Source organism: Lathyrus oleraceus, chromosome 1 (genome assembly GCF_024323335.1).
Source record: "Lathyrus oleraceus cultivar Zhongwan6 chromosome 1, CAAS_Psat_ZW6_1.0, whole genome shotgun sequence".
In the NCBI taxonomy this organism is placed as follows: domain Eukaryota; kingdom Viridiplantae; phylum Streptophyta; class Magnoliopsida; order Fabales; family Fabaceae; genus Lathyrus; species Lathyrus oleraceus.
Window position 1 is genome coordinate 128786759 of NC_066579.1, and position 144179 is coordinate 128930937.

Below are 144179 nucleotides of genomic sequence, written 5' to 3' on the forward strand. Positions count from 1 at the left end.
AACCATGTAATGGGAGCAAGGAGAAGACTCACAGAATAGTGGGAGATAGGCTACATATCTCTTATATCCACCAATTTCCTTATTTAAAGGACTTTTCCTGCTTAGGACAAACATAAACAATCACAAACATCGCCTCTTAAGGAGGACTTCAGACAGTTGCCTAGCTAAATAACAAGCCAGGTCTTCCAGACTACATGGAGACAAGAGAGTCTACCTCAATGCAAATGCTATACAAGCAAAGCAATGCAAGTTCTTAAGAGAACTGAGCAACTAAGGGTACCTGAAATCAATCAAATATAATCAGCATCCCAACATAAACAAAACAACAACATAATGATCAATGACAATGTACAATCAAACAATAATGTGCATAGCACAAAGCTCAAGAGAACCAAGCACCCTACAACACAAACAAATTAGTTCACAATAGTCAAATGAACAATTCAATTATGAATCAACCTCCTTAAGGCATTAGCTTCTTAACCTGAAAAGTCAAAGTCAAACTCAAACATGAGTAACAAGACCACTAGGACAAGCCTAGGGTCCAAAGGATGGAAAAATGTTAAAACAGCAAGTGAAACATGATCAAAACCAAGGTTTATCAATTAAAAAGAGAACCTAATTGGCCTCACATCAAAACTATGCACTAATTTCATTTTATGCACAATCTAAGTCAAAGTAGTCAAGTATGAACCACATATGAGTCAACAGCATGATCACAACCAAACAAATATCAAAACAGCTCAATAAATTCCACAAAAATTCTATCCTAAACAGAACATATTCAATGAGCTACATATCAAATTTCATAGCATTTGGACATGTGGAAGTAGGGGAATTAAATTCAACATGTCATGGCATGCAAAAATCAACCTAAACTAGGTCACAAACCAAGTGTCAACTTCAATCAATTGTAAAACAGTGAGATCAAATTAGGAATGAGTGGGACCAAAGCCAAATTAAAGCTATACATGTTAGGAAGCACTCCATCAAATTTCATATTCATAGGATAAGGGATGAGTATTTAACAAGACATGTAAGTTTGCTACTCAAGAAACAATCCAAAAATGCTAAACAGCAATCAAAAATGTCAATCAATTAGAAAATGGATCAATTAAATCCACAAAAAATCAGGGTGAAACCTAACATATAAAAGATATCTCATGCAAAAAATCAGAGCCATAGGCCTAAGGTAAGCATGGAAAAATAAATCATGAAGTCAGCATAGCATAGTGTGACACATATTGTCACACTCAAAAAGATTAAATCCTATCTATCAAACCAGAGATCCAAAAATCACAAATTATACATCAAAATCTCCAGGCATGAGTCAAGAATCATCATATGAAATTTCATTAAATTTGGAGCTAGCATGATTATTTGGTGATTAAAATGGTAAAACATATGAATATTGCACACATGACAAAAATCACTAAGCTATTCCAAAATATTATCAGGCACAACTTGAGTTACTATGCCTAAAAAAAACTAGATTAAATTTGGGATCTAACAAAAAAATCCCCACCTAATTTGGACTAAAATTGAAGTTTATATGATTTTTTAAAGATTTGTTAATTTATTGAAATAATTATTTAATGAATTAATGGATTTATTTTGCTGCGAGTGGCATTTTTGTAATATTCCTAGCCATAGCCAAAACGCAGTAGCATCATTTAATTGCGTGGCACTGTGTGATTCGTCCAAATCCAGCGGGAAACATAATTTCAAATGGCAGCATGCGAATCGCGGATCAAACACGGGTTTCAGACTGAAATTGCAGCTTCTTCCTCGCGTTGCATTTGTTCATCATCACCAGAATTTGTTTTGAGCGATTCTCAACCAAATCACGCAAACCGTATATCATTCTCTCCGTCTCTCAGCGTAGGTCACGATTATGTCAATGAAAATGTCTGTAGGTTAACATACGTAAAGATCTGATCGAAAGAAGTTTTGATGTATAAACTTTGAATCAAGATATCTTGATGATTACTCAATGAAAACACGTGATTCAAATGCCAAAATGCTCTACATTCAACGCACTATCAAATCCATATGGCAATTGCACGAATTAATGAGTTCGAAATTTCACCTTCTTGAAGTGGCAGTGTGAAATCCTTGCTTGTTTTGATCCAAATCTTGAAAACAGATGTAGTATTATGCTGTAGGAGGTGAATGATGAAGAATTCGCAGCTCAACCGTGCATGATCATGAAGAATTTTCTACTTGCCATTGATGAGTGAAGCTTGGACAGTTGCGAATTTCTTCAAGTTTTTCCAAATTTTTGCTGCAACAGATCTTCTATACAACCTGCAAATGCTGAATCATACAAGAAGAAACAGAAAAAGTGACGAATTCTTGATGAATTTGATGAAACGTGTTTATGTGAAAATGGAGAAAAGTGAGAGAATTTGGGAGTTTTTGGATTGGATCTGAAAAAATCATTCTCCCTTTCAATTCTGTTAGAATTAAGCTTTTATATGTGCCATTAATCCAAACTTAAATCATGATTAGCACAAAAATTGGTGATTAGTGAAATGAAGCTTCTTTTGTAATTTGGCCAATTTGCCCTTGGATGGTTTTGACCAATGGAACAGTGTTTTCTCACTTCAAGCAAATCATAAATCTCATTTGGAAGCTATTGGAATTGGTCCCATGTCAAAATTCTTTGTACTTTGAAAGTTTGACCATTTTGCCCTTGGCTTTTTAATTGGTACACTTGAAAAATGACCTTTTTATGTGAAGGTTTTTGGCAAAATGTGATGATGTATTTGGATAGTACATGTCAAATTTGGTTTCCTCAAAGAAGAACCATCCAATTTGGCCATTCCATGTGAAAGTTATGCCACTTTGAATTTAGGCATTTTCTGAAAATGATTTGATCATAACTTGCCAACCATAAATGGGAATTGAGTGTTCTTGGACTTTTTGGAAAGGTGAGATCAAGATCTTCAACTTTCATGTTGGACAAATTTTGATTTGAATCTTGGTTCATGATGTAATTTTGAGGAGCAATACTTTCCATTTTGGGCAGGTGAAAATTACAGGTCATTTCCATTTTGGGAAACTTTTTGTCTGACTTCAAATTCTTCAATGATGATCTTTGAAATGTTAAATGAGGCTTATATGGACATGAATGAGACCTTTCCAACCATCTCACACCTTCAAATTCCTGGTTAAATGCACAGTTGACCACAGTTGACTTTTCTAGGGTTTTGGCTGACTGAGCCATGTTCTGATGAATTTCAAGCCTTTTTCTCTTGAGATCTTGATTCCAAATGATATCACAAGTCATATGAACTCTTTATGAATGATCATGGTGCCCAAATTCTTCAAGAATGGCCACTATCCATTGCTCAATGGCTGATTTTGACTGCTTTGACCTAGTTTGCTTCATCTGCAAGAAACATGGCTAGATGACAATATTTTTGTACTTTTGGTTAGTAAACAAATGAAAAGCAATGATATACAAATGCAATACATGCTTGGTGATCAAGAACCACACTCACAAGATACCCACCCACTAGGAGGGAAGCAAAGATGCACAAATGATCCTTGAGGCAATGATATGATATGATATGATGCCTTGAGGCCATGAGGGATCTTAGGGCAAAAATTGGGGTCTTACAGATGCCCCTATTTAAGGTCATTCTAGCCGGAGAAGTGAAGTTTAGAAATCTTCATCTCGACGCGGTAGAATGGGCTTAAATAATAGTAATGAGACAAATTTTGGTCCCTAAGAGACCTCATGATGCAAATGTATGCATGCAAAAGACACAAACTCTGTGGGGAATATAGTTCACACAGAAGAAAAGACGATCCATCGGAGTAATACACTCACCAAGAACAGAGACTCTAACAGGACTCTTATTGGGGATAATAAAAGAAAAAGAATGCGTGAGCAGGACACGACTTCGAGTTGGGGAAAACAAAACTGACATAACGTGTGCAAGACACGACTCTGATTAGGGGATAACAGAAATCAGACTGGAGACCTCACTGGGTAAGTGAAGGACTCAAACTGGGGAGAGAAGGAATTCCAGGGAACACAATCCATTGGAATGACTCAAGCTAACTCACACAATGCATGTACTGGGGAAAACGCCAATACAGCAACACAAATAGCAACACAAGTCCGCTGGGGAAATCTAGAAAAGACTTTCCAGGGGAAACCAAGGATGAGATGTTACCGGTATAAGGGCAACAAACTCAGGAAGAATGAATATCTAAGACCGGTATAAGGGTGAGAGATATCAATCAACCAACATCTGAGAAGGACCTGAAAAAGGTACATCAACTCAGGCAAATCTGACTCCACAGGGGACCAAGGTCATAATAGGGAGCAGAAAGGAAGGAACACCAAGGATACCGAGGTATATAATAGGTGACCGACCGAAACGTGAATTGGTATATATGCCAAGACACTCATCATCCGAAAGGAAGCTAGAAAAGCAGACTTGTTTATAGGATGGATATTCAATTCCACAAGAAATATGAATCTTACTCTGCGGAGAAAACAATCAAAAGATTGACCCGAGAGCATGAGACATATTATTCATTACCGGCAGACCGTGAATAATATACTCGAAAAGGAAGAGACACCAGAGATACCGAAGTATATAATAGGTGACCTACCAAAGACGTGAATTGGTATATATGCCAAAACACTCTTCATCCGAAAGGAGGGCTTGAAAAAGCAAATCGACTTACAGGATGGACATTCGAATCCAAAACAGGAAAACGAATCTTACTCAACTGGGGACACAAACCCGAAGAGCGCATGAGATATAATATCCATTACCGTCAGAACGTGGATAGAATACTCGCATGAGATATATTATCTATTACCGGCAGACCGTAGATAATACACTCGCATGGTAAGAAACACCAGAGATACCGAAGTATATAATGGGTGATCTACCGAAAACGTGAATTGGTATATATGCCAAAACACTCATCCAAAACACAAACTGGTTAAAGGATGGATATTCGATTCTACAAAAAAATACGAATCTTACTCTACTGGGGAAGATCAACAAAGGAATCCAACCAAAGAGTGAAAGAGATATATTATTCATTACCGGCAGACCGTGAATAATACACTCGAAAGGAAAAGGCACCAGAGATACCGAAGTATATAATAGGTGACTAACCAAAAAGAGAGACAATCGATACCAAGCATCCGGGTAAACGAAAGACAACTCAAAGGGATAAATTGCAAGCATCCGGCAATTATCCAAACAACAAAGAAACATTCGACTCCACAAAGGGAAACAACGAATCTTACTCGACTAGGGAAACACGGAAGGCTTCGACAGAGGAGTACATGAGATATATTATCCATTACCGTCAGAACGTGGATAACACACTCGTATGGAAGATTATCCACAACCGGTTACTGGGTTAACAAAGGATAAATCGACCGAAAAGAAAGGCATCGGGATACCAAAATAGGCATATAATGATGACCAATCAAAAGGAGCAACAATCATTACCGAGCAAACGGGTAAATGAAAGGCGATCCGCTGAGAATGAATTGCAAGCCTCTGGCAATCATCCACAGGGACTGGCCGGGGATACATTGATAGACAAATCAACGATCCGGGGAACAAATCACTAGCAAACGGTGAAAAGACCCACTGGCAACTTCAAAAGGGATAACATTGCGAGCATACGGCAACGATCCAGAAGACAACTTGTTGGGGATAAATTGCTAGCATCCGGCAATTATCCAAAAGCAAAGGGAGGAATATCAACATCGAATATTGAATGAAGATAACCACAAAGAGTAACCATCATCGGTTAGGATGAACAACAAGGTTAACTCTGCAAAGGGGAGAAATTAGGGTTTATAACTACCGAATACGGGGTAGAATACCAACAATCTGGCTGAGGAAACAAGAGGTTAACAATACCGACTACTGGGTAGAAACCAACGACTCAGCTGGGATAAAATTGCAAGCAACCGGCAATTTATCCACTCGTACCATAAGGCACAAACTCCGATGGGGAGAACAAAACAACATGGGATTTATAACTACCGAATACGGGGTAGAAGACCACAAATTCCACCGGGATAGGGTGAATAAAGGTCAAATACTGAGCACTTATTCAACTTATACCACCGGGAAACGCAAATTCTGTTGGGGATAAACAATCACAACAACAGAAAATTCACCATCAACCAGAACGAACCACAAAGGTCACCTCTGCTAGGGGAAAAAAGATAGGACTTACAACTACCGAATACGGGACAGTAGCCATACTCTGGTGGGAATAACCACAAATTTAGGGTTTACATCTACCGAATATTGGATAGAAAACCAACAACTTCGCGTGGAGATGGAACGAATCACAAATCCGCACGGGAACAAAATAGGGTTTATAACAAACCACAAACTGCTGGAGCAGACAAACAGGATTTACGACTACCGACTACTGGGTAGAAGACCAACAACTCTTGCTTGAGGAATAAAAGGTATATAACCACAAATTCCGCCAAGAAGCAAGGAACATAGGACTTACAACTACCGGTTACTGGGTAGAGGCCCAAAAAATTCCGCTGGGGATAAATGAAATGATGTCGATTACTGGGCAAACCATTCATTTCTTCCACAGGGAAGCACAAGAAACAGCTGACAAAACGTCGATTCGGGATTGATCCGAAAAGACAGACTGAATCAAAACACGTCTTATGAGGATATAACTCAATAGGAAAATCCACCCCAATATATGTGTTGGGAGGAAACGGAAGAAACCGTCATCCACGAGGGTATATCTCAGTGGGGAACTGTAGAAGGAAAATACAGACACTTTCTGCTTATGGGCTGACCCTATATGGAGAGATTTAAACACCCGACATCTGCTTGGGAAGATCTATAGAGAGATCTATAAAACCCATAGCAGGGGACAACAAACAAAAGGTATATGGCAAAAAATGCAACATGAATATCTGAATGTTTTATGATTATGCATGAATATGCGTACTTTATGTTTGATGAATGCTGACAAAACAGACATATCTAACACAACAGGCCCAGGAATCAAACGCCCGGTACTATACTTCCAGTGAAAAACCAACTGGAAAGCCAATCTGCTAGAGATCCACACGCTGTAAGGCAAAGATCTGCGGGCATTGCTGGGGAAGCAGAGACAAGAGAATCAGCAAAACAACCCAGACAGGGTACAGAAAGTCACAACAGGCAAAACTACCACCAAGACCAATCTGTAGGGGATCAGGAGAATCCTGAGGAACAAGAGTTCCTGGCTCAACCAAGAACTGCTGCAAAAGCAACTCCAAACAAATCCGGGGAACAACCCTACTGAAGGAGAATCATCCGAGTAGAATCTAACTGCACAAGCAACTCTACTGGGGAAAGCTGTCAGCTACTCACTCTTGGGGAACAACCCACTGAGGGAGAAAGCACCACACAAGTAGATTCTGCAACAAGCCACTCTACTCGGGGAGAACATACATCCGACGGATCACACAAGTAGATTCTGCAATAGCCACTCTACTGAGGATCAAAAGTAATCAAGAAATCATTCCAATCTTTGGGATGCTAGAGCCATCAACCGACCCTTACTGGGGATTGAGATAGCTTTCAATAGGCAGAAACTGCCACAACAACCATTCTGCAGACTAAGCTGGGAAAAATGGAAAACAACCATGCCGAGGAGAGACACAACGACTCCGCTGGCAACTGCACTGGGGAGAGACTACTGCTGGAGAAGAACGCGAAGTCTTCACCAACATCTCTGCTTGCTATACTGGGGAACAACCCCACCAACAGCTCTGCTTGCGACAATGCTGAGGAAAGCGGTAAGGTACCGGGATATCAATCCACCAACCACTGAATCTACCACAAGGGGAACAACCATGCTGGGGAGATTACTGCTGGTGAAACTGAGTCTTCAACAACATCTCTGCTTGGGGAACAACCCCAACAGCAAAGCGGGAGAAAGAGGATACAATCAAATGCCAGGAATATGAACCAATGTCTTACCTGTTGGGAGTCATATCACCCTCGGGAGAGCACTGAGAAATTCCTGAGTATCCTTTTGTCATTGTGAATATTCACTTTGTTTAAAACAACAATTTTGAAAAATTTTATTTATTTAAAACAATGACATTTTATCAATTAAAACATGCAAAACATTTGTTGAATTGAAACAAATAAGAGTGCAAATAATTGGATAAAGCTCAAATTTATTTGATGGAATGGTAGCCTGCAAATGGCAAGACTCCATAGATCTGTACAAATTTGAAATCAGTGATATATATTGGAAGAGGGATACATTGAACATAATGATCCTTTCTCTACCAATTTGAATCTCGATGTATGCGAAGCTTCAGTTGACGACGAATCGAGAATCTTCTGACGAAAAGACGGCTGCGGAACAGAAAGTCTTGTCAGGATGCAGTTACTTGCCGAACCCCTAATTTTTGCCTAGATTGCCCCAGGGTGAGGTACTCAATCTAGCGGGATGCAAATATACTTTTTTTTCAAGTCTCTAATTTTTGCCTGGATTACCCTTGCGGGTTCTCCACCGAGACGCTCATTTTTGCTTAAGCCACCCTTTCGGGTTTTCAACTTAGCGAGCTATTCTGTTTTTCATTTACATATACTCTTTTTTTTTAGGCAAAGTATTTCTTGACTGCATCTGAATTCACAGGACGAGTGAAATCCTCCCCATCCATTGTTGTAAGCATCAAAGCACCGCCTGAAAAGGCTCTCTTAACAACATATGGACCCTCGTAGTTTGGAGTCCACTTGCCCCTGGAATCGGGCACGAAAGACAAGACTTTCTTGAGCACGAGGTCACCTTCTCGGAACACACGAGGCTTGACCTTCTTATCGAATGCTTTCTTCATTCTCTGCTGATATAACTGACCATGACACATGGCAGTCAATCGCTTCTCTTCAATCAAATTCAGTTGGTCATAGCGACTCTGAATCCATTCAGCATCAGTCAACTAGGGACTTGAGGGTATACTTTTTCTTTTTTTCTTTCTTTTGAAGAAGTTTTTGAAAAAAAAATTCCTGATTTTTGATTTTTTATTCTTTTTCACCCTCTCTTTTTTTTTATTGCATTTGCAATGCCCCAGTTTGACTGTCTTGCTGATTCTCGTGATACAGCTGAATGAGCTCCTTTGGTGCTCAAAAAGGTGGGTAATCTCATCAGGAATCCCCTTCAACATCATCTTCCTCTGCTTCGAATACAAAGAATTCAAGATTGGGAGATGGCGTTGGATCATTATGTTTAATGGGTTTAGAAATCCCTGCATAATGATTCTGGATAATGAAAAGCTTTTGTATTTAAACAAGCAAATCATTTATGCAGATGAAAAAGCTGTCTTTGTTTTTCAGGGTTTTTTGTGATCACTGATTTCATGCAAAAAAGCAAAAAGTGAAAACAAATGGAAAAACAAATGTTTAACAATGCATTAATTGAATGAAAACATCATTGTATTAAATGTTGCCAACAATGTCCTCACTTCTCCTTTTGGCATGGGAGAAGGGTTTTAAACAAAGTGAACAAATCACGCTGACTTATGAATGACCGTAGGAACATCCACAGCGACCCAATTGTGGCAGACACCACCAGGTATGACAAAATTGTTCAGATCCTCTGCATCCTCTTCCAAGATAGCAGCAGCTTCCTCCTCAGGTTGGTCATCATGGATGAATCCTCCACTCTTGAACAAACCTTGCTCATTAAGTGCCCCAGAACAGTAGCCAATGCCCAGCCCGGGATTAGTTAACCAGGAATAAATCCATCAACAGTACTAAGTCTGGCAAATTCCCCTTTGAGTTCACAGCTCTCTTGCTCAGGATGATCCATCGATCTGGCAGAGTTGGCTCTGGTGTAGTACCGGCGAAGTGCGTCTCAAAATAAATGAAGATCGCAGGGTCAGACCACAGGACGGGAGACTGGAACAAAACACCCGCTTATGCAAATGATGCATGAAGTGTTTATGCATATGCTTGTTTTCAAAGGAACTCGAGGGTTTTATTTGCAAACTTTGAAATATTTAAGCATTTTGATCATATATGAGAATATCTCATCAGATATATCAGGTGAAAAAAATTTCCCGGTTTTTTCCATGTTTGAAAATTTTTGCAAATAAACTCCTTTGAGTTCCTTGAAAATTTTCTTTTTATCTGATGATATGGATGTAGATGAATGCATGAATGCATGAATGCAACAATCACACTCAAGGATCAAGCAAGTCACACCAACCAAAGGTCGTGGGAAAGCTCATTGTATCCCCTAATATCAATCATCCATTTTGGTGGATTTAGGTTTTCACCTTATCTACACCCAAGTTCCATTGATATTAATGGTACATGAACCGGCTCTAACATCCTTAATATCAATCATCCATTTTGGTAGATTTAGGTTTTACACCTTATCAATACCCAAGTTCCATTGATATTAACGATGTGTGAACGACTCAACCACGAATCACGGGTTTGCTGGGAGTCACGAGCATGGAGTCTCGGTTAAGAACCACCCAAAGGGAGTGTACTAGGGTTTAAACCTGCCAGACATGTTCTACCAGAGGTTCCCATAATCATCGTCCCATCTCTCGGATATTATCGGAGGAACGAATACTCGTATTCCAAAAATATTCTCAAGAGAAACTCTTATGAGTGTAGTATCGCGTAACAATCGCATCAGATCTTACATCTGAACGACCTCCGCACTACGTCCTAAAATAGGCCGAGATGGGTTTGGTAAACTAAGGTCCTTGGCTTCTAAGGCACATGATTGAAAGAATAATGCCTAACCACAAATAACTTGTGTGACATTATCAATCCAACATGACCTCCACCAAGTGAATGGACTCGCAAGTTAACTGGCTAAGGAATACTCCACACCAGTCGACAAGACTATGCCATTCTCCTATCCTAGAGTGCACTCGAGTTCGGGTATAGAACTCATCTCACAGAGATCACCAAAGCAAACAGCATTTGTATATCAAGCAATTCAAACATTACAATCAATACAGTTATCCCAAATTGTACAAAAATATGTCAAATAACACATAAACAAATATCATACAACAAGGGTGAAAAGTAGGCGATACCACCAGGGAAGGTCCAATAAGGATTCCCCAGCAGAGTCGCCACTTTTCTGTAGCGGTGTATTCGTCGCTATATGATTTATTGGTTAAACCATAAGCAAAGTATACAATGAATTCGAGTCGCCACCGCACTTTTATTTATCCTAAGGACTGGTTAAAAAGCGAACAAAAACCTAAGAAGTTTTACACGTAGAAAACCAATAAAAGATCAGAGAATCTGGATAAGGGGTAAATTACGCAATGGGAAGGTGTTAGGCACCCATCACGTCCTAGGTACTCCTAGGGAGCCCTTTTCACACTTGTTGTATATAAAAATGTTTATTTGTTTTGACATATTGTGCAAACATGAGTGGGATGATGAGAAAAGAATATACAAGTTAGTTATTTTTGTGTTCGAACGAATGAACCCGTTGCCTACGTACCTTCCATCAAAGGTAAGGATCAAAACGCCGTAGTTCGGCTAAAAGATTTCCAAAAATTAGTGAGTTCAATTTTAAAACACAAGAGCACTAAGGCTTTTCATTACCAATGGGAGAAAACTCAACCAACATCAACAATCCACCATGCGAGGACGGCTTCAACATACTAGTGAGGGGTTAACCCTATAATAAGTATGGAAGACTTACAATCAACTCACTAAGGATAAGGTAAGATTTACATCAACCACTATGGTAATTAAAACCTACGGCTAATGTATGAAAACATATTAACAATGGACAAAGCCAAAACAATTGAATGTGTGAAGTTAATTGATTATGATTATTCACAAAATATGGTCAAAGCATGATTAGGATTGATTCAAAGAAGTGTTATGAAATGGAGTTTGAAAAATCAAGGACTTAGGGTCCAGGTTTCTAATTTGAAAAGAGATGAGAATGTTTGCACAACAAGTCAAAAGTTTTTGAAATCAAAGTGTGAAAAGGTTTAGGACAAAGATGGTATGGATGATGGAATGTAAAACTTCTTATAAAGGTTCACCTCTTGAAATCATATAGAAGATGATTCAAGTGTGTCCTTAGGAATGAGGCAACAAAGCGAGTAACAATAAAGCAAGGTGATACCGGATGCCATCAATGGTCTTATACCAATCTCACAAACAAAAGCGGATGTCGGATACCAATAAATGGGTTTACACCAATCTCCTAAAACAAAACAATGATACCGGATGCCATCAATGGTCTTATACCAATCTCACAAAAGCAAAAGCGGATGTCGGATACCAATAAATGGATTTACACCAACCTCCTAAAGTAAACAAAACTTGGATGTCGGATGCCAATCTATCTGGACTTATACCAACCTCCAAAGTATGGTCATAGGAATACAAATGCCACATCACAGGGACTTACAATTGCATCCTCTCATACAACAAACAAGAACAAAGAAGATATGAGTGACCAATGAGGTCTTACACTCTATCCTTCCATATCATGGGAACAAAAGCCAATCAATATGGTCTTACAATTGTCCTCAATGGGTAAACAAACATAGATCACAAGGATATGCAATAATGATCATATAAGAATTAACAATCAATAATGATGAATGCACAATGGCAAGTAAGCATGTACAAATGCAACAGTCAATCAAGCAAACAAAGTCATTTAGCACCCACTATAACCAAACAAGGAGGCTCAATCAAAGGGTTTGACTTAAAAAGTCCACTGGAATAGGCGAATGGCGCTCTTAACCTTGCCATTGAGGGGCTAAGGTGAAGCAGATGAAAGGATATGAGGGGTGTGCCTCATCACTCTTATCCCTGGTCAGGGAGAGCATTGAATATCAGAAGGTGTGGGAGTTCAGAAAGATGGAACTCTCTCCACAAATTAGACTCGATAGATCTTGGGTTAGGATCTCAATGCTACAACCATGTAATGGGAGCAAGGAGAAGACTCACAGAATAGTGGGAGATAGGCTACATATCTCTTATATCCACCAATTGCCTTATTTAAAGGACTTTTCCTGCTTAGGACAAACATAAACAATCACAAACATCGCCTCTTAAGGAGGACTTCAGACAGTTGCCTAGCTAAATAACAAGCCAGGTCTTCCAGATTACATGGAGACAAGAGAGTCTACCTCAATGCAAATGCTATACAAGCAAAGCAATGCAAGTTCTTAAGAGAACTGAGCAACTAAGGGTACCTGAAATCAATCAAATATAATCAGCATCCCAACATAAACAAAACAACAACATAATGATCAATGACAATGTACAATCAAACAATAATGTGCATAGCACAAAGCTCAAGAGAACCAAGCACCCTACAACACAAACAAATTAGTTCACAATAGTCAAATGAACAATTCAATTATGAATCAACCTCCTTAAGGCATTAGCTTCTTAACCTGAAAAGTCAAAGTCAAACTCAAACATGAGTAACAAGACCACTAGGACAAGCCTAGGGTCCAAAGGATGGAAAAATGTTAAAACAGCAAGTGAAACATGATCAAAACCAAGGTTTATCAATTAAAAAGAGAACCTAATTGGCCTCACATCAAAACTATGCACTAATTTCATTTTATGCACAATCTAAGTCAAAGTAGTCAAGTATGAACCACATATGAGTCAACAGCATGATCACAACCAAACAAATATCAAAACAGCTCAATAAATTCCACAAAAATTCTATCCTAAACAGAACATATTCAATGAGCTACATATCAAATTTCATAGCATTTGGACATGTGGAAGTAGGGGAATTAAATTCAACATGTCATGGCATGCAAAAATCAACCTAAACTAGGTCACAAACCAAGTGTCAACTTCAATCAATTGTAAAACAGTGAGATCAAATTAGGAATGAGTGGGACCAAAGCCAAATTAAAGCTATACATGTTAGGAAGCACTCCATCAAATTTCATATTCATAGGATAAGGGATGAGTATTTAACAAGACATGTAAGTTTGCTACTCAAGAAACAATCCAAAAATGCTAAACAGCAATCAAAAATGTCAATCAATTAGAAAATGGATCAATTAAATCCACAAAAAATCAGGGTGAAACCTAACATATAAAAGATATCTCATGCAAAAAATCAGAGCCATAGGCCTAAGGTAAGCATGGAAAAATAAATCATGAAGTCAGCATAGCATAGTGTGACACATATTGTCACACTCAAAAAGATTAAATCCTATCTATCAAACCAGAGATCCAAAAATCACAAATTATACATCAAAATCTCCAGGCATGAGTCAAGAATCATCATATGAAATTTCATTAAATTTGGAGCTAGCATGATTATTTGGTGATTAAAATGGTAAAACATATGAATATTGCACACATGACAAAAATCACTAAGCTATTCCAAAATATTATCAGGCACAACTTGAGTTACTATGCCTAAAAAAAACTAGATTAAATTTGGGATCTAACAAAAAAATCCCCACCTAATTTGGACTAAAATTGAAGTTTATATGATTTTTAAAGATTTGTTAATTTATTGAAATAATTATTTAATGAATTAATGGATTTATTTTGCTGCGAGTGGCATTTTTGTAATATTCCTAGCCATAGCCAAAACGCAGTAGCATCATTTAATTGCGTGGCACTGTGTGATTCGTCCAAATCCAGCGGGAAACATAATTTCAAATGGCAGCATGCGAATCGCGGATCAAACACGGGTTTCAGACTGAAATTGCAGCTTCTTCCTCGCGTTGCATTTGTTCATCATCACCAGAATTTGTTTTGAGCGATTCTCAACCAAATCACGCAAACCGTATATCATTCTCTCCGTCTCTCAGCGTAGGTCACGATTATGTCAACGAAAATGTCTGTAGGTTAACATACGTAAAGATCTGATCGAAAGAAGTTTTGATGTATAAACTTTGAATCAAGATATCTTGATGATTACTCAATGAAAACACGTGATTCAAATGCCAAAATGCTCTACATTCAACGCACTATCAAATCCATATGGCAATTGCACGAATTAATGAGTTCGAAATTTCACCTTCTTGAAGTGGCAGTGTGAAATCCTTGCTTGTTTTGATCCAAATCTTGAAAACAGATGTAGTATTATGCTGTAGGAGGTGAATGATGAAGAATTCGCAGCTCAACCGTGCATGATCATGAAGAATTTTCTACTTGCCATTGATGAGTGAAGCTTGGACAGTTGCGAATTTCTTCAAGTTTTTCCAAATTTTTGCTGCAACAGATCTTCTATACAACCTGCAAATGCTGAATCATACAAGAAGAAACATAAAAAGTGACGAATTCTTGATGAATTTGATGAAAAGTGTTTATGTGAAAATGGAGAAAAGTGAGAGAATTTGGGAGTTTTTGGATTGGATCTGAAAAAATCATTCTCCCTTTCAATTCTGTTAGAATTAAGCTTTTATATGTGCCCTTAATCCAAACTTAAATCATGATTAGCACAAAAATTGGTGATTAGTGAAATGAAGCTTCTTTTGTAATTTGGCCAATTTGCCCTTGGATGGTTTTGACCAATGGAACAGTGTTTTCTCACTTCAAACAAATCATAAATCTCATTTGGAAGCTATTGGAATTGGTCCCATGTCAAAATTCTTTGTACTTTGAAAGTTGGACCATTTTGCCCTTGGCTTTTTAATTGGTACACTTGAAAAATGACCTTTTTATGTGAAGGTTTTTGGCAAAATGTGATGATGGATTTGGATAGTACATGTCAAATGTGGTTTGCTCAAAGAAGAACCATCCAATTTGGCCATTCCATGTGAAAGTTATGCCACTTTGAATTTAGGCATTTTCTGAAAATGATTTGATCATAACTTGCCAACCATAAATGGGAATTGAGTGTTCTTGGACTTTTTGGAAAGGTGAGATCAAGATCTTCAACTTTCATATTGGACAAATTTTTATTTGAAGCTTGTTTCATGATGTAATTTTGAGGAGCAATACTTTCCATTTTGGGCAGGTGAAAATTACAGGTCATTTCCATTTTGGGAAACTTTTTGTCTGACTTCAAATTCTTCAATGATGATCTTTGAAATGTTAAATGAGGCTTATATGGACATGAATGAGACCTTTCCAACCATCTCACACCTTCAAATTCCTGATTAAATGCACAGTTGACCACAGTTGACTTTTCTAGGGTTTTGGCTGACTGAGCCATGTTCTGATGAATTTCAAGCCTTTTTCTCTTGAGATCTTGATTCCAAATGATATCACAAGTCATATGAACTCTTTATGAATGATCATGGTGCCCAAATTCTTCAAGAATGGCCACTATCCATTGCTCAATGGCTGATTTTGACTGCTTTGACCTAGTTTGCTTCATCTGCAAGAAACATGGCTAGATGACAATATTTTTGTACTTTTGGTTAGTAAACAAATGAAAAGCAATGATATACAAATGCAATACATGCTTGGTGATCAAGAACCACACTCACAAGATACCCACCCACTAGGAGGGAAGCAAAGATGCACAAATGATCCTTGAGGCAATGATATGATATGATATGATGCCTTGAGGCCATGAGGGATCTTAGGGCAAAAATTGGGGTCTTACAGGTGGGAGATGAAAAGAAGTGTGATATAGGCATGGTCTGAACCAAAGGATAATATGATTTGAACTCCAACGAGGGGTGAAAATGTGAACCCAAGAGTAAAACATGTATGAACCAACACGTGAGGGGTCTAAGACATGGTATCACTATATTGGAATAACCGAAAAGAAAGGGTTGCCTACACACGGCTGCAAAGTAAGTAAGGAGATGTTTGTCTAAGCTACAAGGTCTGACAAGACAAACAAATCGGCTCTTGGTTCACCAAAAGGGGTACAAGATGGAGCACAAAGGTATAGTGTATTTGGCTCAAATAATAGGTATATCACATGAAGTGAGTGAAGGTAGTATACGGGTGTATCATGGGATGAACGGAAGGAAGTGACCGAAGTCACAGAATAGAGTATTGGGTGATGAGTGACTGAAGAAGTATTGTTTGAAATCGAAAGGTGAAAGTGTATTGGAATCCATAAGAAAAATGGAATTTTTACCATAGAGGGAAAGGTTGAATGAACCACAAGTGAGGGGTCTAAGACATGGTATCACTATATGGTTGGCCGAAAAAGACGGACTTAAATTTATGGGTACAAGCCAAACAACTCTAGGTACAAAAGCAGACTATTCATTAGGCGTCCTAAAAGGGTATATATGGAATTCCAAAGAAAGTGTATCTCGATGTCAAAGGAATAATGTGTCACTAGGTGGACGGTTTATGATTGGAGGTAGGTAATGGATAGTGAAAGATATGGATGATGCCCTAAGGCGAAGGAATAATTAGAAGTATGCTCGCCAAGGATTTGCATCCTCGTGCCTACGTATTCCCATTATGCAATGAGAAAATCAGAGCAATCGTAGTTTGGAACTGCGAAAAGAGATAAAGGGAGCTATACAGTGATGAAGATTATAACTTGCACCAACAAAATGGTATCGAGGGAGCTCACGAAGATAACTGGCTTCGAACTCAAGAGTAAAACTGGTATGAACCAACACGTGAGGGCCTATAACATCATGTTGGAATAACCGGGAAAAAAAAGAATGAATTAAGTGTTCGATTGCATAGCACGAACAACTCTTGGTTCACAAGGCGGACTATTCATTAAGCGTCCTAAAAGGATGAGTATGAGACCCACAAGAAAGTATTGTTGGGTACAAGGGAGAATGTATCACTTGCTGGGGAACAAACAATTTGAGATCAAAGAGAAGAAGTATCTTGGATCCATGAAGGAATAAACTCTGAGTCGAAGAGTAAAGGTAAACCAACAAGTGAGAGGCCCGAGGCATGGTATCACCGTAGTGGAATAACCAAAAACAAAGGAATTAAATGTCTGGGTACAAGTCAAACAACTCTTAATTCATAAGGCGGACTGTTCATTAGGCGTCCTAAAAGGATGTGAATGGAATCCAAGAAACAATGATATTTGATCTCAAAAAGCTGGAATTGATTGATGAAAAAGTGATGGATTAATAAATAGGGTAGCTCGCGAAGAAACTGGGTTCTCCTGCCTACATACCCTTATTGTGCAATGAGGAAATCAGAGCTTTCGTAGTTCAGCCCACTAGGGCTGAAAAGAAATTGATATGAGGCAAGAGGAAATGGATGATTGAGATTGAAATGATTTGAATGGAATGAAGAATGGATAGACTTGATAGTTACTGGATGAGAATCACATTAAAGTCTATGGATAAAGGTGGATACGATAAGCAATGAGCCAAACGTCTCGCACCCAAAGATATCCAGAATGAGTGTAGGAAAACTCCAGTCTCATTCCTTCTTTACCACTTAAGGCTCGTGGCATGTAACTCTCATCTTAAACTTCAAGTGAAGATAGAAGAGGCTTTGTAGTTGTTTCTTGCATGATGATGAAGACCTTATCAACTGTTAGATTTGAATTGCACTAAAGTCTATGAATGGAGGTGAATACGATAAGCGCTGGGTCATACGTCCCATACCCAAAGATACTCATAATGGGGGTAGGAATACTCCAGTCCCACTCCTTCTCCATTACTTAAGGCTTGTATCATACAACTTGGTTCATGATTGATAAGTTGTTGACGTTGTCCTTGCTTTTGTTGTTTTTTCTTTGTGAAGATAGACTTGTTAATCGCATGGTTAGATTTGTGCTAAAGTCTATGAATAGAGGTGAATACGATGAGTGTTGGGTCATACGTCCCATACCCAAAGATACTCAGAATGGGGGTAGGAATACTCCAGTCCCACTCCTTCTCTATTACTTAAGGCTCATGCCACACTCTTCTAACTTTGATTTAACAAGTTCTTGAAGCTACTACCTTTGATGTGCTTGAATAATCCGCTGCTTGGTATGACTGAGGATGCATTGATTGAAGATCTTGTCTTGAGGCCTTGAGCTCCACAGCTTGAAAGAAAAGTCCTACTAAGTGACCAAGGGCCTTTTGGTCACTCAATTAGACTGGGGGATTATACAAGTTCAAAGGATTTAATTAATCAAAATTACTTTTGATCAATTTAATCGGGGGTTTGGTTTTAGTTTTGCGGGGAACTAAGTTTGGATGTAATTGAAGTTAATAATTGTTAGAAACTAACCTAAGGGATCATGCATTAGAAATTGATTGAATAGTCCAAGTTAGATTAGAAATCCTAAGGGAGCATGTCAAAATATTGATTAAAATCATGATTAAAATTCTACGTTAAGTCCTACAATTATTGCCTTCTAATCCTAAGGGAAGCATGCAACTTTCAACACAAAAATACCAAAATAAACCTAAAAGGGCAAATTGGTCATTTACCAAAAATATGTCTAATTTTATTCATGCCTTAAAAGGGATTCTAACCTAAAGTTGAATTCTAATCCTAATGTTGAGAATAGTGAAGTCCTAAATTTAAGCAACACATAATTGCTTCTAATTTCAATCTAATTAAATTCCTAATTAAATTCTAATGAAAAATCCTCAATTGTGAATTAATCCTAATTATATCCTAAAATGGGAATTAATCCTAATTAAATTCTAAAATGGGAATTAATCCTAATTATATTCTAAAAAAGGAATTAATCCTAATTATATTCTAAAAAGGGGAATTAATCCTAATTATATTCTAAAAAGGAAATTAATCTTAATTATATTCTAAAAAAGGGAATTAATCCTAATTATATTCTAAAAAGGGGAATTAATCCTAATTATATTCTAAAAAAGGAATTAATCCTAATTGTCTAAATCAACCTAGTTAAGCTAATATTATTCTAATTAATCAAATTGTAAAAACAATTAAGAAAAATAAAAGAAATTAATAAAATGGTGAAATGGAGGTGTAAGTGTCAAATGGGAGTGTAAAACAGAATTGTGTTGATGGACTTCAGAATGAGCCCAATACAGTTTTTGTTCCACTGGAGAAAACAAAAAATTGGGGGGTGCAAACAGTGGAAGCGACAATGGGCTTCTAAGCCCAATACCAATTTTATTTCGCTAGCAAAAACGAATTGAGGGGTGCACGATGTGAAAGCATAAATGGGCCTCTGAGCCCAGGGTATCAATACCCATTCCAGATAAGGGGTGCACATTGAATTCACTAGGTGAATTAGTAAAAGGTTAATGGGCTTATTGAGGCCCATCCCAATTACCTTGTAAACGAAAAGGGGGTGTATGTGGAATATTGGGGTACAGAAAGTAAATCCCCATGGACCTCAATATTCTGAGCCCAATTGCTACTCCCTGTTGACTTGTACAAGTCAACGGGTTTGAATGGCTAAACCTCGCGCGCTCACTCTCCCTCCCCCAATCTCATCGTCGTTGGCCGAGAGCCTCCATGTCGGTGGCCGCCGCCGGCGGCGGTAGCGGTCCAAAACCTAACTCCTAAACACCAATTTACGCGCAAAGATGCGCTAATGACGGAAACGGGATCCATTTGAGGGATTGGTCCCTGGATCAACCAAATCGAAAGGAAATGGGGAGGAACCCTAAGATTCTAATCTCAAATTAAATGGCAACCAACACGAATTGATCCTTACTACCATGGGGGATATATGAAAGTTTCGGTTGACCTTGTATTAGATACGGACGCGCTTCTACCATTACCTGACGTTGTTTCAGAGACAACGTTGATGCGAGATGCAGTCGGATCCTTTGTTGGATGGCCGTCAGATCTAATTTTCCCAGATGTCGAGGTATATATGTTCTAAATGATTATGAATATTTAGTATTCACATTTCAATTCAGCTACAATTATGATATTTAATCAATCCTTATTACATGGTAATGTTAGACTCTTACAAGACCCACACATAAAGCTGGTAAAGGGATTTCAAGACGCATCGAGTCGGTTGCATCTCAAAAAGAGGTACAAATATATATACCCATTGAATTATATACGCAACGATTCTGTTGCATCACAAAAAGTCATGATTTAATTTATATGAATTTTTAGGTTCCCGGTCGAATGTTGAAAAAAGCTGGTAAGGATATTCCAACGAAGTCCGGGACAAAAACAAATCCTAAATCTCAAAAAGACGTACAAATATATATACCCATTGAATTATATACACAACGATTCTGTTGCATCACAAAAAGGCATGATTTAATTTATATGAATTTTTAGGTTCCCGGTCGAATGTTGAAAAAAGCTGGTAAGGATATTCCAACGAAGTCCGGGACAAAAACAAATCCTAAATCTCAAAAAGAGGTACAAATATATATACCCATTGAATTATATACACAACGATTCTGTTGCATCACAAAAAGTCATGATTTAATTTATATTTTTAGGTTCCCGGTCAAATGTTGGACAAAGCTAGTAAGGAGATTCCAACGACGTCCGGGACAAAATCTCAAATTATGATGCGTCTTGAGAAAATGGTGGAAGAGACAGATATTATGCACGGCGCCATCCGTAGTGTAGATATGGATGAAGGTGTTTTCGGAATTGCTCATTCCGAATTAATTGCAAAGGAGGACATGCAACAACTTTTTGAACACGAAGAATTGGGCATCGCTGTCATTCATACATACATATGGTACTCCGATCAATCTATTATTTACTTAGTTGAACAATTTATTTACACATTTCAATGAGTAGTCTAATGTTTATTATGTTTCTATTTAAGGTATATGTATGACACATTGATGCGGGGAACTGAATTGTGTAACCGATTCAATTTTATTGCTGCTTCCCGTATCAACACAACATTTATAACGAAAAATCCAACATCCGTAATGAATGAACTAGTCGATAGATTCATGGTGGTTGGCGATAATACTACACCCAGTTTGTATTTTTTACCGTTTAATTCTGGCAACGGGTTAGATTTTCTTTCTAATAATTTCATTCTAATCTATGTATATCTTTTACGTAGAAACTTTTCATGCATCTAAATTTTTGTTTTATTTTACAGTGGTCACTGGGTGTTGGTTGCTATGGATCTTTCGAGACTAATGGTGTATTATCTCGATTCGTTACCGGGTGATTGGAGTAAATATCCGAGTATGAAGAAGACGTTTGACGCGTAAGTGAAATTCCCCTAAATATTCGTGTGTATTTGTATATTTAATTATGTCTGTCAGATTGATCTCAATATACGTTTTTATTTTGTTAGGGCAATACTAAAATTTAGATCGAAAAAGAATTATCGTAATAGGAAGGACATTACCTGGGTCAGAGTTCAGGTATATATTAAGTTTCTTATTTTTGCTTATAATAGTGTTTGTTTTTTGCTTATAATAGTGTTTGTAAGAAATTAACTATATATATATATATATATATATATATATATATATATATATATATATATATATATATATATATATATATATATATATATATATATATATATATATATATATATATATATATATATATATATATATATATATATATATATATATATATATTGTTTGTTTGTTTGTTTTCCTGTGTAGTGTCCTCAGCAAAACAATTCGATCGATTGCGGATTTTTTGTATTGAGATTTATGAGAGATATCATTGCGTTGAATCGTATAGACATCCCAAAAATGGTATGGAATAATAACTTAGGATTTATTTTAATATTATCGGATATTTCATCTAATTTGTTACTAAATCATGAATATGTTTTATTCTCTTAATTGTAGTACTTTGACGAATACAAATCTTACTCAAGAGCTCATTTGGATGAAATGAAGGATGAATTGTGTCAATTCATTATTGATCATAGAATCATATAGGTTGTAGTTGTTGTACATATATGTATGGAATGTTGTTGTACATGCATGAATATCAATATATTAATGTTGTATATATGGAGGATTAATGTTGTATATAAATGGATTCATGTTGTATATATCAATGGATTAATGGTGTATAACATTGGATTAAAGGATGAAATCAATATGAATTTTACACTTTTGCAGCATGCGAACAGGTTCCCAATTAAATACCCACTGTTTTTCAAACAAATTTTTTTAAAATAACTAACACTTTAGAGGGCGCTTTCTGTAGGAAGCGCCCTCTAAACACTTTACATTGATAACTTTAGAGGGCACTTTGTCCAGAAAGCGCCCTCTAAGGTGGCCCTTTATGGACCACTCCAGAGGGCGCTTTTTTCTGAAAGCGCACTATAATGTGGCCCTTAAAGGGCCACTTTAGAGAGCGCTTTCTCCAGGAAAACAAAGCGTTGTCTTTACCTATGCCAGTGCCACTTTAGAGGGCGCTTAAAAGCGCTGTTATAGGCCAAAATAAGCGCCCTCTTTTCCCTTATTTGGCGTAGTGTCTTGCCTACATTGGTAGGACTTCAGACAACCAAAGATTCAAGAGAACTGATGAGAATTGAGTGAGAATCAAAGAGAAGAAGATTTCTGAAAATTACCTTCAATGTTGTGCAGTATTGGATCTTGCTTGCTTCAAACTTGACTTGATCACACTCGAGGAGCTTGCAGAAGTGGTTTGGCAATGGAACAAAGCTTTGGATCCTGAAGTTTCTGAATCTCCAAACAGTGAGATTCAAACTCAATTTTCAAGTTGAAAATTCTCAGGTTTTCCTTTGGATTGTGAGGGTTTCAATTGGGAGGCAAAGCTAGCGCGCAAGGTGTGTTTGAAATGAGCTCAGAGGCCTTGTATTTATAGCATTTGGGATTGATAATTGCACACTTGAAAATTTGCTAAATTTGGCAATGTGATGCTCAAGCTTGCATGGGCGTGTACAAGCCCATGAAGCAATCCATTTTGATCCAATTGCAACTGTACTGAAGTTCAAATGATGTTTGAATGGGAAGGCAATGTGAAATGGAGTTTTGGACATTTGATTTTTCCACTTGATGCAGGCCTGTTAAGACCATGCGCAGCCCTAGCAAACCTCATCTAAAATGCATGAAATAGGATTCTTTGGAAAGCTTAGATCAAGGGTAACAAGTTTGATGCTGAACACTTTTTCATTTGGGACTTGGATCATGGTGAATTATGAGGTGGAAGTTTGGAAATTTCAACATGTTGAAAAAATTTCTAAGTATCAAGTCATATACCTCAATATTCCACCTTACTTAACTTTTTATGTGAGCTCCAAATGAGAAACGTGTCTTCACCAAAGTTGTAACTCTTTCAAAGAAATTCAAAATTGTCACTAATTTCATGTCATTTGGATTTACGATGACAGAGTTATGCATTTTTGAAGTTGAGGAAAATCACTTGTTCAATGGTATAGGGCAAAAACGACCTATAACGTATCCTCATATCACATGCTCATAAAAGTTTATTCATCTCTTACTCCAAAAATCAAAGTTGAAATGGACATATTGAATTTGATTTTGAAACTTGTAAATATTTCATCTCATAAAAATTGAGCAAGTTATGGCCTTAGGAAGTTGACTTTCAAATTAGGGTTTAGACAAAATGACCTATAATGTTTGATCATGTAAAATGACTTTCCATGAAAAATTAGCTCTAGACTTCAACATAAAAGTTGTTTGTAATGTCATTTAGAGTAACTTTCATCTTGGAATAATTTTCATATGGTGAAAATTGTAGGAGATAGGGTCTAGGGAGACCCAGTTTTGATCAGATGAATTCATCTGGCCAACCACCATCAACCAACTTGCTAACTTCCAATTCTCTTGACTTTCTAGGCTCATGGTAGATCATATATGCATAAGATGATGAATTTTAAAATGTCCCTTGAGAAATTTGATCAATTGGTGAGATAGCTTGTTGGAGAAGTTACTTAAGATACCCAGTCAAACTAGGGTTTCCAAGGCAAATCACCTCCAAATTCTTGAAGAATGCTTGATCAATATAACATGTAGAGATCATTGGGACTCATATATAATTCTTTGAGCCATTGTGAATCAATTCTTGGTTGTGCTCTTAGCTATGAGGGTCTTAAACCCTAGATATGAACTTGATAGATCAATGATGATCATGCCCTACCTACAAAAGAGTTAGGCGAATGCAAAGACATATTTTTGCTATTTTGGTTAGTAAAATGATGATATATAATTATGATGCAATCACATATTGCTTGGTGATCTCTCCCAGAGCAAACCCAATGAAAGAGTGGTAAGGAGTATGCCAAGGTATGATCCCAATGCCAATGCATATGACGAAATTGCATGAGGGATCTTAGGGTCAAAATTGGGGTCTTACAGCTGCCCCTATTTAAGGACATTCTAACTGAGGAGGTGAAGGTTAAAATCTTCGTATCGACTCAGTAGAATGGGCTTAAATAACAACATCTAGAAACAAATTTTGATCCCTAAGAAACCTCATGATGCATATGATATGAATATGAAAGCAAATTCTCCGTAAGGGAAATGTTGCCACAAAGGAAAAGATATCAGAGCGACCAAAAGTCTGCAGGAGCACAATGTATTCCGTAAAGAAAGCTCATCGGGGAAACAGAGACTCTGGAGGGGAATAAAAGGGTTATGCGTAGGCCAGGCTACGACTCAAAAAACTGCAGGTGGACTCAGAGGAATTCCATAAAATGGAAGGACTTAGCCGGAGAACAAAACATCTGCAGGGGAAACGAGTAGATTCGGATAAAACTGACATACTTGGATCATGCAGGAAAAGTGATTTCACTAAGGAAATACACACTTAACTCACTGGGGAAGAAATAGACTTTAACACAGGAGGAGCAGAAATTTATTATCTACTAACGGTTACTGGTTAAGGAGATAATAAAGATCTGACAAAGAGGACATCCGTCATCGGTTAGGATGAACATATCAAGGATGACTCACTGGGGAACCGCCAGGATGGTATACTCATTATCGGATACTGGGTAAGAATAGCCTTGCTGAGGAAAACTGCAGAAAAAAGGATTTACAACTACCAGTTACTGGGCAGAAGACCAAAGATGAGAATATCCGTCACCGGTTAATGTGAACATATCAAGGATAGACTCAAAGGAAAGAAAATTTGTCATCAGTTAAGATGATCATATCAAGGATAGACTCTGCGAGGAGAGAAATAGGAATTACATCTATCAGTTCCTGGATAGACTACCACCTGAGAGAAAAATCTGTCACCGATTAGGATGAACATATAAAGGATTAACTCTGCAGGGGGGAAAGTAGGATTTATAACTGCCGGTTACTGGGCATAAGACCACAAAGAGAAGGAAACCTGTCATCGGTTAGGATGAACATATCAAGGATTAACTCTCTGGGGAACAAAATAGGGATTACAACTACCTTTTTACTAGGTAGAAAACCAAAGATGAGAATATCTGTCATCGGTTAGGATGAACATATCAAGGATAAACTCAGGCAAGGGAAGAAATATTTGTCATCGGTTAGGATGAACATATCAAGGATATACTTCCGGGGAAACATTGAAATGAATCCACTGGTGACTCTACTGAGGAGAAAAACAAGGGTGCTTTTGCCGGGTATTGGGAAAAAAGTAACAAACTGCAAACTAAGAAGCAGATTATCAGTTACTAGATAATAAACTCTTAGGGGACCCAAAGCATCTATCTAGGTAAGATCTAGAAAGAAACGGTCAATCAAGACTCAAACCAATGAGGATATAACTCAAGTGGGGTGATTCCATCCAGATAATCAACTGGGGAGGAAACTGAAATAATAATCATCCACGAGGAGATAACTCAGTGGGGAAGGGAGAAAGGTTAAAGTCTTTCTTTTTAAGGGGATGACACTCTACAATTGAGGGAGGACAGACACCAAACTTATATGGGGATAAAGTACCGCCATAACAGAGAATGAGAATCTCAAACAATGAATCAATAATGGTGCGATTATGCAATTATGAGATTATATGAGTGTGTATATATATATATATATATATATATATATATGATGATGATTATGCTGACAAAACGATCGCAAAGGATACAAAGGTGTCGCAAAAGTGAATCATCGATACAATCCTCGGTCAATCCACAAAAGAGGGAGACAAATGCTGGGGAAAAGAGAGATCAACATCCCACAGGCTCAACCCTAGCCGGGAAGGAGGAGATCTGCTGAGGAAAGGAGACGTTATCGAATCTGCGGGGAATTTTAAGTCGACACCCTATTGAATGGGAGACAACCGTACAGAGGATAAACGCAAATAGCTGCTCAGAAACCAGGAGAAAACTCTAACTGGGAGCGAGCCAAATGGCGGCTAATGGGGAAACCAAAGTTCTACTGCCATTACGCAAACTACTGAGGAAACCTTCCTCCCTCTGTTGGAGATCAAAACTGGCTGGGTAATCACCAATTCTGTCGGGAACTTGTGCACAAACTCCGCTGGGGACAAACACTCCACAGGGGAATTGAATCAACCAACTCGGCTGGGGGATAACTGAGGGTTAACTGTTCGGGGAAACCATCAATGCTCCACACTTAGGGCTTGCTGTTTTTGAATTGCTATTGACATTTCTTTTTACTTGCTCTTAAAATTCATGCTTTTATATGTTAAAGGAAAAAAAATTTGATTTAAAATTTTAATTTCAAAGATGATCATAATAAAAATTTAAAACTATTGGCTGAAGTAAATAAGAGTGGAAACAATTGGATAAAAGTTCAACTTTATTTAATAGAATGGTAGTCTGTAAATGACAAGAATCTATAGATTTTTACAAAGTTGAAAATGGTAATTTACATGAAAAAGGGTTACATTGAATACAAATGATCACTAATCTTTCCTCCAACTCTTGATATCCGCTGTGCTTTTGGCTGCTACTGGGGATGATGAATCGACGTCAACCCTTGTGCTCAACAAAGTTTCTCCAAGACTGGAAGATCAGCAGAATGCGGTTACTTGCCAAAATCCCTAATTTTTTGCATAAATTGCCCCAGGGTGGGGTACTCAACTTATCGAAAAAATTCTTTTATGTCTCTAATTTTTGCCTGGATCGCCCTTTCGGATTTTCAATCCACCGAGACGCTCACTTTTTCCTAAGTCGCCCTTTCTGGTTTTCAACTTAGCAAGCTATTCTTTTTTTAGGCAAAGTATTTCTTGATTGCATTTGCGTTCACAGGACGAGTGAACTCTTCACCATCTATAGTTGTAAGAATCAAAGCGCCACCTGAAAAGGCTCTCTTAACAACATATGGGCCTCCATTATTAGGAGTCCATTTGCCCCTAGAATCTGGTTTAAACAATAAAATCTTCTTGAGCACAAGGTCACCTTCCCTGAATACCCGAGGTCTGACCTTCTTATCAAAAGCTTTCTTCATCCTTTGCTGATATAACTGACCATGACACATGGCTGTCAATCTCTTCTCTTCAATTAAATTCAGCTGGTCATACCTGGTCTGACACCATTCAGTCTCAGTCAACTTGGCTTCCATGAGCACACGTAATGATGGAATCTCAACCTCTACAGGGAGCACTGCTTCCATACCATATACAAGAGAGAAAGGGGTTGCCCCTGTTGAAGTGCAGATGGATGTAAGATAACCGTGCAAAGCAAACGGGATCATCTCATGCCAATCCTTATACGTTACAACCATCTTCTGAATAATCTTCTTGATGTTCTTATTTGCAGCTTCAACAGCCTCATTCATCTTGGGCTTGTAGGGAGAAGAATTATGATGTGCAATCTTGAAGTCTTTACAAAGAGCTTCCACCATATTATTATTCAAGTTCGATCCATTATAAATAATGATCTTACTTGGCACACCATATCGGCATATAATCTGATTCTTGATAAACCTTACAACAACTTGCTTGGTTACATTCACATACGATGCCGCTTCAACCCATTTTTTGAAGTAGTCGATTGCCACTAAGATGAAATGATGTCCATTCGACGCTTTGGGCTCAATCATGCCAATCATATCAATTCCCCACATGGAAAAGGGCCATGGGGAGGAAATAACGTTCAATAGTGTCGGAGGAACATGAATCTTATCTGCATAAATTTGACACTTGTGGCATTTCTTCACAAACTTGAAACAATCAGATTCCATTGTCAGCCAATAGTAACCTGCTCGCAACATCTTCTTCGCCATTGCATGCCCATTGGAATGAGTGCCAAAGGAACCTTCATGGACTTCAGTCATCAACAGGTCTGCTTTGTGTCTATCCACACATATGAGCAAAACCATATCGAAGTTTCTTTTGTACAATACATCACCATTCAGGTAGAAATTGTCGGCTAATCATCTCAAAGTCTTCTTATCTTTCAAAGATGACTCAGACGGGTAAATCTGACTTTGGAGGAAACACTTGATGTCATAATACCATGGCTTTTCGTCTTCGATCTTTTCAACAGCAAACACATGAGCTGGCATGTCAAGACGCATCACAGTCAAATTGGGAACCTCATTCCAATACTTCACTACAATCATTGATGCCAACGTTGCAAGAGCATCTGTCATCCGGTTTTCATCTCAAGGGATATGATGGAACTCAACCTTTGTAAAGAAAGTTGAAATCCTCCTCGCATAATCTCTATATGGTATCAAACCAGGTTGATTAGTCTCCCATTCACCTTTGATTTGATTCACAACCAAAGTTGAATCTCCAAATACATCTAAATGCTTGATTCTGAGACCAATGGCCTCTTCAAGCCCCATAATGCAAGCCTTGTATTCTGCCATGTTGTTTGTACACTTGAAAGTCAATCTGGTTGTAAAGGGAAATTGTGTGCCTTGAGGAGTAATGATCACTGCCCCAATACCATTACCATATTGATTAACAGCTCCATCAAATACCATGCCCCATCGGGAACCAGGTTCCGGTCCTTCTTCAAGCAATGGTTCATCACAGTCTTTCATTTTCAAGTACAAGATTTCTTCGTCTGGAAAGTCATATTGCACTAACTGGTAATCTTCAATTGGTTGGTGAGCCAAATGGTCAGCCAAGATACTACCTTTGATCGCTTTCTGAGATCGGTATTCAATATCATACTCTGATAACAACATCTGCCACCGGGCAATCCTCCTAGTTAAAGCAGGCTTCTCAAAACGTGATTGGATCCATTTTGCATATCAACCAAGTGGTATGATTCAACATATATTGATGCAGACGCTTAGTAGCCCAAGCCAATGTGCAACAAATCTTCTCTAGCATAGAATATCGAGTCTCATAGTCGGTGAATTTTTTACTGAGGTAGTAAATTGCAAATTCTTTCTTTCCAATCTCGTCTTGCTGACCAAGAACACAACCCATATTATCTTCAAGCACAGTAAAATACATGATCAACGGTCTTCCTTCAACAGGTGGAGACAAAATCAGAGGTTCAAGCAAATATTCCTTGATACTATCAAAAGCTTTCTAGCAGTCTTCGGTCCAATCACAAGATTGATCTTTCCAAAGAAGCTTGAATATAGGCGCACATGTGGCAGTCATGTGTGAAATGAATCTTGAGATATAAGTCAAGCAGTTGAGAAACCCTCTGACTTGCTTCTCAGTTTTGGGCGCAGGCATCTCTTGCTCAATACCCTTCTCGCTGACAATAAAGCCCAACAACTTACCAGAACGAACACCAAAAGTACACTTATTGGGATTTAAGCGAAGTTTATACTTCCTCAAACGCTGGAATTGAAGGAGAATTGCGGTCCAAAACGCAGCGGAAATTAAAATTTTCTCCTTTAGAGATCCTTACGAATGGTCATGATCAGTGATAGAATATTTACCTCTTGCGACGACTGAAACCTTTGGTGCAGATCTCTTGTGACAATCAAAACCTTTGATGCAGATCCGCGAAGCGATCACGAACGTTGAACGATGACAACGTCTCTACTCAGTCCACACGAACGGTTTCCTTCAATCTCAGTGCTAGCTGGTACGAGTGAAGGCTTTGAGTGAGAGAGAGAGAGAGAGAGAGAAAACGAAAATAATGCAACCGCAAATTTTTGCTTCTGCACAAGGGTTCTATTTATAGAACCACTTGTGTGGGCTTCAAGCTAAAAGCCCACTTAAGTGTATTTTGGCCCATATCTTATAATATGCCCAAAATCACTTAAGCTCATGGTACCTTACCATATTTCGTATTCTACTCAAGTACATCGTACCTTACGATGCTCTATAACTCACTTAAGGGCACCGTACCTTACGGTATTCCTTAGTTACTCTATCTCTCATCAATCCGTCCTTTGTGTGTGACCCTGTAGGTTTTCGTGACGTTGGCAATTATATTAAATCACGTATTTAACATAATAAACAGTGAGCGGTATCTAGCAACACATCACTGCTACCCAAGACACGAAAGTGTCATGTGATCTGACAAAACCATCTGTGATAATACTTATGTGTATAATTACCCCTTTGCCCTTATGTCTATATTGAACACAAGGTATAGACCGTGTCACCCTTGTCCAGTTCAATATTGGGCCCATAGACATTTATCCTGTTACGCAGGATGGGCAAATTCCATCTAGGACACTCATGTCCCTCAGCATGCTTTGTGGAGTACCCATCAACTGTCTTTATGGTTATCCAGTTACGGACAACGTTGGATCAGCAATAAAGCACTCGACTCTACATCTAGGATCCATAGTGGTTTCAGGTCGAAGAGTGGTATACACTATTATCACCATGAGAATGACTTATGACACTTTGCATAACTTTCTATATAGTATTCTCATAGCGGGTCAATCTGGTATAAATATTACTCCTAACATTCATACCTATGTTTAAGACTTGATAACTCTTTATCCATGATCCATGAGATGTGATCATCAGTCTACAAACATAATAGTCTTAATGCTTTAATGTTATCCCACTTCACACTAAATCTCGACTACGGATACTTTAGGAATAGTGTCCTTATGTTTAATGTGTTCTCATGATTAAGTCACACTTAATACATTAAACGGACTATCTATTCCAGGGACTTTATTAATCAACCATAATAAAAAGAATGCCTTTTGTTATTCGATACAAGTACCAAAATGTATTGGCCTCTAGGGCTTACACCAACAATCTCCCACTAGCACTAGAGCCAATCAGGCATACCCCGCATGCCCATTGATCTAGTATGGCCATCATGCTTCTGCTGCGCAAGAGGCTTTGTCAGTGGGTCAACTATATTGTAAAGTGTAGGTACTTTACATATTTTCACATCTCCTCTATCTATTATCTCTCGAATGAGATGATAACGCCTAAGTATGTGTTTGGATCGTTGGTGAGATCTAGGCTCCTTGGCTTGTGCGATAGCACCATTGTTATCATAATAGAGACCAATGGGATCCACAATGCTAGGGACTATGCCAAGTTCACTAATGAACTTTTGATCCAAACGGCTTCCTTTGTTGCATTTGAGGCAGCAATATACTCGGCCTCGGTTGTAGAATCAGCAACTGTATCTTGCTTTGAACTTTTCAAACTCACAGTGCCACCATTTCAGCAAAACACATAACCATTGGAATCATTCATATTAAAGCGTCTTAACACCTTGTCTATGTACTCTGACTTAGGCCAAGCATTTTATGATCTATCTCTATAGATTCTGATTCCTAATATATAGGCTGCTTCACCTAGGTCCTTCATAGATAAGCATTTCCCCACCCAAGACTTTGCTTGTTGCAGGGTAGGGATATCGTTTCCAATAAGTAATATGTCATCTACATATAATACCAGGAATACGATCATGCTCCCACTAACCTTCTTGTAGACACAAGGCTCATCTTCGTTCTTGATGAATCCATATTGTTTTACTGTTTCATCAAAACGAAGATTCCATGAGTAGGTCACAAGCTCATCTTGATCCATGAGTAATATATCACCTTGATCAGATATATCTCAGGTAGGTGACGTATCCTGCCTGACCTACGCTGGTCTTGTTCTACTTGAGCAGGTTGCTCTTACACAACTACTTGTGTTTCCTGCTCCAATTCCTCCATAGGTGTGTCGATGCTTTGTGATTCTTGAATTTCTTCAAGCTCTACTTTCCTCCCACTGGTTCCTTTGGAAATAAAAATCCTTTTCTAGGAAAACTCCAGTTCGAGCGACAAACACTTTGCCCTCAGAAGGATTGTAGAAGTAATACCCTTTTGTTTCTTTAGAATACCCCACAAATAAGCATTTGTCAGATTTGGGCTCAAGCTTAGTTGAAATTTGTCGTTTCACATAAACCTCGCAACCCCAAATCTTTATGTAAGACATATGTGGTTTCTTACCACTCCATATCTCATATGGTGTCTTCTCAACCCTTTTGGATGGAACACGGTTAAGTGTGTAAGCTGCTGTCAATAGTGCATGTCCCCAAATGGAGTTTGGAAGATCGGCGTGACTCATTATGGATCGGAACATGTCTAACAGGGTTCGATTTATTCTCTCAGATACACCATTCCATTGTGGTGTTCCAGGAGGAGTAAGTTGGGATAGGATCCCACACTCTTTCAGATGGTCATCAAACTTTAGGCTTAAATACTCACCGCCTCGATCTGATCGAAGAGTTTTAATATTCTTACCTAGTTGGTTTTGTACTTCATTCTTGAATTCCTTGAACTTTTCAAAGGACTTTGATTTGTGTTTCATTAAATACACACAACTGTATCTACTGAAATCATCGATAAATGAAGTACTGAAAACCTCCTCTGGTTGGAATGTTCAGTGGTCCACATACATCAGTATGTATGAGGGCCAAAAGATCATTAGCTCTTTCACCTTTTCCTGTGAATGGAGATTTTGTCATCTTCCAAGTACTTTGGGCAGTTTCTCTTCCAGTGTCCGGTCTTACCGCAATGGAAGCAGGTGCCTGCCTTTGTTATGCCTCCACTAGGCCTCAAAACAGTAACAGTGGGTCTGGGTTTGGCAACTTCCTTGCCCTTCCCTTTATCACCCTGCCTGGTGGGCCTTTTGTTCTGTCTCTTTCCATTTCCGATCATCAGAATGGACTTCCCTTTTGTCTTCAGATTCTGCTCGGCAGTTCTTAACATGGCGAGCAGTTCAGGAAGAGATTTGTCCATATCAATCATATTGAAATTTAGGACAAATTGACTGAAACTATCTGGTAACGATTGCAAGACCAAATCAGTCGCAAGTTCCTTTCCAAGGGGAAAACCCAACCTTTCAAGCTTTTCCATATACCCAATCATCTTGAGCACATGGGGACTTATAGGGGCTCCCTCAGCTAACTTGCCTTGAAAAAAGGGTTTTTGAAACTTCAAACCTCTCATGCCTTGCTTGCTCTTGATAGAGCATCTTCATGTGTTCGATCATATTGAACGCTGTCATGTTCTCATGTTGCTTTTGCAACTCTGAGTTCATGACATCCAGCATGAGACAAGCAGTTTCATTGGAATCATCGACATGCTTCTTATAAGCATCTCTTTCTACCTTAGGTGCAGAACTAGGAGGTTCCTCTTCAGGAACAGGTGTCTCCAAGACATACAGCTTTCTATTATGTTTTAGGACAATCCTCAGGTTTCGGTGTCAATCCAGAAAATTTGTCCCAGACAATTTTTCCTTATCAAGGATTGATCTCAAGATGTTGTTAGAGGTGTTTGCTGTCATGGTAATCTACCTAAGGATTAATGAAAATATAAGTATCATTGACATATTTAATCAGGCCTTTAATTAAATATGCTCCCACTATTTTACTCAAAACAAATGACCCTCATCATTTGATTCGGAAAATCCCGTTGGAAGATTTTCTAGTGGGTCGAGATCCATATTTCACTTCGTTCTAAGTCCGCGTAGGCGGATTACACAAAACTAGGCTATTTAGGTAGGAACTCCTTCCAATTGTATCTCATACAACTCTCGAAAATTTCAATTGGGTGAATAACTCCTTATTCCAATCCATCATATGGATTATTCCCAACTCTTGCTTCTAAACATATATAAGAAAATTATAATCAAGTTTGACTCATCGTTTTAGCAGTTGGATATTACAATTATCCCATCGCACCTTAACTAATACAAAACATGCACCTCGCGTAGGCGAAACCTACATATCTGATACCAGTCTTGATGAGTGCTAAAACTTGGAAAGCAAACACATATAATATTATTATAATTTGTTTAGTTAAGTTTGACCCATTGTTTTAACAGTTGGATATTACAATTATCCCATCGCACCTTACTAATATATAGATCATGCACCTCGCGTAGGCGAAACCTACATTATCCATTACTAGTCTTGATGAGTGTTAAAACTTGGAAAGCATAAACTTAATATTTAATTTTGAGGGAATTGCAATTGTACTGATCTCACCGGCTTGTTTATCATATAAATCGTCTCTCACATGCATCAACATACATTCACATGCATCAACATACATACAAACAAAATGAAACAGTTATGGCCCCTAGCGCAATTGTTCTCCCAAGCCAATGAGAGAACCTAAGCTAACCTACAACGATCTAAGCTTCTCCAAGAAAGATCTTCAAGGTTGTCCTCCTTTAATATTGAATTCTTCTCTAAGCTTCTCCAAGCAAGATCTTCAAGATTGTCCTCTTTTGATATTGAAATCTTATCTTTCTTCATAACATTGTCTTCTTCTCTTTATTCATAACATTACATTCCAGAAGAAACTCGTTCTACATACGAGGGTTTGAGATGAGAAAAGAAGTTACATTAAGAGATCAAAAGGAGAGGCACGACACGCAGGTCGTATTTAAAAACCCAAAACAAAATAAAGGACAACTAAGGCCATAACTGATCACCACAAGGCAATAATAATAAACACATTGTTATTATTAAATTTTAATTCCTTTAATTAATTAAAACCAAATTAAATTTCGGCGACCGATCACACTACGCAGAGTTAGCCGGTGGCGACCGTGAGTGTGACGACCGTCACAGGCATGTGACGACCGTCACAGGCCACGTGAGTGTGACGACCGTCACACAAAACACGTTACGACCGTCACAGGGCAAAAAAACAGAAACGCCTAAAATTCTGTGAGTGTGACGACCGTCACAAGGCACGTTACGACCGTCACAGGTCATGTGAGTGTGACGACCGTCACACAACACGTCACGACCGTGACAGCTAGCTTGTTACGCTCGTCACAAGCTCGTGACGAACGTCACGCGGCCAACGTAACAAACTTTGAAACAGTCAACATACGTGTTCCAAAAGCCCACAACTCTTTGACGGCACAACCCTTGCGCCGTCACCAACCCTAACGCGCCAATTTCAGACCGTCAAACACACCTCGATTGTTGATTCAGTATGATTGATCAACATGTCATTGCTTCACCATACTAATGTCAGATTCCGAAGCAAATGACCATTGATCGCTCAAAGGAAAACAATCATTTAGTGTTCGAATGAATGAAACAGAAACAGTATATCACATATACCGTACTTTGCATTAGGATTACTTATATCATATATAAGTTGATCGGTCTCAATTGTGTAACCTATGGACGATCGATGTATCGCTGCTTCACCATACTAATGTCGGATTCCGAAGCATAGTCAACATCAATCATCCAACTCGTACACTCATGATGCCAAATTTAATTACCCGATTAATTAATTGATTCATTCTGTCTTTTAATCATATTAATACAGAAAGTAAACAGCTATCCGAGTCATGGTTTCGTAAGTGGCTCTGATACCACTGAAGGAGAATTGCGGTCCAAAACGCAGCAGAAATTAAAATTTTCTCCTTTAGAGATCCTTACGAATGGTCATGATCAGTGATAGAATATTTACCTCTTGCGACGACTGAAACCTTTGGTGCAGATCTCTTGTGACAATCAAAACCTTTGATGCAGATCCGCGAAGCGATCACGAACGTTGAACGATGACAACGTCTCTACTCAGTCCACACGAACGGTTTCCTTCAATCTCAGTGCTAGCTGGTACGAGTGAAGGCTTTGAGTGAGAGAGAGAGAGAGAGAGAAAACGAAAATAATGCAACCGCAAATTTTTGCTTCTGCACAAGGGTTCTATTTATAGAACCACTTGTGTGGGCTTCAAGCTAAAAGCCCACTTAAGTGTATTTTGGCCCATATCTTATAATATGCCCAAAATCACTTAAGCTCATGGTACCTTACCATATTTCGTATTCTACTCAAGTACATCGTACCTTACGATGCTCTATAACTCACTTAAGGGCACCGTACCTTACGGTATTCCTTAGTTACTCTATCTCTCATCAATCCGTCCTTTGTGTGTGACCCTGTAGGTTTTCGTGACGTTGGCAATTATATTAAATCACGTATTTAACATAATAAACAGTGAGCGGTATCTAGCAACACATCACTGCTACCCAAGACACGAAAGTGTCATGTGATCTGACAAAACCATCTGTGATAATACTTATGTGTATAATTACCCCTTTGCCCTTATGTCTATATTGAACACAAGGTATAGACCGTGTCACCCTTGTCCAGTTCAATATTGGGCCCATAGACATTTATCCTGTTACGCAGGATGGGCAAATTCCATCTAGGACACTCATGTCCCTCAGCATGCTTTGTGGAGTACCCATCAACTGTCTTTATGGTTATCCAGTTACGGACAACGTTGGATCAGCAATAAAGCACTCGACTCTACATCTAGGATCCATAGTGGTTTCAGGTCGAAGAGTGGTATACACTATTATCACCATGAGAATGACTTATGACACTTTGCATAACTTTCTATATAGTATTCTCATAGCGGATCAATCCGGTATAAATATTACTCCTAACATTCATACCTATGTTTAAGACTTGATAACTCTTTATCCATGATCCATGAGATGTGATCATCAGTCTACAAACATAATAGTCTTAATGCTTTAATGTTATCCCACTTCACACTAAAGCTCGACTACGGATACTTTAGGAATAGTGTCCTTATGTTTAATGTGTTCTCATGATTAAGTCACACTTAATACATTAAACGGACTATCTATTCCAGGGACTTTATTAATCAACCATAATAAAGAGAATGCCTTTTGTTATTCGATACAAGTACCAAAATGTATTGGCCTCTAGGGCTTACACCAACAGGAATAGCTTCAACAAATGCTCAACATGTTCCTCTTCATCAATCAATTTGGAAATCATGTCATCGACATAAACTTCAATCTCTTTATGCATCATATCATGAAAAAGAGTAGTCATTGCTCTCTAGTAAGTTGCACCAGCATTCTTTAAACCGAAAGGCATCACTCTATAACAGAATATTCCCCAAGGTGTAATGAATGTGGTCTTCTCCATATCTTCAGGTGCCATCTTGATCTGATTATATCTTGAAAGTCCACCCATAAATGAAAAGACTTTGAATTTAGAAATGTTGTCTACCAACATATCAATGTGTGGCAGAGGGAAATCATCTTTCGGACTAGCTTTATTCAAATCTCTGTAATCGACGCACATGCAGACTTTTCCATCTTTCTTCGGCACAAGCACAATATTGGCCACCCATTGCGGATACTCGATGGTCACAAGGAAACCGACATCAATCTGCTTCTGCACTTCTTCTTTGATCTTCACTGCCATATCAGGATGCGTTCTTCTCAACTTATGCTTGACTGGCGGGCATTCTGGCTTCAACAGCAATCTATGCTCTACAATCTCAGAATCCAAACCAGGCATGTCTTAATAGGACCAAGCAAACACATCTGAATACTCTCGAAGAAGATCGACCAACCCCTTCTTCGCATCTGAACACAGTCGAGACCCAATCTTGACTTCCTTCACATCATCTTCGGAACCCAAGTTGACTAACTCAATCTGTTCTTCGAATGGCTGAATGGCTTTTCCTTCATGCTCAAGAAGACGAGACAAATCATCACTCACTTCTTCATCACTTTCCTCCTCAGCCTCAAACACAGGGAATTCAAAATTTGGAGAAGGAGAAGGATCATTGTATTCAATGAGGTTAGGAACCAACCTGCATAATGATTTGATATTTTGATTTTAGAGAAGTGAATTTGTGACCAAATATTATGCAGATGGATAATTATATTATTTATTTATGTTTTTTGTGATTACCATTTTCAGAATAAAGCAAAAAGTAAAAAAAAAAACATCATAGATGTGGATGAATATAACTAATTTTATTGATGATCAAATTTGAAATGCCTAACAATGTTCACTTCCCCCTTAGGCATAAGAGAAGGATTTTTTAAAACAAAAAAAAAGCAATTACTTAGATTGATGCAAAATTAAGGAATATCAACAACAGTCCAATTGTTGCAAGCCTTTCCATGTGTCACAAAATTGGTGCAGTTTTCCTCTTCGTCATCCTCTAGCAAAGCAACTAAGTGTTGTTCATTGCCATGAATGAACCCTCCGCTATGGAAGCTAAGTTGCATATCCTCTAATCTAACAGTTGATGAACCTTGCTGAAAGCCCATACCGGCTCTGCCCTTGTTGTCGGAGACCTCTACCATGCGCCCCCTCTGATCCACACTACCTTCTTCAACAATCTTCCTTGCGTCTTTTAATGAGGACATAGGTGCCCCAACTCTCTTTTCAGCAGCAATAGATAAAGCTTAGAACGGAGTTCCAACCTCATCCTCAGCTTCAATGTAAGAGAAAGATGACAGGTGGCTAACCAACATCGCCTTTTCCCCGCCAACGATTACAAGCTTCTCATTCTTCACAAATTTGAGTTTCTGATGTAGTGTGGAGGTAACAACTCCCGCCTCGTGGATCCATGACCTTCCCAAAAGACAACTGTAGGCCGGGTGGATATCCATTACTTGAAAAGTAATCTGGAAGTCACTCGGACCTATCTTCACTGGAAGGTCCACTTCTCCTATCACTGTTTTGCGTGAACCGTCAAAAGCTTTGACAATTACACTACTATACCTCCTAGGCGCTCCTTGATATGACTGCTTTGAAAGAGTTAACTTTGGCAGCACGTTCAACGAAGACCCAGTGTCAACCAATACATTGGATAAAGCGTCGTCTTTGCAATTCATCGAGATATGCAAAGCTAAATTAAGATTCCTACCCTCTTCGGGGAGTTCTTCATCACATAAACTGAGATTATTACAGGAAGTGATGTTAGCCACAATATGATCAAACTGATCCACCGTAACATCATGTTCCACAAATGCTTGCTCTAGAACTCTCTGTAGTGCTTCTCTGTTCACTTCTGAATTCATAAGCAGAGACAGTACTGAAATCTTTGAGAGGGTTTGGAGCAGTTGCTCCACCATATTAAACTCACTTTTCTTTATCAACCGAAGCACCTCATCATCATCATTAGTCTTCAAATTGTTGGATTCACCAGACTGACGCTTTGAAGCACTAACTGGATCTACTGCAGGCACTTCCACCTTCTTACCAACTGTTAAATTTTCCACATTTTTTGGGAACACCGACCCAAACACTCGACCGCTACGGGTCACCTTAGTAACATTAGCAATGCTCACGATAGAACTAGTCGTAGGCAATGGAACCTCTTGACCATTCTTCACCATAGTTGCATTATACTGATACGGAACAGCCTTATCGGATGAATACGGGACTGGACCCGCTAACCGTATGACCAACGGTGATACCGATCTTTGACTGATATTGTTACTGTTCATGTTGTCGTACTGAATCACCACCCTCTCGGGGTTCTTAAACACTGGAACGATAACATTCACATCGTCATCTATATGACGGGATTGAACAATCTGAATCATACCCTCATCCATCAACTGTTAGATGTCTCTTTTCACAATCATACAACCCCTCGGGTTGACACTGCAGATAGCACAACCATCATGGTCATGCTCACAATCTCTTACCATACAAATGTCCTTATGCATCGTCACCAAAGACCTTCTGATGAAACGGACATCAAACACTTTGAACTCCCCAAGACAGCCGTCTACCATATTAACAGATGAATTTCCATGAGCGGTAGTGGGTTTTCTTTCACATTAGGTGCATGGTACTCAAAGGACACCATTCCACTCTTCACTAGCTTCTGAACTTCATATTTAAGCGAATAGCAGTTCTCAATGTCGTGGCCAGGTGCTCCTTGATGAAAAGCACAACGGAGGTCAGGCTTGTACCACCATGGAAGTGGTTCAGGGATTTGTGGCGGATTCCTCGGTTGGAGTAGGTTCTTGAGAACCAACGACGGATAAAGCTCTGAATAGGTCATAGGAATTGGGTCAAAAGAGACCTTCTTCCTCTCAAAAGTTTGTCGTTGATGGTTGTTGGTATTGTTGTTCTTGTAGGTGTTTGTTCATTGTTGTGCTTGTTGTTGACGTTGTTGTTGAATTGGTGTTGACTGACTTGCGGAAAATACAGGAATTACGGAGGATACTTGATAATGGTGTTGACGGGGTGGTGGATTCTTTCTGGTCTGAGGCCTCCTCTGCCTCCTACTAGTTATTGAGTTGGCTTCACTGTCTTTCTTCTTCCCAAAACTATTGTCGTATCTCTTGCTTTACGATACCTCATCTTTTGACAACCGTCCCTCTCGAACACCTTCTTCAAGCCTCATCCCCATATTTACCATTTCGGTAAAATCACTAGGGGAACTGGAAATCATGCGTTCATAGTAAAATGAACTTAGGGTCTTCAAAAAGATCTTGGTCATCTCCTTTTCCTCTAAAGGAGGGGTGATCTGAGCAACTAATTCTCTCCACCTCTGCGCATACTCTTTGAATGTCTTCTTATCCTTCTAAGACATAGACCTCAATTGGTCTCTATTAGGCACCATATCCATATTTTACTTATATTGTTTGATAAAAGCTTCTCCCAAATTGTTGAAAGTGCGGATGCTTGCACTGTCCAACCCCATATACCATCTGAGCGCAGCACCGGTCAGACTGTCTTGGAAGTAGTGGATTAACAGTTGATCATTATCTATAGACATTTTGCGGGCATACATTACCAAATGACTGAGCGGGCATGTGTTCCCTCTGTATTTTTCAAAGTCAGGCACTTTGAACTTCACCGGAATCTTCACATTCGGCACCAGACATAATTCAGCAGTACTCTTTCCAAACAGGTCCTTACCTCTCAATGTTTTCAACTCCTTGCGCAACTCAAGAAATTGATCCTTCATCTCATCCATTTTCTCATAAACATATGGTCCCTCAGATGGCTCGGAATGATAAATGGTGTCTTCCACACGAGGTAAGGTGTGCACTATGGGAGGTGGCACAGACATGACCGGGCTAGATGTCGGCATAGAAGCAAATGTGGGCGCAAAGCCCTCAGGCACGAAGTTTGGCGGCATTCCTCACGAGAATCCGACAGGCATGGTAGGTGCGAAATGAGCGGTAGCAGCAAGCATGGTAGAGGTAGTCACCTATGAAATAACGGTCCTCTGAGGAGGAGGAGTTGCAGGTGTTGGAGAAGATTGGCTCTATGCAGCTAGAACTGACTCCATCATGGCAGTCAGGCGGGCGATCTCATCCTTTAGCTCTCTATTCTCTTGCTCAAGATGTTCCATAATTCTGGAGTGATTGGCGCGAGTGTTGTACCGAGTCAGCTTGGCTAAAGCACAGAAGAAACACCAATGAGACATCTGGCGAAAGAGAAACCTGCTTATGCAAATGATCCATGAAATGCAATGCTTGTTTAATTATTTTTTTGTTTGTTTTCAAGAACTTACTATATTATTTGCAAATATATATATATATATTTTTATAATTGGAAGGATTACACTGAGTACAATTTCAGAAACCAAATGGAAAGTATAAGAGTAAAGGAGACAAGTCATCCTAAGGATCCCTAACAACAATGTCAGAAGATATGGCTGTAGGCGCGTACTTCCTTCGAATGCGTCGAATCTCGGTCTCAAAAGAAGCCTTCATCTGAGTCTTCTCGAGGACAAGCTGATCAACAATCTTCTTCCAAGCAACGGAAGGTTGCGGCATGCTAGAAGATGAAACCTCTGGCTCTCTCTGTCTCTTTGTCACTCGATCTTCAAGTAGATCAATGAGTGCATCTTTGTCCTTAGACTCCAACTGCAACTCCTCATGTTTTTTTCTCAAAGCACGGAAACGTTATTCCCACATATCCTTCTCTTGCTTCATCTTGGCGAGTGCGTCTTCCAACTCCTCTACATCTTGGTTAGGGAGAGTTAATGGCTCAACCACAACCATAGACATAGGTCTCTCACAAGGATAAGGCATCTTCAACTCGAAAGCTCTCTTCTTCATCCAAAGAGTGTAAGCTTCCAAATCCACACAATTGCATGGACCAAGCTCGGATCTTCCCTTTCAATGCACGTTATGCCAAGCATGCACAGTATTTTGCTTCAAATGTTGGGGATCTTTACCCTCTTGATAGAAAAGACCTTCTAACAAAGTGTTATTAGGTTTGTCTCTCAAGGGGAACCCAAGTTGACGACGAGCCAAAGCAGGGTTGTAGTTAATTCCTCCTTGTGTACCAATGAGGGGAACATTAGAGAATTCACCATAACAATCAATAATCTCCAAACGGATCAAAGAAGGATCATACCAAACTATATCATCATTAGTGAGAGACATAAGTCTCTAAGACCACCGTAGACATTGTTTGTTCTCCACAAAAGCAGGTGTCTGAGGCAAGTGCGAAATAAACCACTTGTACAGAAGAGGAATGCAACAGACAATAGTTCCACCACCTTTAGAATTCCTTAGATGCAAAGAGAAGTACATATCACCCAACAAAGTAGGCACGAGATTCCCAATCAAGAAAATTCTAATGGCGTTAACATCAACAAAACCGTCAATGTTAGGGAATAAAGCTAATCCATGAATGAGCAACACAAAGATAGCTTCGAAAGCGTCCACACTACCGGCTTGAGCAAAAGCGGTAGCTTCCTTGATGGGGAAATTAGATGGAAACCCAAACAATCCTCCTTTCTTCACCCAATGAGCCTCTATCTCAGACTTCTTCAAGTGAAGAGCTTTAGCAATAAGATGAGATCTGGGAATCTCTTCCAACCCACTAAAAGGTACCTTGCTATAAATAGGTATTCCCAAGAGATGGGCATACTCCTCTAACGTAGGCACAAGCTGATAATCCGGAAAAGTGAAGCAACAGAAGAGAGGATCATAGAACTGCACTAACACACTCAAAAGTCCTTCAACTACATCAGCAGACAAGATAGACAGAAGCTTCCCATGGCGTTGTTTCAAGTTGGGACATCTGAAAATGTACTTCTTAGTGTTCCTTCGTCCATAATGCATGGTCTGAAAATATTTGCAAATAATACCTCAATTCCTTGAAATTTTCGTGTGATGATTGTTATGATGCGTATGAATGCATGAATGCAACAATCACAAATAAGGGATCACACACAAGGCAAGCAAACAAAGGTCAAGGGATGAATCAAGTCATTGTCAAGATCAATCATCCATTTTGGTGGATTTAGGGTTTTCACCTTATCAACACCCAAGTTCCATTGATATTGACAAGACTTGATTGGATCAAGCAAGAATCACAGGTTTGTTGTGAGTCACAAGCATGGAGTCTGGCTAAGAACCATCCCAAAGGAGTGAACTAAGGGTAGAAACCTGTAGATCATGTTCTAAAAAGTTCCCAAAGTCTTAATTCCATCTATCGGATATTACAGGTTAAGATGACTGAATCATCGACCCATAATATTCTCAAGAGAAACTCGTCTGAGTGTAGTATCGTGTAACAACTGTTATCAAGTCTACACTTGAACAGTCTCCGCGCTACGTCCTAAATAGGCCAAAGGAGGGTTAAATGTTCTACGGTCCTCAACTTCTCGGACCCAAATTAGAGATAGTAATGCCTAACCATAAATACTTGTGTGACATTTCCAAATCCAAGAGGGTCTCCACTGAGCAGATGGGTCTCAAGCCAACTTGTTAAGGACTACTCCACACAAGTCGAACATGACTATACCATCCTCCTATCTTAATTGCACTCAAGTTGGGGTTAGAACTTATCTCACCACTCAGAGATCACCAAGCACAACAAGCAGATTATATCACACAAATATACATACATCACATATATACAATTATATACACACAAAAACGTAGGCTAAACCCACTGGAGACTACTCCCCAGTAGAGTCGCCACTTAATTTCTGTAGCGGTAAATTCATGATCATCAAGCTATTGATAAGCAAGACATCAAATAATAAGAGTCCCCACCGCGCTTTTATTATTTTCAAGGGAAAAGGGAAAAGGTACGAACAAACCCCAAAAATAAGAAGTTTTCAAATCAAAACTAATAAAATGCCCGAGATTACAGGTAAGGGGGTTGGTTACACGGAGGGAAGGTGTTAGCACCCAAAGTGTCCTAGGTACTCCTAGGGAGCCCTTTCTTGAGTGCATATGTATTTTGTACAAAGTGATATTTGCAAACAAATAGAATGGGGAGATGAGAAAAGAATTCATTAATTATATTTTGTGTTTGACAAGACCTTCGGACTTGTGCCTACGTACCAACATAAGAATGAGGGATCAAAACCTCGTAGTTCGTGATACAAATTTCAAAGTGAGTGCATTGCTTTTAACAAAAATTTAAGTTTGAAAGGCACAAAGGCCTAAAAATGGTTTGAATGGGTGTTAGTTCTTTTTGGCTTTTGAAATTTTAAGTCAAGTATAGTTAAGTTCATTTACAACTTTGATTAAGAAAATGAGTTTGAAAATGCAATGGCATAAGGCCAAAGTTTCTAGTTTGCAAAAATGGTCAAAGTTTGAAAATTTACAAACACAAGCAAAGAATATTTTTTGAAAGGAGGGAGGGATTTTGAAATTAAAGAAGTGGGGAGGAGATGAAGATACTAATCCTAAGCATAAATTTAAAAGTTAAGAGTTGAAAAGATATGACCGATGAGCTGCAATCCAATAGGCAAGAATGCCATATAGAAACCCAAATTCCCTTGGACGTTAGAATCAAGCAACAAACAATGCATAACATATTAACTTGAAGAGCAAGGCATCAAATAAAGATAGCCACATCCAAGATTTAGCCACTTCATAATCTTCTTCAAATTGGCCTAAGTAGCAGATGAATTCCACAAGTCATAGATTCAAAATAATAGCTTCACAATGATCATGTTGCAGATGAACTCAGATGGATCTTCAATGATGTATCAGATGAAGTTTCAAATTACAAGCATTTGGCTACATGAAAGTTGGCATTGGCCAAGTCCTTTTGCATAGGGATGTTGTCTAAATTCTAAGTCCAGTTGCCCAAGATCAAACCAACAGTCCACACAATAGTTTTTTAGGGTTTTTGTTCTTATTATGTACATTAATGGCCAAAGACCACACAAGTAAACAAGATATGCACGAACAAGATATATCACACAATATGGTCCAAGTGGACAAAGTGAAAATGACATTAACATAAACAATTAGGATGGAATGAATAATGGCAAATGAATAGAGCTTAAAGATAAAGTGCACTAAAAGTAAACGACTTGAAATTAAATGTTAGTTGTTAATGATTTAAAAGTTAGTATTGCTTTTGCCTTTTTGTTATTTTAAGTCATTCTTTGGAGAACACTCAACCCACTTATCACAAGCATGGATCCTTGAACCAAGACATCTTCCAAAGGAAGGAAAAAAGGCCAAGTTTCCACATAATACCATGAAAGAGGGGAGACTTACAATCTCACTAACTAGAATGCTATGCCTTTTCATGTCAAAAATTTAGCGCTATGTTAAGCAATCGTAATTGGACTTATGTAGAAGTCACAACTATTTGAGGTCGGGCAAAGAATTTTGGTGTTAATGCATGTTAGAGACATAGTATAATGGACTATGCTCATGAAACATACCACACACAAAAAGAATATGCAAAAGAGGTGGCCTAATCTCAACCATACTTATGTTGATTTTTCAATCAACTAGCCTTAAGATCTTGAGATATCATAGGCCAAATGAAATGGATGCATAAAGAAGGGGAATTAGATAAAGAGGGAGGGGAATAGATCAAAACTCAAATTGGACAAAGGAGGACTTTTACCAAATTAAGATCATTCATTCATTTTGGGAGATGGAATGTACATTCCATCAATCCCCTAAATCCAATGATCTTAACCTAGCAAAGTCAAATCAACTTTGACCAAGGCCCAACAACACAAGTCAAACTTATACAAACAATAAAAATGGCTCAACACAATTATTTGGCATTTATTCAATTTAAAAAAACTAAAAATAATGCATTAAATTAAATATGGTTTGTCAAATTCCTAAAATCTCATCAAAACACCAAAAAATGGCCATGAGAGTTATCTTAGGTCAAACAAGGTCAAAGGACCTTGGAGAAAAAACTTCAGAATTTTTGGAATCTTTAAAGTATTTTTAAACAATTAAAAATATTCACAAAATCAATTAAATCATGAAAAATATTAATAATAATCCAAAAAATAATTTTAATTCAAAATATGAAAGAGGATTTTATTTAAAAAAATTTGGTGAAACTCTCATATTTTTTTGGATCAATATTAAAATTAATATGAATTAATGAAAATAAAACAAATTAAATGAAGTTCAAATAATCATAAAAAACGTGGACCACTTAATCTCCCTCATTAATTGAGGTGGCAGATCAAATGGATGAAAATGCGCGCTCCATGGTACACTTGAGTCAACGCGCCACACCAAGGGTAATCAGAACCAACGTGTGAGATTAAAACATTTCAAACGAGATCAATGGTTCAAAACCTGTCCAGCACACCACCGGCGCTGGAACTCCGATCACCTTCTCAGGCGAGGTTCACCGGACTGGTTCAGTCACTACCATCAAGAAAATGAAAAAGGAGGACATGATCTGAAATAAAAAATGGCGTAGAGCACGAATCTGACATCAATTTCAACTAACTCCAAATATATAGAAAGATATGAGGATTTGAATGTTGAGGTGTGTCAACTGAGTTGCTTCGATTTGACCTCAAAGCAACTTAATCTTCTTGCCTACATTGGTAGGACTTCAGATAACCAAAGATCCAAGAGAATTGATGAGAATTGAGTGAGAATCGAAGAGAAGAAGATTTCTGAAAATTACCTTCATTGTTGTGCAGAATTGGATCTTGCTTGCTTCAAACTTGACTTGATCACACTCAAGGAGCTTGTTGAAGTGGTTTGGCAATGGAGCAAAGCTTTGGATCCTGGAGTTTCTGAATCTCCATACAGTGAGATTCAAACTCAATTTTCAAGTTGAAAATTCTCAGGTTTTCCTTTGAATTGTGAGGGTTTCAATTGGGGGGCAAAGCCGACGCGCAAGGTGTGTTTGAAATGAGCTCAGAGGCCTTGTATTTATAGCATTTGGGATTGATAATTGCACACTTGAAAATTTGCTAAATTTGGCAATGTGATGCTCAAGCTTGCATGGGCGTGTACATGCCCATGAAGTAATCCATTTTGATCCAATTGCAACTGTACTGAAGTTCAAATGATGCTTTAATCACAAGGCAATGTGAAATGGAGTTTTGGACATTTGATTTTTCCACTTGATGCAGACCTGTTAAGACCATACGCAGCCCTAACAAACCTCATCCAAAATGCATGAAATAAGATTCTTTGGAAATCTTATATCAAGGGGAACAAGTTTGATGTCGAACACTTTTTCATTTGGGACTTGGATCATGGTGAGTTTTGAGGTGGAAGTTTGGAAATTTCAACATGTTGAAAATTTTTCTAAGTATCAAGTCATATACCTCAATATTCCACCTTACTTAACTTTTTATGTGAGCCCCAAATGAGAAACGTGTCTTCATAAAAGTTGTATCTCTTTCAAAGAAATTCAAAATAGTCACCAATTTCATGTCATTTGGATTTAGGATGATAGAGTTATGCATTTTTGAACTTAAGGAAAATCACTTGTTCAATGGTATAAGGCAAAAATGACCTATAATGTATCCTCATATCACGTGCTCATAAAAGTTGATTTAGCTCTCACTCCAAACATAAAAGTTGAATCATACATATTGAATTTGATTGTTCAACTTGGAAATATTCCATCTCATAAAAATTGAGCAAGTTATGGCCTTGGGAAGTTGACTTTCAAATTAGGGTTTAGACAAAATGACATATAATGTTTCATCATGTAAAATGACTTTACAAGCAAAATTAGCTCTAGACTTCAACATGAAAGTTGTTTGTAATGTCATTTTGAGTAACGTTTCTCTTGGAATCATTTTCATATGGTGAAAAGTGTAGGAGATAGGGTCTAGGGAGACCCAGTTTTGATCAACAACAACTGTCGTTTAACCTCAGCCAAAGGAGTCTTCAACTGATCAACAGACAACAGCCCCACTCTGTTCTCCTCCGAGATAGCATTCACTCCCCTTTGACCATGCGCGGGCATGGGATTAGCATTGACGTTGGGAGATGGTGCGAAGTTGATTGCCTTTGAATCCACCAGATCTTGAACTACGTGCTTAAAAGCTTTGCAGTTCTCTACGTTATGTCCGGGAGCACCCGAATGGAATTCGCACTTTGCACTCTCATCATAATTGGCTGGCCTTTGATCAGGTCTAAAAGGTGCTAGAGTCCTTAGCTGTACCAGCCCCAAGTCCATCAACTTCTTCAGCAAAAAGGAATAGGTTACAGGATTGAGGTTGTTGCTGTGCAGGTTGATTGTCAGCAGGAATAGTTACCGCAGCAGTGTGCTGAAAGTAACGATCCCTACTGGGTCCTCTTTGAGTATAGACCGCACTAGTATCACCCTCTTTCTTTCTCTGGCCATTACCGAAGGGCTTCTTCGACCCTGAAGAAGAAGCATTACCCTGAATCTTTCCGAGCTTCAGCCAGCTCTCAATCCTCTCGCCAGCCACCACTATGTCTGAAAAGTTGGTCACCGGACAACCAACCATTCTCTCGGCGAACGCCCCTTGCAAAGTACCCATAAAGAGATCAGACATCTCTCTGTCCACAAGTGGAGGTTGCACTTTGGCAGCCAATTCCCTCCATCTCTGAGCGTATTCTTTAAACCCTTCGCTATTCTTCTGAGACATACCCTGCAGCTGGGTACGACTCGGAGCCATATCAGCATTGAACTGATACTGTTTAAAGAACGCGTCCCCAAGATCTTGCCAATTCTTGATATCTGAGGACTTGAGCTTGGTGTACCACTCCAGTGAGCCTCCGGACAGGCTGTCCTGGAAGAAATACATCCACAGCTTTTGGTCCATGGTGTAAGCTGAGATCTTACGGACAAACGCCTGCAAATGAGTTTCGGGGCAGGAACTCCCATTATACCGATCAAATGTGGGCGCCTTGAATTTCTGCGGGATCACAATCCCCTCTACCAGCCCCATATTTGACATGTTGACCACCCCAGGAGTGGCATAGCTCTCCAAAGCTCGGATCTTCTCAGCCAGCAGCTGAATCTCTTTGTTCTGTGGTGGGGCACCGTACTGTCCAAACGGTTCGTTGTGCATCGAGAACTGATCAACCTCTCTGTCTTCCTCTCTGTCATCTTCGACCCCGAAGAATGGAGGGAACAAACTGTCCTTCAGATTCTGACCAGGTTGACCACCCGCAGCACCAAAACCAGCAGCGTTATTCACTATACCCACTGTCGTTCTCTTACCACCATCTCGAGAACCACCCAGCCCCTGGTTGGAGACACCATCCAGGTTCACACCACTGTTTGCCGCTGAAGCCCGCTCGAGCTTCTCGACTTTGTCAGCTAGAGCTTTCTGACCAACTGCAAAACCTTGCATGATGTTGATCAGCTCGGTCATCTTGTCCTTCAGCTCAAGAATATCTGTATTCGGGAGATCCATTAGTTTGGGAGTATTGCGTCGCGTGAAGTATCTGTGAGGACGTGTTGAGTGCCAAGGTACAACTTTGCGAGCACGAGCAATGATTCCTGAAACAATCAAGCACGTTAGAACGGATACCTGCAAAATAAAACACAAGTTATTATGATCATGCATGAATGCAGTGTTTATCCACATGAGGAACACTTTGTCTCTCGATCCTGGTTTCATCGAGACAAACAATAATCCAGCAACAATATTCTGATATTCGGCATTTGATTTCATCATACGGATCAGAAATATATGATTTAGCAAAATACCCCCAACCATGTGTGTGTGCTGTGTGAGTGCATACGGTAAAACAAATAAAGCTTGAAGATCAATCACTGAATAAAAATAACCATCACATAGCAAAATTGCACAAGAGTGCCAAAGTCATACATCACAACTGATACAAATCAGATACAATTCTCCAGAATCAGCAAGAAAATACAAGCAAATGAATTCCGTCAACAAGCCTGACGGTAATCCTTACAAATAATAAAGCTAGCCTGACGAGGGTCCCACAGAAGGCCCTATCTCATCAACCATCTTCGCGAACTCTGCGGCGAACCTGAGCTCGGTGTTCTCCTGCTGTAATCTCCCCACCTCCTTCTGGTGAATCTTCATCTGCCTGAAGTAATGATCTCTCTCAGCAATGTAATGATCTCGCTCGGCGATGTAATGATCTCTCTCAGCGATGGTCTTCACATTCTCCGCTTCCTTGATCTTCAGCTTTGCCTCCCACTCAGCAATGAGAACTCTGACTCTGTCATCCCTCTGATCCCTCACGAGGATTTGCCTCCTCTTCTCATCTTCAATGACCTTTGAAGCCCTAGCCAATCTCTCTTTGGTGATGTCGTGCTCCTTTGTTGAAGATGCCAAAGCCTGACTGACCTTCCCATAGTAGGCAGTATCCATCTCAAAGCGCTTTGCCTCCAATGCATGTCGCTTATCTTGATCTTCCATCCTCACTCTGATCTCCTGGTTGGCCGTCTGAATCCGAGCAACACTCATCTCCAATTCAGCTTTCTCCGCAAGCAACTGATCTCTGGCTCTCTTCATCTCGAGGAATTCTTCCATACTGACAGAAGAACACGGACCCTCAATCATAGGACACCAAGGATCACCTCCCGGAAATGGTAGATGTGTGATCTCAATCCTCTTCCGAAGCCAATCATCGAATAGAGGAAAATACCGGCTGTTGACCTTGCCAAACGGAACCTTGCCCTTTCTTTGAATGTTACGCCATGACCCAGACACCTGCATCAGCTTGGCCTGATTACCCTCAACCGGGAAGTAAAAGGACTCCTGAGTCTCACACTCAAGGGGAGGAACTTCCATAGCGAACCCCATCTGTCTCCTAAGAAGCGTTGGGTTGTAATTAATGCAGCCCTGAACTCCTATAAGAGGCACATTGGGAAAATCCCCGCAGCTATATATAAAATTCCGTCCAGCCAAACCATTATGAGTCCATGCTATATCAGCAGCCCGCAAACCCATCAATCTGACCGACCACTTGACCGTAGGATCGAGATGAGCAAAAGCACCTCGGGAAGGCAAATACCCCATAAACCACCTGAATAGCATCTGAGCACAACATCGGATCAGACCACCGCGCCGCTTCTCATTCCTGTTATGAACCGAATAATAGACGTCTCCGATCAGAGTAGGAATAGGGTTCCTCTGTATGAACAATCTGATAGAATTATGGTCGACAAAGCTCCTCTGATTAGGAAACAGAATAACACCATAAATGCTCACAGCAACCAAAGCACAAACCGTCTTCCAATTACCCATAGCAGCATGTTCCTTGGCCTTAGCCTCCAAGAAACTCAAATGAAATCCAGGTGATTTTCCTTTCTCCTTCAAACCCTCCTTGGTCATCTCCGGACTCAAATAAAGAGCACGAGAAATCCCAAGGACATCAGGCTCTCCCCTAATAGCACAGAAAGGAATCTGATCTCGGATCGGAATACCCAAGATGCTGGCATAGTCCTCCATCAGAGGTCCCAACAGATAGTCCGGGAACACAAAACATCTCAAACTCGGGTCATAGAACTGGAGAAGAGTATGAATGGCACTTCTGTCACTGTCAGTGAGTCTGAAAACCATCTTCAGAATACCACCGTATGCCTCTCTGAACATCCCCACATGGTCGGGTGTAATCAATGTTATCATATCTCTCAACTCGTCGATCTCTGGGTTGAAGAAACTGTAGGCAACATCATCTTTCAAACCGGGCCTCATATCCGAGCAGAAAGTCTCTCAACCAGGATCTCGATCAAAATGTCCCTGCATATGGATAAACATGTGTTAGATGCAGGTAAATGCAAATGTTAATGATGCTGATGAATGAATGCAATGCATTGCCATCCTCCAAGTCATCTGATCAACTGTTGCTCTGAGTCACAGCCCTGATTTCTGAACCGATCATAACCATCTGAAGGAATATGTAACCACAAATCCAACTCAAGGGTTCCGAAATAAACGGAACTGAAAGATACATCATCATCATCATCATCAGACAATCTCTGAGCAGATACCCATAACAATCTCTGAATCGGCCCGGGGAATCCTGAAATAAACGGATCCCCACTGATATATAACTCGGACAGTATTCCGGCGTCTCAGAAATAAATGGCCATAAATCCGACTTATAAATATGACTCTGATCAACGGAACCAATAATCACCATCAAAGTCACCATCTGAACATGCATCTGAAAGCATCACCCTCCCCTCACAGGTAAATTCTAATCAGGTCATCCTAAGGCGGATAATAGTCTCGACAATCGGGCAGAGATACTCAATGGGTTTGCCCTTTCGGGTGTGCCATTGTAGCTCTCCTGAGATCGTCTAAACCAAAGATCCGGGAAATGATCGGTCACCAGAGTCAATAGTTCAGATGAAGTGACACAACCAAAGTGGATACTCCACAAAGGAAGGGCACCATCAAATGAACCTCGTCCGGCTTGTGGTATGTCACGTTGCAACAATATGCTGATAAAGCAAATGAGGAACGTGAGACCACACTAATCCTAGGTGTACACTCGGGCCTGGGTTTTAGCCCCACTCAGAACACCCACCCCAAACAGAGGAACCACCTGCACAGAGGACGGCAACATGATAGTATGATGCATGCAAATATTTATGCAAATATATACACAGTCAGAATAATAAATGCAATAAATAACAGCACAAGCAACCTAAACTATCCTAGATTGCTAGGAGAGACTCGCTTAGGGAAGATGGACCAGCACAGGTCAACATCTCGATATTCCCCAACAGAGTCGCCAGCTGTCGCATCCGCGAAAAACAACCGGCGGGCTGAAACAAAAACAACACAGAGCCGCCACCGTGCGTTATTTATCCCAAAGAGGGAAAGGAAACGCTCAGAGTAAACCTGGAAAAAGCATGGTCTCGCGACCAAAGAGAAAGGGTACGGGAGTCGGTTACGCAAGGGGAAGGTATTAGCACCCCTCACGTCCGTCGTACTCGACGGGATCCACGCTCTAAAAGAAAGAAAAGGTTGCTAAAACAAACATCACACACACACACACTGAAGACAACGCAGGTGGGGTAAAAGAGGAGAGGGCTCGCTAGGACATCGCATCCTATGCCTACGTATCTCGTCTGGAACGAGAATCAGAGCTGCCGTAGTTCGGCTCACGCACGCCAAACAGGACACACACAAACACAGGCAAACCTGGAACCCGAACGTCAATCGCTGGACTTACATCGGCTTCCGAACCAAACAAACACACTCAGGATACGGACAGCCAATCGCTGGGCTTACATCCATATCCTGACACACAAGAACACACACAAAAAGAAAGAAAAGTGCCCGGAGAGACCTCGCACGGTCTCCTGCCTACGTACCTCATCTGGTATGAGGATCAGGGCGACGTAGTTCCCCTGAACGGGAAAGAAATTCTAACCAGATACAAAGGGAGACACACTACTAGGGAGCTGTACTCGAGCCTAGGTGTTATCATGCATCATTGCCCTATGTTATGGTTTCTATCTACTTGCACAACAGCAAGCTAATCCTAACCAGGAAAAAGCAAAGCATGCAAGCATAAACAAAACAAATCAAACATTCACAAGTAGCACACACTATATCCAGTCAAAAAGTGGGCTCAAACAAAGGGTCAGACTGCCAAGGCAAGTCATCTGTACAAGGGTGGTGTTAGCTCTTAACCCTGACATTGAGAGTCAGGGTGAAGCCAGATGAAAGGTGAGTGAAGATTAGACTTCACAGCTCTTATCCCTGGCCAGGGAGAGCTTCAGACAAAGGAGTGTGGGTTCAGAAAGGGGGAACCCTTCTACACTCAAGACTCTGACTCAACTGTACAACTGTACAAGATCTTGGGTTAATGTGCCAATGCATCAACACAGTGGTGTGAGCAGAGGGACGACTCAACAGAATAGCGGGAGATAGATTGCATATCTCTCTTATCCGCCAATTGCCTTAATCAAGGTCTTTTCCTGCTTGGGGATAAAGTTAAACAATCACAAACATCGCCTCTTAAGGAGGACTTCAGACAGTTGCCTGGCTAAATAACAAGCCAGGTCTTCCAGACTACATGGAGACAAGAGAGTCTACCTCAATTGGTTTATACAACCAAGCAGCAGCACAAAGCAAGTTCAAAGATGAACTGTTAGCGACTAAAGTACCTGAAATCAATCTAATTCAGTCAGTATACCAATCACCAAGTCAAAACAAACAGCATAAGAATCAACAGACAATGTATAATCAGACAATGCAATGTGCAAAGCACAATCAACTCAAGTGAGCCAAGCACAAGCTCAAAGCAAGTGAGCCAAGCATCCTACAAAACACACAAGTTAGTTCACAACAATTAACCAAATCAAACTCAATTAACTTGAAGCAATCTCCTTAAGGCATTTGCATCTCAACCTGAAAAACCAAACTCAAATATGAGAAACAAGACCACTAGGACAAGCCTAGGGTCAAAAGGAGATGAAAAATCCAAAACAGCAAGTGAAAATTATCCAAAATCACAATCAAACAATTTAGAAACAAAACCAATTGGCCCCATGCTCATATCATTCACCATTATCATTTCATGAACAAAATAACACAAAACATGCAATTTGCAACCCCAAAGAACCAAACAGAATGATCTCAATTAAATCAACATCAAAACATTTCAATAAATTTCACAAAAATTCAGGCCTAAACAGAACACATTCAATGAGCATCATATCAAATTTCATGCCATTTGGACAAGAGGAAGTAGGGAAATTAAATTCATAAAGTTAAGACAAGTTCAAGCAAGCCAACACAAGGCATCAAAACAAGCATCAACTTCCATTAATCATAAAACAGTGACAAAACATGATAAATGAATGGGATCAAAGCCAAGATGACCTATAATGTGTCTAGAATTCACATGTCAAATTTCACATCCATCCAATTAATGACCAGAATTTCACAAATCAAATACCAACATGTGTCACAAAAAATCAACAAATGACCAAACAGGGGAGAAAATTTCAATCAAATAGGAAATGCAAGCAATAAATCCAGAAAAATTCTCATGTGTTCTCAACATCCATATGCTCAATCATGCAAAACTTTAGCTCAATCCAATATCCACAAGCACATCAAATAAAATCATGAAGTACACAATGCATGGTGTGACACAAATTGTCACACCTCTAATCAAAAATTCATATCTCATCAACCAGGGATCCAAAAATTGCAAACTATACATCAAAATCACCAGCAAAGAGTCCAGAACAGGCATGCAAAATTTCAAGCATTTCTATGGAAGCATCATCATTTTATGAATGATATGGTGAGCATGGTACACAAATGATACATTCAAACAATCCCTAGGCAATTTATTTTTTCACACGTGCACAAAAATAATAAAAATCACCATAAAAAACTACACATCACAAGGAGAATAATGCAAAAAGTCTCATCAAATTCGGACAAAAAATGAATCACTTATGGATTTTTGAAGATCATGGATCAAAATGAAATGGAAAATGAAAAAGAAAAAGAAATGAAATGATTTTAATGTGAATAATGGCATTTTTGTAATATCAGCAACGAGAGCCAAAACGCGGTCGTTTATATAAATGCAGTGGCAACGTGTGAGTGGTTGCTGGTGGCGGTAAACACGAAATTCAAACGAGCCAGGCAAAACACGGATCAAACGCGCGTATTCTTCGTCATCTTCGTCAAACAAATTCCAGAAAATCACATATGAACAATTCTTCACCAAAATGAGCAAATCATACATGGTTGAACTCGTCTAAGCATGTACATCATGGATATGGCAAGCATTTAACCTAACTCTAAACATATCAACCGGATCGAGCAAAAGAACAATTGAGCATCAAACTTAAATCTCAGATTTCTCTCTCGATACTCAACCAAATTCAAAACTACAAGTTGCATGCTATCCTACGTTGAAAGATCTATCTAAGCCACATCTTAATTCAAGCAATGGTTGAGATCTAAAATTTACCTTATGGATGAAGCAGATGTTGAATCACGCGTTTCCAAGTCCAAGAAGGTGAAACAGATGAAGATCAACGTTGTGGAAGTTGAATGGAATGAGTAGTTCAGCTCAATTATGCTCCAGATGCAAGAATCAACAAAATGCCATGGAAGAGCTTGCTTTCAACAGTCACGATTCCTCAACCTTTTTGCCTTGATCTTGTGAAACAGTTCCTCAAGAGTGATTGTAGAAGGTGGATCCAACAAGAACGAGCCAAATTGATGCAGAACTTGATGAGAAATGATGAAAAATGTCAAAAAAGTTTTGGAGAGAATTGAGAGAATTGGAGGGAAAGTTTGTTAGATCTTGGAGAATGAAATGTGTTTATCAATTCTGTTACAATTATGTACTTATACCATGCCTTAATCCATTTACTAATCACAATTAGCAAAATTGAGTGAATTAGCACAAATGCAATTTTAAGTGAAATGTCAAAAATGGCCTTTTGCAAACCAGCCAATGTATCAGTCCAAAATCAGTTGGAGCAAGTTCTAAATGTCATTCATGATGTGTTGCAAATGGCTTTGTATGCAAATACCATGTATTTTGAAAATTCACCTTTTTTCCCACCAATTTCCAAAGTGAACACTTGAAAAATGACATTTGCCATGATGATTTTTGATGAAATGTGATGATGCATCATGAAAGTACACATAAAATGTGGTTTGCTCAAAGAAAGATCACCCAATTTGGCCATTCCATGTGAAAGTTATGACACTTTGAATTTAGGCATTTTCTGAAAATGATTTGATCACAACTTGCCAACCACATATGAGAAATGAGTGTTTTTGGACTTTTTGGAAAGGTGAGAGCAAGATCCACAACTTTCATGTTGAACAAATTTTCATTTGAAGCATTTTTGGACACGTAATTTTGAGGTGAAAAACTTTCCATTTTTGGCAGTTTTCAATTACAAGTCACCTGCCATTTTTGGAAACTTTTCATCTGACTTTATTTTCTTCATTCTTGATGTTTGAAATGTCAAATGAAATTTGTTTCAACATGAATGAAGTGTATCCAACCCTCTCCCTCCTCCAAATCCATCAATTCAAGCCCAGTTGACCACAGTTGACTTTTCTGACTGATAGATGAATTTGGCTATGCACTGATCCAGTTGAGCCTCAAACTCCTGATGAAATGGCTCAAGGATGAAACCCTAGCTTCCATAAGCTCAATATAATCACATGATGATCCCCATATCCATTGTAGACCCCATCTCCTTGCCAAGCCCTGACTGGCCCAATGCAGATGATTCAACTGATTAGGGTTGACCAGTGGTCAAAACCCTAATCCCAAGGTATCTGATCAAGCTCTTGAATCTCTGGGATGATGACAAAACCGTGATGATGATGATGTACCCTTTTACCCAGGATCAAGCTCAATCTCCTTGAGAAACCATGAAACCCTAATTTGTACCACACATCCTCAGATGATTAATGATCAATTCAATGAAACCCTAGCTTGCATACATCAACCTTCTATCTTCTGATCAAGACTTAGGAGGATGACTTGCTTAATGTAGCCACATGTTATGCAAATATGCAATGCCTAATGACCTACAAATGATATGTAAAAATGCAAAGCTAGTCCCAAGAGAGGAGGGCAAATTTTGAGGTGTTACAGGTACGAGCCAAACAACTCCAGGTACAAATGCAGACTATCGTTATATCGTCCTAAAAGGGTGTATATGGATATCCAAAGAGCTGTATTTGGTTTCATAGAAATAGTATGTCACTGGGGTGAGTGGTTCAGTGATTGAAAGTGGATCATGGATCATGAGAAGAATAATTAGGATTATGCTCGCCAAGGATTCACAACCTCGTGCCTACGTATTCTCAATGTGCAATGAGAAAGTCGGAGCATTCGTAGCTCGTGGAACCACGAAAATAAAGGAGAGATAAGGAAATGTTTTCCTAAGCAACTAGGACTAACAAGACAAGCAACTTCAAGGATATAATTGCAGTGATGAACAGTGTAGCTTGCACCAACAGAAGGGTAACATGGGAACCCACAAGGGAGAGTGAACTTTGAACCGAAGAGTAAACAGGCGTCTTAGCCAAAAAAGAAAGAATTAAATGTCTGGGTACAATCCAAACAACTCTTGGTTCACAAGGTGGACTTCCGTTATATCGTCCTAAAAGGGTATATACGGGGCCCAAAAGAAAGTACGGTTGGGTACAAGGAACAATATATCACTTGTTGGGGAACAAATAGTTCGAGATCAAAGAAGAATGGTGTCTTGGATCCATGAAAGAAATAGACTCTGAACCTAAGAGTAAACAGGTGTCTTAGCCAAAAAAAGATGAATTAAATGTCTGGGTACGAACCAAATAACTCTTGGTTCACAAGGTGGACTGTCGTTATATCGTCCTAAAATGATGTACATGGAGTCCAAGGAAAAGTGTTATTTGATCTCAAAAAGATGGTATTGATTGATGAATGAAGAATGAAGGATTAATAAATAAGGTAGCTCACGGAGAATCTGAATTCATCTATCTACGTATTCTCATCGTGCAATGAGAAAATTAGAGCATTCGTAGTTCATCCCGCTAGGGCTGACAGCAAGATGATTGAGGCAATAGAAGCGATTGATTGATAATGGAATATAAAGAGTGTTTGTCAGTTGTTTAATGTGAATCACACTAAAGTCTATGAGTAAAGGTGAATACGATGAGCAACTGGGTCATTCGTCCTGTACCCAAAGATATTCAGAATGAGGATAGGAATTCTCCACTCTCATTCCTTCTTTACTACTTAAGGCTTGTGGCATATGATTCTCATTATAACTTTCAAGTTATTGGAGAAAAAATCTTTGTTGCTCCTTTTGTTGATATTGTTTGCTGGAGAGAGAGAGAGAGAGACTTGACAATCATACAATTTAAATTGTGCTAAAGTTTATGAATAGAGGTGAATAGGATGAGCAACTAGGTCATTCGTCCCGTACCCAAATATATTCAGAATGAGGATAGGAATTTTCCACTCTCACTCCTTCTCTATTGCTTAAGGCTCATGCCACACAATTTCAATCTTTATTAGCAAGCTCTTGAAGAACCATATTTGATTTGTCTTGTATGATTCACTGCTTGATATGACTGAGATGCCTTGGTTGAGGGTCTGACTTGAGGCCTTGAGATCCATAGGATTAGAAAGAGTCTTATAAAGTGCTCAAGGGTCTTTTGATCATTTGAATAGACTGTGGGATTATACAAGATCAAAGGATTTAGTTGATCAAAGTTGTTTTTGATCAACTTGAATCGAGGGTTAGAATTATCTTGAAAAGTATTTGTTAACCTAATCTAAGGGTTAGAATTATATGCACATGCTATTTCTAAGGGAGCATGCATTTGTTAGTCAAAGACTTGATTACAACTATTTAATTCTAAAATTAAGATCTAATTCTAAAGGAACATGTATTTATATTGCAAAAAATTGCAAAATAAACTCCTAAGGGGAAAAATGGTTAATTCACATTAATTTCCAATTATAAGCACAAATTAAATTCTAATCAAAATCTAACTTTTGCCTAAAATTTAGTCAAACTCTAAAAAACTATTTTAACCTAACGTTTAAAATTAACCTAAATTCTAAAATCAAATCATTTCTAACTAAACCTAATTAATTTCCAATTAAAACCAAAATTAAGTTCTAATCTAAAATCTAAAAATATAATAAAGAACTTAAACTAATATCTAAAAACCTAATTAAACTAATTAAGTGAATTAATCACCTAAACCAAACAAAACATGGCCATGGAGGTGTGCATAGCAGCAATGGCGCATGCCCACACTCATCAAGGCCCAAACCTGCTAATGGTGTCCAAGGCCCAAAGGAAGACGGAGGTGCCAAAAGGAAAAGAAAAACAAGGCGTTTGGGTTATATAGAAACAGAAAACGGTTATCAAATTCACTTCAGATTCACATGAAATTAATAGTTAGTTACAAATTGTAATCTTGTTAGTTTTGTTATTTCAAAAGGGTTAATTTCAATGTGAATTTGGTTAAATTTCATCTCATTTTCTGTTACATGTTATGCTTCCATGTTAAAAATAAAAAAGCCTCCATGAAGCTGCTGACAGTTATGCATTTCGGTTGTGTTTAGTTATATGAGGTCAGTGGATCGATTGAAGGTGAATAGGTTGATATTGGCTAACTTGAACTGATGTAACTCTGAGCTGCTATAAAATCAGTACATTATGTTAATTGGCAAACCATGACAGTTAGGGTATTTCAAAACCAAATTGAACTGTTATGGAACGGTTAGTTATTAGACATGATATGTTAACTATTAGTGAATTAGTGAATGTGTTTGAAAATGTTTGTTAGGCTGCTTGAGCATTTAGAAATCAGTTGGGATTATGTCTTGATGTTTATGAATGTTAACCAAAGTGTTAAAACTGTTAATGAACTAGAGATTGTGTCATTGTGATGTGTGTTATGAGCACGTTAACTTGGTTTTTGTATGGATATGCATGAGCATATATGGTATGATATTATGTATGTATTGACTGTTTTTGAATGTAATGCCAATGTGTACCTTGGGTTAGATATAAGCTAGTGGGTCGTTTGGCCGAAAAAATGCTATTGCCCATGGTTGTTAGGACTGTCATGAAACCAACTTGGGCTTTGAATTGGCCATGAAATCTTGAAATGAATTAATGGAAATTGAAGCAAAATTCTAAATGCTCGTGTGAAGTTGATGGATTGGAATTGAATGGCTAATATGTATGTGTAAATTAATGTTTGAGTGCTTGCTAATTTATGAACATGTCATGGTTTTGAATGAGTAGATCTTAAAGTGTGGTTCTTCTTGGTCTTATAGGTATCCTATGGGAGAGAGAAAAAGGCTTGGTCTTTTTTGAAGACAATGGTGATATGAAGCATGAAGTGCATGACCATGAATATGGTGGATGAAGATGAATGTTAATGCTTAAGAATCTAGATTAGAACCTAGGTCACATGTTATTTCGTACTAGTTTGGATTGCTTATCATGTAAATATGCACTTAAAATGGAAATTTTATGAAATTGTATGGAGAGTTTTGAAATGGTATTGAATGGATTTGTATATAGAAAGTTTTGCCAATTTATGAAAGATGTATGAATGGCTTTGTACATAAAGAATCATGAAAGTTTGGAAAATGTAATGAGTTTGATTCTTGAATGGTTGAGTTTGGCTTATGATGAAATCATGTTAAAGTTGAAAGTTGAATGGCAAATACAATGAATTGAAATGGGATTTAAATTTTAGAATTTCATGAAAAGATTACATAAGGCCTTGAACATGCCTTTAGTTTGTCATGGCTTGAAAAACATGTGAATGGTTTAGAATGGAATGAATACAATATGTAATGTAGCTTGGCCTAGAATTGACTTTTGAATGAAATGAGTGATCCTGATACACACAACATGTTGATTTTGTCAAGTAATGTCATGGAATTGCATAAGGTGGAATGATTGAAAAATGGCTTATAGAAAGTGGTTGACTTTGGTTAACTAGTTGACCAAAAAGCCAACACTTGACCAAAGTAAACTGTATTAGGGTTTCCTTGCAGGGACTTGTGTAGATGGACCCAAAATAGAGACCTAAACATGATTTGAAAGCCTTGATGGAATACAAGCAAGGCCAAAGCCCAAGAGACCAAAGGAAAGGTGCAAGTATGAATTCATGGGTTAATGACTATCAATCCATACCAAATGCATGGGAGACATAACTCTGCAAAATCTATGGTGTTGTGGATATGCTAGACAAGATGATGGACATGAGCCCTCCCCAAATGGATTCGAGTTTCAGTCAAAACAAGAGGTCTCAATTAATTACTTACCTGCATTAGCCTTCAAGCATCTGAAGTTAACGTTTCAAAAGCATACCTTTCCATCAAAGGCCTTGAATGAAATAGGATACTCCTTAACCAAAAACAAATGGCCCCCAAACTAGGGTTTGGAGGCCAAGATAAGGGCCACCGAACAAATCATGAAGCCTTACCCCCAATTAATTGCAAATTAGGGTTTAAACACCTCTGAAGATTATCATGATGGAGCTTCAGTTTCACAGATCACGACATTAGGGTTTTGCATCCCCTACAACCAAATGAACATCCAAGCTGAGCCCCTAGGACTTCATCCACTCCAAAACCCTAGCTTTACCAGCCAAGAACTTTGAAGCCATAATGATCAACCAATAGATATGAATGAATGATTGATGCATATGTATGAAGCATGAGGGTATGTAAATGATTCTCTAGTCAAGGTTTGAATGAAAAGATGAAAAGAGGAGGGAAAATTTTGCGGTATGATAGTGCCGATTTGTCATTAATTTTTGTTTCTTTCAAAACAAAAACCTTTTTACACTCAAAGGCACTTAAACATTTCATTACTTCACACCCATTCTCTCGCTTTACTACCAACATTTTTGTTCTCAAGCCTTCTCAAAAAAACAACCATTTTCTTTTCAAAAACCATCTCTAGAACCCTAAACTCCTCTGCAATGCCATCTTCATCAAATATTATTCCAATGGTGGTGAACTCTAGAAAAGCTCTCAAAATCAAACCTATAACCTTTACGCTTAGAGAAGAAGATCTAAAGTTGATTGTTGAGCAGATTGTCGACTTTGATTATTTTAAGGTTAATGGGTTTCCATTAAAAGCCTATTTTGAATATCAAGGGTGGATATGCTTAGTGGCCCTACCTCTCCTTACTTGGTTAAGGATTTTTGGGTTTGGGCTGAAATGTATGATGAAAAATTTGCTGCTCTTGAAGAGAATCAGAAGATTGTTGAGAATGAATAACTCAAAGGGAATATAAGGGATGACATGGGTTTAAAGGATTTAAATGAGGTGGAGATTACATCAGCTATTATGGGGGTTAATGTGACTACCACTCAAAGTCACATTGCAAAACTTCTGCATATGGATAACATTGGTAGATTTGCTTTAAACACCAAAGATAGTGGCCATGAATCTGGTGTGATCAAGCAACAATTGTTTATAAAATATGAAGAGTGTGGAAAGGTGAAGAACATGCATATTGAATACAGGCTCTTATGCAGAATATTGATTGGTTGTTTCACTCCAAGAGAAGGAAGCATTGATCAGATCTCTTGACACCACAAGCACTTCATCTGGTTTTTGGTAAACCATGAAATGGGTAATCTTCTTACATACATCTTTCATCACATGTATGAGGTCATCAAAGAAAGCACAAAACACAACAAGAAGAATGTTCCTTATGCAAGGTTTCTTTCTGAACTATTTCATCATAGTAGGTTGGTTGAGACTCGGATGACTTTAGGTGTTAATGAAGATATGGAAATTATATATGGAAATATTCTCTCAGTGGATGTATTAGGGAATATGAACATTATCAAAAAGAAAGATGTGATTCACCTCCCTTCAATCCTCATGATCAGGAATGACAACATTGAATATATTGATGATTTTCCAGTCATCTCCAAGATGGACAGTCCTGAAGTTATTAATCAATACATCAAGTTTGTTAGAGAAGAGATTAGAGTAACTCTGGCCATCGTTGACGTTCCTAAAGGTAATGTGTACAAACTTTCAAGAAAGAGGGAGCAAGTTGCTTCTGAATCTGAAAAGGTGCTTCATAAACCACCTAAGAGGAAGGTTGTACAAATAATAGAAGTTCTGAAGGAGGTTCAAGAAGTGGTCTCCACAACTGTCTTGATGCCTACCAAGACTAAGAGTGGAGCCACTGGTAAAACTCCTTATAAGACAACCTCTTATGAACTACATGTTAAGAAGAAGAAATTGAGAAAGATTGGGTTATCGATTGTTCATGATGAAGATGACGAAGAGGATGAACAACTTTTTCTTAAGAAGAAAAAGGTTGTGAATAAGGATGCTCTGAACATTCCTCAAGAAGATGTTTAAGAAGGAGCAAGACTGATTGTCACTGCTCTACTCAATAAGGCTATGGAGAAGCCTTCTATTGCTGAAGTTCTTCTGAAGCAAGTAAAAGCGGGGGTTGTGGAAAAAGATATGGAGAAAGAAGTTAAAGGTTCTTCTGTTGTTGATACTTCTGATCTGGAAAAAGAAGTTGTTGCTCAGACTTATGAGGCCAATGAGGAGGAAATTCAACCTACTTCAGTTGTTGTTGATACTATGAACACATGTGTTCATTTAAATTCTATATCAGATAATATTTTAAATTCTTCCAATTCTCCTATCATGACTAAATCACCCACACCAACATCACCTCAATCACCAAAACCTTTATCATAACACACCCATTCACCATAACATGACCATAACCTATATATGGGTTCTGTCATTTCATCCCCTCAACCACAACCATTCACCACAACAAGACCAGAACATATTTATGGGTTATGTCACTTCATCCCCTCAATCAACTCCTAAATCGGATACTACTCACATAGCTCATATGCGAAGGGACTTTTCTCAACAAGAAAATGTCCCTACAATATTTGTTCTAGAGGATTTAACAAATCACCTAGCTGGTGAATTATCTTTTGATCATAACCAGCAGGCTTATGTGTCTGATTGAGAACAACTAACACCCATCAACATTCTACTTGAACCACCCATTGAGGTTTTTAGTGCTAAGTCTTCTAGCTCTAGCTCTGATTCTGGTAAATCAGACTTGGGTCCTCTCAACATCAAACCTCTCTAAGTCATCCATATGGAAATTGTGCCTTCTATTGAACCCTCCCAACCAAACCATGTTCAGTCTAACATCCATGTTCAGTCTGAATCTGAACAAGGAATCTAAGACCAACCAATACCTGAACCACAAAACTTACCCTTACCGGAACAAGAAATTCCCACTCAAACCAGTCCTGAACCCCAACCAAATCCTTTCAATCTTAACCTGAAATCGTTACTCAAAATGAGGTTGAACAAGTAACTCTAAACCAACCTCCACAAGCTTCCACAATTGACCACATTATACCATAACCACAACATGTCCAAAATTCTAAACCATTTGACCATCATAACTCACCTCCTAGGACAAAAGATGTTGTGTCAGAATCTAACATAATACCTTTACCTAGCACCTCTACACCTCACCCTTATATCAACCTAAACCTAAACCTTCCACCTCACATAAACTTCCAAAAGGAAGAGTTTAAAATTGTTTTTTTTATAGAGTTCAAAGTTTGGTTGTTGGGAGGCTCATAACATATGATCCCATAGCATATGCAGCTAAATGGGACTCTCTTAGAACCTCTGTGGACATAGTTCTACAAAATCTAAAGTCCTTCTCTTCTAAATCTATAGATTCTTCTAGTCATATGTTTGACCACTTGGAGGAGAAATTGACTTATGTTGTTGTTAAGCAGGAAGATATGGATGTCCAGTTGAATAATGTAGTTGCAAGACAATATGGGTTCTGATATAAAGATTATCCTAGAGCTTCTGAAGCAAAAACCTTGGGCTTTAGGATTTAGAACACCCTTTTATTTTATCTTTTTAACTATTTTTTGATATGTTTTTTGACATCTGACTCAATTTTTTAGTTAAATGATATTTTTCTTTAGTGTCTTCTCTATTTCCTTAAAAAAAATTATTGATGACAAAAGGGGAAGTAGATATAGAAGTATTTAAACACCTGAAACATGACAATTATTATCTTGCTTAAATTCTGAAAGATTATATATGTGCTTTAAATGTTTAAATTTAATTAACATGGATAGAACTTAAGGGGAGCTTACAAACCCCGCCCTATGGAATCTTAGACTCAGGGGGAGCTTACAAACCTCAGATCCTAAAGTCAACTAGTTAATTAAATTATCAATTTTATTCTTAAATACTTATGTTTGTCATCATCAAAAAGGGGGAGATTGTTTGGAAAAAATGGTTTTTTCCCGTATCCTTTAAGTTTTTATGATAAAAAAGCATTTAAAGAACAATTGTATACTAATGTGTGTTCAAGTGTGCAGGATCATAGACTAAAATTTTATATAGAATCCAAGTATTGGTTCTGACTATGAACATTCAAAGAGAAACTTAAAGACCAAAATCTGATAGACTAGAAGCTGAAGACCGGACTCTAAAGAAATTAACTTCTGAAGAGGCCAACGTCAGAAGATCATACTCTGAAGGAGTCATCCTATGAAGACTAGACTTTGGTTAAGTCTCCTTATGGTGATCAGAACCTAAGTCATTCAAAGCGCAAGGACCAAGGTGACACTGATAGGTTATTATTCATATTTGAACATACTTTGTCACGTGAATACCTAAGCTCAATTTTCTTCATTGAGTATGCTGGGATACAATCGCTAATTCCTTATGTAGCAAAGGGGTTTCAAACTATCCTTCACCTAACTTGACAATTTGGTAAAACATCCCAATGTCCCTTTTGAAGATTCTCAAATGACTCTACCGTGTTGCATCTTTAACAACTCTTTTACTTCTCTATTTAAGAAGCTAAAAGACTTGAAGAAAATAACACCAATTAACGTCAACAAGTAAGTTACTTTGTCAACATAAAAGCACAAGTTGAAACTTAGGATTTCTTATCCTTGTATATCTTAGAAATCCCTACGTCTTAAAAGAGTCAATTTGTTGTGTATTCTTTATACACCTACATAGCAGGTCTAGACTATTTCAACCATTTTATCTTTACAATACTTTCACGAATGATTATTTTTCTCCGGTCCTTATTAGCAGGTTGGCCGTGATTTTTCTTACTCCGACCCTCCGAAGACACTAGCGCAACCAAGGGAGCCCCCACATCTGACGCAAGTGTAACATCGACAGGAAAAGAGTCTCTCATTTTGAGATCATCTATATAAAAGAGAGATAATCAACTAATAGAAGAACATGCAAAATCGCTGATTACAAATAAAGAAAAGACAAGGGTGATACCAAAAAGTTTCTTCCTCTCATCAGGAGATTTCACTTCAGTAGTGTCCCGAAAATGTATCTCCAACTCGGAAAAGGAAAGCAATGTCTCTTTCATAGCCTTCTCTAAATCGGTAAGGGCATCATATGGGATGGAATAGTCTTAGCTATCTAGGGAAAGTGATCTGAGGAACAAAATCGCCTCTTTTGTTTGGGATAACTTGTTAGGGAAAATAAGAGGAAGGGATGACGCAGAACTCATTATGAGCAAGAGGAGAAATTGGAGTAACCAATAAATAGTTCCTTAAAATTTTTCCAACTGTCAATATAAACACGGAAGATCTCATTTCTTAGTCGGCGAAGAGAAACGATCCCACAACTGTGACTCTTGATTAACTTCGAAAAGGTGAAAGAAGAGATTCAGAGAAGACGAATCCATGTTTCCCTAGTATTCATACAAATATTAAAAGACCCTTACAAAAGCCCCGGGCGTCGGAATGTAGCTATAATGAAGGAACACGAAAATGATCCAACACTTCCTTTCAAAGTCATTCAAAGGAAGTCGTTCACCCAACTGCTCAAAAATACAGGAGTAGAAGGGGATAAAACACCTTTCGAACTTATTACATGCCCTCTTGTCTGCAGGAATCGTCGAAACTACCCAATTCAAAGGAGCCCTCACTTCAAAGGAAAGCTCAATCTCATTATCATTTTGGGGAAGCTCTATCTCATTATCATTTTGGGTATAATTAAGCCATCATAATTGTTGAATCCTACACTTGCATTACAAACAAATCCAGTGGGTAAATTATAGTGGGACTAAGAGATAAAAGATTGACCATATATCAAAAGAGAGTGAACCATGTTTCCTCGAAGGAGGGGAAACAACATACATGTGTGAAAAGAAATGGAAGCACAACAGAAACCTAAAGTTAGGGCAAGGAAGATGATGACTAATGGCCCAAAATGACGTGACTATGAAAAAGCATTAAGGGAGCGAAATGGAATCCTTAGGACAAAATCGATTTCTTATAGAAAAGATAATCAGAAATCATCAATCTAGACCAAAAGCAGAATATTGATCCAAAGGTTATCATCACACCGCTCCGACTAAGTATGAAGTGATAGAGGCACTCAAGGGTTCTAAGTATGATAATTATTCCCTTGTTTGTTTCCCTATGGTGGAGCACTATGGGAAGGTAATGAAACATTTTGGTGACAAGAAAGCATTTATGTTCTCTAGGTGATATACTCTGGGACTGACCAACGTCGTTAAAGGCTTCCGCGACTCGGTTAATATTCGACAATATTTTGGAAGCAACTGTTCTAAACCAACTAAAGGCTCAAATGGGTGAGACCTAATTCATCTCAAATTCACTCCACTTGATCCAAGATATAAAAACCAATTCATGTGAAATACAAGGTACACTCTCTGACCTCTACTTTTCACCATACTCATCTTGAATCTTGAATTGACTTTGGCGTTGAAGTGTTAACCATACAGGTCCATCACACACCGTCGTGACAGAGATCAACATCACCGTCTCGAGATCATCAATTCTTCAACTATATTCTTTTCTGATTCCCGAACAAAACAAATAATATTATAGTTTATGAATTGATTCTAATATGTGACATTTTAATATTATTACATTAGTATATCGTTTAATTGATAACAAATTTATTATAAATAATTTATTTTTATAAATGATATATCATATCAGTATACCTCAAATTTATATATCTATAACTTTAAGGAGATACATCTCAATACTAAATTATAATAAAATAAAAGTGACTCACTTGCAAATGTCATATAAAGATGCATACTCTTCCGAGGACAATTTTGAATCTTTACCGGTTGACCCTTCTGCGGGTGAGAAAGGCAACCCTTAATTTTATAGCATGTTGACCCTTCTGCGGGTGAGAAAGGCAACCCTTAATTTTATAGCATGTGGCCCATAAGATTTTATATAGACTAATATTATTTAAATTTTAAAATTTAAATTGAACCAAACTCCACCTTAAGAAATCAAAAACCATGGTATATGTTGAGACATTGTGATAATATTAAATAAATAAATAAAGGTCCAGTGTTTGATCATTGTTCCTATCCAATCTCACTCACCAAAATAAATAATCCACCAACATTTTACCAATTAAAACAAATTCAAAACCATTTTGGCTAGAAAATTTTCTGCTATCAAATTCTACCATCAAACACAACTTTGCCTTTTTATGTGCTCTTACCATATCTTCCCATTACAAGAGTTATCATTGTTTTTTCCATTGATAAATGTCAAGTAAATAGACAGTTATATCTTGCACAATTCAAACCTTAGGCGTTCTGCTTAAAATTATTTCGGTGTCTCTTGTCTCGCCAACCGAACTACCTATCCGTTACTATCTTTCCTTTCACACTGGTAATAGCAAACACTCTCAACCAAACTATTTACAACAAAACATTGCAAAGAACAATCAAATAAATCAAACACAAAATCAAACTAAAGGCATATTTTCTTGCATAGTTACAACCAACCTCATACTATGAACTAAACTTGAGAACTATGAAGCAATGGAGTTCTCTGACTATCATATCTTTCTGAGTATTTGATTGGCATTAGAGCTGGATCATTATATGCATTCGCCATCTTCTCATAAAATTCAGACATATTATGCTCATTTTCGTCTGCTCTGTCCTTCTTAATCAAACACTGCATAAGATAAGAAATATTTATTAAAAAAAAAAAACATAATTGAAAAACAAAACAAGGTCTTCTCTCTTAGCACCAACACTTCATATCAAAGTCATGTATGATATTTGACACGTGTCAGTCTTTGACACCAACATGACACGACACATGTGGTTATGTTCTCACTTTCATTTTCTCAAATTATTTCCTGGGTGAGTGTCATGTCCGGGTGTGTATTTATTTCATTGCTTCATAAGTAAAAAAAGCTCTTTGGAGAATAGGAAATAATAACGAATATTATGAGAATGTAATTCATCATTAGTCATGAACATCAAAGGTACCTCAACTGGAAATTGCTTGAATATAGGGAGAAACCGTTTCTGGCAATACTCATTGAATAGAAGTGTGAGAATTGGAAGAGGAAGAGTCAATCCTGCTGCTAGTGGAAGTTTCTTCAAACCAAAAATCCCAACGGCTATTACATGCATTAGTACCAATGAAAATATTGTGGAGTTATGCACTGTAGGCCAAAACTCTCCTCCAGTCTCAAACTTTGGCACATAAACTTTCAAAAACTGTCACCAAAAAAGATATTAAATGATTGTATGTATAGCCATGAATATCATTAAAAACATATTGGCAAATCTCCTCTAGACTATTCTTCGAAATGCATTGAACTCGGCTCAATGCGTATTATACAGAAACGGGGATTCAAATGCAGGTGAAAAGGAAAAACAAAAAAGAAGAAAAAAACAATATGCAAACCTGGTTGCGGAAAATGATGTATCCCAAACAGAAGTATATCAAAAGAAATGGAAGTATGAGTGGAGCAAGTAGGAAGTATGTCACACCAAGAAGACCGAAGAGACGAATCCTGGGAATTTCACTATGATAAGGAATTGACGGGGGCACGAAATCGTCATCACTGTTACTACAAAAAGTTCCACTTAAAAAATTGTAAATAAGTGTAGTTAATTGAAAGAGTTCCGATGCTATGGCGGTCCATCCAGATGTCACAACATATGCTATGAAGAATGATGCCTGCACCAAATACATAGACTATATTGAAAAAAGGGATTTAAAGGATATCGAATATCCGTGTAAACAAATTTTACGCTAACATTCAATGAAAATCCATTGTTTTCCCATGTCACTCTACTTTTCTAACTAAATTTTAAAATTGCCGATATGACATGTCAAAATTGAAAGGGAATAAAATCTGGGGTTACTTTAGATGTCGGTGTAAAACCAATTTACACTAAAAGCATTCGATCAATATACTCTAAAAATAACTCCATGTACTCAAATTAAAAGGAAACAAAATATCCTTAAAAACTTAAACAAACATACTCTAGATTGTAGGTTTTTTTGTTCTGATGTTAGACTTCACGAAATCCAACTCGAGTTAGGTGAACCATTTAAGCAGAGAATACAACTCTCCTAAAGCCTATATTTTCTTTCTATTCAGAACACTCTAACTAAGCTCTCGTGAAATGGATATAAACTACATATTTGCATATCCTATACAAAATGGTTGCTCACAACCATCAAACTCACAAGTTAAGCGAAAAATGCTTCATCTGTTACAAAGATTCTCCCCAATCCTATATAATGAATAGATAAACTTTATATCCAAAATTAGAATGTGCAATAAAACTAAGAAACAAAAACACCGATAGCTCATCTACTTTATGCAACAAAAACTTCATTCTCACCTGTGATGGTACAGCTTCTGCTAATACTCGGGGGATGTTTTTCGGCTCAAGAAAGATGTTAACTCGATAGAGAGCTGTCCCTGATAGTACATTTGCAAAGAAAACGTTCCATATAGTAAACAATAATACTTTAGTACATGCACTTTTTTGTATCCGGCTCCACGAAATGTATCCTTGCCAAGATGAAAGCATAATCATGATTGGTGGAACAAAGGAAAGAAACTGCTGAAGAATCAAACTTGGAAGGTATCCTGTTATAACTTGGCTCACAACTGACCTGCAAACAAATATCTGTCAAGTCTACTTTAGTTGGAATAGATTCTATGCTAATGCAAATAACATTAAACTTTACTCCTATCTTGCAATTACAGACTCAAGTAGTAAGTACTACTTACAGTCTTAGTATGCCTTTCAAAAACGGGAACAATGTTTCCAACTGATCAAGATGCGTAAGACCTTGTACTATTGCAACTGGGATAAGAAACAGAACTGTAAGAGTAGAGTATGCAACAAAAACCACCAGCTTGCCGATCCATTTTTTAAGGAATGAAACAGTGAAGAAAGGCCAATGAACATCATGTGGTTCAGGAGCTTCCTCGGTAATCCACTCTGTTGGATTGACACCTTCTTGAATATGTAATGCTATTGCGGCACCAAATCGTGTTTTAAATGAGACAAATGCCGCAGGAACTTCCTATAAGTTTAAATTCATTACAATACAAAGTGGAGAATTAGACATCATCATAAATAACAACATAACTATACAAAAATTATATCTATTGTAGGAATAACTGTTTTGTTTTGATACACAATTTGTTAATACCATAAAAGACACCGTATGCCCCTACTCACAAATACACGTGAACTTTATTACATGATTAATGCTGTTCAAATATATGATTAATTACATTCAAAAGATGGTTAATGGATATCATGTATATTTGAACACAGTGATATTTTGACAATACATATGAACTTTATTGTAAGTTAATAATGTCCCGACATTATAGTTACCATTGATGCCAATGAGGACTGTTCCATTCTCACATTATCCTCTACATTTCCTAGTCTCCTTTCATAGTGATCTAAAACATCAACTTTACGTCCAAAAAGTCCCAAACACCCTTCACGCCTCTGCCTTTTAGGAGCATCGTTTTTTTGTTTAAGATTAATAAGCTTTTTGTACAATTTATCTGCATCAGTCTTCAAAGAATAAACTTCAATAGTAAAAATTATGACATAAGTAATATTAGGTAAGAATATAGATTTCAAAGTTCATATTCATGACAAGAAAACCGCTTACAATAAGATTTTGAAGTCTGTTGCTTCGACGAACGACTGAATGTGAAAGATACGTAGAAGGGTGATACTCAGAGAAAAACCGCTCAACAGCATCGGTACATGTGCTTCCCGGTGGAATAGGAATACCACGGACTAACAGAGTAAAATGATGAGGTTGTGGCTCGGATGAATAAAAGAAAGCAATTCGTTTTGAGGTAATGTACAGATATTCCTATAAAAGAGATTAAAATTAAAAACAATAATTCAATCACTAACTTTATAAATAAGAGAAAAATATGACAGTGTTTACAAGGAGAACTTGAACATTAAAACTTACATAATAAAGAAGATAGCAAACAACTCCAGTGAAAACATATGCAGCAGAAAAATGTATCCATAACCTTAATAAAGGTCAAAACTAGGTATCAGAATTCTCATGTTAAAACTTAGATGAGTCCAACTATATGAATATAATCTTAAATCCTTACATATTAAACCAGGTCATAAATTAAAGAAAAATTAACTCTATGAATTTGATGTCAAAATATGACGTACGCATCAACATTTCATATATATGTAGTGTGTGTGTGTGTATGGTTCTTCATCATGAATGAATAATATATCCAATAATTAACACTATTTTTTATCCATAAAATTCACCTGTTTGAACCGTTGTTAACATTAGAAATACTGAATGAATCCAAAGACTTGTGTTGAAAATCTGAATCATCACTTAGTTGACCCCCCAAATAGTTTATCGGAAGAAGAACGAACATTCCAATAATTCCACCAAAAGTAAATATCTTCAAGCTGCACGATACCACAAAAACAAGGAAAGGGGTCAGCAGAACCAAATAAGAGCCTCATCACTTAGATACTATGTAACACCGATACTTCACATTGAAGTAGTGTCCAATGTTCGACATTACACCAACACAATACTAACACATTACATTCGAGCACTTCTATGAATAGTGTTGATGTTTCATAGATCAGATATGAGATTAAGTAACACTTTAAGAAGTTGGTGGCTATAAATAAGTTACTCCCTCCGTTTCTTTATAAGTGTCGCTTTCTTGTAAAAAATTTGTTTCTTTTTAACTGTCACTTGCAAAGTTCAAGGTAGTATTAATTGCAATTTTGTCAAAATTACCCCTAGATAATGATTGCAGAGAGAGAAAAAGTAAAGTGAATGTAATAAATAATTAAGGGTATTATAGGTAAAAGATAAATTATTGTTTGAAAAATACCAATAATGATTAGTTTCCTTGGTATGTGTAAAAAGTCAAAAAATGACACTTAAAAAGGAACGGAGGGAGTATATCATATTGAAAATGATTAAGAAACACTTAAGTTTATCGAAAAACTCTAGAGTACAAAAAATTGACATTTGACATATCTAAACTTAGAATCAATAAAAAAAATTACATTACCTAAAGACAAACATTCGCATGAAGACAAAGGCATCTAAGCCAGAATTCGATAAAAACTCTTCCTCGCTCAGCTCCCATGCTTTTCTCACCCAACCAGCAGTAGGTAACAAGCGTTCCAAGTTAAATTGACCGCCCTCTTTAACTTTTCCTTCAGCAACCAGGCGTGGTGCGTAAACAGTGATATTACTGGGCTGTCTTCTCAAAATAGAATATAAGGTGAAAAATAGAAGACATAGACCAAGATTAATTCCAACCGAAGTTAAAAGAGCCGAAAGAATCATTCTCGAAATCTAGATCGAAACAACCCGACCGACTCTTTCCACTCATACAAATATAGTAAACCTCAAATCGAATCAATCGAATCCCTTAATTGTCGAACCTGCATATATAATATGTCATTAACACTTGATTTAGAACAGAATCCAAAGCAATTGAAAACTAATCACATACTAAATTTAGAATGATCACTGTTGAAACCCTAAGAAAATGTTCAAATAGGGTGTAGGCATAACCCAAATACATAACAATACCTAATTTCTTTGAGCAGGTTAATTCAAATTCCATTGAATTTCATTTCAGAATAGATGGAAAGTTATAAGATCATCATCCAATAACATTGCATCAGTTCTGAATAATGCAATCATATTCTCATCAGTACAGACTCATAACAAAGTACTCATAATCAAACAAATATGATATTCATATTAACAAGAAATTAAACAAAACTTTCAATGAAGAATCAAGAGAGAGAAAACTTAGGTACCTGATTAATTAGTTGAGATTGTGAAGAAGCAAAAGAGAGAGAAGTGAGAGTGAGTAGTGAAATGGTCAAGAGAAGATAGAAGAACATGCTATGGAGTAGGGACGTAACAAACAACAACGTGTCTTGTATGGTGGCAATGAGAAATTGAAAAGCAATCTCCACGTGGTACTCTTTCTGTTTTAAGTCGGTAGGTACTATCTTCATTCTGTTTTTTTGCAATTTTATTATCCTTGAAGTATGTAATAAATTTGATGCTTCCATGTAGATAATATTTTTTAATTATTAGAATCATTTTCTTTTATTAAATAAATAAAAATAAGTTTAACTATTTTTTATTAATCTTGTGTTAGGAGAATTTTTTTTTAAAATATCCAAAAATTTAAAAAAAATTTCAAAAATATACAATTTTTCAAAATAATTACACAAATGGCCAATTTTGGCCATTTTTTACACTAAGGCGCCACCCTAGTTGGCGCCTACCCTTAATGGGTACGGCAAGTCGCCACTAGGAGTGGCGCCTATGCCCATTCCCTTTTTTTTTTTTTTTTTTTTAAATTTTTTTTTTTTTTTAAATTTTTTTTAATTTATGAATTTATATTTTTTCTTAAATATATTAATTTATGTTAAGACATATATATAAATAAATTTTTTTACAAGATATATATATATATATATATATATATATATATATATATATATTAATTTTTATATATATATATATATATATTAATTTATATATATATATATATATATATATATATATATATATTAATATAATTTATAAGTAATTAATATTATTTGTAAATTTTTGGAAAAAAAATTAATTTATATACGTATAAAGATATGATAGACAATATTTTTAAAGATAAAGATAAAGATATAAAGATAATAAACAGAAAATATTTTTATTTAAATAATAGACAAGACAAATATTACAAAGATATGATTAATCACATATGATGCGGTCCCTGGTACGATCCGCACGGGGGAGGTCTAGTTACTCGCCTAGACGGTTCACGTGGTGGTGGTGCTTCCCTATTACCACCCCTTGCCCTAACGCGCCCCCTTGCCGCTTGCCGTTGTGGTTGGGTTGAAGTCCCTTCAGTGCTGTAGGAAAGACGAGTCCCCTCTGCGCCCTCGAAGCTTTGTCTCGGTGGGACAAACTGACTACTGCTGGGTGCGCCCTCGAATTGTGGTCTTTGGTAGTTTAGGGTTGAATCGGGTTGGCCAAAGTGCAATGTTTGTTGTGGTGTGTAGTAGTCCTGTTGGTAGTCCTCTTGTATACCCGTGTCGGGGCTAGGTGGAGGACTGGAAGAGCTTGGGAAATTGTCGTGTTGGAAGTGTTGGGATTGGTGGAAGTAGGGGGATTGATATTGTGGTAGGTGTTGGGACTGTTGATGGTGGTGGGAATGTTGAGTTTGTTGTTGGTAGTCTTCATGGTATTGGGATTGAGTTTGTGGTATGTATTGTTGATTTGGTTGGGGGGTGGACATGTGTTGTGGTGGTTGTTGTTGGTAATATGGTGGTGGTGGTTGTTGTTGGTAATAAGGGGGTGGTGGTTGTTGTTGGTAAAATGGTTGTGGTGGTTGTTGTTGGTAATAAGGTGGTGGTTGTTGTTGTTGGGAATACTGTGGTGGTTGTTGTTGTTGGGAATACTGTGGTGGTTGTTGTTGTTGGAAATATGGTTGTTGCATCCGGGGATCGTCCAAATAGAACGGGTCAGACACAATCATTTCTGGATTGGTATTTGCTCTATACCAATCCACATATTCCGTTGTCGGCTTCATTTCGTTGGGCGCCACCGGAAATTGTAGAACATAGTGGGCACGGTCTTTCCACATTTTACGAAACTCCTTAGCAAATTCCTTCCAATTTTGGGCATACCACTGGTGGCTGACTTTTTTTAGATGCCAAGGTTCCATAGACATTGGGGGCCTGGGATTTCTTGATGCATTCCGAATTGAAGCTTGACACGGTCACTCTGGTGCATCTCCACAGTGGTGAACCGCATTATGGCCGTTTTTGCTGTCCAAACAGCTGCATCTTCGGGGTTGAGTTGATGTTCCAATCCCAAATATGGCCTCCAAATAAACTGCAAAGAAAAAAGTAAATATGTTATTTATCGAGAATGCATGATATTAATAAATCAGTTAGAAGCTGAGGGATTTAGTGGTAATACATCCTGTGCTCGGAGACGATCCAACAATTGACGATAAAATATAATTTTATTTTTGGGGGTAAGACTGTAATCCAGTCCGGTTGTAATGAACCTAAACAAAAAAAGATAAATAAGATTAGTTACAAATATTTATAGAATAAATATACAAAATGAAATAAGATCATAAATTTACCTAGTTGCGTAGGGGAAGGAGTAGTCATTAGGATTTTCTGGGGCTAGCCTCGGCAATCTCCACCACCCCCATGTTTGGAGCAAAAAAGCACATCCAGAAAATGTACAGTGCTCATTTTGTGCATTTTTACACAAAGAGCTATATAGGAATGCTAATACTGCAGAACCCCAACTATATGTGCTTATTCTATCAATGTCCCCGAGCAAACTCAAGTACATAAAATTTATGCTATTTCCCGTCCCTTCGGGAAATAGCAAGTTCCCAAACAATAGCATAATGTAAACCCGGGTTTTTATGACTTTTTCTTGTTCAGAGGATTCCTCAGTCAAAGTTATGGAGTCGTGGTACAATTGTAGGCTAGATAATTTAATACCCTGACCCCTTGCTTTGGCAGACCCCTCACCCTCGACCAGATCTACCCCCAACATTTGAACACATATTTGGTTAGGCTGTTGAACATTTCCGGTCACAGGCTTACCATCTATTCTAAGACCTAAAAGCATGTACACGTCCTCTAATGTGACGGTACATTCACCAGTTGGTAGGTGAAAAGTGTGTGTCTCAGGTCTCCAACGTTCACACAGAGCCAAAATGAATTTGGCATCAATGGTGGCATTTACGACATGCATTACATGACCGAAACCCGCACGCTCTATGTAAGGTACGCACCATGGGTCTGGATAAGGCATTGGGTGTGAACGTTGACGAAATTTCTTGGGATCCTTTAAAAACAAACAATATAAACAATCATTATATTGGACTTTTAAAAAACTAATTACAAACATACGAAAGAGGCAATGTTCAAGAAAAACTTACGAATGAGGCAATGTTTGCCCTAGTTCCTCTGTGTTCTTGGCCCATGGTAAGAAGCGACATGACTGCAATGTAGGAAGAAGCTTGGTGGATGAGAAGTTTCGCCTGAGTTCTCTGAATAAAAGTGTTAGTGGTTGATGAAAACTTGCAAGAATGACCCTCTATTTATACTCGTTTTCAAGTAGACTGAATATGCAAAAATGTGACAAGTGTAAGGCATGCGTGGTAGTGTTGGCATGCATTGGTGGAATCTGATGATGCAAAAACGTGACAAGTGTAAGGCATGCGTGGGAATCTTGCAGAATAGGTGCAGACTAGGTGGCAGTGTTGGCATGCATTGGTGCAGACTAGGTGGGAGTTGTCTTGTCTTGGGGAAGACTTGGTGGAATCTGATGATGAAAAAATGTGACACGTGTAAGGCATGCGTGGGAATCTTGCAGAATAGGTGCAGACTAGGTGGCAGTGTTTGCATGCATAGGTGCAGACTAGGTGGGAGTTGTCTTGTCTTGGGGAAGACTTGGTGGAATCTGATGATGCAAAGGTGTGACACGTGGAAGGCATGCATGGGAATCTTGCAGAATAGGTGCAGACTAGGTGGTAGTGTTGGCATGCATTGGTGCAGACTAGGTGGTAGTGTTGGCATGCATTGGTGCAGACTAGGTGGGAGTTGTCTTGTCTTGGGGAAGACTTGGTGGAATCTGATGATGCAAAGGTGTGACACGTGGAAGGCATGCATGGGAATCTTGCAGAATAGGTGCAGACTAGGTGGTAGTGTTGGCATGCATTGGTGCAGACTAGGTGGTAGTGTTGGCATGCATTGGTGTAGACTAGGTGGGAGTTGTCTTGTCTTGGGGAAGACTTTGTGGAATCTGATGATGCAAAGGTGTGACACGTGGAAGGCATGCATGGGAATCTTGCAGAATAGGTGCAGACTAGGTGGTTGTGTTGGCATGCATTGGTGCAGACTAGGTGGTAGTGTTGGCATGCATTGGTGCAGACTAGGTGGGAGTTGTCTTGTCTTGGGGAAGACTTGGTGGAATCTGATGATGAAAAAATGTGACATGTGTAAGGCATGCGTGGGAATCTTATTTAAAATAAATAATTAAGCGTAAATAAGATTGAATATTATTTTAAACACATAATCACTATTTTACTTTATTTGTAAGAAACTACTAACACGATTTTAAGAATTTCTTTCCTATAACATGTTTGTTGTCATTTTATGGTGATCTATGTGCTTGCGCTTTTTTTATCACATTATTTATTATGCCAAAAGGGCATAAGTAAACTCTTAGGGGGGGAGTAAAGCATAATCTCTTTATCAGTGAGGGGAGTTTAATCACTCCAAATATTTATCCAACATTTTTTATTTACCACCCCCTTGAGAGATGCATTGTCCTCATCAAAATGGGGGGAAATATGGATAGGTGGATAGGTTGGCATGCGTGGGAATCTGCCAGACTTGGTGGTGAAGACTTGATGGGGAACAGGCATGCATGGGAATCTCTGAGACTAAGTTCAGGCTAGGTGGATAGGTTGGCATGCATTAGTACAGACTAGGTGGGAGTGTTGCATTCAAGGGTGTGACACGTGTAAGGCATGCGTGGGAATCTGCCAGACTTGGTGGTGAAGACTTGATGGGGATCAGGCATGCATGGGAATCTCTGAGACTAAGTTCAGGCTAGGTGGATAGGTTGGCATGCATTAGTACAGACTAGGTGGGAGTGTTGCATTCAAGGGTGTGACACGTGTAAGGCATGCGTGGGAATCTGCCAGACTTGGTGGTGAAGACTTGATGGGGAACAGGCATGCATGGGAATCTCTGAGACTAAGTTCAGGCTTGGTGGTGAAGACTTGATGGATAGGCAGTAAGATTCTTGCAGTATAAATATTCACACACATTTTCGCAAAGGTATTCACAATATCTTCACAGCAATCTTCACAAAACCTTGACAATATCTTCACAAAACCTTCACAAAACCTTCACAAAACCTTCACAATGTCTTCACAAAACATGGCATCTTCATCACAATACAAAGTCAAAGCTCACGTCAATGGTGAGACTTATGAATGTCATATGTCTGGCTTCCTATTTAGAAACACCGAATGCACTCGTTTTTGTCTAAATAGAGGAGCTGACTTCTCTTATCTGAAGAGGAAGATTGAGTCCAAACTAAGACAACCCGTGTCCCAAATTTTTTATCAACAACCTTTTTTTTCAGAAAACAACTCTGTCAAGTTTTATAAGTCATTGATTCAAAATGACATGGAGACACAATACATGCTTCGTAACCATGAGTACTCTGGTTACGAATACATAGTGTTGTACATTGTGTTGGAACAACCTCAACCAACTCAGAATATTCAATCATAGGTTATTGATCATGTGATTGATGACGAACAAGATGCTGAGCACCACGTTGAAGACGATGTGGTTGATGATGCTGAAGACGTGGTTGATGACTTGGTGAACCGTCATTCTGAAGACGAAGACCAAGCTCAAATACCTATAGCGCAACGCTACTCACCTCCTGCGCACTTCACAACACTTAACTTGGGCGAGGATGAGCCCTCATCAGATATGTTCTACAACCCATATATGAGGTCTGATGAGGACTTAAAGAAGGGTGACCAATTTCGGACCAAGGAAGAGTGTCTGTTAGCAATAAAGAACTGGCACTTGAAAAATTGTGTTGACTACGATGTTATCAAATCAAATCCGGAAAGATACGTTATTGTATGCAAAAATCCGGAGTGTGGATATAGGTTGATGGCATCGTACAAGAAGAAGCATAATGCGTGGGTGATAGGGTCCATATCTCAAGCTCACATTTGCGTCAACACCAACATGGCACAGGATCATCGCAAACTTAGCCATGACATGATCTTCCATTCCATATTACCTCTAGTTGAGGCTGACCCGTCACTGAAGGTCAAAACAATTATCTCCCATTGTGTGGCTGTTTTCAAATATACACCGTCATACAGAAAGGCTTGGTTAGCGAAAACCAAGGCAATTGAACTGGTGTACGGTAACTGGGAGGAATCATACAAACAACTACCACGCTACCTGGCTGCACTACGATTGTATTCACCTGGGACGGTTACTATAATGGAGACCTTGCCTGCACAATCCCCTGACGGAACTCGTCTAGAAGGTAATGGAATTTTCCATAGACTTTTCTGGGCATTCCGTCCCTGCATCATCGGGTTCACATTCTGCAAACCACTTGTTCAAGTCGATGGAACTTGGCTGTATGGGAAATACAAAGGATCGTTACTGATGGCGGTTGCACAAGATGGCAATTCAAATATTTTCCCAATAGCCTTTGCATTGGTGGAAGGAGAAACGGCTGCTGCTTGGAGTTTCTTCCTTAAGAATCTTCGAACGCACGTGACTCCACAAGCTGGCATCTGCGTGATTTCTGACAGGCACGCTTCAATAGACAGTGCATACAATAATCCAGCAAATGGTTGGCATGACCCCCCGTCTACCCATGTCTACTGCATAAGGCATATTGCTCAAAATTTTATGCGGGAGTTCAAGGATAACTTCTTGAAGCAACATTTGATAAACGCGGGGTATGCATTAAACCAACCTGGATTCCAATACTATCGCCGGGAAATAGTGTTGGCAAATTCTGATGCAGGAAGGTGGATCGATAATATCGACAGAGCGAAGTGGACTAGATCATACGACGATGGGGTGAGGTGGGGCCACATGACAACAAATCTTGTGGAATCAATGAACGGCGTGTTTAAGGGCATACGTAACCTCCCGGTAACCGCATTGGTGAGTGCGACCTATTTTCGGATGGCAACGTTGTTCGTAACAAGAGGCAGGCGCTGGAATGAAGTGTTGCAGACGAGTCAAGTATATAGTGATGCCTGCATGAAGTTTATGAGGCAGGAATCTGCCAAAGCCAGCAGCCATCGGGTTACGGAATTCGACCGCCATGGCCACACTTTTAGTGTCAAGGAAACAATTGACCACAACCAAGGGCTGCCCAGACAAGAGTATAGGGTCCTAATACCAGACCGTTGGTGCGACTGTGGTCAATTTCAGGCCTATCGTATGCCTTGTTCCCATGTCATTGCAGCGTGTTCACACAGCCACTTCGATGCATTATCGCTAGTGTCTCCAATCTACAAAGTTGCAACATTGCTCAATGTATACGACAATCCCTTTCCGGTGGTAGCATTGGAGGCGTATTGGCCAGAGTATGACGGGGAAATTGTTTGGCACAACGAATCGATGCGGCGGAATAAAAGTGGTCGCCCAAATAGCAGGCGCATTAGAACTGAAATGGACGTCGCAGAGAAAATGCAGAGGAAGTGTAGCATATGTAGACAACTAGGGCATAATAAGAACAAATGTCCATATCGTGGATCTAGTTCCACAACTTAGTTTTCACTTTCATAAATCTGTGTATCAAAATCATTTTAAATTAAAGTTTACTTTTTATTCCAAATAGAAGATGACACTTGAACAACAAACACAAACATCTAACATTACAACACCAATTACTAAAACAAAAACAAATACTGGAACAAAAACAAGTACTAAAACAAGAACAAGTACTAGAACAATAACAAATACAACAACAACATGACAAACAACCATTAAAATCTAAGAAATTACAACAGTTAACACTATGTCGTCTGATCCATGCATCATTTGGATGCAATCAATGTCGCTTTCAACTTCAACCCACCAACGTATCGTTTCTCCAGTTTCAAATGAGAACCTTGTTCTAAGCCTCTGAATCCTTCTGATGACTTCACCAGGTTGGTAATCTCCCTCTAACCAAGACATCAAGGACCTTTTTAGTTGGTCCAACGAACGGATGTTCCAAAATTTCATCTCCATTGGAGGTTTCAAAGGCGAGAAAATAACATGCCCATCCCTTTTTAAGATTACTGGTTCAGGATCCGGGCGCCTTGATGATGTTCGCTGCCATGACGACGGTCTTGGGGATGCCATGAACTCAACTTGATACAGAAAGTGATAGGAAACAGTGGTGAAGAAAATGCAAGGAAATAACACTTTATTTATAGGAAAAGATCTGGGTTGTACACCAGTCTACCTAACCCTAATTACTGTCGCACTTGATTACTTAATCTTATAGGGAATTAGGGTTTCAATTAGGTCATAACTACCAAACTCTAATTATAACCGATCAATAAACCCTAATTATAATTGATAAATTAACCTTAACATGATTAACCCTAATTCTTCCAAAAAAATTTAAATAATAATAATTACTTATAAATTAAATTAGTATATATATAAATTAATATATATATATATATATATATATATATATATATATATATATATATATATATATATATCTTGTAAATAATTTTATTTATATATATGTGTTAATATAAATTAATATAATTTAGAAAAAATATAAATTCATAAATTAAAAAAAAAAAACATATTTAAAAAAAAAATTAAAAATTAAAAATAAAAAATTTAAAGGGTAGGCGCCACTCCTAGTGGCGACTTGCCCTACCCTTTAAGGGTAGGCGCCAACTAGGGTGGCGCCTATGTACAAAATTAGGGCAAAAATTGCTCAATTTTGTAATTTTTTAGAAAAAATGGATATTTTTGAAATTTTTTTAAAAATTCGTGTTAGGAGTTCATTTTATTATCATGATTCATCACTTAAAAAAAAGATAATATGAATCCTTTAATATTATGTTAGTCAAATTTAATCCATAGGTAAATGTAATATTGTCATGAAATGTCGCGTGGCTTAGAACAATTTTCTGACGAATTTAAGATGGAAAAATTTATTATTAAAAATGTTTTATTAGTGTATAACATGAGTTTGGATATGCTTTAATTCTTGAAATTCAGTCCATATCCCGTTCCTTTAATCGATGGGTGAAACGTGGAAATGAAATTTTAATGGCTAGGATTTTAAATTTTGGAAATCAAGATGTTTTAATTATTAAAAAAAATACAATTCGATTTCTATTCTTTCCCTTCTTCTCCATCTAAAATTAGACAATTCATTTTCGTTGTGACTTAGTCACCTTTTTGTTTTCCTTACTTAGTTGCTCAACCATTACCTTGTAGTTGTCTCTGTTATGTCCTCATCTTTTCCTCTTGTTCTCACCTCTATGCTAATAACGGCTTCTCACTGTTTTATGTTTGTATTGTGTTACTTTTCCGCCCCTTTCTTATGATCTGAAACTTTATCTCTCATTTTTTAATTTTATTTTCTTCCTTTTCAGTTTTAGACTCAACATATGAAATTAGTTTATCACAAGAAAGATTGTGATGAAAGATTGTCATGAAAGACGGTTCATGTAATGGGTTTTTCAAAGATGCAACTTAAAAAATTTAGAGGGATGTAAACATGTAATGAAAATAGATAAAAATGATTGTAATGAAAAAAAAACATTTGTAAAATGGCATTACGTGGAATTTGCGGGTTCTCAAGGCAGTGTTACAGTTGTACATGGTGTTGCTAAGGCAAGGTGCTTTTAGATAATGAAGGATGAGTTATTCCAAAAATGAAAAAAAAAGTGTGTTTTGTTTTCTTTTTAGTTAAAGAAACTGACTTTAAAATGATAAAATATCAATCACTAGACTACTTGACAAAAAAATTGACTTTAAAACATTTAATATGAACCATTGAATTTTTTGTATTTGTGTGTCAAAGATCTATAAATAAAACTAGATAACTAGACAAATTAACAAATAAAAGGGATATAGACTCACATAACATATGATATTGTATACATCTCTCGAGTGTCAACGAAGGCGTTCTGAATAATTGTGGGTGTCCACCTTATTCTTGTTGTAACTTTTATGTCAAGACTACTTTGTCACAAATTTTGCTCACATTAACTACATTGGATGGTGGTTACATCATATTAATGTATTTCTTCTTACCATTGATCAAAGTCTTGTACCTCATAATTGTGAAACTTTTCTTATTGGTAGGGAGCACAATGTTGGTTAGCCTCTTATTTCTTCTATAAGATGAGGACTTCCCATCTATTTTTCTTTATCTTTATTACTATTATTAGAAACTATGATACCTTTATTTTGTCTTTCTATTTTGGATTAAAAAATTTCAGATAGTTGAAAAGATATAACCAATGGGAAGCATCCACAAGACAAAAATGTCAGATAGAAACTCATTTCCTTTAGACTTTTAAGCAAGCAACAATCATAATCATCCAAGCAATTAATAAGAAGACCAAATGGCATCAAATAAAGATAGCCAAACATCCAAGCAATTAGTCTTCAATGTCTTCAAATGTATCAGATGAAAATCCCTTGAAACATTCTCACAGAGACAAGCATCAAATAATGTCAATAAGATAAAAAAATAACAGCTTAAGCACAGAGACAAAGTATAACAGAGAAACCAAAGAGTTTTCAAGACTTGTATCAGATGAATGATATTGTCCAAGAAAGGTCTCAGAATGATGGCATTGACCAACTCTCCATAGCACATAGATGTTGCCTACTCTAAGTCCAAAAATTCAGATCAAGTCTCAGATAGAGGTCCAACAGTCCACCAATGTATTTTTTAGGGTTTCTTGTTCTATTAAGTATTTTAAGGTCCTAAGACCATAAACAAGGCAAAATCACAAGCACACAGTATAATACAAACACAAAATATGGCTTAAGTGACCAAAGTAAAAATGACTGAAACATAAACAAGTTGCATGAAATATAAATGACAAATGGATGATAAAGTACATAAATTTAAATTGCATTAAAGTCAATGGAATTAAAATAAAGTCAAATACAAAAGATATTAGTCAATGTTAGTGGAAGAAGAGAATGGTTTAAGCCTTTTTTTAGAGAACACTAAACCATCCACTCACAAACATGAAGATATGAACCTAGACACCAATCATGAGAAAGGCTCCAACTTGGATAAATCAACAAGTATGCCACTAACTCTCACAAATGGAAAAGAGGTTAAATCTTAACACAATACCATGAGGAATAGGAGACTCTTAATCTCACTTACAAAAATGTTATGCCTTTTGGGACAAATTTAGCTCTATGTTAAGCAATCGTAATTGGACTTATGTAGAAGTCACAACCATCTGAGGTCGGGCAATAATAATATTGGTGTTAATGCATGCTAGAGACATGGTACAAAGAACCAAGCTCCTAAAGCATATCACACACAAAAATAAAAGGGGATTAACCTATCTCAATCAGGCTCATGTTGATTCATCTGACACAAGATGATTGATGAATCAACTAGCATTTGATTTTTAGAGAAATCATTGGCCAATGAGAGATTGGGGAAGAAGGAGATGAATAAGAAGAAATGAAGTGAAAAGAATCCCAAATTGATCAAGGGATGAACTTCATTTGATCAATACCATCCATTTATTTTGAGGGATGAAGTTCCAACTCCATCAACCCCCTAAATCCAATGGTATTGATCAAATGGATGTCCAATTCAACCAAGGTCAAGACCAAACAGAAGATGAGTCAATCAAAAGGCTCAACACAATTTTTAAAACAATGAAACAATTTAAATTCAATTTTTAAATGATTAAAGATGCATTTTAAAAGATGAAAAATCTAAAATCCCTTCAAATCACCAAATAAATGGCCAAGGGATTTATAGGTCAAATAAGGTCAAAGGACCCTAGACTATTTTTTTTTGGCATTTTTGAAAAGTCGGAAGTATTTAAAATCAATTAAAAACAAGCCAAAAATCATTAAATTCACTAAAAAAATCAAATTCAATCCAAAATATAATTTTAATTCAGAAAATGAAAGAGGAAATTATTTGATTTTTTTTTGGTGAAAGTCCCATATTTTTTGGATTAATATTGAATTTATAATGAATTTAACAAGAAAATGGTATTTAAAATATTAAAACAGAAAATCAATTAAATCAAAAAACAAGGGCCATCAGATCTTCCTCATTAATTGAGGTGGCATATCTGATGACCAACACGCGCTATCCACCGTGTTCCAAAGTCAACGCACATACACACGTGGTAATCAAAATGGAGGGACATAATTAGAACATGGACCAAGGATCAGATGGCCTGGATACTGGCAGCGCACCACTAGAGCCCTAGCTCCGGTCATCTTCTCCGGTCACCCTTACCAGACTGGTCCAACCAAAATATTCATAAAAATGAAAGGACCATACACTATTTTGAAGAGAAAAATGTCAGGATTTCGAATCTGACCTCCATTTTCTCCAATTCTCACTATATAGAAAGATATGTGGAATTGAAAAATGAGGTATGCAAACTGAGTTGCTTCGATTCAACCTCAAAATAACTCAATCTTGTTGTCTACATTGGTAGGACTTCAGTCAACCACAAATCAAGTAAAATTATGGAGAAATAAGAGAGAATCAGAGACTTGAAAATCTGGAATTCTTCTTGGCTTTGCTTCCTCTTGCTTGCAGGATTCTTCTTGGCTTGATCTCGATGCAATTCTTCTTGGCTTTTCTTCCTCTTGCTTGCAGGAGATGATTAGAACATAAATGGAGGTGAACCCTTGGAGTTTTAGCTCACAAACAGAATTTGAACTAAAACTCAATTTCAAAGAAATCTTCAAGGTTATTATTTCAATGGAGGTTAGGGGAATTGCAGGGCAGAGTTTGGACAAGGGTCCTCCAATGTTGAGGCAATGAAAATGTATTTATAGGCTCTTGAATTCATTTCTACACCATTTAAAAAATTGGCCAAAAATAGAAAGTTGTATGCATTGGTGCATGCGTGTGCATTTAGGCCCAAAAAATTATACGATCCACTTCCAATTCATGCACAATTGATGCTGAAGTCATAACATGGAAGCATGCAAAGGAGAATAACATTTGAGTTCAAAAATTGCCAAAATAAACCATCCAAAGGAACCATGCACAAGTCCCTCAATTTTGATCCAAATGCAATGATCTTGGATTATTTGGAAAGCTAGCATGAAAGGGAACAACTTTGATGTTGGAAAGTTTTCCATTTGAAGCTTGGACCATGATGAATTCTGAACTTGAAGTTGGAGGAATCAAACATACTTGAAAATTTTCTAAGTTAAAAGTCAAATGACCCCTTTTTCCACCTTGAATAACTTTTGCTATGAGCTTCAAATGACTTTGGTTACTTCTACAAAGTTGTAACCCTTTTAATTATATTAAATTTGGTCACAAATTTGACACTATTTAGATCTTTCATGATGGAGTTATGTATCTTAGAAGTTGAGGAAAAATGTTTGTTCAATGACAATGGCCAAAATGGACCTATAATGTTTCCTCATGGCACATGCCCTTGCAAGTGGAATTTTACATTCTAAAAGAAACAAAGTTGGATAATAAGTCTTGAAATTGATAATTAAACTTGGATCATATTTATATCATAAAAAACGAGCAAGTTATGGTTCTTGGAAGTTGACTTTCCATCTAGGGCATAGACAAAATGACATATAATCGTTCACCATAAAAAATGACTTTACAAGAAACATTAGATATAGATGCCAACATGAAAGTTGTTTTTAATGTCATAAAGAGTAAATTTTATTTTGGAATCATTTTCATATGACAAAAATTGTAGGAGATAGGGTATAGGGAACCCTAGATTTGATCAGTTGACTTTTCTGGTCAACCTCCTTGAACCAACTTGCAAACTTGAAGTTCTTTTTCTCTTTGGGGATCATGGAAGATAATATATTCTTATTATGAAGTTCAATGAAGTATCCCATGATATCTTTGATCAAATATTGAAGAAACTTGCTGAGGAAGTCACACAAGATATCCAAATGAATTAGGGCTTCCTTGACAAACATACTTCAAACTTTTGATGAACTCTTGATCAAAGTAACAAATGAAGAACATAGGGATCCATATATGATTCTTAAAACTCAATGGAACTTCGCTTTGCTTGATTCCTTGCACTGAGGGTCTCAAACCCTAGTTGTGAGCTTGATAAGGCACAGGTGGATGTACACACTACCTACAAAAGAAATAAAGCTACACTAGACATATTTTTGGTATTTTGGTTAGTAAACAATGAAAATAATGTATGATACAATCAAATATGCTTGGTGATCTCTCCCAATACAAACCCAATGAATGAAGGGTAAGGAGGATACCAAAGTGTGATCCCAATGCTAATGCAAGTATGATGAGATGTCATGAGGGATCTTAGGGTCAAAATTGAGGTCTTACACGTACGTATGTCCGCACATCAATAGGGGAAACCCCTTTCTCTCTTGTGTATGGCATGGAAGCAGTGCTCCTTGTAGAGGTGGAGACCCCATCAATGCGAGTCTTGATAAAATCAAATTTGTCTGAGGTTGAATGGTGTAAGAGAAGATATGATCAATTGAATTTAGTTGAAGAGAAAAGAATGACAGATTTGTGTCATGACTAATTATACCAAAAGAGAATGAAGAAAGCATTTGACAAGAATGTTTGAACCCGTGTATTTAGAGAAGGTGACCTTGTACTTAAGAAGATCTTGTCTTTCAACATTGATTCTAGGAGTAAGTGGACTCCTAATTATGAAGGCCCATATGTTGTTAAGAGAGTTTTCTCCGGTGGTGCATTGATTCTTACAACTATGGATGGTGAGGAGCTCCCTCGTCCTGTGAATGCCGATGTAGTCAAGAAATACTCCGTCTAAAAAAAGAACAACTCACTAAGTTGAAAACCTGAAAGGGCGGCTTAGGAAAGAATGAACGTCTCGGTGGATTGAGAACCCGTAAGGACGGTCCATGCAAAAGTTAGAGACATAAAGAGAAAGTAATAATCCCGGTAGATTGACCTGAAACTGAAATTTAGGCAAAAGTTAGGGATTATGGCAAGTAACTGCATTAGGCCAGACCTGATCGTTTGAAGCAACATTGTCTATCACAGGTTCCTATTAAGTCATCCTCAACCGAAGTCCAAAGCATAGTGGAATTCAAAGTTGTTAGGGAGAATAATGGTCATTGGATTTCAATGTAGCCATTTCCATGTATTTACCATTTTTCAGATTTGTAACGATCCATGGAGTCATGCCCTTAGCAGACTACCATTCTATCAATAAAATTTGAGCCTTTTGCCCATTTGTTTGTTATTCTTATTTTGTTTCAGTTTACGAAATTTCATTTATTTTTTATGATAATTTTTGAAACAAATATATATATATATATATATATATATATATATATATATATATATATATATATATATATATATATATATATATATATATATATATATATATATATATATATATTGAAAATATTTTTGAAAATTCACAAAAAAATATGTATTTTCCTCGACTTGTGAATACAAAAGAGGAACGTTAATAGCAATCTCAAGGATGGTAAGATCCTGAAGAATGGAATTCAGTGACTTCCCCAGGACGAATTTTCTTTTGTTATATGTATACCAGTCTCCACAACATCATATTGCAAGAATGGTAGAATCCTTAACGAATCTCTGCCAGCATCTCCACCTTGTTGAGATTAGTCGAGTATCCGGTTGTACTGTGTTATCAGTATCACACCCTTTGTGCTTGTTTTGTAAGCATAATCATACTCATGTGCATAACATCATGATGTTTATTTGTGCATTTTTCATTTCTCGATACTTCCCCCCGCTCTTTTGAACTTTTCTCCCCACAGAGTATGTGTGTCCTCTCTCCAATAGAGTGTCGACTTAAAGCAGAAAGAGTTTATCCTTTCTAATTCCCCACTAAGTCTGATCTTCATGGAAGGTTTTGCTTCAGTTTTCCTTCCCAGTTCATTATCTGGATGGGATTAATCCCCAGTTGAGTTTATTTCCTCATTGGTTGAAGTCCTATATGACCACTTCTCTTCAGTTTGTTCACGGGTTGAACTTTAGTCCCCTCTGATTGGTTACCTTTGTAAAGTTACCACTTAGCTGGTAGTTGGTAATCATTATGTTTGGGCTTATTACCTTTGTTAAGTTATCACTCGGCTGATAGTAAGTAATAGTTCCTTTTACCTCTGATTGGTTACCTTTGTTAAGTTACCATTTGGTTGATAGTTGGTAATCATTTTGTGTAGGCTTATTACCTTTGTTAATCTATCACACGACTGATAGTAGGTAATAGTTCCTTTTACCTCTTATTACCTTTGTTAATCTATCACACGACTGATAGTAGGTAATAGTTCCTTTTACCTCTGATTGGTTATCTTTGTTAAGTTATCACTTGGCTGGTAGTTGGTAATCATTCTGTTTTAGCTTATTACCTTTGTTAAGCTATGACTCGTCTGATAGTAGATAATAGTTCCTCTTGCCTTTGATTGGTTGCCTTTGTTAAGTTACCACTTGGCTGATAGTTGATAATCATTCTGTTTGGGCTTATTACCTTTGTTAAGGTATCACTCGGCTGATAGTAGGTAATAGTTCCTTTTACCTCTGATTGGTTACCTTTATTAAGTTACCACCTGGCTAGTAGTTGGTAATCATTATGTTTGAACTTATTACCTTTGTTAAGCTATCACATGGCTGATAGTTAGGTAATTTCCTCCCCTAGTGGAGTCAAATTTCCCCCTTTTGACGATTCTTTCCCCGATGGAGCCTTGCCTTGCTAAGTCTTCCCCGTTGGGTCTTTGTTGTGGTTGTTCTCTAACTATACATTAGTTTCTTTCCAAATGTTGGTTATTCCCGAGTCTTTTCTTTTCCCTGCAGAACTTTTTTTGTCCCCAGTCAGGTCCCCCTGTGGAAACTGTTATTCCCCACAGAGATCCTAGTTTGCATTCATATCATATCATAAGTATTTTGTGGTATCTTAGGGCAAAAAATTGGGGCTTTGATAGCACACAAACAAGATCACATTTTGGTCCTCCCTTATCATCTTTGGGTTTGCTTTTTGCAGGGATCACCAAGCACCTATTTGTTGGTGTTTTACCTTTGTGTTTACATGATTAATTGCTTATCTAACCACTAATCAAAATAGCAAAAATATGTTTTATTTTCCTTAAGTTTATTTTGCAAGATAGGGCTTTTCAATCAAGAGCATCTCAAAGTTTTGTTGCTTACTTCTCAAGGAAAGTCAAAGGTTCATGTGTTTCTTTCCATGCCTTCTTCAACAAGCAACTTCAAGTTTTAAGCAATTTAATTAAGAGGCAATTAAGGACACCTTATTTTGAGTTCATATAATCACCCATGTGCTTTGAAATGCAAGGAAAGTCCAAGTACACAAGTTTGTTCTAAGGGGTTTGACCCAAAAGTCAACATTTGGAGTCAAGGTTCCAAGGATCACAACTCGTTCAACTATCACTATTTTTGAATGCTTCTTTTTGTATATAACCCTTCTCAACATCCTCTACAACTTCTCTTTATATGACAAGAGCCAATTATGCTTGGAGGAACATCAAAAGTTTGGAGACATTATAGGTCATTTGTGGACTTCGTGAAATTTGACATATTTTCAAGTGACTTTTCCTCAACTTTCAAGGATTGTAACTTCTTCAATTTTCAACATTTGAGGCTGATTCTTTTGCAAAATGTCATTTGTGATGCCCTCTACAAGTTTTCTTCAAGGATCAATGTCAGAATATGCTTGGAAGACCATGTAACTCATTGAGACATTACATGTCATTTTCATCCATGAAACACTTGAATTTTTCATGCCAACTTTAACATGCCATAACTTTGTGCTCAAGCATCCAAATGCAATATTTCTTGGCACATTATAATATTTGCCATGATGTCAACATATTGTAAAAAGAATGAGATCAAAAAACCTCTTGAGTAGGATGCCCCATTAGATTGAACAAGGGCTAGTTCATTTTGAACAAAAACATGTTTCAACAATAACCAATAATAATAATAAACTCCAAATAGCCAAAACACCATGTTAAATAAATAAATCCAACTAAATTGTCACATATGCAGAAGTTAACGTTTTTTCCACAAAATTTAACAGAAATGATAAATTAAACTAACGAAATAATTTTTAAGGACTAACGTATAACATTTTTTTAGATAAAAAACTATAGTAAAAAACATTAAATTAAATTAAAAGACTAAAACATATATTAAACTACGATTTAATTTACCTAAACCCTTATCTACCATTATCTTCAACAAACAATTATATCTACTTATAATTATCTAAATCATATAAACTATACTCAACCACCAATAATTATCTCCATAATACATAAATTATACTCAACCATCCATAATTATATATTTAAAATTTATTCCATTATTCATTTATCTGCAATCAGATTTGGTCTATATTACCATTAACAACCATTGGTAAACAACAAAACAAAAATATGAGCTATACATTTGTTTGCCGCTGTTACTACAAAAGAAAGAAAAAGTCACGAAGTCTCCTAGACATACTCCGCAATTCCACTGAAAAAACCCAAACGATGAATTTTACAAAAGTAATTAATTATTGTAAAAAAATTAATTAATTACTCCTTATAGATAGATAATGTACTTTTAATCATTGCTTACCATTTTGTTTCGTCCTCACTGATTCAACCGCATTGTCGTTTAATACTTCACACAAACGAAACGCACTAAAATTCAACTTCTCCTTTTGGAACTTTCCCAATCTTTTTCCGGTCAATTTTCCCGCGGTTTCTTCAACGTCCGGCGTAATCTCCGATCCTCCGACCACCGCATGTACGTATCTCGGTTTCGATCTCTCTTACCTTTTACTTCCCGAATGTTTGCATCGCTATGATTTCTCAACTTTTATTTTCCATGTTACGTTGATCGAATTAGGGTTTCAGTGTGTGATTCTAGATCCCTAGGTTCCAAATCTGTTTTTCAAAATTCGGTTTCCGTTACTTATTTATGTTTTGGTTGATCGTGAATTGAACAGAAGGAGTAGAAAATTGTGAACTATGAGTAACGTGTTCGAGGGATACGAACGCCAGTACTGCGAACTTTCAGCTAATCTATCCAAAAAGTGCACTGCGGCTACTGCCCTTAATGGAGGTACTTTTTTGTTGTTGTTACTTTTTCATCAAGTTTTGTTATGCAATTGATGCTTCCGGGTTTCTGATTATGATTATAATGAATCTCCAAAGCGAGACCCTTCTACAATGAAGGCTACTCCAATTGTTTTCTTCGAATGATTGTGTTTCTATTCCTATTTTGTCTTGCATAAGCATAAGCACTCATCCAGCCTAACATTCTCATATTTCCAACACTAGGTTTACCTTCGTGTAGGTTCTATATCGTCCAGCATTTAGTTTTACACGGCATCATAGGTCTAATAGCTATGCAGGAAGCTGAAAGAAAATTTTCTATCACAAACAACACCTGTGAAGTATTTATCCATTTCGTCCATCTTTTTTTTTTTTATAATAAATTTTATGGCCGACACTTCTCTCGTTTCCCTTGTGACTTTGTAAAATGGATTAGAGGTGCTTCAGATGTGATCCTTGTGCTTTGTAAAATGGATTAGATGTGCTTCAGATGTGATACTTACACTACTTTATGTTCTCATATTTTTATCTCCACATTAGGATCTGTATTAGTTTATTTCTACTTGGGCAAATTGCTTGTTTCTAAGGCTTGTGAGTAGAGTTCCTTTACAATCCACATGGTTTGGCATGTCACATTTGTTCTTGACTAAAGGGATTAAAGTACTCCTTCATTCACTTAATTTGTTGATGTCCCTCCTTGTTTTTTTCCTCTTCTTGAATGGGTGGTTGAAGCATTCTAATGCGTTCATCATAACGTAAATTCTAATACTCATTTTATGCGACAAGGGTGACTTACTAGCAATCCCTATGAATTCAAACATACTCATGAAATAATATGTTAATTCTTGAAGCAATAACTATAGGAAAAATCAAACTTATGATTTTTCTTGGAATAACATATATTTAATGATAATTGCCATTTTCTGTTTAATCTGCAGAGCAAAAGAAACAAAAAGTTTCTGAAATAAAGACTGGAATTGATGAAGCAGAAGCTTTGGTACTTTTTTTCTTTCTTTTGGAAAGCTGGCTTTTCTCTTTCTTTCTTGTAGACTGGGATTTCAATATAGTTGTTTTAATGAATTTGTAGATTCGAAAAATGGACCTTGAGGCAAGAAGTTTGCAGCCAAATATCAAGGGTGTACTTCTTGCTAAGTTGCGGGAGTATAAATCAGATCTAAACAACCTTAAAAGTGAAATTAAGAAAATTGTATCTGGAAACTTGAATCCATCTGCACGGGATGAGTTGTTGGAATCAGGCATGGCAGATGCTATAACGGTATGATTCATTTTCTAACATTCTTTTTTTATGCTCTCATAACTGATTTATAATGCTGTGAAAATACTATGAGGAAACAATCTGATGATCCCCTTTCTTTGTGATTGCATTAGGCATCAGCTGATCAGAGAACAAGATTAATGACATCAACTGAGAGATTGAACAAGACTGGTGAACGGGTTAAGGATAGTAGGAGAACAATGCTGGAAACCGAAGAGCTGGGTGTTTCTATTCTCCAAGATTTGCATTCACAGCGACAATCTCTATTGCATGCTCATAACACGGTAAACTTTTCTATTTCTTGTTTATGATTATGACGTGTTTCTGGTTCAACTAGAACATACTCTGTATCTTACCTGAGTTATACTGGAAATTTCATGGGAACTTCATCTTTCTAATTTTTTTATGTTTACATGCCAACTATCTAGTAGCAGTTGTTGGTTCTATTTCTTATATCTTAATTTTCTGCATCCGGTCTTCCTTTAAAATTATTGTTAGAAATGAAAAACCACTCTTCTCTACTCAACAACTTAAGTTTTTGGAGTTGTTGGTTCCTAAAATCGTTTCCGAGTTCATATTAATGTTTGATTTCCATGGTTATTCTTCTAAATAAATAAAAAAGTTCAGTTTTAGTTCTAGGCATGTTGGGCATATTGGTTATTCATGTTTTAGATCCAAAAGGATATACGAGGTAACATATTATTGTTCACTGTGTTTCTTACCTCTTAATTAATAGCTTACTTTATGTATAGTTGCATCATGACTAATATTAACTCATTGCTTTTAAACTTTGAGCATCAATATTAACCGTTCTTTTCTCCGAATCATAGTGGTGAAAGTATCCCTTTGATTTACTGATGCTTATATGCCCACATGCAGCTTCATGGAGTGGATGATAACATAGGAAAGAGCAAGAGAATTATGACAAACATGTCAAGAAGGATGAACAAGAACAAATGGATCATTGGCTGCATTGTGCTTGTCCTGGTTGTTGCTATCATCGCGATCCTATACTTCAAACTTGTTAAATAGCCAAATGCCACCTTTCCTCATACTGGTTCATAAATATCACAAGATTCAGTGATATTTTTTTGTTTCCCTTTGTCTTATTCTGATTTGTGAGTGGGCAGAAAATGATGTTGCATTGTGCAGTGTTGCAAGCTAACTTGGTTTCTTTCAAGGGAGACAGCATTCACTCGCGTCTTATGCCGGGGTTGTAATGTATGAAATTTGTATTTTTTGACCTATTGTTGCATGATTTTAATCATGAAACCAGAATTCTTTGTGGCCATACTGTTTGAATTTAACCGATATTTGCCTTTAATTTATCTGAGTAAGTAATGTTGCTACTTGACACAGTGCTGCATGTAAATCCACTGCTTACAATGTTGTATTAAATCCATCATGTAACAATTTCAAGGCATGCTGATAAAACTTTAACCTGGTTCTCAGAATAGGCTGTAGAGAAGAATCTCTAAAGAAGCAGCTGGGAACATGCAAGAATAGGCTGTAGAGAAGAATCTCTAAAGAAGCAGCTGGGAACATGCATAAGAACAGGGCCGTCCCAATCAATTTGGGGGTCCTGTTCTATTTTAAAATTAGATATTTAATAGATGAAAACACAACAAATTAAAAAAAATATTTTTTATTTTATTTTAAATAAAATTAAATATATAGAAACAAAGATGATAAAAAATACTATGTGAAATTTGATTTATTGAAGTTTAGTTATTCGCGTCTTTTTTCTCTTACCTTCTTTGATTTATAAAAAAAAGTTCATACCATTTAATAAAAGAAAAAATTCTTTCAACAATTTCCACAATATTAATAATGAAAGGTTTTATTTAATAAACAATCAACAATGTAAAATTATAAATTTTCAAAGTCTCACAATTACTATTTCACATTTATTAATGTAGTGATTCACAATGATACAAAAATATAAATATTTTTAAAATTATATCTCAAAAATTTTCATAGATCTATAAAATATATTAATAAAAGAAAAAAAATTAATTAGGTTAATTGCGATATTAAATTTTAAATAAATTTAAATGTAATTTATTTAGATTATAGGCCGCTGGATAGGATATACTTCAATATATTAATAAAAGAAAATAATTATTAAATTAATTTCAACATTAAATTAAATTTAAAAATAATATGGTGGTATTTTTTTATAAAAGTAAAAATATACATAAAAGGTAACAACAAGGAATTGAACCCAGGTTGTATTACTATAAAAAATAATATTACCATCGTTAGGCTACACTACAACTATATATTAAAATGGAATTAGTGATATATATTCGTTAGTCTTATATTTACATTGACCCTATCTATCAAATTCGGGATCCTAAAAAATCGGAAGCCCTGTACGATAGCACTACTCGCACCCCATAGAACCGCCCCTGCATATGAAATACTCTTGGACTATGTTTTGCCAATTCAATTATTCCAACAAGGAATTGAGAAGATCCTGAGAATCTTGCTTTGCTCTACATTAAATCTGGTTGTGTTACTGGGTGTTGAGAATAAATAGAAGGCTAAATAAATTTTTGGTCTTTATAAAATCAATTAAATCCTTAATAAAATATGATTTTTATTTCTAGTAAAACTTAATTCATTTTTAGTCTCAAAATTCAAATAATTTATCCTTTTAGGTAAGTGATAATAAATTACTTAAACAAATACTCATAAATTACTTAAACCAAACATTTTTATTTTTGGCGGAAATGAGTTGGTCAGAGTCAAAGACAACCAATTTTCAAAGTGCTTCCTTATCGTATCTCGCTTTTCGTTTCCGCTCTCTTCTCCGACAATGCGCACGCGCCACAGCTCTCCGCCCCGGCAAGCAACTCCACGCCGCCGTAATCGTCACCGGCCTTCTTTCTTCTCCAAACCTTTTTCTCCCCAACGTGCTTCTTCATCTATATGCATCATGCTCTCTCCCTTCACACGCCCGTAAACTGTTTGATGAAATTCCTCACTCGCATAAGGACTCGGTAGATTACACCGCTCTCATTCGTCGCTGTTCTCCCTTTGAATCCCTCAAACTGTTCCTCCAAATGCGTCAGCTAGGTCTTCCTTTTGATGGGGTAGCCATGGTTTGTGCCCTTAATGCTAGTGCAAGACTTGGGGACCCCAAAGTTGGGTCTCAAATGCATGTTGGTGTGGTGAAGTTCGGGTTTGAGAAGTTTGAAAAGGTGTGCAATGCTTTGATGAACGTGTATGTCAAGTTTGGGCTTTTGGGTGAGGCTAGAAAGGTGTTTGAAGAGATTGAAGTTCCTAGTGTTGTGTCATGGAGTTGTTTTTTGGAAGGTTTGGTGAAATGGGAGAGTGTGGAGAGTGGGAGGGTTGTATTTGATGAAATGCCTGAGAGGAATGAAGTTGCTTGGACTGTTATGATTGCTGGTTATGTTGGGAATGGATATACAAAAGAAGCGTTATCACTTATGAAAGAAATGGTTTTTGGGTGTGAGTTTGGGTTGAATTGTGTTACCTTATGTTCTGTTTTGTCAGCTTGTTCTCAATCTGGTGATGTGTGTGTGGGTAGGTGGGTTCATGCTTATGTTGTTAAGGAAATGGGGTTGGATTTTGATGTTATGGTGGGGACTAGTTTGGTTGATATGTATTCAAAATGTGGAAGGATAAATGCTGCATTGATGGTGTTTAGGAATATGTTAAAGAGGAATGTGGTGGCTTGGAATGCCATGCTTGGGGGGTTGGCAATGCATGGGATGGGAAAAGTTGCGTTGGATATATTTCCTTCCATGGTGGAAGAAGTGAAACCTGATGGTGTGACTTTTATGGCCTTGTTAAGTGCTTGTAGCCATTCAGGTTTTGTTGAAAAGGGTTGGAAATATTTTCATGATCTTGAGTCTGTTTATGGGATCAAGCCAGAAATCGAGCATTATGCTTGCATGGTAGGTATTCTCGGTCGAGCTGGACGTTTAGAAGAAGCTGAAACTTTTGTGAAGAAGATGCCAATTCCTCCAAATGAGGTTGTTTTAGGGTCCCTTCTTGGTTCTTGTTTTGCACATGGTAAGTTGCAGCTAGGGGAAAAGATTATGAGAGAGTTGGTTGAGATGAATCCTCTCAACACCGAGTATCATATCGTGCTTTCCAACATGTATGCATTGTCTGGAAAAGTAGAAAAGGCGAATTCGCTTAGGCAGGTTCTTAAGAAAAGCGGTATTAGAAAAGTTCCGGGAACGAGTTCCATATATGTTGACGGCACACTTCACCAGTTCATTGCAGGGGATAAGTCACACGCAAGAACTTCAGAAATTTACATGAAGTTAGATGAGATGATTTGCAAATTGAGGTTGGGTGGCTATGTTCCAAATACAAGTTGTCAAGTTTTGTTTGGTTGTTCCAATAGAGATGATTGTAGTGAAGCATTGGAGGAGGTAGAACAAGTGTTGTTCACTCATAGTGAGAAGCTGGCACTGTGTTTTGGCCTAATGAGCACACCATCTGGTTCTCCTTTACATATTTTCAAGAACCTGAGGATATGCCTAGACTGTCATTCTGCTATTAAGATTGCCTCTGATATATACAAACGTGAAATTGTTGTCCGAGACCGTTATCGTTTTCATACTTTCATGCATGGTTCTTGTTCTTGCTCTGATTATTGGTGAATCTTTTTCACATATTTAATGTACACTAAGATTTCTTATTTTATACATTGTTTGTGGTTGATACACAATACATAGAATAGTGAGGAATTTACTGTAATATCATTTGAATTACATAAATTACATTCTTATTATTCAATCTAGTTTCTTATTTTAATACATGCAAGTCTCGTAAACTACAGTTGTATATATATTGATTCTGAAATGAAAATTCACAAGGGGGATGTAGCTCAAATGGTAGAGCGCTCGCTTTGCATGCGAGAGGCACGGGGTTCGATCCCCCGCATCTCCAAGTTTTTATTTTCACGTTATAATAGTTTTAGTTTCTTCTTTTCATTGTAACTAGCTTCAAAAAATAAAAATCATGTTGGATAACAATGGAACAAGAAAACAAAAATGTCTTAATTGCACCAAAACCTCACGCTACATATTTATTGGCAAATCATTATTGCTTCCCAAACATGCTAACTTTGAATTATTCAAGCTTTGTTAAGTCCTAATCATACATGTATTTAAAGAATTAATTAATTAATTACAGTTAATCAGGACTAATTTACAGATGAAAAATGAATGACATTATTATGATCCATCAATTCAATTGATGAACAACATGTTTACTTTAGATTGAATTCTTCTTCTTGGAATTGTATCTCTTGAAACTGTTATAATCTGCCAACAATTTACCATGAAATTCCTTCTTCATTTCATTCCACATTGTTTGAAAAACCTGTTAAATCAAATTAACCAATCAAAAACATGTTTAATTAAAAGTTAATACATATGAAGAAACATAAACAAACCATCTAACCAATTCTAATGCATCTTGTAAGACATGTTCAGGAACAAAAACCATTGCTGGTGAAACAATAAAGCTTATCTTCATCTCCATTTGATTCTTGAGCCAACTACGTTTTCCTCTTCTTTCCGGATGTATAGTACCTCTTACATCTAAGCTAAAATGGTAAGGATCATTGTAAAAGCTATTCAGTCCTTGAAGCTCCCATCTCACCTGAAATATTTAATCCGTAAGTACAAACATATTTTACACTGTCATATATACTCATCAAACATCATTAAAAAAATGTTTGATTTATGTATATGTTGTAGAAAAATGAAAGTGCTTACAAAGTGAAGCTCAAGAACTTTGGTAATATGATTAGGAATATGAGGTGGATAATCTTCACCATTAGACTTGAATCTTAACCTTACATCTGCTGTTGGCTCAACATTCAAGAATAAGCATTGTATTGGAGGCATTTTAACTCTCCATTCTTCCTACATAAAAACACACACAATAGATTCACACACTCACGCAGTTACCACATTAGTAGCCGTTGAATCGTCGAGATCAGACACTTCAAATTTTAAATTTAGTACTTTTGTCTTTAAAAAAACTCCGTCTCTTATAAAATCTGGACGGTCTGATCTTGATCCAATGATAACCGGCCTGATGACACACATAGTTCATTACAAAATACCTCATTGAGTTGTTTAGTTCTTCCTTTGTCGGGAAACACTGCTCTGAAAACCCTGACCTTATCATCCATATATTGATCAAAAGAAGCCTACAAAGAAAATCACAAAAATCATTTTTAGAAACATTGGTTTTTGAATTGGAAGATGAAGATAGTAAGGATGAAAACTCTGATATACCCCTGGCAATTCATTAAGAGGAACATTAACAGTGGTTCTATAATTGAATGAGGAAGTTTTTTCATTCCTAATCACTCTATATGAAGCTGTTTTTGTATGGAAATGACTACTTAACCTATGTTTTTTTAGGACTAATAAGGGTAGCTTAGGAACCATAAGCATGCTTGCCATAATATTAATTTGATTGATGCAATAATCAAATGTTAGGCTTTTATAAAATTTCCTTAACAGGACTAGGTATATTATTGCGTGCACACTATTCTCCATTTGTTCTTATATACATAAAAAAAAAATTAAAAAAAGTTGAAATGCTTAATATTTAGGTGAACTATAAACTATACTGTAACAAGATATTTTAGATTTGATTGGCCATTAGTCACTATTTCTATACGTGTCTTTTTAAGCAACTTCGGTTGGATAAGTTTGCAATTTTATTTTCTTGACTGTTCTCAATTATTGTTATAATAAAAGTGTAATATTGATATAGTACATGGGGCAAAGCTTAATTTTACTAAAGCAAGTCGAAATCAATGGTTAATTTGTTTTAATCCTAGGATAAAAAGGTTAATTTGTATATACTTTTAGTGGCTCTTTTTAAAGTACTTCCCATGTAAATCAAACATTATTTCATATAAATAGTTTGTTAAGATTTTTTAGAATTAGTTATGGGTTGTTTGGTTTACATTAATACATCTCTTTGATAGCTGACTTGTACTTACAAGTTTGGTATATATGTCTTTGGGATACACCTGTCTTTCAATAAATGGTTGCGTGTAGACAACAAAAGTATAGGATTTAGGATTCCTTAATTTGTTATGTAGTGTCAAGAATAGGCCGTCAACCCAACACATATGGAGACAATATTAACTTCAAATAAATTTTAAAATTATTTTATACAAGACCTTTGTATTGAGATTTTTAATATAGAACTTGCCATAATTTTAAAATTATTTTATACAAGACCTTTGTATTTGAGATTTTTAATATAGAAAATTAGAAGTTATTTTGAGTTGGAAAAAATTGATGATGCGTTTGTAAAGTCTATTATAGAAGGTCTTTGTATGATTGTGGAAGTCTCCGATGGACATAAGAATGTTCTTGTAAGATTAACACTCAAATGTTCAAGATATTGAAGTCAAAGAGAAAAAATCTGCAAGCATGTAATGAAACGTACCTCTATCTGACGCGAAATCATAGTTATATATGAACTACAATTAGAATCGCCCCGGTGAATGCAGTGTCTGGGAGATAGGAATATTAGATGGATTTCAACGATTGAGATGAGTGAAAGGTCTGACTTCTGTGTGTGGGTCCTTAGTTAGGTACACCTATTTGTCATTCTTTGTTCACGACATTATGAATTGGGCATTTATACTGGGTGAGTCTTGTTGTATCGTTTTAGCCGGTCTAGAACAATTGTCCCCTAAGTTCTAACTATCGATACAAATGTATGATTATTGTCGGTACTCCAAATGCGTTCTTCCCCTCATGAGTGTCTCTTCTCGCATATGAGGTTCATACTTATAAATTATTTTGAAGTAGGTATACGTTTAATGATTCAACACCGCGACGACTACAATAATGTTGTCCCTACTTTGACATTCTTTTTCCATCTATTCAATATTCAACAAATTTTGGCCAAATCAGACCGGGTCAATGGTTGATCTCGTTTAGCCAAGGCAAGAAGATGTTTGAAGTATACATATATATTCTCAAGAATTTGAAGAACCGTATTACCTAGCAACCAATCTTAGCCGTAGTGCTCATGAAAATATTTATGAAGTTCAGGCCAGATCGCCTTCAAGACATGGCGGCAAATTTCTAGTGTTTTAGTGACAAAACCATTTTTTGGTATAACTATGATCGTATACATATTATCCTAGACACCTATCTCAAGAAGAAAAATATTTGAAGACAAAGTTCACCATCTTCTAGAAATATCTTGGCTTTGTTAGAGATGTGAGATCTTCTGGTGCGAGTCCTCAAAAACAGAAGAAGCGGTATGTCGAAACTCATCTGCCGATGACTTTTCCATAAGTGTATTTATAGTGTCGTTGTAATAAAAAGATATCGAATCCATATGGACCACTATTTAACAAAACAATATTTATGCAAGTTTAGAAAGTAAAAAGGGGGGGGGGGGGTGTGTTAGAGTTTTAATGCGAAAAATAAAAGTGGATCTGAAAAAATGTGAAAGCAGTCACGTTTTGTATATGTTGCACCCCAAAATTTGCCCTCCCATTTTCATCTTTTCATTCAACCTTTAACTTGAGAATCATTTGCATACACTTACGTTTCATTTATGTGCATCAATCATTCATTCATACATGGTGGCTGATCAATATGGATTCAAGGTTCTTGGATTGCAAAGCTAGGGTTTGGGTGTGAATGAAACCCTAGAGGCATGACTTGGGTGTTCATATGATCATAGGGGGTGTAAAACCCTAATGTCTTGATCTTTGGGGCATGAATTCAACAAGGTTCCATCATTGTAATCTTGAAGGGTCTCAAACCCTAATTTCTTGATGTTTTAGTTGTAAAGCTTCATGATTGTTCCTTAGGTCTTATCTGGACTTCTAAACCCTGGTTAGGGATCATATATGTTGAAGACTTGATGGGGAAGCATCCTAATCCATTCAAAGGGCTTGATTAAAAGACATGCTATTGAAACCCTAATTTTAAATGCTTGAAGGCTTATGTTAGTAAGGATTGACTTAGAATCATCTTAGTTTGATTGAAATCCTAGCCCATTGGGGGAAGACTCTTGCCCTACATCATGCCAACTAAACATACACATCTTCCTGGTTCTTTCATCCATACAATTTACAATCATTTCAAAAGACCAATCCAATAATGAAACATCCTAAGTTCATTCTAAGCTAATCACTAACATCAAGATGTTTCAACATATTCAGTTCAAAATGGAAGGGATTATTCACAAGGGATGTTACACCATGACACCAAGGTACAAGACAAATGCTAAACCTAAAGTCTGGCCAATATAGAATGCTAAGGGCCACAAAAAGAACCGTGCCACCACTCTGCATTATCAACAAAAGTCAGTACATGGAAAAGCTGCTAACATGATGACATTTTCCAACAGATCATGCCTATCAGGTTCAAACTGAGTATGTGGCCACAAGGATGACGTGGATCTGTGTATTTAGCACCTTCACGAAAGAGGAATTCATCACTCTTGCTCTGCAGTGGATGGAAGCCTGTGACTTGTCCTCTAGTAGCAACAATAGTTCATCAATATTAGACCTGCAAAACAATGGACATCAACAAGATCCAGTACCCAACATTAAGTTTCATTTTCATGTCAAACAGGATGCATCAAAACCATAGAAAATAGCAAGTCAAATCAATGGTGTAGACATGTTTACATTGCATAGCAGACCAAGGAGAATGCAATCCTGAGCAAGAAAGACAATTGGCATGAATGTCATCATCATCTTGTATCCAGTCCTGGAATCAGTCACAACCATACCATAACAAGGCCAAGCAACATACATAAACATCAACTTAGAATGCTAACCATAGACAACATCAAACATATCATCAAATCCATTCCTACAATGCTTCAAAACAAGCACATCAACAACTAACGTACAAGCTTGATTTATTAGGTGACTTCAGTAAAGTAACATATATGGCAGACATGGAATTTGCAAAAAGCCTCAATCAGTGTTAAACCTGTTTGTGAAAATTGAATTACACCATAACAACAAGACTCATGGGCAAGACCTGTAGCATCACATTCAATCAAACCACCAAGCCAAACATTACAAAGCAAGGCCTACACATGAAGTACAATGTGATAAACCACTTGCAGGAACTCACCAACCTCACCATGACTTGCTGCATCAATACATATCTGCCTTGAACTTATAGTCGTGCCCACACATCATGACCTGCAACAACACCCAATCAACCTTGACACATCACCATCATCATGAACATGATGCAACTTGGAACATTAGCATGGCATACAAAAACTCAATGCATAGTTTAAATGTTCAATCCACTAATAGTCAGTTTAACTAACATTTTACTAACAGAGCAATGACAGTTTCAACTAATTCTATGATGGGTTCTTATATGAATATGTGAGTGACAATGAATTTATGAATAGAATAGTGAAAGAATGCCGTAATTGTATTATTGCGGATGAACAATTATATAGAAATATCAATGAAGAAAATAACAAACTGATAGAGAATATCTATCAGCCCCTAAGCACACAGTGCTTCCCTTACCAAGATGGTGATCCTTAACCCTAATAGAATAATTAGATACCTACTTCCCTCCCTTCCTTTCCTATTTTATAGACACAAACTTAGTTGATTATTCTCTTCTCTATTTTATCGTAACAAACTCCTATAATTATTATAATCAACTCCCATAATTATAGTAACAAACTCCTATAATTATTGCCTCTATTCTTTTACTCCTTGACCCCTTCTTCTAGTATAGACCCTAGGTCCATAGTTAAGGCCCACCTCGTCATCCATATCTCTATCAACACCTCCCTCCTTAAACCCAGCCTTGTCCTCAAGGCTAAATTCAGGAAATTGTCCCCTCAGATAAGTATCATCTTCCCAAGTCACATCATCCAAAGACTTATTCTTCCATTGAATGAGACTCTGTGGAACAGTCACACCTGCCTGTACTGTCAGCCTTGTACCCAACACCTTGTCAGGATAGATGTCATCAGTACCAACAACCTCCAGTTCTTTAGGAAGTTCTCATTGCTTCTTCCTGTAACTTCTTTCTCCGTCTTCGTCTTCCTCATTCAATTCATTCTCTACATCTTTAACAATTCGCATTATCTGCATCCGTGTCAAAGGATTCAGAGTGCGAACACGCCTTCTAATTGGAGGTTTCAATCCACTCATGAAATAACCTAAATATAGCTCCTCCGACAATCTCCCCACTTGTGATGACAGTAACTCAAATGGCTCAACATATTCTTCCACGTTGCTAGTTTGACGCAAGGTGGATAACTTCCCAAATGGATTTCCTAATCGACGACCGCTGTAACGCGCGATCAACGATTTCGTCAATTTCTCCCAGGACAGATCGTCCTCTGTTTCCATGAGTAAGTTGAACCAATGGATTGTTGCACCCTACATTCTCAGTCGAGCCAATTTCACCCGCCTCGCATCCGATGTATTCTAAACATCGAAGTAAATTTCAGCTCGTATGATCCACGCCACCGGATCACCCCCTTCGAACAAAGGAAGTTTCACCTTCTTCCCAGCAAGACGTGATTCGCTCTTTGACAAATCACCCACAGATGGCTCTGCTTCCAGTGTTCTCTTACCAGTCTGTTTGCTTAATTCAGTTAATAGCACACTCTGTTGTTGCATCTGCAGAGCCAGCCCCTACAGAGTCGTTGTTACATTCTCCATCTGTTTCTCCAAAGCTTCAACCCGGTCTCCCATCTTAGGTTGCCTTGGCATCTACAATCTCTGTTGGTAGGGTTTTTCGATCCGGTAGGTCGGACCAATTGATGGGTTCTTATATGAATATGTGAGTGACAATGAATTTATGAATAGAATAGTGAAAGAATGCCATAATTGTATTATTGCGGATGAACAATTACATAGAAATAGCAATGAAGAAAATAACAAACTGATAGAGAATATCTATCAGCCCCTAAGCACACAGTGCTTCCCTCACCAAGATGGTGATCCTTAACCCTAATAGAATAATTAGATACCTACTTCCCTCCCTTCCTTTCCTATTTTATAGACACAAACTTAGTTATTATTCTCTTCCCTATTTTATCGTAACAAACTCCTATAATTATTATAATCAACTCCCATAATTATAGTAACAAACTTCATATAATTATTGCCTTTATTCTTTTACTCCTTAACCCCTTCTTCTAGTATAGACCCTAGGTCCATAGTTAAGGCCCACCTCGCCATCCATATCTCTATCATTCTCCTTTGGAATTAACTAATTGAGCACCACTACCAGCTAACCTAACTAACAAGTGTCACCTCAGCAAACTAACATCTCAATGCCAATTCACTGCCTAGGGATCCATATTGGAATCAGTTACTAAATAACTAACCACTTGCCTCGAATTCTAATTCCACAATTGAACTTCACTAACCCTTAAGCTGCCCTAAAATCTGACCTAACTACCTGCCCCATTTTGTTACAAGCTATGAGCCCTATAAATCAAATCTCTCCCTCTCTCTCTCTCTCTCTCTCTCTCTCTCTCTCTCACACACACACACACACACACACACATCTAAAAGGATTGATCATAATACCAAAAATCTTAACCTTTCAACTCTCACTTGGAGAATTTTTGATCTCACTCTGTTTTGCTCAATCTCGATCCTCGCCCTCTCTCACTCAAAAAGCTTTATTCCAGAACTTCATTGAAGCTTCACCTTGAAGCTTCAAGAAGAGTGAGTTAAGTCTTTCAACACTCTCGGTTCAATCATATCACAAAAGATATTTGGAAGAAGAAGTGAAAGTAGAAGAACTAGACATCAAGGAAAGAGCCAAAATCGTGAATATTACCTGTTGTTCAAGTGATTTTCCCATCGCTTCTTCGTCTTATCCGATTCAACACTTCACTGGAGCAATTCTCAGCTTCGGAGGTGGGTTCATCTTCACCATTTCATCGCAATCAAGTTCTCATGCTGTAGCTCGCATCAAGGCGATTCAAAGCCCTAATAGTTGTGTCTCTGAATCTTATCCTTTGCTATGTAATTTATGGTTGAATTTCTAGGGTTATTGCTTTCTTTAGTCCTATTTTGAGGTTAGATCCATATTTGGTTGAAATGGAAGGCGGATTCGAATTGAGGAGGTGAAAGTGCTTCCAATGGAGTATCTGGTTTATATTTCTGGTGGCCACCGCCGCTGAAAGCGATTTTCGACGCGGTGGCCCATGGTGGTCCACGGCGGATGTTAATATGAGTTGAATTAAAGATTGACGCGTTTATTTTGAATTTAATTTCATCCCACATGCATGTTGACTTGGAAGCTGATGAATACACCATGCTCAAAATTCATTTACATTCTTTGGACGGGCTTACTGCATTGAGCCTAAGTTGTTTCATCACTATCACTCCAGATTCAGTTTTGAACCCCCCTGTTTGAAGCCATTTCCATTGGGCTTCTGAATCAGGCCCATACACCTTAGTGCTTTTCTTCACTCTGTTTCCAATAATGCACCTCCCTCTGGGCCCATTGTTGCTATTTGTTTTTTTGTTCATTTTTGTTGTTTATGTGCTTAGTGTTAATTGTTGTTAATTAGGCCATTTAGAGTTTTTAGGATTAGTATAATTAGTGTAATTAGATGTTAGGATTTAATTAGAATTTTAATGATTAATTAGAATTTAGGCCTAACTAGCTTAGATTTAATTAAAATAAAATTTAGGTTTGATTAAAATATTAATTGATTTTTTAGAATTTAGTTAATTTTCCACAACAATTAGGTTCCTTTAATTGATTAAAATAGTTTTTAGAACTTGGTTAATTGTTAGGTTAATGATGATTAGGATCTAATTGTTCTTAATTGAATATTCATGTAATTTGACCCTTTTTCCCTTAGGGGTTATTTTGTCTTAGAAATGCATGCTCCTTTAGGATTAAATTGACCTAGAACAATTAGCTAGTTTTAATCAAGTTGATTTTCATGAAGTATCTTTTTAATATGAGTTTAACCTTGGCATGATCCCTTAGGAATAGTTTGTACATAATCTTAACCCTTAGACTAGGTTGGCCATATTCTCAAATTAATTCAAACCCTCCGATTCAAGTTGATCAATTTTTTTTGATTAACTAAATCCTTTGATCATGTATAATCCCACAATCCATTCAGGTGATCAAAAGTCTCTTGATCACTTGATATGACTACTCCTAATATTGTTGATCTCAAAGCTTCAAGTCTAGACTTTCATGCAAGGCATCCCAATCAAATCAAGCAGCGGATTATACAAGATACATCAAAGGTCAACACTTGGCAACCACGATTCAAATTGTATGCCACGAGTCTTAAGTAATGAGGAATGATGAGACGAAGTTTCTTATATCCTTGTCTAGAGCGACTTTGCGTACTGGGCGTAAGCCCTAGCTATTCAAAGCATTCACCTTTATTCATAGACTTTAATACAATGCGAATCGAATAAATTACCAAGTCTTCTTCACTAAAGCAACATCAACCCAAGGAGAAGCAAAAAGTATTCTTCACCAACAACTTATCAGTTATGATAAATGTCACGTGCCACGAGCCTTAAGTAATGAGGAATGATGAGACATAGTTTCTCCTACCCTTGTCTAGAGTGCTTTTGCATACGGGGCGTAGGCCCTAGCTATTCAAAGCACTTACATTCATTCATAGACTTTACCGTGACTCATTTCAAGTCACTTTCAAGCACTCTCCATATTTCATCATCAATCATTTCTCTTGCCTCATCAATTTCTTGTTGTCATCCCTAGTGGGTTGAACTACGAAAGCTCTGACTTTCTCATTGCATGGTGAGAATACGTAGGTAGGAGAATCCAGATTCTCTGTGAGCTACCCTATTTATTAATCCTTCATTCTTCATTCATCAATCAACACCACCTTTTAAAGATCAAATATCACTTCTCCTTGGACTCCATGTACATTCTTTTAAGATGATATAACGATAGTCTATCTTGTGAACCAAAAGTTGTTTGACTCGTACCCAAAATTTTATTCCTTCTTTTTTGGCTAAAACACTTGTTTACTCTTTGGTTCAGAGTCTATCCCTTCATGGATCCAAGATACTATTCTTCTTTGATTTCAAATCGGTTGTTCCCCAGTAGTGATATATTATTCCTTGTACCAAGCAATACTTTATTTTGGGCCTCGTGTATACCCTTTTAGGACGATATAGTGGCAATCCACCTTGTGAACCAAACGTTGTTTGGCTCGTACCCAAACATCTAATTCCTTCCTTTTTGGCTAAGACGCCTATTTACTCTTCAATTTAAAGTTCACTCTCCTTTGTGGGTTCCCATGTTACCATTCTATTGGTGCAAGTTATACTTTTCATCACTATCAATCTCTCTCCTTTGTTCTCGTGGTTCCACAAAATACAAATGCTCTAATTTTCTCATTGCACGATGAGAATACGTAGGCACGAGGATGCGAATCCTTGGCGAGCACATTCCTAATTATTCCTTCTGCCTTAGGGCATTATTCATATCTTTCACGATCTATCATCTACCTTCAATCATTGAATCACTCACCCCAATAACATACTATTTCCTTGAAACCAAATACAATTTTCTTTGGAATTTCATACATACCCTTTTAGGACTATATAACGACGATCCTCATTCGTACCTAGAGTTGTTTAGCTCGTACCCGAACATTTTATTCCTTCTTTTTTGGCTAAGAGGCTATTTCCCTCTATGTTACAAATTCCATGTACCTTATGGATTCCAATATACCCTTACATTTGGTTTCAAATTATACCCTTCAGTCACTTTTTAATAAAATCCCCCAATTATTTGAATTTGGTTACTTTTTCTATCACTTTTTCATTCACTCCATGTGTTATACCCTATCTTTGAGCCAAATACACTATCTCTTTGAGCTCCATTTTGTGTCAGCTTGTGAACCAAGAGCTGTTTGTCTCGCACACAAACACTTAATTCTCCTTGTTTTCGGCTATACCATATAATGGTGAACGTTTCCGACTAGCCCACATATCGGTCAGCGCCGGTTTTAATCTTGGGTTCGGATTTCATCCCTTGTTGGAGTTCAAATTATAATCCTTTGGTTCAGACCATATTTGTTATCACAACTTCTTTTCACCTCCCATCACCAGTTCTCTGAACTACAGAGTTTTGAATTCCTTATTGTACTATAAGGTACGTAGATATGAGGGACCTAATCCTCACGGAGCACTTTATCTATTATTTTCTTTTTCCATTTATTCTTTTGCGATTAAACTTCAGATATCACACCCATTCGAGCAAGAACAATCAAAACGGTTTCCATTGAGTATAATGGATGTTAGAGGTACTAATACCTTCCCCTTGCATAACCGACTTCCTTACCCAGTTTCTCTTTCCCCCGAGTTTTATCAATGTTTTCCCTTTCCTTCGGGAATAAATAAAGTTTGATGGTGACTCTGTTGTATGTTCGAGCGTGCGATACTTACGGGTATATTTCCGCTAGCTTCAGTATAGAATCCTTTATTTATCCCCTGTTGATGTTTAATGCATTACATGAATGAGAAATTCGTTATATTTTCATAATGAATTAACAAAACCACTATACCCAATCCCTAAGTGTATAACTCGTTAATTTCTACTAGAGGTCTCCTATTCCTATTCAACCAACGTAAGTGAAATTAAGCAATGCAACAATACTTAAATCAAATGCCACTACTAGAGGTATTATATCCCTATCAACCAACGTAAGTATAATAATTTCCCTAGTTCCAACGCATAGACTAATGGTCAGTATTCCCTATGCACCCGTAATCAGATTAAAAGAGTATCAGACATAAAAAGCATTAAGCATAAGAGGCAATTAAATAGAAATATAACTTTAATTATTCATGCATTGATAAATTAAACATATGTCCTAACAAGTTCAAAATAAGTTTATCATACAAAATCTAACATAGAGATGTTTAGCTACTCATAACGATACAAATAAATACCAAGAAATAAGATGAAGATTGCATATGAAAATCCTTGAAGAACTGGCTTCCAATGGCCTCCAATGCTCTCAAAATCTCCCTCTTAATGCTCTTTATTATCACTTTTATTCAAAATTCTAGAACCCTTAAAAAGATGCCAAAAACCCCTTTTTAAAGCAGTCAGAACGGGTCAGAAACGCGTCATAAAAAGGCCAAAAAGGTACCATCACGCGCATTATGTTGTGGGCCTTTGCCCTGACTATTGCACTTCTGTGTGCCATGATTTGTACCACTAACTCACATGTTCTGCTACTGCTTTACTCTATTGTTTTGTTGCCATTGATGAATGTCTGCTTGGTTTGTCATATTTTGGCTAAAAGGGGGAGTATATAGTGTAGAGTTGTGCTCTTGATTTTTTTTATCTCTTTGTGAAGACTCAGTGTAAAACTTGTTTCTTTGAGGTGGAGTATGTTTCTTGTGTGACATAAGGAGTTACTTCTGTGTTTTTGATCATGACATTCAGAGGGAGTTTGATCTGTTGTGTACTTGCTATGATGTCAGACATAATGTCAGCCAAAATCTATTTGTGCTTGCTATGATGTCAGCCAAAATCTTTTGACATTTTGTTTCTGAAGGAGGCTTGAAGTGTGAGAGTTTATTTCTCTCTATGTATTTTCTGTGAGGCTGGGTTTCTATTACTTATTTCTGCTGCATGTGTCTCTGATATGTCTTGGTGTAATACCAAGTGTTTGGTTGTTTGGTTTTTATGCTTGTGATTATTGCTGTTGTTTTATCTTTTCTCCAGCTATATGATGCAAATGTTGTTTTAGCCAAAAGTTGCCAAAGGGGGAGATTGTTAGTTCTGTATTTTTATGATTGGCAACAATTTTGTTAAAACTTGTATAACAACAAGATGTTGAGCAAAATGTTGTGACATGTTGATCATACATCTTTGTAGGTTTTGTTTTACTTCTTAGAAGGCTTATTTTATTATGAGATATCTGGAGATTCTCAGAATATTCAACTATCATATTTGACTGCCAAAGAAGGTTTATTTTAGGAACACTTGTTTCGTTTCTAGTTGTGTACTTGTTTCATAAAAAGGATTATTGAGACATTTTAAGGAAACATTAGATCACATTTGATTTGATTTTGCAGAAGACTGTGCAGAATGGATGTCGAAACATTTAAGAAAACATCAGATTTGATTATGCAGAAGATTGTGCAGACTGGATGTCGAAACATTTGATTTGATTCTGTAGAATGGATGTCAAAACATTAAGGAGACATTGGATTTGATTTGATCAGATATTATGCAGAATAGATGTAAAAACATTTAAAGAGACATCAAATTTGATTTGATTAGATATTATGCAGAACAAATGTTAAAACATTTAAGACATCAAATTTAATTTTATCAGATTTGATTTGATTATATCTGTTTTGGATCTGCTAACTTTTTAGCCCGAAGCCCATGCTATTATGGGGCTATTTAAAGGGTGATTCTAAACCTAAGAAAAGCAAGAAGCTGCGCTGGAAATTGTTATTATTAGGGTTTAGTTGTCGTTGTTATTTGTGAGTTATTCTAGTATCTCTTTGATACTTGAATTGGACTGAGTTTATTGAGTTGTAATTGTGAATCACTCATGAGCTTTTAAGAAATAGTGTGTCGTGACTGGAAAAATGACAGAGTCACCACCGTCTTTTATTCGTTCCAGGAACAGGGAAATAATGAGAGAACCTAATAACTAAGGGTAATATGCTAAGTTCGGGAGTCAGTTAAGTAAGTGGAAGGTACTAGGCACCCCTTACCTCCATTGTACTCAATGAGATCCTCCTCTAATTCTAGGGTTAGTGTGTTCTTAAGATGTTTGCTTATAACCTATTAATTATTTATTTATTTACAAAAATATTTTATTATTTTAATAGGGGAAGACCTAACTTTTTATTATTATTATACTCGCTAAAGTCTTACAACTCCATGCCTACGTAGCCTCAAATTTATTGAAGGATCAGAGCCCCGTAGTTCGTCTCGAAAATGTTGGTTGGTTGGTTGATTTTATTTATTGAAAAATTCTCACGCATCGGGGACGGAGAAATACTTAATTTTGAAAAAATGCCTCAATGCTCAAGGGCAGAGGACTTACGATTTAAGGTGTGTTAGACTGATTTTATCCCTTTTTGATTGAATGCAAAAAATCTTATTACTTTGATTTTAATAAAATAACCCCTAAGAATATTATATAATTATTCAAATATTAAAAGTTTGATTTAGAAACCCTAAAACCATATCCCTTATCCCTGACTTTAATCCCTGATTTTATTCCTAAAAATTGTTATAGAATTTTATCCTATACTATCCCTAAGTTACCCCATGATTATCCCATGAATTATCCCTAATTATATCCCCTCATGTTCTAATTAATTTTTTAAAAAATAATATTGATATTATATATTCAATTAATAAAATGAATTAAAAAATTAATGACATATTCCTTATCTCTGATTTTTTTATCCCTAAAATCCTGGAAATTTATCCTATAATTTTATCCCATATTATCCCTAAAATTATCTCATAGTTATCACATAGATTAATCCTAACTGTTCAAAATAGTTAATATCCCATAATTAATCCCATTATTATTATTTTATTTATATTAACCCATTTTTAAGAATTAATCCCTAAATCCAATCCGCCTAATTGTTATAAAATTAATCCCTAACATTAATTATAAATCCTTAGTTTTGGTATTTTAATTCCATGTTAACCATAATTATCTAAGTAATTATTTAATTATTTTGTATTAATCCCCATTATTATATTAAACCCTAAATTAATTATATATATTTTTTTGTATATTTTCTTTATGAAATATTTGATTACTTAAATACACATTTATTTAAAAAAGGATTTAAAAGTGGAACCTATCTTAATTAGATATTTTAACCACAAAGTACAAAATATACGATGTACAAAAATATTAAATAGTTATTTATCTTTTTTTTAAAGAATTTTTAATATATTATGATTTAATTTGAAAATTAACTTTGGTTGGTGATTTTGAAATAAATTAGGATTTTGTTAATTGAAAATAGACTATACCTTTAGGTTGTACTCATACTTTAAAAATAATGTTAGAAAATAAAATTGATTTAAAAATTATTTCAGGATGTTAGTTATAAAAGATTTATGATGTTTGTTAAAAAAGTTATTTATGATATTGGTTTTAAAAAAAAATTGTGATATTAGTAAAAAAATATTTGCTTAAAATAATTGACTTTCTGACATTTGTTAAAAGAAAAGAATTGATTTAAAAAAATTGTTTTAAAAAAAGTTGAAATAAAAGTTGATTTAAAAATATTTGATTTTTTAAAAAAGGAATTAGATTTATAATACCAACTTAAAATGATTTTAATTTTTAAAATGGTTTTAAAATAATATTCTTTTTTTAAAAACTTTTTTATATAAAGTTTAATGAAAACATGGACAAAAATCAAATATAAACGATAATCAGAAATCCCAAGACACTATCAAACACTGATTAACAACTCAAATCAGTACCAATTTCAATCCATATAAGCATGCCTAAATTATTATTGAGAGGTTAAAACAAAATCAACTTACAGGGAAGAGATTGTCCCTTGTGAGTAAAATAATTCTTTTTGAGCTTTTCTTCTTCACATCACCAATTCCAATCCTTACCTTTTGATCCAATCTTTTTCCTTTGTCCTTGATAGAATAGATGCCCGTAGGAGTAGATAATTTGTAGATTATGGATGAGAAAAATGTAGAACATAAGTGTTATTTATAAATAAAATTAGGTTAAAAAAATCAAATGAAATTGATCTATTTAGGAAAGATTTCATTTAACCTGATTCTACCTATTTCTTAGAGGCCAAGTTAATGAATCTGAATGGATTCATGACTTTGTGAATTTAAATTAAAAAATCATTTTAAATAAATGAAAACAATCTAATGATATAATAATGATAAAATATTTTGAATTTTATTTTTATTTTTATGACCTTCCCCCTTGTAACTCCTTAACTCCTTTTGGAACCAACTACATCATTCCATTTATTCAAAATAAAACAACATTAATGAGTATTTAATAGTTATATTAATAATAATACTGATAATCTCATTATGACCTTAATTAGATAATATATCAATTGATAATAATTTGATTAACAAAAAATTAATTTAACCCTAATTAATCTTAATATTAATCTATTCCTAAATAGCAATAATATAACTTAATATTAATATGTAAAAAAAATAAAAAAAAATACTAATATTAATTTATCCTCATTTAACTAATAAATTATTATAATCTATTATACCCATGCTATTAAAATAAATAATCCCCCTAATTATTATTTTTTACTAATGTGTTTTAATAAGATAAAATATCGTAGTTACTAACGGTAATATCTCTCTAGCATAACTCTCTAAATTATTACATTCCAAACAACATCCCTGAATTAAAACAAATATATGAGAGAGGATAAAAAGTTAAAATGATTCCCTTTTGACTTTTTAGGTCATTGGGGTTGACCAGATAACTTATAAAGGATCCTGAGCATGTCAATGACCTAGATTCTAAGTCAATAATAAGAAAGAAATAGTGGTCAAAATTTGGGGTACGACAACTGCCCCTATTTAATCACCTTCAAACTGAGATGATGATGATGACAAGTCTTCATCTTCTCAGGGAGGAGATGGTTAAATATAAAGAGGAACCCTAATTTTGACAGCAGGGTTAATAGACTCTGGAGACGAGTAAGGATTGAGCAATCCTTGGTGCTCTATTGGCATCCCACTTTGATGTATCCCTGATAATATCTCCTTGCATGCGATTCCCATAATCATAAAAATCGGGCAGGACTCGAACGATCCTCTAGTCGCTATTTGATAACCCTAGTAGAACCCCTGATGAAACTCTTAGTAAAATCCATGGCAAAACTCTTGATGAAACCCTTAATACAACTTCTGATGGAACCCCTGATGATAAGACCTTGATGAAACCCTTTGACAAATACCTAATGAAACCCCTTGATTAATCCCTGATGATCAGTTTCAACCTCTCTGGGTGACACTTGACTATGATTCCCATGATTATCGATCATGTCACTGAAGTCAGGTAGGACTTTAGTGATATGACAATCACTCTAGCTGAGACCCCTCTCGTGATACTCTAGTGAAACCCCTTGATAAAGTTCTGGTAGACCGCCTTGATGGAACCCTTTGATGAAACTTGAATAGAATCCCTAGATGAAACCCTTGATAAAACCCTTTTATGAAACCCCTTGATAGAAATCTGGTGAAACCCCTTGATGGAACCCATTGATGAAACTTCTGATAGAACCCCTTGATAGAATCCTTTGATGAAACCCCTGATACAATCCTTGGTGAAACCCACAGTGAAACCCTGGTGGAACCCTTTGATAAAACCCCTATGATAAAATCCCTAATGAAACCCTTAATGGAACCTTTGATGAAACCTCTTGATGAATCCCTTTTTGATCAATTTTAACCCTTCTAGGTGAAACTTGCATACAATTCCCATGATCAACCAATCATTTTACGAGAATTGGGTAGTACTCTACTGATACCCTGATCACTCTGGATGAAATCCCTTGGTAAAATTCTAGCAGAACCCCTTGGTGGAATCATTCGATGACATTCCTGATAAAATCCCTTAACAAAACTCTTTTGATAAAATCCCTTGATAAAGTTTTGGTGGAACCTTTGATAGAAAATTATGGTGAAACCGTTTGATAAATCAATGATGAAACCCCTTGATAATAACACTTTGTTGAAACTTCTTGGTAAAATCCCGGTGAACCCTTGATGGGTAATGCTTTGATGAAAACCCCTTGATTGAACCCCTTTGATAAAAATACTTTGATAAAATCCCTTGAGAAACCTGGTATGTGGAACATGTTCCATGTGTGGGATAAGTTAGTAAGCTAGAGATGTGAGAGGTGAAGAACCGCTCAGTAGTTGATAACGATTATTCAGGATGACCGACTACTGGATAGATTCCTTTGACGACTCACAATGAGTGAGTTTTCTGGGAAAGCTCTTTATTGAAAAGACTTTGTGGAGATGTTACTTACAAGGGAAGACTAATAAGCATTCCTACTTGGGGAATTGTAATGGTATAGTTGAGGATTGGACTTCGGTCGTCATCGGTATAAGAACCGATAACTCATTATTGATAAGAAAATTGATGTAAGACCCGAAAGATCTGAAGGAAATAACAGAGGTATAAGAACCGTAAATCAAGATCGAAAATGGTGTAAGAACCTACGTGAAAGGAAAACGGTGTAAGAACCGAAGTGAAGGTATGCCGATGGTGTAAGAATCCAAGTGACTGGATGACAACAGTGTAACAACCGAAGTGACTGAATGACAAATGTGTAAGAACCGAAGTGAACAGTGGTGTAAGAACTATAAATAGGATATTATCATGGATAATACTAGATTAATAACTTCTGCTGGGGAGTTCTCTGAGAATAACAGAGTAAAAAGGAGATTGATAGAAGAACTCGATGTCTCTACTGGGGAAGACTGGTGTCATGTAAGATGACTGTCTACTAGGGAATATGCTTCCAAGAGAGGTTCCCTAAGGATCGTGAGTGTCGAGTAAAGTCCTAAAAAATACTTTCAAGGATCTGGTGAAGCAATTATATACCATTAGGACATACCAGGGACAATGCTACTAAGTATTTTCTGCTTGGAGAATGAGTTCCAAGGATACTTACTGGGGAATTATCCTTAAGACCGACTCACTGGGGTGTAGAACGAGAAAAGAGATGGGGAAAATATTGGACTGATATGTATTGAAGACTTAGCTAGGGATGTATCTAGACTCTCATGATGAGTCCAGAGTCTCAGCCTGTGTTATGTATCTATGTTATGTATGCATGTTATGCTATGTCATGTATGCATGTTTAGAGTTTGTATGACGTAATACTCCACATTCATGGATATGCTACGCATGATGTGATGCATGAATGCGATGTTGTGGATGATTCTTCCATGGATGATATAATCATTTGGAGAATAAGGCTTATTTTATTTCAGTGAAGAGTTAAGCGAGACCTTCCGAAAATGGCTTTTGAAGGATGGGTTATGGAATTGTTAATGATGATGGGTTTTTTGTAGGGTGCCAAGTAAGATTCGACTTTTTCGGTGCCAAGTAGGATTGGGCTTTGCAAGGAGGCAAGACTCACGTTGTAGGAATACGCCAAATGAATGAGATGATATGCATGGTTTGGCACTAGAGTGTAGTGACACGATTAATGCATGATAATGAATTAAATGTTTCAACAAGTGCCCATATGGTGAACAATGAAGTGGTTAAGACTTATAGAGGTTGCTTGTCAAAAGGTGGTAGGGTATTATGTTAACATGACTTCCCGATTATCTTTTAGAACTTGATGATTCTTGATGTATGGAAGAGCTTGTATGTGCATCTTAAAAGTATCGAGAGAGATTGTCCCTGCAATATCCTATAGTTCCTCCAGTCTGTTGGGTCTTTGAAGAAGTTCTCCTCAATATGAATTTGAAGTAGCTTTGACATGCATTTGAGACAGCATGCCGTAGTATTAGCCTTGGAGAGATTCACCCTTGACTAATTGACCCTTGGAATGATTTGCCCCTGATAAACTGATCTTTTGAAGCAGTCTCTTTTGATCAAGCCTTGCGGTAGTCTACCCCAGATTGATAGAGCCTTGGAGGGTATTTCCCTTATTTGTATGTCTTCTTGGAAGAGTTTCCTGAAAACAAACTTGGATTCCACCATGTTGTAGTATGGCTTTGATATGGACTGACCCAATGTATGAATCTTGAAAAGTATGCCCCTGATTAGATGACTTTCAGAGTGATTAGCCTTACTGTGCCCCTGAGTTGGTATGCCCCAGTATGAGAGTCTTGAAAGAGCATGCCCCTAATCATTAAGGTCCTAAAGGTGTTTTGACATAGGTGTGTCAAGTCTTGGAATGCTTGAGAATGGACTTGGATCCCATAATGTTATGACCTTTATATGACTTGCCTTAGTATTTTAATCTTGAAAGGCCTTCCCCTGACAATTAGGATCCGGAGGTGTTTCCTGAAAAGGAACCAGGATCTTGCCATGCTATGATATGAACTTGATATAGGTTGCACCAATATTTGAGTTTCGCAGGGTTTGCCCCTGATTATTAGGGTCTAGAGGATGTCATGAGAAGGAACTTGGATCCCGTCGTGCTGTGATATAACCCTGATACAGACTGCCCCTAGTATCTAAATCTTACAAGGTATGCCCCTGATTAACTAGTGCTTAACCAATTCTTAGAATGATTTGCCCCATGTCACTAGGATCTGGAAGAGTTGCATGAAAAAAAGACTTGGGTCCCACAATGTTGCGATGTGACCTTCATAAGTATTGCCCCAATATTTGAACTTTTGAAAAGTATTCCCCCGACTAACCGACTTCTGGAGTGGTTGGCTCCAATATGCTCCTGAGGTGACCTACCCCAGTATGAGCTTTTAAAAGGTTCACCCCTTATCATCAGGGTTACATAGGTAGCTTAACATCGATGGGTCAAATCTTGGGACACTTTGCCTATAGTTAGTAGGATCTTCAGATGATTTTCCCATGATTATAAAGATTTTCTCCTACCTTGAAGGACCCTTAGGTGACTTTCCCCTAGTCAGTAATATCTCAAAGTGGTATGCCCCTTATCAGACCATTATTGATATTTCCTTGGTGCTAAGTATTGATTTATGAGAAAAATGTTCTGTTTGAAAAGTAATTCTAACGCCATGCTCATGCAAGTTTTTGAAATCGAAAATTGTTATGGAAAATGAATATGGTGTATACAGATGATATACACGAGGTTGGCACAGATAAAGATGTGAAAATGTGATAAAACAAGATGGTTATCAATGATTTAGAAAACATTTGAAGTTAGTTTAACGCAAATTTTACTGAGTATGCTTTCATAGTGAACTTGGCTTCAATTAGGACTTTTGAAGATTGTAACATGACTTGGTTCATGGTTTAACAAACAAAGGATATAAGGCTAAAATTTTGATTTTAATCCCACCCCATTCTTCTTGATGTTCTTCATTCATACATCCAATTAATTCAACAAAATGCATTTAGTCTGCAAGGGAATTTTGATAGAATATGATGATGGATGTAATGGTTCAAGCATTGATGAGATTCTTGAGGTGGCAGTCACCTACTTTCAGGCTCGAGAGGATTGACTACAAATTATATCCTTATTTCTCCGGTGTTTAGGAAGTGAAACAATGCCTTAGATCGTCAACCAAGTCTTACTATTAAGAGTATAGTCAACAAATTCAGTTATTTTGCTTACATCATTCTCCTCATAAGTTTTTTAATGGTAAAGAGATGGAAAAACTTTGATTTTTTTATGATGGCATAAGAAAGACTGAAAATGAATGGATCGATTCAAAAAACATGCATGCTCATTTTATTAAAATTACTTTTCAAAGAGTACAAATTTTAAATACAAACAACCCTTAGCAAAAAATAAATTACAACTGGAAATCATAAAGTCTATTGATCCTAGGGACGAGCTTCATTGTTGATTCAAACGAATTTAGGACACACTTTTTGAAGTTCTTGCACTTGTAAAGATAAATGGGTGATCGTTCACCAATGGGGCTCCTTTTTTGAATGTCAAATGCAGATCTTGTACTATGTGCTCACATTGGGAATTCTCGTCATAACTTGTAGGATATTGACAAGGAGGAAGATCGTTCGGTTGTAGTTCCAGTAAGGGACTTTTGAGAGACATTGTTATAGGATCTAGTTTTCTTATAGGTTTTGCATGAGGCTACTACTGAAGTAGATACTATTGTAGACTTCGTTACGGAGGTCACCATCCAGGGTTGTATATGAGGCTCTAGGTAGGTCGTGGCTGGAAGGGCGAAAGGTTACCTTCTCTCTTTAATGGTACTTTCCCCACTTGAGTCCCTATATAGTTTCTTGAGAAGTCCTTCGAGTTTGTTCGTGAGTATCAGGAAGTATGCTAGTTGGATAAGGGCGAAAGCGAAAAGGATATACAAATATATGTGTATGTATACAAATGCATGTGTATGCATAAATATTTCTCCTTCGTTTTTTAGGTATGCTAAGTTTTTTTTTATTGATATGCAATGCAATGCAGGTTCTGAATAAAGACAGACCTAAGGAATCCCCAAACGGGTTTAGGGATAATGACTGACAAAAGGAAACCCTTACGGGTTCAAGGATTGTGATGGATATGGAACCCACATACGCGTTTAGGGATATTGTCAAATATAAGGACACATTGTTTAAGATAGTCATAATGATTGGCATGGGAAACCCAAACGGGTTTCGGGATATGTAAGGTAATATGCAAGTATGACCTAGTTAAGGGTGGGTTCCTTATGATAGGTAAGATCTAGGTTTAGAATACCCAATTCCCTCACTTGTAGGATATAAAGTTTTCTTGTAAGATGATAGCTCTAGAGTCATGGACTATACTCTTGTTTTACCATGAGAAGGAGAAAGCCTTCATACGGTAATCCTTCGAGATAAGTCTCATCTAGGTGAGACCTTAGTAACGATCCTTGCAGGTTGATAACATAAGGTCACCCTGAGTTAAAGGGATTCTAGAAGAGGTCCCTAGAGTCAAGGACCAAGTTCAAGGTTTTATCATGAAGAATTGCTAGCCTTCTTATGATAAACTCTTTGAATTGATCTACTCTAGGCGGAATCATCATCAAAGACCCCACAAGATGAGAACCCCAGTGGCCAAGACAGGACGACCCCTTACTTAAACTTATTACTTTTTCCTCAAGCTTGGGTTTTGGCTTCACACATGTAACAATCCCATCCACATGATATGTAATAATAATAATTTAATGAAATATGAAATATATATAAAAGTAGAAAGCAAATAAAGAATGAACAAATAAATAAACAGAAAACAAGGAAATAAAGAACACACAACCCTAAAATCAAAGGTTAGGACAAACTCTCTTTAGGGAAAGTATACGATTTTTCCAGCTGAGTTGCCAACTGTCGCGGTTGGAAAAATGACAGAGTCGCCACAATGTTTTATTCGTTCAAGGAACAGGGGAATAATGAGAAAACCAAATAAATAAGGGTGAGATGCTAAATTCGAGAGTCAGTTAAGTAAGGGGAAAGTACTAGGTACCCCTTACCTTCATTGTACTCAACGAGATCCTCATCTAATTTTAGGGTTAATGTGTGCTTGAGATGTTTGCTTATCATCTATTCATTTTTTAATTGTTTATTTATTTATAAAAATGTTTTATTATTTTAATAAGGGAAGACCTAAAAAAGTTTTCAATTATTATACTTCCTAGAGTCTTACAACTCTATGCCTACGTTCCCTCAAATTTATTGAAGAATCAGAGTCCCGTAGTTCGTTTAAAAAAATGTTGGTTGATTGGTTGTTTTTATCCCTTGAATAATTCTCACGTATCGGGGAAAGAGAAATACTTAGTTTTGAAAAAATGCCTCAATGTTCAAGGGTAGAGGGCTTACGATTTGAGCTGTGTTAGACTGATTTTATCCCTTTTTGATTGATTGCAAAAAATCTTATTACTTTGATTTTAATAAAATAACCCTTAGTGATATTATATAATTATTCTAATATGAAAAGTTTGATATAGAAATCCAAAGACCATATCCCTTATCCCTGACTTTAATCCCTGATTTTATCGTAAAAATTGTTATAGAACTTTATCCCATGCTATCCCTAAGTTATCCCATGAATTATCCCTAATTATATCCCCTCATTTCTAATTAGTTATTTTTTAAATTAATAATGATATTATATATTTAATTAATAAAAATGTTAAAAATTAATGACATATCCCTTATCCTGATTTTATTTATCCATAAATCCCTAGAAATTTATCCCATCATTTTATCCCATATTATCCCATAGATTTACCCTAATTTTCCAAATTAGTTAATATTCCATAATTAATCCCATTATTATTTTTTTATTTATATTAAACCATTTAAAAGAATTAATCTCTAATTCCAACCCTCCTAATTGTTTTAAAATTAATCCATAATATTAGTTATAAATCCTAAATTTTGGTATTTTAATTCCATGTTAACCATAATTATCTAAGTAATTATTTAAATATTTTTGTATTAATTCACATTATTATATTAAACCCTAAATTAATTTTAAATTATAACCCTAATTACTTATATTTTTTTGTATATTTTCTTTATGAAATTTTTGATTACTTAAATATACATTTATTAAAAAAAGATTTAAAAAGGGAACCTATCTTAATTAAATATTTTAACCAAAATATACAAAATATACTATGTACAAAAATATTAATTTATTTGTCTTTTTTTTATAGAATTTTTAATATATTATGATTTGATTTGAAAATTAACTTTGGTTAGTGATTTTGAAATAAATTAGGATTTTGTTAATTTAAAATAGATTATACCTTTTGTTGTACTCATACTTTAAAAATGTTTTTAGAAAATAAGATTTATTTAAAATTTATTTTAGGATATTAGTTATAAAAGGTTTATGATGTTTGTTAAGAAAAGTTATTTATGATATTAGTTTTAAAATAAGATGTGTGATATTAGTAAAAAACATTGCTTAAAATAATTGATTTTCTGACATTTGTTAGAAAAGAATTGATGTAAAAAAGTTGATTTAAAAATAATTGATTTTTTAAAACAAAATTAGATTTATAGGGCCCGTTTGTTTTGACTTTTTTTAAAATTATTTTTATAGTGTTACATATTTTAGTGTAAATTTTTTTTATAAAGAAACTTCTTATAAAAACTTCAAATGAAAATTTGGTTTGAATAGTTATTCTTAAAATGTTATTTTAGGTATTTCATCATTTTATCAAAATATTTTTTGGATATCAAAATTTCAAAAAATCACTTAATTTTAAAGTTATTTTAAATAGATTTTTATAAAAATATTTTTTGATATACCATTTTTAATTTTTTTTGTGATTTTGAATATGTTTTGATCTTCAATAATGTATATTTATGTTATAGAATGAACAATTCAATCTTTTAATTTATAAAAAACAAATTTAGAAAAACTTGTAATATTTTGAAAACTAATTTTGTAAAATCCATTTTCAAAAATATAAAGAAAAAATCCATTTTTTTAAAGTTAAAACAAACTGACCCATAATACCAACTTAAAATGATTTTAAGTTTGATTAGAAAACTGTTATGTTTTTATTTTATTTTAAATTTTATATATAAAGTTTAATGGAAACACGTACAAAAATCAAATATAAACGATTATCAGAAATCCCAAAGACACTATCAAACACCGATTAACAAACTCAAATCGATACCAATTTCAATCCATATAAGCATGCATAAATTATTATTAAGAAGTTAAAACGAAAACCAACCTACGGAGATGAGATTGTCCCTGATGAGCAAAATAATTTCTTTTGAGCTTTTCTTCTTCTTCAGCCACTATGGCAAAAATGACTTTTAACAGCGCATCTTAGACAGCGCTTTTAAAAGAAAGCGCTGTCTAAGGGTAAAATTAAAATAGCGCGCTCAAAATGTTCCAAGAAAATAATGAAAGCGCTGTCTAAGGGGGGGTCTTAGACAGCGCTTTTAAAAAGCGCTGTCTAAGACCCCCCCTTAGACAGCGCTTTTAGAAAGCGCTTTTAAATATAGACCTTAGACAGCGCTTTTGATAAAGCGCTGTCTAAGGTCTTTAAGTTTTAAAAAAAAATTAAAACCAAAAGCGCTGTCTAAGGGGGGTTTAGAAAGCGCTTTTGGAAAGCGCTGTCTAAGGCCCCCCTTAGAAAGCGCTTTCCACAAAAGCGCTGTCTAAGGTGTAATTAAAATAAAATTTCAGACTTCATTTCTATTTTCGTTCTCTGTTCTTTTGTTTTCAAGCTTCAACCAGCGGCGACAACCCTAACGGCGAAAACCAGCGGTGACAACCCTAACGGCGAACACCAGCGAACACGAATACACTTGCGGTATGTTCTTCAATCTTTCTTCATTTCTATTGTTCATGTTATTACAACTGGTTTTTCAAGTACAGTACCCACCACTTCATACATTCTGCAGCGTCATTCCCTTATGCATCATTGTGAAGCTTTAGCTTTTAAGTAGCTGATTGTTGTACTAGTTCATATACAATTTTGATTGGAGTTGTGGTGACTAAGGTAGTATCTCACCATAAGTTAGTGCTTGACAATGTTCTTCATGTGCCCTCTATCACTAGGAACCTGATATCTGTCTCCAAATTTTCTGTTGATAACAATGTTGTTTTTGAGTTTAGGGTTGACAAATTGTGTGAAATGTCAGGTTTCTAAACAAGTTCTTATTGAGGGATTCCTTGATAATAATGGCTTGCACTGCCTTCCCAAGCTCTCATTGAAGCTCTCAGGGTTCAATTGCTTAAATAAATCCTTGCCTACACAGCTTGATGCTCAAGGCTACACTGTTGTCAAACCTAGTTTAGATGAGGTTTCCTCTTGTAATTCTTTGGCTGTATGGCATCATAGATTAGGTCATGCCAATTTCAATTCTGTCAAACAAATTCTCAGAAAGTGTAATGTTTCTCTACCTAATAAACATGATTCTTTGTTGTGTAAATCTTGCAATCTAGGCAAAGCTCATAGATTACATGACCCTACTTCAACTACTGTCTATGATAATGCCTTTGATATTATTTATTCTGACTTGTGGGGTCCCTCTCCTAATCCGTCTAGTCCTGGCTATAGATATTACATTGCCTTTGTAGATGGTCACACTAGGTATACTTGGTTATACTTTCTGAAACAAAAGTCAGAAGCTCTACAATCCTTTAAGCTATTTCATGTGTTTATTCAAACTCAATTTAAGACAACTATCAAGTCAGTCCAATCTGACTATGGAGGTAAACTTAGATCTTTCTCCAAGTTCTTAGTAGACCTAAGCATAAGTCACAGGCTTACCTGCTCACATACATCTCACCAAAGTGGATATGTAGAAAGAAAACACATTCACATAGTTGAAATGAGCCTCACCCTACTTGCTCATTCATCCATTCCTGTAACCTATTGGGATCATAGTTTTTCCACTGCAGTTTATTTGATCAATAGGTTACCATCATCCATACTCACTAAGTTTGATTCACCATACCATGCTCTTTATAACAAACATCCTAGCTATCAAACCTTGAAAGTGTTTACTTTAGTTATGTATTTTCGTCTGGATTAATTGTTTACTTTAATAAGTAGGAAAACCATGGATAAAACATGGATCTGTGCCGATCGAATGACCAAAGAGTACGAGAGTGGGGTTTTGGAATTCGTTAAGTATGCTGTTCAACACGCTGAAAACCCCAGACGAATGCATTGTCCTTGCTTGCGTTGTTGTTATATTGGTAAGGTTGACGCACATGGATTGAAATCGCATTTGCTGAGGCATGGAATTGATCAAAGTTATCAGTGTTGGATATTTCATGGTGAGAAAATTAACGAGAATGTTGAATCGAGTGGAAAAAGTAGTACGACCTATGCTTCATACGACAAAGACACGGAAACATACGATTGTGATCGAGTTGAAGAGATTGTAGAAGCACTGGAAGAAGATCTTCATGATTGTCCTGAAATGTTTGAGAGGATGGTAAGCGATGCAGAGAAACCGTTGTACAAAGGTTGCACTAAATTCTCAAGACTTTCTGCGGTATTAAAGTTGTACAACTTAAAGGCGGGCAATGGATGGTCGGATAAAAGTTTCACAGAGTTGTTGGCCCTTATGAGAGAAATGCTACCGGATGATAATGTTCTTCCTAATCGAACCTATGAGGCAAAAAAAATGTTGTGCTCTATTGGCATGAGCTATGATAAGATACATGCTTGTCCTAACGATTGCATTTTGTTTCGTAACGAATACGCAATGTTAAATGAGTGCCCTAAATGCGGTTTGTCTCGATATAAGAAAAGATTATCTCCCGCAAAAGTCTTATGGTATTTTCCGATAATTCCGAGATTTAGGCGCATGTTTCGTAGTGAAACCGATGCAAGACATCTTACTTGGCATGCAGATGAAAGAATTATTGATGGAATGTATCGGCATCCGGCTGATTCACCACAGTGGTCGAAGATTGATAATGATTATCCTGAGTTTGGATCAGAAGCAAGAAACCTTCGATTGGCATTATCTACTGATGGAATGAACCCACATGGTCTTCAAAGTATCTCACATACCACATGGCCTGTGATTCTTATGATTTATAACCTACCTCCGTGGCTATGTATGAAGCGTAAGTACATGATGTTATCTATGTTAATCTCTGGGCCTAAACAACCAGGGAATGACATTGACGTATACTTGACACCTCTGATCGAAGATTTAAAGATTTTGTGGGAGAACGGTGTGGAGGTTTATGATGGATATAGGAAAGAAAGTTTCAATTTGAGGGCGATGTTGTTTGGCACAATTAATGATTTTCCAGCATACGGGAATCTATCTGGGTATAGCATTAAAGGTCAACGTGCGTGTCCTGTTTGTGAAGACGGAACCGATACGATTCGATTGGAACTTTGCCAGAAGAATGTGTTTCTCGGTCATCGTAGATTCTTACATTCTAAACATCACTACCGTGGGTGGAGAAAAGCATTCAATGGAGACACCGAACATCGTAGAGCTCCACCCGCATTGTCAGGTGAACAAGTTTTTGAAAAGGTGAAAGATGTGCGTACTGAGTTTGGCAAGCCTTTTGCACATAAGATTGTGAAAGGTGGGTGGAAGAAAAGGTCGATATTTTTTGAATTGCCATATTGGAAGTCTTTGTACGTGAGACATTTTCTCGATGTTATGCATATTGAAAAAAACGTATTTGAAAGTGTTATCGGTACATTACTCAATATAAAAGGCAAGTCTAAGGATGGCCTTAAAGCAAGGGAGGACATGTTAAAAATGGGAATGAGAACTGAATTAGCACCCGTGAAGAAAGGAAGACGAACATATCTACCACCTGCTGCTTTTACTTTATCTAGAAAGGAGAAAAAAATTTTGTGTAAGTCTCTGAGTGAAGTTAAGGTTCCAGAAGGATACTCATCTGATATCAGAAGACTTGTTTCTATGAAAGACCTCAAGTTGAAGAATTTGAAGACACATGATTGCCATGTTATAATGGAACATTTTCTACCGATAGGTATACGTTCTATTTTGCCAGAAAAAGTAAGAAGTGCCATAACTAAATTGTGTTTTTTCTTTAGGTCAATTTGTAGTAAGGTGATCGATCCCGAGATCTTACCAACACTACAAAAAGAGATTGTAATTACCTTGTGTGAGCTTGAAATGTATTTTCCTCCGTCTTTTTTTGACATAATGGTTCATTTAGTTGTTCATCTTGTGAAAGAGACACAGTTGTGTGGACCAGCATATATGAGATGGATGTACCCTGCTGAACGGTACATGAAAATATTAAAAGGGTACGTGAAATCCCGAAGTCGACCAGAGGGTTGTATTGTTGAACGATACATTGTTGAAGAAGCTGTTGAGTTTTGTACTGAATATTTGTCTAACGTTCAATCGATTGGACTCCCCAGAGCTCAGATTTTCGACAAAATGGAAGGTAAAAAATTAATTGGGAATAAAATTGTGACAATATCAAGGGATGAACGGGATCAAGTTCATTTGTATGTTCTGCACAATAATAATGAGGTTGAGCCATATGTTGAAATGCACAAGGATGTACTCCGAATGTTAAATCCGAACAGAAATGAAAATTGGATAGTTATAGAGCACAATCAAAGTTTCATACAATGGTTGAAGGATCATATTTATTTGAAGCGCTCTTCAGATCCTTCTTCGGTAACAGAAAGGTTGAGATGTTTGGCGTATGGTCCAAGTTTGCATGTGTTTTCTCATAGCGCATATTCAATTAATGGATACACATTTTATACCAAAGAACAAGATGATAAGAGTACTATGCAAAATAGTGGTGTCACCGTGCTAGCTGAAGCAATGCATATATCAAGTATGAAGGACTTAAACCCCAAATATGCAAATTTGTCATATTTTGGAGTTATAGAGCATATTTGGGTGTTTGATTACGAGAAGTTTCAGATTCCCATCTTTGGTTGCAAGTGGGTGAGTAGTAGTGGCATACAAATGGATAAGTCTGGATTTTTGCAAGTTGATTTTACTAGGGTGGGGTACAAAGATGAACCTTTTATTCTAGCATCTCAAGCTAAACAAGTGTTCTATGTGAATGACCCGAAGAGTACAAAATGGTCTATAGTGCTTTTCTCTAACAAAGTGACTGATGATAGCGGTGTCGATCAATGTGATATTGATGTTGAGAATGAGTCATGCATTAGACGGAATGAGTTGAATAGAAATGATGAAGTTGAGGATCTTATACCGGATGAGTCATATATAAGAAACGATCATAATGAGGGAATTTGGATCAATTCATCCGTACGCATTGCTAAGAAACAAGTGATTAATATTCCAACAAAGAAAAGAAAGAGATGTTAGTGACTTAGGTAAATTATCCATGGTTTCTTTATGTTTTTTTTTCATTTGTTTTGATTATAAGTTATATGTGGTAATGCATGATTTCATTATATTTTTGTATTCAATTGCTTTGATTATAAGTTATATCTGATAATGCATGATTTCTTTATTTTTTTGTTTTCAATTGTTTTGATTATAAGTTATATTTGATATTTGATGGTTTCCTTGGTTTATTACAGGTTAGACATGGCTGATGACCAACATGAGGAAGTTAGTAAAGTATCCGCGGAAGAAGAAATCCGAAGAGGCATCACAGTAATGCGAAGGGTGGTCCAAGGAAGATCTCGAGGCATCATACTAGATGTCTCTTGGAACAACCAGGGACAACTTATAGAACCTAATGGGCATACCTTAACTAGTTTCATCGGTGCACTAGTAAGGAATGAAATTCCCATTACGTGTGATGATTGGAGAAATAAAGAGTTGAAAGAGTCCAAAGAAAAAATTTGGAGTGAGATAAAGGTACAATCATTTGGCCCTTAATTATACCGTATCAATTATATTTTTTTCAATTACCGATACTAACTATCAATCTGTATGTTTTTCTTAGCGATGTTTTAACATCGAAGAAGAAAGAAGAGGGTTTTGCATGAAATTGGCCGGAAAGCTTCTTAGAGGGTTTCGGACATTTTTATCATCCAAGTTCCTTAAGGATGCGGATGGTAATTTTGTGGATGCGGAGCTTCCTAGAAAATATGAAAGTTTGATATCGGCTGAAGAATGGGAAGCTTTCAAATCCAAAAGACAAGATCCGACTTTTCAAAGAATAAGTGCTACGAATCGGGAAAGAGCATCGAGTCCCGCATATCCGTACCGAAAAGGACGTGTCGGATATGGACGCTTAGAACAATCCATGGTAAGTATTTATAAATTGCGAAAACAAATTTGTTCATCATATATTAGTTTTATCTGATCAAATTGTATGACTTAATGTGTAGCTGCAGAAGGAGGAAAGTTCAGAAACATCTCTTCCTGCACATGTTTTGTGGAAGGAAGCCCGTGTGGGCAAATCCGGAGTTCCTCAAGAAGACGTTTTAAACGTATACCAGAAATGTGTAAGTATAACATTTTTTCATTAATTGAATAACATTTTTATACACAAATATTTGACAAGTATACGGTATTCATCTGATTTTTCAGGAGGAGCTATCTCAGACTCTATCTCCCGATGATACTAAGAACATACTTAGTCGGGCATTAGATGTCCCTGAGTATTCTGGTCGGGTGAGGGGTAAGGGATTTGGAGTCACTCCGACCTCCCTCAGTGTTAGAAAAGGAAAGGCTCCTAGTAATCGGGAGCTTCATGCAAGATTGGAAGCCATGCAAGCTGAGCTTGATGCACTGAGGAGAGAAAGAGAGGCTAGCGCCTCAACGGTATACAGAGATGCTTTGGACAAAAACAGTATCAACTGTACCTTTCAGCCGAACATTCCAGAGGTAATTACATATAATTGTCTTAAATTGAACTGTTTGCTTAAATTATGTATTTGACATATATACACATTAACGATTTCTTGTTATTATTGGTTTTAGGGCATTTCCCATTGTCAGCTGTATTTGTCGTCACCACACTATCGGATGGTTGGCAAGGGAAAAGTGCATAACGTTAGCGGAGTATTACTCCACACTAGAGAGCTCCCTGCTGGATGTTTGAAGGTATCAGTTGATATTGCAGTTGACCCGAATGCATTATTACCATATCCTAGCGATGATTCGGATGCAACAACGGTGCACGAAGCAGTAGGTTCGTTTGTTGCATGGCCGACAAACCTCATATGCGTAGGATATGAGGTATGCTTAAAACTTATGTTAACTTTAATGTGTATATTCAAAGTTTAAAATTTATGCTTAAAATTTTACTTACATATTTTCCTTGATTATGTTAAATAGACTCCCACAAAATCCAAATCAAGAAAAGAGGTAATATACAATTATATGACATATATTCATGGAAGTTGTTACATTCTTAATTTGATCTAACTATTTATATGACATGTAGGTTCAAGAAAATGAGGTTAGCAATGCCTCCGCACAACAAATAAAGGAGGTTAAGAACGCCTCCGCACGGGTAAAAAGTTCTGGTGCTAAGAAGACCGTAGCTAGGAAAAAACCTACCACCAAGTATAGGTCGTGCCTCAGGACATTTATAGAGATGACCGATATACCGACCGGAGGTGTTCGGACTATACATATGGAGGAAGGGATTTTCGGCTTTGCTCACGACCAAATGATTGGTAATGAAGACTTCATGCAAGTATTTGGTCATGAAGAAATCGGCGTCAACGTTGTCAATACATATATTAGGTAAATCCGGTCTACTTTGTTTTATTAATTCGGTTTACTTTATGTTAATCCGGTTTACTTTATGTTTCAAAAGAGGTGTTAATGATGTTTTTATATTAGGTTTTTGTATGACAAAATGATGCGCCCCAATGATTTGGACCAGTCATTCGGATTCTTAGCACCAGCGAGCATCAACTTAGGTGCAATCTTAAATAACCCGGATTCCGTGACGGAGTACGTTCTTCGGATCCTCAATGACAATAAAAATGCGGAGAAGTTGTTTTTTATACCGTTTAATACCGGGTTAGCATTTCATTCTAAATTCATATTTTATAATTATTTTCCAAGTTACCATCTAACATTTGCCTAATCATTACAGTGGACATTGGTTGTTGCTCGCAATCAATCCTATCCGAGAAATTGTGTATTATCTTGACTCGTTAGGAAATGATTGGACAACATACCCGGATATGAAGCGCCTAATTGACACGTAAGTGAGAATGTTCAAAATTTTTCTTAGTTTATGTTAATTGTTCTAATTGCTTCATTTTTATTTTATTAGCATCCTACAAGCTTTTCGGGCCCAACGAGATATCCAAACCTCAAGGAGGGGCGCCAACCGCATTACATGGATTAAAGTGGCGGTATATTTTTAATTACCACATTTTTTATTATATTAGTGATGACACTTGATAAAACTTAGGATTTATAATCCATATTTTTTTTTCATGTAGTGTCCTCAACAACGTAATCAAATAGATTGCGGGTATTTCGTGTTGAGGTTTATGCGGGATACTCTTGCTTTGGGCCGATTAGTGATTCCCACCGATGTATGTATTACTAACTTATGAGTTAATTTTATATTTACACATATCTCATATAATTAAATAGTTGGAATTAATTCAAAATATTTTTTGCTTCATATGTAGTACTTTGAGGAATTCAAGTGTGCATTTTATACAAAGGATCAAGTGGACGAAATCAAAGAGGAGTGGTGTCAATTCATGATAGAGCTCAAAGTTTTTTCATAAATTTGTGTAATTTTGTAGTATATTTGTAATATATGTAATGACTTGTAAATGTGTACATAAATTTCGAGTATAGGTAATGACTTGTAAATGTGTACATAAATTTGTATATATTTTGATACATTTAAGGCAAAATTGGTTTGAATTGGTATATATATATTTGTTAGCCAAAAATTGGTAGAAAAAAGGCCAAAATGGCATGTATAAAATGTGATTCTGTCTGTCAAAATCTGGTTGAAAACAGGTAGAAATTCTGGTTTATAAACCTGGAAAAAATGTGGTTTAAAATAAAAGCTACAAAAATTTTCGTATACATTAGACAGCGCTTTTGGAAAAAGCGCTGTCTAAGGGGGGGCTTAGAAAGCGCTTTAGGCAAAAGCGCTGTCTAAGGTATACCTAAAAAAATTAAAATAGGGGGGCTTAGACAGCGCTTTTCAAAAAGCGCTGTCTAAGCCCCCCTATTTTAATTTTTTTAGGTATACCTTAGACAGCGCTTTTGCCAAAAGCGCTGTCTAAGGTATACCTAAAAAAATTAAAATAGGAGGGTCTTAGAAAGCGCTTTAGGCCAAAGCGCTGTCTAAGGGGGGGGCTTAGACAGCGCTTTTAAGATTTCAAAAAGCGCTGTCTAAACCTTTAGCAGCGGTGGTTTAGACAGCGCTTTAAAGCGCTGTCTAAGGCTAAAAAAAGCGCTGTCTAAGGTCTTGTTTGGCGTAGTGACCCTTGATAGAATAGATGCCGATATGAGTTTTATGGTTTAGAGCTTTTGTTCTTCAGTGTGAAGAACAACAACTTTAGGATACATAATTTGTAGATTGTGGATGGGAAAAAATGTAGAATATATGTGTTATTTATAGATAAAATTAGATTAAAAAAATTAAATGAAATTGAACTGTTTAAAAAAATATGGGATTTAAACTCAGGACCTTCCCACCTTGTAACTCCTTAACTCCTTTGGCAACCAACTAGGACATTCCATTTATTCAAAATAAAACAACATTAACGAATATATAATAATAATCTTAATAATAATACTAATAACCTCATTATGATCCTAATTAGATAATATATTAATTAATGATAATTTGATTAATTAAAAAATTAATTTAACCTTAATTAATCTATTTCTAAATAACAATAATATAACTTAATATTAATATGTAAAAAAATAAAAATAATACTAATATTAATCTATCCCTATTTAACTAATAAATTATTATAATCTATTCTACCTATGCTATTAAAACAAATAGTCCCCCTAATTATTTTTTACTAATGTGTTTTAATAAGACAAAATATCCTAGTTACTAATGGTAATATCCCTCTAGCATAACTACCCAGATTATTACGTTCCAAGCAACATCCCTGAATTAAAACAAATCCCTAAGAGAGACTAAAAAGTCAAAATGGTCCCTTTTGACTTTTTAGGTCATTGGGATTGACCATATGCCTTATAAAGGGCCCTGGGCATTTCAATGACCTAGATTCTAAGTCATTAACAAGAAAGAAGTAGTGGTTAAAATTTGGGGTACGATATAGTGCATTATGTTTCATTGGAAGTGTGTCTTATGTTCTTTGATTGTTTTCAGTTGTTATCGCTGCTGTGTGATTAAAGGGAAATGAGAGGGGTCTCATATCTAGGAGAGTCTTAGATAGAAATTCCATGGATAGTGATTAGGTGAGAAGTTTCTAAAACCAGATGTTGTTTAGAACTTCAAACTAATACTATTATATTAGATTTCAAACTAATACTATTCAAACTGGGTTACAAATTGACTTGTGTTATTTATTTCCTGCTCATTACACTATAATTGTTTCTGGTGTGACATGTCCTAACCTGGTGTCGTGACATCGTATACGACATATGTTATCTGCTTACTATTATTGTTGTGTGAAGTCCTGATATTAGTGTCGTGACATCGCGTACGACATCTGATATCTCTATACCAGATTTTCATTTATTCTTCATTTTGCTCATATTGGATGTGTTTTGCTCCGTTTCTTCGACAAAAAATATGCAATGACATAATGTCATCATTTTCTTCACCGGGTTAAATATACTTGTTATGAGTTTGTTTGCGCCTTGCATCCTGAGTGTGTCTTGGAGTCAGTGAAGGTTCAAAGACATTTCGAGTCTTAAAATTTACACTTGTGGTAGACATGGAGGTTGTTTCGATGTTTTGACTTGAAGTATTTGTTAAAACATTTAGAATGATGATAAAATTAGAAATCTTTTTGATACAATAAATAATCAAGACAACGATGAACACTTCAAGCCAAATTACTTAAGCCAACACAAGTATAAATCTGAATTTCCCTTATGTGGTAGTAGAACACTCAAAACTGGTGAATTCATATGATCTTCACTTGATCTTGAGCTAATTTCCATGTTAGACCCAAAGTTCTGCTCAAAACATCTGTTATACAACAATTTTCACTTAACTCTACTAGTACCTTGTATGATCCTATGTTCCACTCAAGGATCTTGGAAACTCCTAACTTCATTCCATAGCTATCTTCACTTCGTTCTACCAAAATATTCAATGGGGTACAAAATAATATTTTCTTCCTGAAATTCAATCTTGTACTTGACAAAAAGTAAATGAACGTGTGGTATCACTAAGCTAGTAGGGATGATCAGAGGTCTTAGTTGTTTAATAACAGTTAGGGATTGACCCGAGAGACCCTATTCAGTGGTGTTTCTGGTGGTGAGAGTGGGTCATCTCACTTGAGGTGATATGCTTTGTGCTTATGTGTTATGCGAATTAAGTTATAATTTGTCATCTCTTCCGCTAGGGAATAATGTTGGGTAAGAATATGGAGTAGAGAAACGATCTAGAGGGGGGGGGGGGTGAATAAACCATTGTCATATCCTAAATTTTATCCTCTTTTCATCTGCATTTAATTCATTTTATTTTTCATTTGCATTAATTTCATCTTCATTATCACATGATGACCAAAACATTTGGTCATTAAGTCTCATTAGCATGCATCCGTCAAAGTCAACCATTTAACTTGTTCCTTTGGTCATTTCATTTTTTGAGTATACATATGTGATTAAGGATTCAAGACTTTTGAAGTTTTCACTTAAAATTATGAATTCAACTTCTATGAGATCACTTAGGCCTCATCCATCAATTCATACAAACATATTATCCAAAGTATCATTTATGCATTGCATTTCCATTTCTAGCTTATGTTTTTACACAAATATATCATGATTCTCATATTTCAGATTCACTTCATGAGTCATTTGTGTCACTCATTTGACATATGTTTTATCTTATTCATTGTTGTTATTTAAGTGGTTAATTTACAAAATACTATTTGAATTGTACAACAAAGGAGAGAAAGAGCACTTGACTTCCTTTTTAAACATACATTAATTCCAAAATCCAAAGTTTACATAAGACATTACCATTGTTTTTTATACAAGATGGGTACAAGTTTACCAATTTACAATTCTAGGCCATTTGAATTCAATATAACATGTTCATAACAATACAACCTAAGGCTTGCAAATATGGAACATGATGCTAAGTGAGGAGTTTGACATCCAAGCAATCATCAAGTCTCCACAAGATTTGAGCTTTGTTTCTTTGGGCTTGTTATCACCTAAATCATCCATCCTGTTGCAAATTCCACAAGAGAAACTTAAGTTTGGCATAACCATCTCTTTACATAAGCAAGTTGTGAATACAAAAATATGACCAAGCATGAAGAGGAAAAGAAGAAGACCATGCTACAACGTCAAGTAGTCACAATGCAATAAGGCTTAAAGCAAGGGAAGTGTATTTTAAGTCATTGCAGTAGAACTCAATTAAAAAAAAAAGAAGAGAATATAAATAAGTTACAATTAATATATTTCAGATTGCAAACACAATTTTTTTCAACAGATCATACAACAACGTTTTTTTCTGTCCAGCTCAGTTGAGTCATTTTCATTCAATTTTAAGGAGGTACTACACAATTTCTAGAAATAAATTTATTTCACTACAGACAAACCAAAATCAACGATAATCCCTAATTGCACTATAAAAAAAAGGAGAATTGTGGCGAGTATAAATGTTAAATTGAGGCGGTTTCAAGGGCCATAATTTTCGAAAATGACATTTTTCAGAAACGTCGTAAATTTGAATGCCGCTAAGAAAAAGATGACGGTTTCTCACTAACCGCCGCACAAACAGACATAATATACTTTTTTATAAAACGGCGGTTTTCTTTTGTAAATAATGATTGTTTCAATCGCCACAATCTTCACTATTTTCTTAAAATATGTAATAAATTACGGTGATTGTAACCGCCACAATTTTCATTTTTTTTCAGACAAAAATCACGCACTTTTAGAATTCAGTAGCCCACCTTCATGTTTTTTTAGAAAAGACAATATTATTTACTAAAAAGTATATCATCTAAACATAAGACATGCTAAGGGATTATAAACACCATTTCAAATTTTGAATTTGCTATACATCAAACACAAGTCATCAGTGACACTATAAATTCAGTAAGACTTTAGTCACCAAAGAGCATCAATGAGAATACAAACTTAACAAGACTTCAGCCTCCAAAGAACGCCTTCATACAAAATTAGTGCCTCATAGTCTCAAATTTCCAATATCACTTAAAAAATTGTAGCAACGAGACATGCACCACTCTTTCCCCATAATCGTAATGATAAAAGAAGTCGCACCAGTTGCAAACTTGTAATTTCTAGATGCCGAGGCAATGAAAAAACATGGAAGTGGTATGTAGATGTCATAACATGACAAACATTTCCTAAGTAAAAAGTACGTATAATTTGGTAAGATTAGATTAGATGCATGCAATCAAAAATAGAGGCATTAACCATAAAGGTTAAAGTGCAGTTTAGTTTTATCAAGTTCATATGTAAAGCACATCGCTTTTAAGTCCAAAATACTACTTGCCACCATGTACCAACTATTATGCAACGATATAAGCAAAATGTACTAAATGCAAAAGAAATTAAGAAACAAAAAGGAGTCTTAAGGAAATAAAAACCTCATCGTCTTCCTTTAGTTTTGGCTCTTCATGTATGATACCAGAATCAAACGAAACATAGTCATCTGTAGTGGCACAAATGGTGTGGGCATGTAGAAGTTGGTAAGTGTTGAAACCATCAAGTAAAGATGTATTCAGTTCTGGATCAGGAGCTGGTGCTGAATTTTACCACACCAATGTTTTCTTCTCTGTTTGCTTTGATAATAATGGCTTATCAATCTCCCTCTATAACACCATAAACACAAATTAAGGATGAGAAATATATAAACCCACAATTTAACACAAAACCCTAAAATCTCAAATAAAAATAGGGCAAGATTCAAACCTATCATGCTTTGTAAGAGTCAAGAGCTACAACAAAGATGAAGTTGTGATTGTCAAGGGAGACACAGTGCGACAGAGGGAAAAACAATGCAGTGGGTTATGAGTAGAGATGCGATGGAGATGAGAGAGAAGTGGACAATTGGGGGCAATGGAGGGGGAAGCTTGACGGTGAGGTTGGTATGAGAAAATTGCATACAACAGTGAGATTAGCGTAAAAAAATCGGAAATGAGAGAGGTAAGGGTGTAGAAAGGAAAGAGGAAGAGTTGAATACCATGAGGACATGGTTAGTGATAGATCGAAAAATAGGTAAAGTTAAAATATTCTTAATAATAGTGAAATGGTACTTTAAAATAGTGGCGGTTGAAAACGCCAAAGTGATAGCAGGATATAAAATCCACCAAAATATATGTAAATAACGACGGTTATTTGTAACTGCCATAATAAAACCACCATAACTTACACGTTTTTTTTTGTAATGTTGGTCCCCACAAAATCTGATTGGAAATTCTCTCCAAAGGTTTTAAGATTACATTTCATAACCAAATAAGACCTCTCAGCATATTCTCACACATGCTAGGAAAAATTTCACACGTATATGTGAGCATAATTCATGGTTAAGAATAGGAAGCCAAGAAAAGAGGAATATCTTGTGAGCATAATTCATGGTTAAGAATAGGAAGCCAAGAAAAGAGGAATATCTTGTGAGCATAATTCATGGTTAAGAATAGGAAGCCAAGAAAAGAGGAATATCTCTTATTCATCATCGGTGAAAAGAGTAACATCAAAATAGGAGGAGTTTTCTATTTATTCATTGGTAATTGATATATGGGATATTTTCTATATAAGAGAGAAAAGGGAAGAAGAGATATATTATCAAATCATCTTCTAAACATAAAACACAAAGGATAGATTGTTCATCTTTGAGAGAGGATATTAACACAAAGAGAGGTTTATATTTCTTTGTGAGAATATATTCTTTTCTACGACAAGCTTGTGGTTTGTACAAGTTGTCGGATATTATCCTTCATATAATAAAGAGTGCTTCACCTTGAGGACGTAGGCAATTTGCCGAACCTCGTTAAATTCCTATGTCTCATATTAACTTTACTGTTCCTTATTTGTCGAAGCTTCCGCACCTTTTCTCAACAATTGGTATCAGAGCCAATTGTAAAATTATAGAGTGGTAAAACTTTATTATTATTTTTTGGTTATCAAAGATAATGGCTTCTACTAGTGGAACCGTTAAAGTTGGGAAATATGAGATTGATAAGTTCAATGGGAAAAATGATTTTTCCTATTGGAGGATGCAAATGAAAAATTTGCTAATATCTCAAAAGTTACACAAGGCGTTGTTGGGTAAGGATAAGAAACCCGTAGATATGAAGGATAGTGACTGGGAAGAGCTTGATATGGAAGCACGCGCTGCCATAATATTATGTCTTGAAAGAGATGTCGCATTTATGGTGGATGATGAGGGAACCACATCGGGTGTGTGGAAAAAGTTGGAGGCGAACTTCATGACGAAGACCCTAACAAATAGAATCTATATCAAGTCACAGTTATATACTTGCAAGATGGACGAAGGTATTTCACTCCGTGATCACATCAACAAATTTGATAGGATAATTTCAAATTTGGAGGATATTGATGTGAAGGTTGAAGATGAAGATCAAGCTCTTATGCTTTTGCTTTCTTTGCCGAAATCATATGAGAATCTTGTTCAAACATTAATGCTTGTGGGTGATACATTAACCATGGATGAAACTAGAACTGCACTTTTAGCGGATGATTTGCGGAAGGTGGCAACTAGTAACATGACAAGTGGGAGCAATGAACAAGCACAAGGTTTGTTTGCAAGAGGACGAGGTAATGATCGAGGAAATAGCAAGAGGGGAAAGTCTAGATCAAAATCTAGATCTCTAGCAGAAACTCGTTGTTACAAGTGTGGTGAGCTTGGGCATTGGAAGAAGGATTGTCGTAATAAGAGGGTACAATGGAAGGACAAAAACAACAAGAATAAGGGAGATCAAGATGTGAAACACGAAGCTAGTGTACCTTCAGGTGAGTGGGGCGGAGAATGTTATTCCATTACATCTGAATATTCAAGCAATTGGATTCTGGATACAGGATGCTCTTATCATATGTGCCCAAACAGGAAGTGGTTCACTTCCTATAAGGCTATAAATGGTGGAACCGTTTTGATAGGAAACGACCATGGCTGTGAGACGGTGGGTATCAGTACAATTAGAATCAAGATGCATGATGGAATTGTCAGAACAATAATGGATGTAAGGCATGTCCCTGATTTGAAAAAGAATCTTATCTCTCTTGGTGTCTTAGAATCAAAAGGTTGCAAGCTAATTGGCGAGAACGGGATTCTAAAAGTTGTTAGTGGTTCTTTGCTGGTGATGAAGGGGATTCGCCAAAGAAATTTGTACCATCTTGTTGGCAGTATAGCTACAGGTGACGTAGCGGTTGGAACAGCTGGAAGCAAGAAAAATCAAACAGAGTATACTAGGCTTTGGCATATGCGCCTTGGACATATGTCGGAGAAGGGTCTAAATTTGCTTGGTAAGAAGGGATTCTTGAAGTATATGAAGAAGCCTTGCATGGAATTTTGCGAGCATTGTGTGTATGGAAAAGCACACAGGGTTTCATTTTCAACGAGTAACCATAAAAGCAGAGGAATACTAGACTACGTGCATACAAATGTTTGGGGTCTGGCTAAAGTTGCTTCGAAAGGGGGTTCCAGGTACTTTGTCTCATTTGTAAATGATTATTCAAGATATGCTTGGGTGTATTTTCTTAAGCATAAGAATGAAGTGTTTGAGACATTTAAGCAATGGAGAGCAATGGTTGAGAACAGAACAAGTAGAAAGCTAAAAACTTTGAGGTCTGATAATGGCACAAAGTACACAGATGGTGCTTTCAAGAAGTTTTGTGATGAAGAAGGCATTGTTCGACATTGGACAGTTAGAGAGACACCACAACAGAATGGAGTTGTAGAAAGGCTGAATCGTACACTACTTGAGAAGGCTAGATGTATGCGCTCCAATTCTGGGTTGGCTCGTGAATGGTGGGCTGAGTCGGTTGCCACAACTGGTTATATTGTAAACCGATCTCCACATTCGACATTGGATGGAGACACTCCTTTTAAGGTGTGGTCAGGAGATCATGCAGATTATGGAAGACTTAGAGTGTTTGGTTGCATTGCTTATTATCATGTCAAAGATAACAAGCTTGATAATAGGGCCAAGAAGGCAATTTTCTTGGGATATGCAAGAGGAGTCAAGGGCTATCGACTTTGGTCTTTAGAGGATTCTAAGTTTGTAATCGACATAGATGTTACTTTCGATGAGAACTCCATGGTTGCTTTACCAAAAGCGGATGTATCCAAAAGTGGTGATGTTGTAACATCAAAATCTCAAGTAGTTGAGATAGAAGAATCTGAAGACCAACCAGATTCTACTCATGATCAAGAGGCTCATGATGACACACATTGTGAAGAATATGATGATCTTGAACGTGAGGAGGTCCAGCAGGAAAATGCACAAGTGCTACAACAACAGCAGCAACAGACCTTGGCTACCACTAGGTCAAGGTGGGGTTATAAACCAGTTCAGAGGTATGGATCCGATGAGCATCTGAAACATTATGGGCAGGTAAACTTGTTAGAATATGCTCTCTCGGTGGAGGATGATGAGTCGGTCACCTTCAAACAAGCTATCAAAGATGTTGATAGGGAGAGATGGTTGGTTGCTATGGAGGAAGAGATGGAATCTCTGTATAAGAACAAGACATGGGAGGTAGTCCCATTGCCTGAGGGAAAGACTGCTATTGGTTGTAAGTGGG

The 144179-nt window shown here is 36.8% G+C and overlaps 5 protein-coding genes and 1 non-coding gene across 7 annotated transcripts; 3 read left to right on the plus strand and 3 right to left on the minus strand.

Moving 5' to 3' along the window:
* Window positions 1–70335: 70335 nt before the first annotated feature.
* LOC127121907 (CSC1-like protein HYP1) lies at window positions 70336–75963 on the minus strand. 2 transcript variants are annotated; one of them, XM_051052334.1, is made up of 12 exons: window positions 75797–75961; window positions 75564–75660; window positions 75034–75412; window positions 74261–74410; window positions 73938–74001; window positions 73623–73832; window positions 73334–73522; window positions 72715–73013; window positions 72320–72596; window positions 71370–71645; window positions 70946–71179; window positions 70336–70625 (listed from the first exon to the last, which is right to left on the minus strand). In XM_051052334.1, the coding sequence occupies exons 3-12, from the start codon at window positions 75312–75314 to the stop codon at window positions 70464–70466; spliced, it is 2142 nt and encodes a 713-aa protein (XP_050908291.1). In that variant the 5' UTR covers window positions 75315–75412; window positions 75564–75660; window positions 75797–75961; the 3' UTR covers window positions 70336–70463. The 2 variants fall into 2 exon arrangements, with proteins under 2 accessions (XP_050908291.1, XP_050908297.1); XM_051052340.1 differs by lacking the exon at window positions 75564–75660 and having other exon boundaries at window positions 75797–75963.
* LOC127095413 (protein MAINTENANCE OF MERISTEMS-like) lies at window positions 75387–79072 on the minus strand. The gene is made up of 3 exons (XM_051034111.1): window positions 78964–79072; window positions 78527–78869; window positions 75387–75412 (listed from the first exon to the last, which is right to left on the minus strand). The coding sequence occupies exons 1-3, from the start codon at window positions 79021–79023 to the stop codon at window positions 75387–75389; spliced, it is 429 nt and encodes a 142-aa protein (XP_050890068.1). The 5' UTR covers window positions 79024–79072.
* Window positions 79073–94280: 15208 nt separating this feature from the next.
* LOC127121932 (vesicle transport v-SNARE 13) lies at window positions 94281–97482 on the plus strand. Its single transcript, XM_051052358.1, has 6 exons — window positions 94281–94571; window positions 94774–94889; window positions 95821–95879; window positions 95970–96158; window positions 96272–96442; window positions 97038–97482. The coding sequence occupies exons 2-6, from the start codon at window positions 94796–94798 to the stop codon at window positions 97188–97190; spliced, it is 666 nt and encodes a 221-aa protein (XP_050908315.1). The 5' UTR covers window positions 94281–94571; window positions 94774–94795; the 3' UTR covers window positions 97191–97482.
* A 1378-nt stretch (window positions 97483–98860) lies between these two features.
* On the plus strand, window positions 98861–100898 carry LOC127121921 (pentatricopeptide repeat-containing protein At5g15340, mitochondrial). Its single transcript, XM_051052348.1, has one exon. It carries the CDS (start codon window positions 98894–98896, stop codon window positions 100799–100801), a length of 1908 nt encoding a protein of 635 aa, XP_050908305.1. The 5' UTR covers window positions 98861–98893; the 3' UTR covers window positions 100802–100898.
* Window positions 100899–101017: 119 nt separating this feature from the next.
* TRNAA-UGC (transfer RNA alanine (anticodon UGC)) lies at window positions 101018–101090 on the plus strand. The gene has a single exon. It is a non-coding gene; the product is annotated as a tRNA-Ala (tRNA).
* An 88-nt stretch (window positions 101091–101178) lies between these two features.
* On the minus strand, window positions 101179–102697 carry LOC127121928 (uncharacterized). Its single transcript, XM_051052355.1, has 5 exons — window positions 102452–102697; window positions 102277–102363; window positions 101924–102073; window positions 101607–101807; window positions 101179–101525 (listed from the first exon to the last, which is right to left on the minus strand). The coding sequence occupies exons 1-5, from the start codon at window positions 102620–102622 to the stop codon at window positions 101418–101420; spliced, it is 717 nt and encodes a 238-aa protein (XP_050908312.1). The 5' UTR covers window positions 102623–102697; the 3' UTR covers window positions 101179–101417.
* Window positions 102698–144179: the final 41482 nt, after the last annotated feature.

Excerpts from the sequence above, each read along its gene's own strand:
- LOC127121907 (XM_051052340.1), bottom strand. The coding sequence starts at position 75,314 with ATGATTCTTTCGGCTCTTTTAACTTCGGTTGGAATTAATCTTGGTCTA. Across the intron at positions 74,411-75,033 it reads ATGCGAATGTTTGTCTTTAG|CTTGAAGATATTTACTTTTG; the intron begins GTAATGTAATTT and ends GGTATCGTGCAG. Across the intron at positions 73,014-73,333 it reads AGTCCTCATTGGCATCAATG|GAAGTTCCTGCGGCATTTGT; the intron begins GTAACTATAATG and ends TTAAACTTATAG.
- LOC127095413 (XM_051034111.1), bottom strand. The coding sequence starts at position 79,023 with ATGTCGCTTCTTACCATGGGCCAAGAACACAGAGGAACTAGGGCAAAC. Across the intron at positions 78,870-78,963 it reads GGGCAAACATTGCCTCATTC|GATCCCAAGAAATTTCGTCA; the intron begins GTAAGTTTTTCT and ends TTGTTTTTAAAG. Across the intron at positions 75,413-78,526 it reads GGGGTCTGCCAAAGCAAGGG|GTTCGACAATTAAGGGATTC; the intron begins GTCAGGGTATTA and ends TTATATATGCAG.
- LOC127121932 (XM_051052358.1), top strand. The coding sequence starts at position 94,796 with ATGAGTAACGTGTTCGAGGGATACGAACGCCAGTACTGCGAACTTTCA. Across the intron at positions 95,880-95,969 it reads TTGATGAAGCAGAAGCTTTG|ATTCGAAAAATGGACCTTGA; the intron begins GTACTTTTTTTC and ends ATGAATTTGTAG. Across the intron at positions 96,443-97,037 it reads TATTGCATGCTCATAACACG|CTTCATGGAGTGGATGATAA; the intron begins GTAAACTTTTCT and ends GCCCACATGCAG.
- LOC127121921 (XM_051052348.1), top strand. The coding sequence starts at position 98,894 with ATGAGTTGGTCAGAGTCAAAGACAACCAATTTTCAAAGTGCTTCCTTA.
- LOC127121928 (XM_051052355.1), bottom strand. The coding sequence starts at position 102,622 with ATGGCAAGCATGCTTATGGTTCCTAAGCTACCCTTATTAGTCCTAAAA. Across the intron at positions 102,364-102,451 it reads CTCTTAATGAATTGCCAGGG|GCTTCTTTTGATCAATATAT; the intron begins GTATATCAGAGT and ends TTTTCTTTGTAG. Across the intron at positions 102,074-102,276 it reads GAACTAAACAACTCAATGAG|GAAGAATGGAGAGTTAAAAT; the intron begins GTATTTTGTAAT and ends GTTTTTATGTAG.